Source organism: Mastigoproctus giganteus, chromosome 8, assembly GCF_048544385.1.
Source record: "Mastigoproctus giganteus isolate SK-2022 chromosome 8, ASM4854438v1, whole genome shotgun sequence".
Classification (NCBI taxonomy): Eukaryota; Metazoa; Arthropoda; class Arachnida; order Uropygi; family Thelyphonidae; genus Mastigoproctus; species Mastigoproctus giganteus.
The window spans coordinates 221928837-222060189 of record NC_143582.1 but is presented as its reverse complement, the minus strand read 5'-3'; the positions used below and the strand labels follow the sequence as shown (position 1 = coordinate 222060189).

Genomic DNA, 131353 nt, shown 5'->3' with positions numbered 1-131353 from the left:
GTTATCTATTAGCACCCATTTCAACCTTTCCCCAGGAACAATAAGCAGTGATATGGACACTGCTCCTACCACCCACAATTGACTAGGTAGCACAGACGGCCCATGTTTAACTACTATTTCTAATTATTTTCAGTCTCCTAGCTAGACTGGAGTGCAGTGTTCTACCCGTGAATCATAACAGACACTTCCAAAGGAGGTTTTCATTTGACGCGTAATTGGTCTTTGGAGAGGGACAAGTATTTTCCAACAATTTTGATGGAAAAAATGCCATCTTTGGCAAACAATAAATGACGATAGAGAGGCACTTTGGTATATTACAGTTCTCATCATGACCGTGCAAAGGTACTTCGGTGCCTGGATGCAAACGGGGTTAAGGGGCCTCGTTTATTTATGTTGAGACTTTGATGGCTTCCTGGTTTGGGACCCCCAGATCGAGGGTGCTGGTGAGGCGCATCCAATGAATCCCCATTTTCACTTCCCTGTTTCTCACTAGGTTCTTAATCAAAGTGCAAATGAACAAAAATATTAAACACATTAATAAATAATATGCCACTATACTAAATACAATACATACACCATCCTAACAAAAGTTGTTGGATATTTCTTTGATTTCAGGAAATCGTGTGTGACTAGGAACTGTGCAAAGGGCCACTGCAACACGTATCGCCACTCCTCAACCAAAAAAAAAACAAAAAAACTACCTGGCGATTTTTGGTGAATCAATTGTACTTTGTCCACAATCTGCCAAGCTGTATGTTAATATTCAATAATCATTTATCACCAAAGAATTTTAAGGCACGTGTAAAACTTCTGATGAATTTGGTGTGTGCGGGGGGGGGGATATATGGTCGGCCTTTCGTCTTTTGAGTTTCAGTTTTCAGTTTTGTTCAGTGTCATGTGAAGTGCACAATGTCTTCTCGTAAACATTTAACTTTAAAAGATAAAGTCGAACTCAATGCGTATGGTCGGCAAAAAAATTGTGTTCGCAATCTCGCTGCAAAATTCAAAATCGGGAATACGCATGTAAGCGACATCCTAAAGAAAAAAAAAAATGAACTGCTCAAATAATTTCGGCAACACGGAAATGATCAGGTTCAAAAATCATTCCCAAAAACTGTTCAACTTCAAATTGACAATGTTATGTATGAGTGGTTTTGTCGCGAACGTGCTAAAAAAAATTTCCATTAATGGGCCTATTATTAGGGAAAAGGCTTTGGAGGTTGCGAAATCTATGGGAGTAAATGAGTTCAAAGCTTCTGTGGGATGGCTAGACAAGTTCAAAACTCGGCATAAAATTTCTTGGAAAACCGTAAGTGGTGAAGGTGGATCTGTTGATACTGGGGTTGTAACAGAGTGGACCGTCAAATTGGAAGATTTATGTCGTGATTTTGAAGCTAAGGATATTTACAACTGTGACGAAACAGGGTTGTTTTTCAAAGCTCTTCCTGAAAAAACAATGAGTCTAAAAAACGAAAAGTGCCAGGGCGGAAAAATTTCTAAGGAACGCTTGACTGTACTATTGTGTACAAATATGCTGGGAGACTGAACAACCTCTTGTTATAGGAAAACAACAAAATCTTCAGTGTTTCAAGGGCATAAAGTTGAATCTTTTGAATGTTGACTGGAAGTCTAATAAAAAAACGTGCATGACACGAGATATCATGAGCGAATGGATAAGTCACTTTAACCAAAACATGATTTGTCAAAACAGAAAAATTATTCTTTTCATGGATAATGCTGCTTCTCACCCGCACATTGAATTGGCCAACATTCAAATCGTTTTTTTGCCACCAAACACATCTGCAAAGTGTCAGCCCTTGGATCAAGGGATAATAAAAAATTTTAAACTTCACTACAGAAAACGTGTTTTAAGACATCTCATTGCAAACATGAACGATGTAACATGTGCGAGTGACCTTGCAAAGAAAATCAGCATCCTAGATGCGATTCAGTGGATTTCCTCTTCAGTAAACGCAATTAGAAGGATGTAGTCAGTAAACGCAAATCAAGAAGGATGTAGAGCTGCTGGAACGAGTACAGAGAAGGGCAACAAGATTAGTGAATGGAACAAAGGGGTGCTCTTACGAAGAAAGGCTTAAGTTTTGCAAATTACAGTGTCTGGAGACTAGGCACCAGCGAGGTGATCTGATAGAGGTGTATAAAGCCTTGAATGGTTTAAGCATGCTCAATGCTGATGGGATTCTTCCTCTAGCTCAGAAAAATCACCTGAGAGGGCATAAATTCAAATTGAGGAAAGACAGATGTAGGATAGACGTGCGGAAGTTTGCCTTTAGCCAGCGGGTGGTTGGTTGGTAGAACAGACTTCCATCCCTTGTGGTGGAGGTTGATAGCCTAAATAAGTTTAAAGGCTTAAGTTTTGCAAATTACAGTGTCTGGAGACTAGGCACCAGCGAGGTGATCTGATAGAGGTGTATAAAGCCTTGAATGGTTTAAGCATGCTCAATGCTGATGGGATTCTTCCTCTAGCTCAGAAAAATCACCTGAGAGGGCATAAATTCAAATTGAGGAAAGACAGATGTAGGATAGACGTGCGGAAGTTTGCCTTTAGCCAGCGGGTGGTTGGTTGGTAGAACAGACTGCCATCTCTTGTGGTGGAGGTTGATAGCCTAAATAAGTTTAAGGCTCAGCTGGACAGGTATTTTGAACGAACAGAGGGGTGAAGTGGAAGTGGGTTTTTTTTTTTTTTTTTTTTTTTTTGGCTGATGCTGCATAAGCTTGCTTTCTTGCATCAAATGCCTCTACTAATGCTAATCTTCCTCTAGCTCAGATAGAGAAAAGCCCATAAGAACTTTGTAACTAGCAGTAGGAATTAACACCAAAATTTGTACACATGTTATAAAGACACTCGTTCATCCATAAATTTTGGTTGGGGAGAGGTGGTTCGTACGTTCCACATCAGTAACGTTTACATGCATTAACATGACAATACATATAACATAAAACAACATTTTCTTTGGGGAATTTTATCTCACATGGACGCCTACGATAACAATAGACATACTAATAACAGAATTATCAATATGACATATTAATAAGAGGAGAGTATATGTAAATACATAAAACGTAGCTGGATTTGGACTCAAAATGTTAAACTATATTGTTATATACACTGTTCACCCATTTTATTAGGTACACTCCTGCTGTGCACACAAATGATTTGACCCACAACGTTGCATGTCACATGACCAAAGTCGGGGATATAAATGCAGCAGAACAACCTTTATAGTATCAGTTAAGCGTACAAACCTTAGCAAGAATGGGTAAAAGGAGTGATCTAACGAACTTCGAACGTGGCATGGTAGTAGGTGCAAGACGCGCTCGACAAAGCATCTCTGAAACGGCAGTTCTGAACTTTTCACGCACCACAGTTTCAAGGATGTCTCGAGAATGGTGCAACGAACAGAAAACATCCTCTCAACGGCACTCCTGTGGAAGAAAATCGCTCGTTGATGAAAGAGGTCAGAGCAGGATGGCTAAAATTGTGCAAGCAAACAGACGGGCCACAATGTCGCACATCACGTCAGAATACAACCTTGGTGCGCAGACAAAAGATCGAAACGGACCACTAGTCGCACTTTGTCGCGAATGGGCTACAACAACCGATGACCACATCGTGTACCATTGTTATCAATGAAGAACAAGAGAGCACGCCTCCTGTGGGCACAGCAACACCAGCAGTGGACTATCGAGAATTGGAAAACAGTTGCTTGGTCTGACGAGTCGAAGTTCCTGGTGCATCATGTTGATGGAAGGCTCAGAATTTGGCGAAAATAACATGAATCCCTGGACCCGTCATGTCTGAAGACTATTCTGTAAGGTGGTGAGGGCAGTGCTATGGTGTGGGAAATTGGCACACATTGAGTCAATTGATATCCATAGATTCCCGTCTGAATGCCACATCGTACATAAACATCGTTGTTGACCAAGTGCATCCGTTCATGTTCACAGTTTATCCTCAGTCAAATGGTTACTTCCAGCAGGTTAATGTGCCGGTGCACAAGGCCGAATCACTATGGAATGGTTCCAGGAACATGACAATGACTTTTCTTTGCTGCAGTGGCACGCTCAGTCCCTGGATCTCAATCCTATTGAACATCTTTGGGATGAGCTGAAAAGGGCTGTTCGCTGCAGGCCTACACCTCCGTCGAATCTCAAGGAACTGCGTGACACACTCATGTCTCCATGGTATTCCATTCTTGCACAACGTTTTCAGCGTCTTATATATATATATATATACAAGTGGAAAAGGTGCTGAAAACGTTGTGCAAGAATGGAGTACCATGGAAACATGAGTGTGTCACGCAGTTCCTTGAGATTCGACGGAGGTGTAGGCCTGCAGCGAACAGCCCTTTTCAGCTCATCTCAAAGATGTTCAATAGGATTGAGATCCAGGGACTGAGCGTGCCACTGCAGCAAAGAAAAGTCATTGTCATGTTCCTGGAACCATTCCATAGTGATTCGGCTTTGTGCACCGGCACATTAACTTGCTGAAAAATAACCATTTGACTGAGGATAAACTGTGAACATGAACGGATGCACTTGGTCAGCAACGATGTTTATGTACGATGTGGCATTCAGACGTGAATCTATGGATATCAATTGACTCAATGTGTGCCAATTTCCCACACCATAGCACTGCCCTCACCACCTTACAGAATAGTCGTCAGACATGACGGGTCCATGGATTCATGTTGTTTTCGCCAAATTTCGAATCCTCTCAATGATGTGAGGACCTTTTATGGGCTTTTTCAATGTGGCTGAATTAGTTGGTCTAAATCGTAGATTTGGTCTAAATCGTAGATAGCAAAGTTTGCGTCCCCGAAACTCGGATTTTCCGTCTACAAAAACAAGTAGATCGACAAAGAACACACACGATTTATGAACATAATACACATGGGCGTATAAGTTCAGTTTTGGGCGGCCCACATATGATAGTTTATGAGAGATACATAATATATCTCAGTATGACATGAAACTTCAAAACTCCAGCCAGAGGTGTGAGTCTACGATGTTGTTGGCTGGTTTGGAAATTCGGTGGATTGTCCTTTCCAGAAAAAGTTGAACGGACGATGTCTTCAGTTTTTTTGGATCTGGATGATGATTTTAGTTCCGTAGGCTCCGTTATGACAGATCCGATTAACACAGATCTGTCATAGCAGATCAGTAAATTCTGTGTTGATCAATTTTTTAAATACAGAGTTTTATTATGACTTTAGTTAGCGCATTTGCATCATTACAACCTAGCTGAATTTTTTTAGACAAACTGAAATTTGTGCAATTGACATCATTCTTGTAACATTCCATATTGGGAAATTCTTCAACTGTGCGGTAATCAACCGCAGAGTTGAAGAATTAAAAATCAACTGTTTAGTAATGATGCGCATGCACTAATGTCAAGTTTTAATTTTACATAATGGAGGTTTTATGCTCTGAAATATTATTTGTATACAAAGTTTTAATAATAGCCGGTCCATTTGTTGGCGCCTACTCAATTTGCAAATGTTACGTTTTCTTCTTTTTACTCTAATGTTTGGACTCTATGCTTACTGCAGTAATAATGCGCATGTGAAGAAATTTTCCATTGATTCCCTGTCAGCAAATCTCTAGATCTAAAACAACACAAAGCACAGCTGTGTCCAGTAGATAAGTTCTTTCTTGAAATTTTTACCTTCTCCTTTGGTGTTTTCATTTAGACCTCAGAAATTTGACTCCAACAAAGTTATCTAGGCATGATGTCATCTAATGTGTATAATGCATTCTACAACTTCAAAGTGAGTTGTTGTTGGTGGTGTAGGGTTTCAGGTGCATGAGCCACTTAGGAGTATTGCCCCATATATAATATGGCTGTAAATTGCTTGTATTCTGAAATCAATTTGCTCTGTGCAGGATGAAAAACACGAAATTCCTGGAGAAGAAACCATGTTACTCTGTCCTGAGACCGACTAACTCAGTCACATTATGAAAAAGGCCAAAAAAAATTCCTCCCGTCAATAATGAGATTCGAACTCAGGTGTTTTCCAATCGTTGTGGTGAGAACGGTGATATACCGACTGTGCTATCCATGAGGGCTTCAAAAATGGGATAAAAAATCTTTGGTGAAAAAGGATTTTAATACCTCTCCTACCGAAATATGAAGGGGGTTAATTGATACCTCTACTACGAAATAGATTCTTCTGACTTTTGCAGCTTCAAAATAAGTTCGGCATGATTTCGTCAATGCGAACATCGATAATGGGAAGCAGATGCCCTAGTTTTCCCGAGCACAAAGATCGTGTAGGAGTCTCGGATGGCTAACATAGGCTATAGGAGGGGTGTTCAAAAATTTATCTACCTCCCCATGAAGGAAATTTTTTTTTTTTTTTTATGGAAACTGCAAACACGAAAGGTATCAAAACCTATAGTACTTAGTACCATGCATGGGTTGAAGGAGAAGTATGGGGGGAGGGGGATGCCGGAAACTTTGCTCTAGAGACTAAACATGGGTTTCACCACTGCAAGCCTCCAATAAGCAAAGTGGTGGTATTTCACCGGTTGATGAAAGTCATCTACCACCTAGAAGGTGGTAGATGACTTTCAAATGAAATGAGACAGAAGCAAAAGCCTGTTTTATTTTTTAATGAAACTCTCCTGAACTTCAATATATTTGTTCCATTTTGTTGGCAATCAAGAAATACCAAACAAGTAAAATTTTTGCCCTGTCCATTAAAGAACACAGAAACAGCAGAATTCAATTCATTATCATCAGCAAAGTGACGTCTATGTACGTTTTTCTTGAGGAGTAGAAACAGGAAATAGTTACTGTGGGCCAGATGGGGCCTCTAAGGTGGATGTATAAGTTCTATAAAGTCACAGTCTCCAAAACAGCAGCAACATCATGTGACCTGTGCACGGGTGCATTGTCGCAAACAAACAACACACCTCTGTAAAGTTTTCCGCGACGTTTTTCCTTATTGGCTTTCCTTATGTTGTACAGTAGGGCTCCATATGACTCCCCAGTGACTGTCTGCATGTGTTCCAAGCAGTGAAAGTACAAAACTCCCTCAGCATCCCAAAAAATGTTGGCTATAATCTTGCTAGCTAAACGTGGTGTCTGAAAATTTTTGGGTGGGGGAGAACCCTTGTGCTTCAATTGCACTGATTCTTGCTTGGTTTGAGGATCCCGGTGATGAACCCGTTTCATCACTTGTAACAATTCTGGAGATGAAAGTTTCAAGATCCCTTCCATAAAGCTCTAATTCTCCTCACAATACCATATTCTGAATTGCTTCTGCAAAGGGGTCTGAAATATGGGGATCCACCCTACACTTCCCTTAGTTATCCCAAATATTCATGGTGGATGGTTATAACATTTCTCTAAGGTATGTCACATTCCCTAGAAATTTACGATACCTTTAAATCTCTTTCACTCAGCTGTAAAAATGCTTTCATTTTTACCCCTTTGACTTGCCTTTGAGAAACAATTTCCGCTCCAAGTCACCCTGTATTTTTTGCCACTACTATATTTAGAGAATAATAACCACTCCTTGCAGTCAGGTGTATTGTCGGCTCTAATATGCGCACCTTAGCGCTGCGTTAAGCAAAGCAGCAATTGAGTCATTGTCCCATCGTTATGAGTCCGGTCGGTTCATAGAGAGAGACCGTCACTCGATCGGATCAGACAAACGTCGTGGACATAATAATCATGAAAACGATGGAAAAGTGAGTGAAAGTAGGAAACTGAGGAACATGCTTAAAGAACATGCTTTTGGGTGAAATCTGAACCTGGGGTAATTGTTGTCTGGAAATTCGTAGTAATGAACAGACTTTAGATCTAGTGACGAACGCTGGACAGTCTGGAAATGCCACCCCATGCAGATGCGAAGTTCCTCTTTCGTCTCATAAATTCCATTTTTTGACGGTGTCAGGTCATCAAGACAATAGTCCCTGGAATTTTCTTTTCCCCACAGAAGTAGCCTCTTTGACCAATACGAGGGTTCGAAACCCGAAAAGGGGGGATCGTATATGTTGAAGGGGGAAAAGAGAGGAGAAGTTCGGGGGTGCTTGCTGATGTTAGGAAGTCGGGCGTAAACACGGAAACAAGACGGAAAAGAGAGAGAAGGACGGAAAATCGAATAGATGCATTTAAAACGTTTCCATCGGACTGGTACCCTAAGTACTCAACCCCTAAACTCGCTCAGGAGTTTTCTGGCAAGTTCGCCCATGTTTTGATAGTAACGCGAATGGAACCATCCAACACTAAGTCATATCCCTTCCCCTGTATTGTTGTCATCTGCTTACATCTCTCCTCCTAGTTATACACTATGTTAGTATCTTTTATGTATCGTCAACACGACCCATTATTAAATGTATTACTATCAATATTGTTAAAGTTACATGTCAGCTTTACACTGGTACCTAAACACTTGGACAGCGAGATGTTCGTCAATTCTTCTGAGTACGAGCAATAGCTGTTTACCAAAGGCCACACAAAGAACACGAACCAAATAACCTACATGTAACATACACACTGTAATCTGTAGTCATATCCTAGAATAGCATTGAGTTCTCTCTTCTTTGTTTTGATTAAACAAGTGACCAATGGTTACCCTGTAAAATTTTTACAATAAACCATGTTTTGTTTGTTCATTTTGGCCTCATGACCATTCTCTTGCCACACACACTATCCATAGTACGAGTTTCATAAGTAAAAAACCTTAATCCGCGGCACTTTGAGGCCTAACCATTGGAAGGGACTCCGAGTGAATTAACACAACGCCTTCTTGATATTGCGAGTCTATTCTCCATGTCGCAGAATAGGTCTTGAGAATACAAGATGTTTGTCCTAAAACCAAACCATTAGCCGATCATATAAAACCCAGGTTTCCTGGAACACCAAAATTAGTGTATAAACTTGCCCGGAAGCCTTATTGAATGCATTGAAGGTTGAGTAAGTGTATGAGTTGATTGTCTTAGTCGTTACGCGATGAAGGTTGTCCAGGAAGCAAACTATAACGGAGGAGGCCTGTGGAACACAGCACAAGGGTTTCCACAGCTTTGCACATTAGTGGAGTGGTCGCTGTCACATGCCTTCTGGATGTGGATCATCTTCGATGGACTCTCTACCGAGTTGAATTGTTTTGACCAGAGTTTCAACTGGTTTTCCGAAGTGCACTTTTTCCATACACAGCCAATATCCTTTCTTCAATGGCCTTTGGCCCATTTCCATCTTTGTTGAGAAACTTGATGACTGAACGATGCGCCAATTTCAGTAAATTCACAATTTGATACAGGTGTCTTCCTTCTTTCTGTTACAGCATCGCAATCTAAAAACATAGTGGGATCAAAATCCGTAAGATTTTAGTTGAGATATGTAGGAACATGATAAATCATGAATCATTGAAATATAACTATGGGAAGTACCTGAGGTAGATAATTTATTGAATGCCCTTGTAGGAAGGGGGAATTAGAAAGGAAAAATTGCTCAGGCTCTTTTCCACTGGAATTCAGCTGGATCTCGACTCGTACGATGTTTTACTCGTACTCTATACCAGTAACATATTTAATCCTGCCAGTCGTCGGAGCATTTAATCTGTTATCAAAGGATTTTGGGCTGTGGATTTCCCATGAAAATTTTTGGAAAATCTGGAGCCATTCTGTCTGGTGGAAATTGTTATTATAGTTATTATTACATAAGTAATTAGAATTTTTCTTAATGCCGCTCCAAACTCATATTCTATATATGGTCTGAGGATAAGCGTGTCAAAGCACTTTGCTCCTGAGGGTATTTAACACCTACCTTGGCATTACGTTGGCTTTAGGCCTCCATGTCTTCATTACGTTGTCACTTCGCAACTTCAGAATGTTTAATTCCTGCAAAATAGCATGCACAGCCATTTTCTACACATGACATCCGACTATCATTCCCACCTGAAATTCAATTTTGCTACATAATTGCAACATGCTAGGTACACAGCTGTATATTTCATGCTGGAGCTCCTCTGTAAAATCCGATGTATGCAGCTCCTTACGTATCGCCCTTGTGCTAATATCTGGTTGTTCAGGACTCTATGAAGATTTATAGGATGGGAAGAAAATGGAGTTTCCTCCATTTTCTGCAGAAATTAATGTGAAGAGAATGGAGTTCCCTTCATAATCTTTCCATTAATTTCTGCAGAGAAGTAAGTGCATTGTAAGGGGAGGGAATGAGATTAGCTCGATGCGGGCGAAGTTTTTACGGCTCCAACAAATAGAGAAGTTTTTCTTAAATTTTTACCATTTTCTTGACTAAATTGGCATATTAATTTATTTTCTAGAAGTAGCTTTATATTCCTAGCTACAAAAAAAAACTATTATATTTAGGCCACCCGAATAATTAAATTCATCTGTCGTGCTGTGTCTTATGTTAATTGCGTGTGTTCTATGGTCGATTTGTCTGTTTGCTGGACTAAAAACCCCAGTTTTCTGGGGAAAAACCTTGCTATCGACGCTCGAGACCGACTAACTCAGCCACGGAGTGAATAAAGCCCATTAAAGTTCCTCGCGTCATCGACGAGATTCGAACCCGGGCCTTTTCCACCCGGTGTGGAGAGAACGCTGACGATACCACTATGCCAGCCGCATTCCTAGTTACAATATTTGGTTTATTTTGAACGTAGATAGAGATTTTGTGGGTTATTACTTTTAGCATTAGCATTAGCATTAGTAGAGGCATTTGATGCAAGAAAGCAAGCTTATGCAGCATCAGCCAAAAAAAAAAAAAAAAAAAAAGTAACATAAATAAATAAAAATAACCACTTCCACTTCACCCCTCTGTTCGTTCGAAATACCTGTCCAGCTGAGCCTTAAACTTATTTAGGCTATCAACTTCCACGACAAGGGATGGAAGTCTGTTCCACCCACCAACCACCCGCTGGCTAAAGGCAAATTTCCGCACATCTATCCTACATCTGTCTTTCCTCAATTTGAATTTATGCCCTCTCAGGTGATTTTTCTGAGCTAGAGGAAGAATCCCATCAGCATTGAGCATGCTCAAACCATTCAAGGCTTTGTACACCTCTATCAGATCACCCCGCTGGTGCCTAGTTTCCAGACACTGTAATTTGCAAAACTTAAGCCTTTCTTCGTAAGAGAACCCCTTTGTCCCATTCACTAATCTAGTTGCCCTTCTCTGTACTCGTTCCAGCAGCTCTACATCCTTCCTGAAATGAGGCCTCCAGGCCTGTATACAGTACTCTAGGTGTGGCCTGACCATTGCCTTATACAAGGGAATAATCACCTCCTTATCCCTGCTAGAAAAATTCCTATATATCATTGACAATACACCATGAGCTACTCTTGCAGCTCGTCTGCACTGCTCAGAGAACTTCATATCTGCCTGCACCACCACCCCCAGGTCCCTTTCATTCTCTACCACTGTCAGTGTAGTACCACAGAGTTGATACGTTGCTCTGGGGTTGCTGTTTCCCATATGTAGTACTTTACATTTGTCAATGTTAAACTTCATTTGCCACCTCGAAGCCCATCTGCTCAACCTTTCCAAATCCTGTTGCAGCAGCATAGTGTCAGTAGTGTCCTTGACAACCCTGCCAACCTTCGTATCGTCTGCAAACTTGGACATTAAGCCTGATATACCATCATCACTGATGGTATATGACTAATACTGAACCCTGAGGGACTCCACTAATAACATTAGTCCACGATGAGCAGTGTCCATTGATTACCACTCTCTGTCTTCTCCCCCTCAACCACCCCTTTATCCATAGCAGCAACTTGCCTCCAATGCCACACTGCTCCAATTTGTGCAGCAGTCTTCCATGTGCAACAGTATCAAAAGCCTTTCTAAGATCCAAGTATATAATATCAAAGTTATTCCCTGCATCCAGTTCTTTTGTGACTGCATCATAGTATCCAATCAAATTGGTCAGGCAAGACTTCCCCTTAACAAAACCATGCTGTGTCCTAGCTATAACTGAAGTCTTGTCTAGATGATCCTGCAGTGCTTCTTTCACCAGTGCCTCCATTAATTTTCCGGGAACAGAAGTTAAACTCACAGGTCTATAATTACTTGTGTCAGCCTTTGATCCCCCTTTGTGAATTGGGGTCACATTTGCACATCTCCAGTCAATGGGTACCTCCCCTGAGTCCAAGGAAGCTCTCATAATTATGGCTAAGGGTTTGCTTACCTCCTTTGCTGCCTCCTTTAATATAACTGGATAGATCCCATCCACCCCAGGTGGCTTTCTTGTGTTTATCTTCAACAATTTCTCCTCCACTTTGCTGTCAGTTATTACAAGATTCTCTAGCTTACTGCTAGAGTTGAATACACCTCTGGCATTCCCCTCGCTGAATAACTCCTCATGTGTGAATGTCGATGCAAAATATTCATTTAGTTTGTTAGCTACCCGAGCAGGGTCATCAACAGTTGACCCATCGATCTCAAGTGGACCAATCTGATTCATCCCCTTCCTTCTAGAGTTTACATAAGTAAAGAACTCTTTGCTGTTTTTCTTCGCATCCCTTGCCAAGGATCTCTCGTAATCTGCCTTCGCCTGCCTAACCTCCTTTGTAACTTGGTTACAGATCAACTTGTATCTATCATAGGCGTCCGTGTCACGTGTTAATTTGTATGTATCCCATGCATTTTTCTTCTCTGCCATATGACTTATTAGTTCATCTGACAACCATTTAGGCCTAAACCTTGAACAATATTTCTTAGTTGGTATGTAAAGCCTAGTAGCTTCCACAATAAGGTCTTTGAATGCTTCCCATTTTGAATTTGCTGTTGGCAATATCATCAGTTGATCCCACTGTATAGAATTTAAATACTGTCTCAGTCCATTGTAGTCGCCTTTACGAAAGCAATACCCCTTCCCTTTACCCCTAATGGTAGTTACCTCTTTGAGTAACTCCCACTTCAGCACACTGTGATCACTGCCACCAAGTGGTTCATTTATCTGCAGATTCTTAATGCATGAAGAATCACTACTGATAATCAAATCAAGAGTATTACTCCCTCTAGTTGCCTCCCGAACATGCTGATGTAGAAAACAATCATCCAATAAATCCACAAAAGCCTTGCTACTGTGTGAGTGACCAGCCCCCAAATTCCAGTCAATATCTGGGAAATTAAAATCCCCCATTATAAGACTCTCTGATTTACTGGCCCACTCTATTTCTCCGAACAGTTTCTTATTATACTCATCAGAGTCGTTAGGCCTATAGCACACTCCTACTCTCAATTTTGATCTCCCAATGCTTATGTCACACCAAACTGACTCGACACTGCACTGTCCAGCGATGTCGACTGGCTTCACTTCCTTGGATTTTATGTGTTTTTTAACTAATAGCATAACCCCTCCTCCCTTCCTATCCTGTCTATCCTTTCTGTAGACATTGTACTCCCCAAATTCCAGTTCTGCATTTCTTATATCTGTGTGACACCACGTCTCTGAAATCCCCACAATATCTGCCTTTGATGTTTTGAGCAATACCTCAAATTCATCAAATTTATTTACTAAACTCCTAGCATTGGTGTACACACAAGTATACATGCACCTGTTCTTTTTCTTAGCTACCCTAACACAACCCATGTGTTTACTTGTACCCCAATGATTCCCAGCAGTCTCTGAAATATCCTGCATCTTATTTTCCAGGCTGCGGCTCATTCCAATAGAAGCAGTGCAAGAATCACTTTCACCTCTGCCAGTGGCTACTGTTAATCTATTAGTCCTTGTATCCCCCCAATCTAGCAGTTTTCCGACCCACCTAACATTGCCTCGATAGCATCAGCAAACATTCTTGCACCCTTTCTATTTAAGTGTATCCCATCCCTGTAGAAGCAGTCTCTCCTGTTAACAAGTACAGACCAGGCTGAAAAAAATTCTACCCCTTGAGCCCTGCACAATCTTTCCAGGGCCGAATTGATTGACAGGGCTCTCATCATATACTCCCTCCTATCGTGTCTGGGCAGAATTGCAGACACTTTCAATTTCAACCCTAATTCACGGCTTTTTTTCATCAGTGACCTGTACTTGTCAAGTAATTCCGCCGGTTAATATGGTAAAGCTTGTACCGTTCGAAACTTGTCGCCAAATATATTATGGAAAAAGGATAGGTGGAATAGGACCAAGGCATGTCTGCCAGGGCCAAAAGTTGATGACGTTGTAGAGCAGATATCATCTTTTAAGGGCACAAAAGGTGATATCGTTGTATACGTTGGCAATAATAACATTAAGTGTAGGAGATCTGCGAATTTACTGAGCAAGTACAGGTCAATGCTGAAAAGAAGTCGCGAATTACAGTTAAATTTGGAACTGTCTGCAATTCTGCCCAGACACGATAGGAGGGAGTATATAATGAGAGCCTTCTCAATTAATTCTGCCCTAAAGAGACTATGCAGGGCTCATGGGGTAGAATTTTTTTTCAGCATGGTCTGTCCATGTTAATAGGAGAGATTGCTTCTACAGGGATGGGACATACTTAAATAGAAAGAATGCAAAAATATTTGCTGATGCTATCGAGGCAGAGTGTAGAGTGTATAGTGTGTTTAGTGTCAAACGGCACCAGGGGTTCCCCCTATCTCCGCGTATTATACATTGTGGGTGTGGAACAGAACACTGTCAATGCCAGAGGTTTAAAAGTGTATGGGTTTTGCATATGTGTAGTGTCGTGTACCGTTGTTCCTCTGGTCATTTAGCCACTGGGCCTTAATGGATTCGAACGTTGTCCGCACTCTGCCCCGTGGAGGCAGACCCGGTACACCAGTATTATAGTTATTTACTCTGGCAGGTCCTGCCACCTAATTTCCTGAGATTTCAGTGGCTAGAACCTTAAAAAAAAAAAAAAAAAAAAAAAAAAACCGCTACAGATAGGGGTCAGCCAAAAGGATTACTGATTATGCAACTGATGTTGCTATTAAGGTTTTGAGTGTAGGGCTTAGGCAATTTAGAAATGGTTCAGATGCTGGTTATAAGTTAGAGAAAGGGGAGAGAGACTGAAAGCTGGGGGGAAAAGACAGAGATAAGGGGCCCATAGAGAAGATGCCCCCAAATCAGTGGAGCAGGCCCATGCCCCACCAGAGGGCAAAGAGGGACGGCAAGGTGGCAGGCGACCAGAGGTAACCTCCCCCCCTGCCTGGGTGGTGGAGAAAAAGAACCACGGACGGGAGCGTGGCAAAGAAAGCTTAATGGCACCAGTTGAGCTGTGCTTTGGAGTGTCATAGCTGGGATGAAGGTCCCGTCCCATCTTGTCTTTTTTTTTTTTTTTTTCAGAGTCTGGCAAGGCTGTCACACTTGGGACTGTACGTAATGTGTCCCGCCCGATGTATACTTGTCACTACGAGTTCGGAGCTTTCAGGTCTGGTCGTCAAATGTGTGGTTATCACTAGACTGTGTCACTAATACGGGTCTCACCGCGGATTTCTCCCTTTTGTTAATCAAAATTAGAGACGTATGTTCACTGAAGTCTGACCTGGGGGCGGTTTCAGGGCTTCTGTCCATTTGGTCACTGGGTCAGCAGAGCTGCATAATATCACAATTTGTAAAGAGTCCAAAACAGTGTTGTCATTCATGGAACAGAGGTCCCATTTTAATTTCTAAAGAGTCTAAATCAGGAAGGTCCAAAACAGTGTTGTCATTCATGGAACAGAGGTCCCATCCCAATAACGATGGTAGTCATTGAGAGTCCAGCTTGAAATTGATTCAGTACAGCTGCATAATATCACAGTTTGTAAAGAGTCTAAATCAGGAAGGTCCAAAACAGTGTTGTCGTTCATGGAACAGAGGTCCCATTCCATTAACGATGGTAGTCATAGACAGTCCAGCTTGAATTTGGGCAAGACGAGTGCTATCGAGGCGGTGTTAGTGGATCGGAAAACTTAACACTCTCAGAAAAGGCTACCTTAGCTTGGGGGGGGGGGATTCACAGATTAAAAGGTTAACAGAGGCCGCAGGCAGAGGTGAAAATGATTCTTGTACTGCTTCTATTGGAATGAGCAGTAGCCCAGAAAACCAGTTGCTGGGGATTTCAGGAACTGCTGGGGGTCACGAAACAAGTAAATACATGGGCTGTGTTAGGGTAACTAAGAGTAAGAACAGGTACATGTATACTTGCATGAGACACCAATGCTAGGAGTATAGTAAACAAATTTGAAGTGCTGGTTAAGACATCCAAGGCAGATATAGTGGGGACATCAGAGATTTGGCGCCACTCAGATATAAAGGATGCAGAATTGGAATTTGGGAAGTATAATGTGTACAGAAAGGACAGACAGGATTGGAAGGGATGAAAGTTTATGCTGTTAGTTCAGAAACACATAAAATCTGATGAAGTGCATCCAGTTGACATAGATAGACAGTGCAATGTTGAGTCAATTTGGTGTAACATAGGCACTGGGAAAGCAAAATTGAGAGAGGGAGTGTGTTATAGGCCTAATGAGTCTGATGAATATAATAAACAACTGTACTCAGAAACAGAGTGGGCCAGTAAATCAGAGTGTCCTTTAATAGGGGATTTTAACTTCCCAGATATAGACTGAACCTTGTGAGTTGGTCACTCTCACACTAGCAAGGCTTTTGTGGATTTATTTGATGATTGCTTTCTACAGTAGCATGTTAGAGTGGCAACAAGAGGGAGTAACACTCTTGATCTGATTATCAGCAATGATTATTCATGCATTAAGGATTTACAGATAAAGGAACCGCTAGGTGGCAGTGATCACAGTATACTGATGTGAGATTTACTTAAAGATGTAACTACCATCAGGGGAAGGGTTTTTGCTTTCATAAAGGCGAGTACAGTGGTCTCAGAGATTTTTTAGGTTCTATACAGTGGGATGAACTCATGATGTTACTAACTGCAAATTCTAAGTGGGAAGCATTCAAAGAAGTAATCTTGGAAGCTACTAGGCTTTTTGTTCGAACTAAGAAATATTGCTCTAGGTTCAGGCCCAAATAAATGTCAAATGAACTAATGAAACTCGTGGCAGAGAAGAAAAATGCATGGGATGCACATAAATTGTCAGGCGACACAAGGTTATGGTAGATACAAGCTAGTCTGTAATGAAGTCACAAAACAGGTTAGGCAAGCGAAGGCAGATTATGAAAAATTCTTTGGCAAAGGACGCAAAGAAACACAGCAAAGGCTTCTTTATTTATATATACTTTAAAAGGAAAGGGATGAATCAGATTGGTCCACTTCATATATCGTTTGACTGTAGATGACGAGTTACCCGTACAATTGTAAATTGTATCTCTGGATACTAGAAGAACTCTGAGTTTCCAGCATGATGGTATTCCAGCTCATTTTACTGGAGAAGTGAGGAACTTTTTAAATGAGCGATACGAACGCTGGATCGGTCGTGGCGGAACAATCGCTTGGCCACCACCGTCGCGGATTTGACACCTATAGACTTTTACTTATGGGATCATATCAAAGCAATCGTGTATTCCAAATGCATCATCAGTCTTGCATAATTGAAGGAAAGGATTTTACTGGCGTTTGAAACGTTAAAAAGTCGAAAAACACTGGAAAGGCTTCAAGATAACCTAGTGAGAAGAGCCCAGCTTTGTATTCAACAGAGTGGACAACGTTTCGAACCATTCTGAAACTAATAAAAGGAAATTATCAAAAGGAAATATCGTGTCTCATTTTAATTTATATATCTTATGTTCAAGTACGCACTGAACATTGTAAACAGAAGAGTAAATAGTGGTTGGTATCAAAATCCGCTCAACGGTATCATTGTCAAGTGCACGTGTACTCAATTAATATTTAAAATCGATTTTCTCAAAAACGAAGCCTCATTAAAAAAATTTTATTCTGCAATTTCGACTTATTTTTTTAATGAATGATCATCCTCTTCCCGGTTGTACCAGAAATTACAGATCACCCTGTATACCCTTATTTTCATCTCAATTCCAGCTAGTTATGCCGCAGAAGTGTAGTTTTAATTCGATCGTGATCCTGATTATTGTTGAGTTTTTTTTTGAAAACATCGTTACATTTACAAGAGTTTGCGTCGTTACAGTAACGATGCAGACTCCTATAAGACCCTGTAGGTAGCACAGTTGGTAGGATGGCTGTCCTCCCCACACCGGGTTGATAAGACCTGAGTTTGAATCCCTTCGATGACGGGAGGAATTTTTATGGGTCTTTTTCACAACATGGCTGAGTTAGTCAGTGCCAGGCGAGGGTAGCATGGTTTTTCTTCTGGAAACTCAGGTTTTTCGTCTAGCAAATAGAAAACCGACCTCAGAACATACGCAATTTATAGACAACATGTACAGAGCCAACATGGCCTTAGTTGCCAAAAATCCAACAATAACGACTCTTGTGAACCTAATTTTTTTATTCTTCGTATAAAATGTATTCATAGGATTTATTATTATTTTTATAATGAAATGCATATTACACATATTATTACTAATTAAACCTTTGCCTTAATTTCGATTAGTAAGTTCTACCTAACCACCAGAGGTGAATTTTTCCTTAAACTAAAGAAGCTGAAGCTTGCACGGCCCTTCCAAAACCCTGGGAGGGGGGTCTTAGAAATGTGTTTTTGTAAAATTTGCAAAAGTAAAATATTTTAACCACAATCGGTTAAGACCTCTGTCTCTTTTCCACTCCATCACCCGTCCCCTCGTGTCGGGCAGTGCTGGAGGGGCTGCAGGCATTTTTTTATTCGGCTAAGGGGTGGTTCAGTTGGAGATACATTTATTTTGTGTTTTTTTGATGATGCGAGAAACTTTTATAGGCTTTTTTCACTACATGGCTGAGTTAGTCGGTCACAGGCGTAGATAACAAGATTTTTTCCCACGGAAACTCGGGTTTTTCGTCCAGAAAAACATGCAATTTAAGGACATTATACAAAATTCATGGCAGATGAATTGTGTATTATGTCAATTATTATTATTATTATTATTGTAAACAAATTCTGTTGATGAAAACAAAATGTATTATTATTATTATTATTATTTCTCCCTGATTGGGGGTTCCACCTCGCGATGGGTATTGCTACTAAATACACAGGATTGTTGTTGTTATGTCTGGTGTTACTGTTGGTCGAGGAACTCTCAGACTGTCCTACAGGTATTCAGGATTGCGACTTTCTGGAGTTCCTTGTAGGTGTTCGCTAGGAGACCTATTCCTGCTAGGCTGTTATGTAGGGTCTTTGGCACCATAAAGGGGTGCTCTTACGAAGAAAGGCTTAAGTTTTGCAAATTACAGTGTCTGGAGACTAGGCACCAGCGAGGTGATCTGATTGAGGTGTATAAAGCCTTGAATGGTTTAAGCATGCTCAATGCTGACGGGATTCTTCCTCTAGCTCAGAAAAATCACCTGAGAGGGCATAAATTCAAATTGAGGAAAGACAGATGTAGGATAGACGTGCGGAAATTTGCCTTTAGCCAGCGGGTGGTTGGTTGGTGGAACAGACTTCCATCTTGTGTTGATAGCCTAAATAAGTTTAAGGCTCAGCTGGACAGGTATTTTGAACGAACAGAGGGGTGAAGTGGAAGTGGGTTTTTTTTTTTTTTTTTTGGCTGATGCTGCATAAGCTTGCTTTCTTGCATCAAATGCCTCTACTAATGCTAATGCTAATGCTAATATCCGTGGTTGACACGATGGTCGTTACTTGTTGCATATGCCACATTTTTTTGATCTGTAAGGTTCGTGTTAGGTTCGTGTACTTCCTGATTTTTTCCCCATGGGTTTTCTGCAGGTTACTAGTGTTGGATACCGCTATGTCAATCAGGTAGGTAGCCTTTTCTTTCTTTCTTGTCCACAAAGGTCCGGTCTGTTGTGCAGGATTGTCTTGTCCGTTATTATGTCCGGTCTGTTGTGCGGGATTGTCTTGTCCATTATTATGGCGCGGGCCCAGTACAACTTGTGGGTTGGAGCCACTAGTACCGCTTGGGGTTCGTACTTGTGACAAATTCCTTGTGAATAACACATACCCTGTTTGTGTAATTCACAAGGAATTTGTACCTGAAGGGACGAGAGTCAATGCTGCGTTCTACGTAAAGGAGCTTCAAAGACTATTTGAACCGCCTTTCCTCTGAGGCGCGATTTCGAGAACAAGGCAGCTTGTTCTTGTTGCATGACAATACCCAGACTCATTTGGCACTAGTAAAGACGTCTCTGATGAAACATGGCATTGTACAACTGAACCATCTGCCGTACTCCCTGATCATGCTCCAGCGGACTTCTTCCTCTTTCCCAAGGAGAAAGTGTCCTTAAAGGAAAGAGACCTCAGGATATTGAGGACATAAAGTAATTAACATCGAAATTAACATAATTTCTTTGGGCGACTTCGCTGATTCTTTTCAGAAACTTTTAGAAAGGTGTAATAAGTACATTCAATCAGGTGGTCTTTGAATAAAATTAAACAATTTCTGAACTCTTTCACTTTGTGTTATTGTTATTGCCCGCACCAGTCTGGGAGCATTATTGCTTCACCTCGTATGATCAGACTTCAATAAACAACTGGCACATATGCAATACAAACACCCAAATGGTAATGGAGTAGTAGAAATGGAAGTAGAAAAGTAGGACTGGGTTAGCCCCATAAAGTGTATTTGACAGCTGATAGTAGCCTGTATTCTCGTGCTTGGGGACAGGAGCTAAGGACCCTCCCTTCTTCTGTTGTCTCTTCCTGGTTGCAGAGTGGCCAGTCGTGATTCTCTATTGGCATAACACAACACGTTGCCAGAATGGCACTTGTGACTCCCTTAGCATGCTCTTTCTTCATTGCAATGACTTGCAGCTGGAATGAAGAAGATTTCAGGTATCGCCCTGACCACTACAACAATAAACAATAGTCAAATGACATAATAAGCTATAGATAAGTTTTTCCCCCTTTTAACAAAATGCTGTGTCCGCAAGATGGCCCTCTTTTGACAACGGCATGATTTGATGGTTGTTTACGTAGGGTTGTACATATTTTGGTAATGTTTATGAAGTTGATATTGTGCCGCTAAAGTTATTACTTTCTTTTGTGTAAGTTAAAATCCAACCTTCAAGACGGCTTATGTCAGAATGTTTACAGAGGAAGATGAGGATCCGTTGGAGGTACTCCTAGGTAAGTATTTCATAACAGTTTTGCATTTTATCGCACTCTCGCTCTTGACGTTTAAGTGATTTTTCAGTTTTTATTTCGTAAGTTCGAGTGTATTTTGCATTTTTATATTTAAATGTGATCTTGGTTTGTGTCAGTGAGGACAGAAAAGTGACTAGAGAACAAATCCAACATGCATCGATCGTGGAATCTGTTTGCTTGAGATTGGTTAAATAAATGGTGTTAGCAGTTTAAAGTGGCATGATTCTGAAAAACCTCATGTCACATGACATTATTATTTGGGGAATGTCGAAATACTGAAAATTGTAAAATTTTTCAATTTTTGTTCTGTAAGTTATACAGTAAATTATAAAACAATAACTTACTGTATTTTTGTAACATATAACTTACTCTAATTTTTATAAGTTACTGTATTTTTGCAAGAAAAGTTAAATATTCTTACTGAGATAATTGTAAAATGAACATACATTTTAACAATATAATAACACTCAAGTTTTTTGGCTATCAGGAGTGATGTGCCTTTTGTTAGCTAGAATTAGTTTGTAAGCAGAGAAAGAAATCAACAGGTGTGATTGGACAGCATTTGTAGCATGATGGCAACAGTGGAGATGTGCCAGAAGAATGAATTGCACTTGCTATTGATACCACGTGATGAAGACCATGACTAGAAATGACCATCTTTTATTGCAGTTTAATTCCACACTTGCTGTGTAGCAAAGGGTGAGGAGCGGCAGTGGCAGAATAGAAAGTTTTGCCACTGCATTTGCCCATTATTGATAAGTTGTGGATAGTGCCGGCATAAACCAAAGAATGATGTAAAGAAGTGCCACATGACATGTCTCAAGGATTTCAATATCATTGGATAAACAGGAAAAATGGTTGTAAATAATAGCCAGATTTTGATGTACATATAAAGTTGATATTGTGGTTTGAGTATCTACGGTACATATATCATCACTCGCATGAAAGTGAAATTGTAGAATTACTGTGATGCAAGTTGTCTGGCATCATAGTAATTCAGTCGGTGGTCTGGCAGTAATATAAAGTTGTTTGCTGGGAGTGCTACAGGTCTGATTACTGAGGAGAATATGATAAAAATCTCTTTTGGCAACTTGAATGAGCAATCAGAGGTGAATGTTACATTATGGGCGACTTTAAGTTACCCCTTATTGATTGGAATTCTTGCTCCGAAATACACCAAGTGGTGTCAATTTTTTGAACCATCTATCTGTTACTTATTTAAACATGTGGAGAAAGTACAATAGTTTCAAATATCTTTGACAGGGTGCTCACCTAAGGTTACAAATATTATCATGGATATAACAGTGCAGGTACTAAATCAGGTTGCATCACATCTTATGAAATGGGTTAGTAGTAGCAGTAGTTGAGGCTTGTGATGCAAGAAAGCAAGCTTATGTAGCTTGCTTTATTTTACACATCGAATCCTTCTAAACGTTTGTTCAGTTCCTCCTTGAATTTATTTAAGCTCTCAGCTTCCACAAAGACAGATGGAAGTTTGTTCCAGCAATTAACTACCTGCTGGCTGAGTTGTCCAAGGAAATATCAGTGGGAAAAGGCAAAGAAGAGGACCTCAGTATTAAGGATGTGTGGGAAGTCTATAACAGTTGAAAGGCCTTCTTAGGCTCTGTCAACTGGGGTAGCAGTTGCAGGATTCTGAATATAACTATTCCTTGGGAAACACCCCTGCAGCAGATGTGTTGGCAATTTCCATATGCCATCTTAAATATTCTTTTAGCAGCATGGTGTGCAGGTATATCAAGAACTGGAAATTGGTGAAATAATACGCACTTAAATTTGCATGGAGTGTAAGCAGCCTTTAATTTCTTAAAGAATTATAGATTATTTTGAGACTTTAGCATTAGTAAAGGCACATGATGCAAGAAAGTAAGCTTATATAGCATCAGCCAAAAAAAAAAAAACTGCTAATTTCACCCATCCACTCGCTCCAAATGTTTGTCTAGTTCTGCCTTGAATCTATTTAAGCTATCAACTTCTACGACAGATGGAAGTTTGTTCCAGCAATCAACCACACACTGGCTAAAGGCAAACTTCCATTTCGTGGTTACTTCCTGTTCTACTTATTCAGTGACTGTAAAGACAGCAGAATTGGTAAATCGTGACTTTATTTACATAGAGCTGTTAATTTGATCACACATTTCTTATTTGTTAAGGTTTAGGCTTGAATTAGTTAGCAAATAGTAACCATCAGGTAAAGATTAAATTTTAACAATTTTAAATAATTTTACATTAGTTATTAATTTAGTTAATAAGATTAATAAATAAAATTAAATAAATTAATATTAAGCAGTGGATAATTATGAATGCTTACACTCTGGTAATGCTGTCCTTATGACACCATCAGCCTTACATACCAAGGCAGTAGTTTACATTTCATTATATTTATATTTTCTGTACTGTACTCTCTAACTAAGTTTGTTTTGAATTAAAACTCCAGTTAAGATCTCCTGGGGCTAATAATAGAGCAATTTGTCACTGAAGGTGAAGGTATTTAGAATGAGAATAGGGATTTGAATGTTTTAGAATATATCTGTTTGGTGGCTAATCTTTGTGAGCATCTTAACTGTATGAGTAAGCTCAAGATTACATTAGAAGGGTGGATGGAGATTCTTTTTTTGAGATGTACTTATTATGGTTCTTATATTAGTTTTTTATTTGCTCTGATACTCTGCATTTGAAAAAAATATGTGGTTATTGTCTATCTGCATGCCTTTTTTTGGTTAATATTGTTGGTTATGCTGATAATGAAGGATTCTTTGTTATAGTCTGTGTTTTCTGTACCTGTCAAAGTACAGAAAACACAGTAACAAGTTACAGATAATTAACTGGTTAGGACCGAGGTGTTCTTGAAATCCTGTTGGTGATCCTTATACCAGGCGTAGAAAGCTGGATCATTAATCCCCCTTCTCCTGACTCAGTAATCAACAGTGACACACAGATTCATTATTTCTTCCCCCCAAACACATAAAGGATATCTTTTGAGTTGGTTTTCAGTCTAAGTATGGGAATTCTCTCTCTCTCTCTCTCTCTCACTCTCTGTCACTCTCTCTCTCTCTCTCTCTCACTCTCTGTCACTCACTCTCTCTCTCTCTCTCTCTCTCTCTCTCTCTCTCTCTCTCTCTCTCTCTCTCTCTCTCACACACACACACACACACACAGAGTAAATATATCGACAACATTCTAACTATTTGGTCACATGTTAGAGGAATTAATCAACTTACACAACTAGCTAAATACTGTACATCCACATATAAAATTTAAAGTAGAGAAAGACAATAGTATACTACTCCTATATATCTTGTTGAAGAAGTATAATAACTCTCTCTTAATAGAAATATACAGAAAACCATCAGACACAGGAGCTATTATCAAGTTTAATTCCAAATATCCCATGAACACAAAAATAGGCATTCTTAAAAGTTTCATTCTTAGAGCATACAGACTATGTAAAGATCAAGCATTCAATAGTGAAATTAACAGAATTTCTCAAATATTTAGCAACAACAGATACACACAAAAACTCATAATGAAAACAATTAAAATAACGAGAAATATCTCAAGCATCTAACAAAGAACCAGAAAAGAAGAGTACATTACCATCCCCTATGCTCCCTAAATTATCAAACAGGTTAAAAGCATAGCCAAAAAAATATGGTTGGTATGCCATATATTTTTTTTTTTTTCCTCGCCTTTTTCCCATTATTATGTGGTGTCAGTGTTTTTATTGTTTTGGCATGCAATTTTTACGGCCGGATGCCCTTCCTGACGCCAACCTTCACCCTTTAATCGGGCTGGGAATATGCGGTGGTCATTCCCTGACCTGCCGCATCCTCCGTATTTGGTGGGTACGGGCTCGAACCCCGGTCTAATCAAGAAGCAGTGTGTTATGCACTACTGCTCCCGCCCACCTGGCTACGGAGGCGCCATGGTTGGTATGCCATATGCTTTTACCAATAAAAATATGGTATAAAAAACTCTCCCCTGCTTCATCCCTGATGAAGACTCTTTCCACCAAACACCCAGTATATGATTTTTCAATGCAAAGATTGCCAAAAATCATATATTGGACAAACCAGTAGATTGTGTACAGATCCTTGTGAAAATTATTTCAGATCTAGTGCAGCCTCAAAAACATGACAGGATTAAAATTAAAAGTTTATATGGAACCTAAATATGACATAGCCCACATGCAGATAACAAAATCAGATTCGGCTTTCCTTGCATGGTGTGCGTATCACCAGTGGGATTTCAAGAACACCTTAGTCCTAAACACTGACAGGAACAGAAAACCCATACAAAGAATCCTTCATTATCAGCATAACCAACAATGTTAACCGAAACAAAGGCATGCAGATAGACAATAACCACATGCCATATTTTTAAATGCAGAGTATTAGAGCATATAAAAAACAAAAATAAGAACCACAATAAGTATATCTTAAAAAAATAACATCCTCCCCACTTCTAATGTAATCTTGAATCCACCCACACAATTAAGATGCTCACAAAAATTAGCCACCAAACAGATATCTAATCATACAACATCCAATTCCTATTCTCAGTTACTCTCATTGACAGACTAACCTATTATTAGCCCCAGGAGGCCTTAACTGGAGTTATAATTCAAAATATTCTTAGTTTGAGAGTACAGTACAGAAAATATAATGAATTGTAAACCACCGTATGTGAGGCCGATGATAATCTCAAGGACAGCATTACAAGAGTGCAAGTATTCATAATTATCAATTTCCTAAGGTTAATTTATTTAATTTTAATTAATAATCTTATTAACTAAATTAATAGCTAATGAAAAATTATTTAAAATTGTTAAAATTAATATTTACCTGATGTTTGCTATTTGTTAACTAATTCAAGACTACACCTTAACAAATAAAAAATATAAATTATCTTGCCTGACCAAATTTGATTGGATACTATGATGCAGTCACAAAGGAACTGGATGCAGGGAATAACTTTGATATTATATACTTGGATCTTGGAAAGGCTTTTGATACTGTTGCACATGGAAGGCTGCTGCACAAATTGGAGCAGTGTGACATTGGAGGCAAATTGCTGCTGTGGATAAAGGGGTGGCTGAGGGGGAGAAGACAGAGAGTGATAATCAATGGACACTGCTCGTCGTGGACTAATGTTATTAGTGGAGTCCCTCAGGGCCTAGTGTTGGGTCCATTATTGTTTTCTGTATTCATAAATGATATTGATGATGGTATATCAAGCTTAATGTCGAAGTGCTTCTTTAACTAGTGCCTCCATTAATTTTCCTGGAACAGAAGTTAAACTCACAGGTCTATAATTACTTGTGTCAGCCTTTGATCCTCCTTTGTGAATTGGGGTCACATTTGCACATCGCCAGTTTGTGGGTACCTCCCCTGAGTCCAAGGAAGCTCTCATAATTATGGCTAAGGGTTTGCTTACTTCCTCTGCTGCCTTCTTTAATATAACTGGATAGATCCCATCCACCCTGGGTGCCTTTCTTGTGTTTATCGTCAACAATTTCTCCTCCACTTTACCCTCAGTTATTACAAGATTCTCTAGCTTACTGCTAGAGTTGAATACACCTCTGGCTTTCCCCTTGCTAAATAACTCCTCATGTGTGAATGTCGATGCAAAATATTCATTTAGTTTGTTAGCTACCTGAGCAGGATCATCAACAGTTGACCCATCGATATCAAGTGGGCCAATCTGATTCATCCCCTTCCTTCTAGAGTTTACATAAGTAAAGAACTCGTTGCTGTTTTTCTTTGCATCCCTTGCCAAAGATTTCTCGTAATCTGCCTTCGCCTGCCTAACCTCCTTTGTAACTTGGTTACAGATCAACTTGTATCTATCATAGGCTTCTGTGTCATGTGTTAATTTGTATGTATCCCATGCATGTTTCTTCTCTGCCATATGCCTCATCAGTTCATCTGACATCCATTTAGGCCTAAACCTTGAACAATATTTCTTAGTTGGTATTTTTTTTTTTTTTTTTTTTTTTTGATAGTTGTTGGCGCATCAGCTTCTGTGGCCATAATGCACCTCCCAAGGTTTTTGCAGTACTTTGATCCAAGCCCGAGGCGAGATTCGAACCCGCGACCCTTGAGTTGCCAGGCAGGCACTTTACCCACCCGGCTAGCCCGGTCGGCTTAGTTGGTATGTAAAGCCTAGTAGCTTCCAAGATAAGTTCTTTGAATGCTTCCCATTTTGCATTTGCTGTTGGTAACATCATCAGTTGGTCCCACTGTACAGAATTTAAATACTGTCTCAGTCCATTGTAGTCGCCTTTACGAAAGCAATAACCCTTCCCTTTACCCCTAATGGTAGTTACCTCTTTAAGTAAATCCCACTTCAGCACACTGTGATCACTGCCACCTAGTGGTTCATTTATCTGCAGATTCTTAATGCATGAAGAATCACTGCTGATAATCAAATCAAGAGTATTCCTCCCTCTAGTTGCCTCCCGAACATGGCTGATGTAGAAAACAATCATCCAATAAATCCACAAAAGCCTTGCTAGTGTGTGAGTGACCAGCCCCCAAATTCCAGTCAATATCTGGGAAATTAAAATCTCCCATTACAAGACTCTCTGATTTACTGGCCCACTCTATTTCCCCGTACAGTTTCTTATTGTACTCATCAGAGTCATTAGGCCTATAGCACACTCCTACTCTCAATTTTGATCTCCCAATGCTTATGTCACACCAAACTGACTCGACACTGCACTGTCCAGCGATGTCCACTGGCTTCACTTCCTGGGATTTTATGTATTTCTTAACTAATAGCATAACCCCTCCTCCCTTCCTATCCAGTCTATCCTTTCTGTAGACGTACTCCCCAAATTCCAGTTCTGCATTCCTTATATCTGTGTGACACCATGTCTCTGATATCCCAACAATATCTGCCTTTGATGTTTTGAGCAATACCTCAAATTCATCAAATTTATTTACTAAACTCCTAGCATTGGTGTACACGCAAGTATACATGCACCTATTTCTATTCTTAGCTACCCTAACACAACCCATGTGTTTACTTGTACCGCAATGACTCCCAGCAGTCTCTGAAATATCCTGAATCTTGTTTTTCAGGCTTCTGCTCATTCCAATTGAAACAGTGCAAGAATCTCTTTCACCTCTGCCATTGGCTACTGTTAATCTATTCGTCTTTGTATCCCCCCAAGCTAGCAGTTTTCCGACCCACCTAACACTGCCTCGATAGCATCAGCAAATATTCTTGCACCCTTTCTATTTAAGTGTATCCCATCCCTGTAGAAGCAATCTCTCCTGTTAACAAGTACAGTCCAGGCTGAAAAAAATTCTACCCCTTGAGCCTTGCACAGTCTTTCCAGGGCCGAATTGATCGACAAGGCTCTCATCGTATACTCCCTCCTATCATGTCTGGGCAGAATTGCAGACACTTTCAAAATCAACCCTATTTCACGGCTTTTTTTCAACAGTGACCTGTACTTGTTAAGCAATTCTGCCAGTCTCCTACTCTTGATATCATTAGTTACAACGTGTACAACTATATCACCTTTTGAGTTTGTAATAAAAATGAGCATCACAAGTTAGAAAAATTATGTCGAGTGGGTAGAAATCTATCATTCATTTATTTTTGGTTTTGATTTCATATCTTACTTGTCATTATTTCAGTTTGAAATATTTTAATTGCAACATTTTGGTGGATCATGTAATTTGGATTATAAGATTTTGGTTGATGATAAAACTGCTGATTTACTGTTGGGTATAGTTTGCAACTGATCATGTAAGTGGAATCATTATTTTTTAGAAGTTGTCTTGCCAATGTTCTAGTGCTAATGTGGTCAGTTATCACAGTACACAAAATAAAGCAGTCACTAGCAGGATGCTGGAATGGCACAAAATTTTGTAATACATCAGCACTGCATGTGCCCATCGTTATTGGTCAATATTAAAAAATGATAAAGTAAATCTTTATTATTACCTCAGCATCCAAGATTATACGTTTCATTTCCATATTTGTTATTGATTTTTATTTGCAATCTTTTTGCATATATTATGTATTAAGTATGGAAAATAATGGGAGCAAATTATATAAAATTTTAAGAAATTTTTTAAATCAAAGCATATAATGAAAAACTTAACTTTTGTGTTAAAGGTTTTTATTTATAAACTTTTTCTTTGAGAGTATTTATTAACTTAAACTTTTATTTAAAAATTTATTTTAAAACTTTTCAAAATGTTTCTGCTGTACATATATGCTTAAAACTATTCCAGAGGAATAGTTTTAAGCATATATGTACAGCAGAAACATTTTGTACAGTAACACTGTACATATACACTTAAAACTATTCCAGAGGAATAGTTTTAAGTGTATATGTACAGCACATATCTCTATGTGCATTTATATTCAGTAGCTGTTGTGATGATTTTCTAATTCTGTTTTATGTTAACATAAAAAATTATAAAAATTATTTTATAATAAATTAATAATTAAAAAAATATGTAATTTCTTCCTACAACTACTGTATTGTCAAGATAATGAATACATTAAGAAGTGCTAAATTTTAAATTATTGTCTGCCTTTATTCCAAAAATTTCATTGGTGTTACGTCGGTAACAGTTGGTATACAGCCACTCCCCTGCTTATGAAAATTCGACTTTATGTAAGTTTTTGCCAGCAGGTGCAAACTTAAAATAATCATAGAAACACATTTTGCGTCCCGTAGGAATAAATGGAGGTATTGTGAAAATGTCGTAATGTGAACTCAGTAACACTTTTTTTTTTTTTTTTTTTGGTAATTCGTTCCAAGACCTTGGAAGTTGAAATTTTTGCTATAAAACTAAGCTATTTATCTCTCTAAAAAGTAATTTTTATAATGGAAATTGCACTACACTTGCATCATTATCATATGTTCCATTATAAGAATCAATGTTGAACGCCTTCATGATATTTTTCTAAAACACATTTCTGGAGGTCACTACCATAAAACAATAAAAACAATTTGTACTTTCCGGTTTATTGGGCTGTTCTGTTAGCGCAGTCTATTATGAATAGGTAGTAAACTTGATCTTATTGCATTTGCGATAATACTGATAACTGGAATTCTGTGGGTTTTTACATTATAGTATTATGGTGATATGAGTTCCCCTGTCACTGAAATCTTCAATCATAAAAAAAACATAAATAAATGTTCAGTATCTTCTCTTCATTTTTATTTACTTATTACAATGGTGAAGGAAAAGGGACCAATGGAAAATTCAAGTTCTGGCAGTGCTAGGAAACAAAACAAAATTGATTTAGAAATTAAGATGATTAATTAAGAATTATGAAGCAGGACAAAGTTTGTCATCTGTTGCATGGAATTAGGTCTCGCTGCTTCAACAGTGAATACTGTTTTAAGAGACAGTGTGCATATAAAAGAACATGTTAAAGGATCAACACATTTAAGATAAACAGTGATCACAAAACAGCGTTCAGGTGCTATATCGAAGATGGAAAAACTATTAATAATATGTACGGAAAATCAGATTCAGAAGCAAGTGCCCCTGAGTCCAATGGCCTTTCAAGAAAAAGCAAGAAGTATTTATGAAGATATTAAGGATAAGTACAGCGAAAGCCAAGCCAAGTTCATGGCAAGCAGCAGGTGGTTTAATAGTTTCAAGCATTGCGCTGGTTTCCAAAACAAAGTATGTGGTGAAGTCGCCAGTGCCAATTCTGCAGCTGCAGAGAAATTTTGTGATGTGTTGAAAAAACCCCTTCTAAATCTCCACAGCCCTCAACTTCCACAGTGGCGTGCTTATCAGCTGGAGAGTTAATTCTGGCAATGATGCTCAAAAGGTAAAACCTGCTGACGTTATGCCTGTCTCCTCTCTCTTTTTGTAATTTTATAATTTTTAATACCATTAAAATTTTGTACACTTTTGTAATTTTTCCTGCGCATGAGATAAAACAATTGAATAAATAATTCTATTTACATGTTCGTTGAACATTTTTTGCTTCAGTCAAATTCAGCGCTCATAGTTGCGAGTGCTGCATAAGTATTTAGAGAAATTCCGACTTACGTAAAATTCAACTTATATAGAGTTCTGCGGAACTCAACCCTTATGTAAGTCAGAGAGTGGCTGTATTTTCATACTGAGAGTTGCTCTACTCCCTTGGAATATGCCATTTATTCCAAATGCCTTGGGAGGAGTCACCCATTAGTAGGTTTTTGAATACCCGAGAGGCACTGAAGGGAAAGTTTTTTTTCAAAACTTCCATGCTCTCCAATGTGACATTGTAGCTAACTGTAAGTCACAGTGCACACCTTCAAAGGTGTCTTTCATTACACTATTAAAAATTGACTCTTAACCGATACTATAATTAAAACAAGCAAATGGATTAATTGCCAGCCAAACTGGAAATGCTGAAAAGCAGTTCCACTTTATGACAAGGAGAAATTTTGAAAGCTGTCTGTTTATTGACCCAAAAGTTATGACTAATTTTTATCTCTGTGTTAATTTTCTGTAGCTCTTTGTACTTGCATAAGTTTCCCATGTCCATGGCTGTAAAATGCTATAATCATTCAATGCTGTAGGTGGAAAATATATCGAAGCAGTCACATGTATTATTTCTTGTGTGTTACAAAAATATACATTTTATACATCCTTCCATCTGGTAGTGTGGGAAAGCAGTGCTCCTCTGGGTTTTTGATAAACTCAGGGGTGACGGAGGTACCCCACAAAAAAGTAGCAAAAACGGTGTCAGGTCACCTAACAGATGGCCAACTTTTTAATTTTTGGAAAATGTTTTGTGGTTTTTTTAATTCTTCTTGGAGGATATCATCTTTTTTTAATATATTGCAGTACTTATTTTATGCAACTGTTTTTTATTAAAAACAAAGTTAATTATTTTTTTTATTTAAAAAAATTAATTCTGACAAATTTTTGTCATAAAATATATAACTATTAAAATTTTCCATTTTTTCAGTTTAAAAGACAATTAAGCTCTTCAAATCTTAAAAGTGCACATACATATATATTTCTGCTTATTGACTGTATGAATACTGTTAAAAAAATCCGAAATTTCTACATATGTGTGTATATATATACAGGGTGTCTCAAAAATATTGGTACAAACGTTTAGGGGAGGTAGGTAACATCTAAAGGAATGTGAATCGCATAGGAACCCATAACTGGAAACGTCACCGTAAGTCGGTACACGGCGCTGTTCATTAGTTCGCGAGAGGGAAAATTTCTGGTTTACTCATTCAAGCAGTAGTCGCCGCACGAAGAGGATGCATTGATATACGAACTGTGAGCTGGCAGACATGCACCTAGTGTATGGATTAGCAGAGGGCCCACACGGTGTGCACCCCCATGCGGCACAGCATCGCTTTGCAATAAATGTGTGGGCAGGTATGGTCGGTGACTGCTTAGTTGGCCCATACCTGTTACCATCCCACATGAACTCCTCTAAATATCGGATCTTTCTTGAACAAGTTCTACCAGGGTTACTTGACAATGTTCCAGCAAATGTGAGACGCAACGTTTGGTTTCAACATGACGGGGTGCCTTCCCATTATGGAAGGTGTGTTCGTGACCATTTGAACAGGCATTTTGGGCGTCGATGAATTGGCCGTGGTGGACCCGTTGCCTGGCCCCCACGCTCACCTGATTTATCGAGCCTTGATTTCTTTCTGTGGGGTCTCTCAAATCTATCGTGTATGAATTGCCTGTGGAGATGGAAATGGATCTCGTGGCGAGACTCGTCTGCGCTGCTGCTACTGTCAAAGAAACTCCAGGTGTATTCGACCATGTCCGCCAATCCATGCTGCGTCGGTGTCACTCATGCATCGCGTCTCACGGTGGAACCTTCGAGTATCTGTTGTAACATCATGAAATGCTTCCATCTCATACTCCATTGTTAATATTATGTCAGATAAATGTTTGCCACTAATTACTGTCTTGTGTCATTTCTGCTTCTTGTGCCTCTGCTTCTACTTTCCTGTAACGGTTCTGGTTATGGGTTGCCATGCGATTCATATTCCTTTAGATGTTACCTACCTCCCCTAAACGTATGTACCAATATTTTTGAGACACCCTGTTTTTATATAAGATATTATTCACTACAATGTTCATACTTTTTCAAAATTTACTTCAAATTTCATTCACTTCACACTGCACAAATTTTATTATTATTACAGAGTGCAGCCATTAGCAAATATCAGGTTTTTGTTCTCATGAAAAAAATAATAAAAACAAGTAGGACAACATTGTATATATTTTTTGAACTAGTGGGAGAGTGAAAACAGGTAATAACTTGAAACTGTTAAAAAAAATTTCATCTGTCAGGTGACCTATCATGATAATAGTTATAAAAGCTGATGGGTTTCTTGACAGGTTCTCACACTCAATCACTCAGTTGCAAAAACCATAAAAAATCAATTCGTAGATAACTGTAGTATATACTCATGAGCATTATGACCACCTACCTAATAGCATGTTCGGCTGCCTTTTGTTGTGATAACGTCTTGCACCTGTCATAGCATTAACATGAGACAACAGAAGGAATTCTCTTAGGTATTCTGGACAGAAGGGTGTCCAGTTTGCAACAGAGTGAGACACTGATATGAACTGGCAAGTGTCGTGTTCCATCACATTGCACAAGTGATCAGTGGGATTGATGTTGGGGGAATTTAGTGCCCACAGGAGCACACAAAATACTTAGATACAATCCTTGAATCCATTCCTGCACAATGCACACCTTGTGGCATGGGGTATTGTCTTGTTGAAAGAGTCTAGTGCCATCTGGATACACAGTCACCATGTAGGACAAAACTGAAAAAAATTGAGAAAAAGTCATGAGTTAGTGTTAAATTTGAAAGTGTCTGCAATTCTGCCCAGGCACGATAGGAGGGAGTATATGATGAGAGCCTTGTCAATCAATTCGGTCCTGGAGAGATTGTGCAAGGCTCATGGGGGTAGAATTTTCCGCAGCATGGTCTGTGCTTGTTAACAGGAGAGACTGCTTCTGCCGGGATGAAATACACTTAAATAGAAAGGGTGCAAGAATATTTGCTGTGCTATCGAGGCAGCATTAGGTGGGTCAGAAAACTGCTAGCATGAGGGAATTCACAGACTAATAAATTAACAGTAGCCACAGGCAGAGGTGAAAGTGATTCTTGCACTGCTTGTATTGGAATGAGCAGCAGCCTGGAAAGCAAAAACTTTCTGGAGTCATCATGGAACAATAAATATATGTGCTGTGTTAGGTTAACTAAGAGTAAGAACAGGCACACGTATACTTGCATGTACACCAATGCTAGGGGTTCAGTAAATAAATTTGATGATTTTGAGGTGCTGGTCAAGACATCAAAGGCAGATATTGTTGGTATATCAGAGACTCAATGACACAGATATAAGAAATGCAGAATTGGAATTTGGGGAGTACAATGTGTACAAAAAGGATAGGAAGGGAGGAGGGATTATGCTGTTAGTTAAGAAACACAAAATCTAAGACAGTGCATCCAGTTGACATGGGTGGACATTGTAATGTTGAGTCAGTTTGGTGTGACATAAGCACTGGGAAAGCAAAATTGAGAGTAGGAGTGTTGTTATTAGCCTAATGATTCTTATCTGGGGTGTTCCTAGGGTATGTGGCACCCATGTGCCAATCGCAATTTGGCACCCCTTTAAAATTTTTTTCAAAAGTGTATGTAAGTTTCAAGTTTTCAGGCACCCCTTAAACATTGGTACCTGGGTGCAGTGCACCCCCACCCTTGGTATGGCCCATCCCTGATTCTGATGAGTAAATAAACAACTGTACAGAGAAATAAAGTGGACCGGTAAATGAGATTGTCTTATAATGGGAGATTTTAACTTTCCAGATATTGACTGTAACTTGTGGGTTGTTTACTCACACACTAGCAAGGCTTTTGTGGATTTATTGGATGATTGTTTTCTACAGCAGCATATTCAAGAGGCAACTAGAGATATTAATACTCTTGATCTGATTATCAGCAGCGATTCTTCATGCATTAAGAATCTGCAGATAAAGGAATCGTTAGGTATTGATCACAGTATGCTGATGTGGGATTTATTTAAAGATGTAACTACCATCAGGGGTTGAGGAAGGGGTTTTTGCTTTTGTAAAGGTGACTTTTTTTTTTTATGGAAACCCCAAACACGAAAGGTATCAAAACCTATAGTACTTAGTACTGTGCATGGGTTGAAAGAGAAGCATGGGGGGAATCCGGTAACTTTGCTCTAGAGACTAAACATGGGTTTCACCACTTCAAGCTTCCAATAAGCAAAGTGGTGGTATTGCACCGGTCGATGAGTCATCTACCACCTATTGACTACATTGGCATCAGACAGTTTTTAAATTCTATACAGTGAGACCATCTGATGATGTTACCAACAGCAAAATCTAAATGGGAAGCATTCAAGGAATGAATCTTGGACTCTATTAGGCTTTTGTTCAAGGTTTAGGTATTGTTCAAGGTCTAGACCTAAATGGATGTCTGATAAACTAGTGGCAGAGAAAAAAAAATGCATGCGATGGATATAAATTATCAGGTGACACAGAAGCCTATGATAGATATAATCTAGTCTGTAATTCAGTCACAAAGGAGGTTAGGCAGGTGAAGGCAGATTATGAGAAATCTTTGGGAAAGGATGCAAAGAAAAACAGCAAAGATTTCTTTACTTATGTAAACTCTAGAAGTAAGGGGCTGAATCAAATTGGTCAATTTGATATTGATGGTTTGACTGTTGATCCTGCAGAGGTAGCTGACAAATTGAATGAGTATTTTACATCTACGTTCACACATGAGGAATTCTGTAGAGAAGTGGAGGACAAAAGCTTATCAAATTCAAGCAAGGAGCTTGAATTTGAGTTTCTGCTCAAATTCTACTCCCTCCTATTGTGCAATTCTGCCCATGCACAATAGGAGGGAGTATATGATTTGAGCCTTGTCAATCAGTTCGGTCCTGGAGAGATTGTGCAAGGTTCATGGGGTAGAATTTTTCGCAGCATAGTCTGTGCTTGTTAATAGGGAGACTGCTTCTACAGGGATGGTATACACGTAAATAGAAAGGGTGCAAGAATATTTGCTGATGCTATTGAGGCAGTGTTACAAAATGTTTTTATAACAACAGAGCAAACCGGAGGAGAAACTATTCAAGTTAAACATAAGAAAGGCACCTGGAATGGATGAGATCTGTCTAGTTATATTAAAAGATGCAGCAAAGGAAGTAAGCAAACCATTAGCCAATAATTATGAGAGCTTCCATGGACTAGAGATATGCAAATTGTGTTCCCAATTCATAGAGGGGGATCAAAGGGTGGCACAAGTAATTACAGACCTGTTAGTTTACCTTCTGATCCTGCGAAAATAATGGATTTGCTGGTTAAAGAAGCACTGCAGGATCATCTAGACAAAATGCGCAATTATAGTTCAGACACAGCATGAGTTTGTTAAGGGAAAGTTTTGTCTGACAAATTTGATTGAATACTATGATTTGGTTAAAAAAAACGAACTGGATGCAAAAAATTATTTTGATATTATATACTTGGATTTCAGGAAAGCTTTTGATACTTTTGTAAATGGAAAACTACTGTACAAATTGGTGCAGTAAGATATTAAGGGCAAGTTGCTGCTCTGGATAAAAAGATGGTTGAGTGGAAGAAGACAGGGAGTGGTAATCAGTGGACTTGGTAGTACTTCGTGGACACTCAGTGTTAGGCCCGTTGTTTTTTTCGGTATTTATTAATGATATTGATGATGGTATATCAGAGTTAATATCCAAGTGTGCAGATGATACGAAGATTGGCAGACTTGTTAGTGACAGCAAGGACAGTACACTACTGCAAGAGGATCTAGAAAGTTGAGCAGATGAGCCGAGAGGTGGCAACTGAAGTTTAAAATTTACAAATGTAAAGTACTACATATGGGTAGCAGTAACTCCAGAGTAACATACTAACTGTGTATACTACACTCAGGGTAGTGGAGAATGAAAAACACCTGTTGGTAATTGTGTAGTCAGATATGAAGTTTTCAGAGCAGTGTAGACAGGCTGCAAGAGTAGCTCATGATGTCTTGTCAATGGTATACAGGAATTTTGCTAATAGGGATAAGGAAGTGATTATTCCCTTGTATAATTTGATTATCAGCAGTGATTCTTCATGCATTGAGAATCTGCAGATAAATGAACCACTAGGTGGCAGTGATCACAGTGTGCTGAAGTGGGATTTACTCAAAGAGGTAACTACCATTGGGGGTAAAGGGAAGGGTTATTGCTTCCGTAAAGGCGACTACGATGGACTGAGACAGTATTTAAATTCTATACAGTGGGACCAACTGATGATGTTACCAACAGCAAATTCAAAATGGGAAGCATTCAAAGAACTTATCTTGGAAGCTACTAGGCTTTACATACCAACTAAGAAATATTGTTCAAGGTTTAGGCCAAAATAGATGTCAGATGAACTAATGAGGCATATGGCAGAGAAGAAAAATGCATGGGATACTTACAAATTAACACATGACACAGAAGCCTATGATAGATACAAGTTGATATGCAACCAAGTTACAAAGGAGGTTAGGCAGGCGAAGGCAGATTACGAGAAATCCTTGGCAAGGGATGCAAAGAAAAACAGCAAAGAGTTCTTTACTTATGTAAACTCTAGAAGGAAGGGGATGAATCAGATTGGTCCACTTGATATTGATGGGTCAACTGTTGATGATCCTGCTCAGGTAGCTAACAAACTAAATGAATATTTTGCATCGACATTCACACATGAGGAGTTATTCAGCGAGGGGAATGCCAGAGGTGTATTCAACTCTAGCAGTAAGCTACAGAATCTTGAAATAACTGGGAGTAACGTGGAGGAGAAACTGTTGAAGATAAACACAAGAAAGGCACCCGGGGTGGATGGGATCTATCCAGTTATATTAAAGAAGGCAGCAAAGGAAGTAAGCAAACCCTTAGCCATAATTATGAGAGCTTCCTTGGACTCAGGGGAGGTACCCATAGACTGGAAATGTGCAAATGTGACCCCAATTCACAAAGGAGGATCAAAGGCTGACACAAGTAATTATAGACCTGTGAGCTTAACTTCTGTTCCAGGAAAATTAATGGAGGCACTGGTTAAAGAAGCACTGCAGGATCATTTAGACAAGACTTCAGTTATAGCTCAGACACAGCATGGTTTTGTTAAGGGGAAGTCTTGCCTGACCAACTTGATTGGATACTATGATGCAGTCACAAAAGAACTGGATGCAGGGAATAACTTTGATATTATATACTTGGATCTTAGAAAGGCTTTTGATACTGTTGCACATGGAAGACTGCTACACAAATTGGAGCAGTGTGACATTGGAGGCAAATTGCTGCTAATGGATAAAGGGGTGGTTGATGGGGAGAAGACAGAGTGGTAATCAATGAACACTGCTCATCGTGGACTAATGTTATTAGTGGAGTCCCTCAGGGCTCAGTGTTGGGTCCATTATTGTTTTCTGTATTTATAAATGATATTGATGATGGTATATCAAGCTTAATGTCCAAGTTTGCAGACGATACAAAGGTTGGCAGGGTTGTCAAGGACACTACTGACACTATGCTGCTGCAACAGAATCTGGAAAGGTTGAGCAGATGGGCTGAGAGGTGGCAAATGAAGTTTAACATTGACAAATGTAAAGTACTACACATGGGAAACAGCAACCCCAGAGCAACGTATCAACTCTGTGGTACTACACTGACAGTGGTAGAGAATGAAAGGGACTTGGGGGTGGTTGTGCAGGCAGATATGAAGTTCTCTGAGCAGTGCAGACGGGCTGCAAGAGTAGCTCATGGAGTATTGTCAATGATATACAGGAATTTTTCCAGCAGGGATAAGGAGGTGATTATTCCATTGTATAAGGCGATGGTCAGGCCACACCTACAGTACTGTATACAGGTCTGGAGGCCTCATTTCAAGAAGGATGTAGAGCTGCTGGAACGAGTACAGAGAAGGGCAACAAGATTAGTGAATGGAACAAAGGGGTGCTCTTACGAAGAAAGGCTTAAGTTTTGCAAATTACAGTGTCTGGAGACTAGGCACCAGCGAGGTGATCTGATAGAGGTGTATAAAGCCTTGAATGGTTTGAGCATGCCCAGTGCTGATGGGATTCTTCCTCTTGCTCAGAATAATCACCTGAGAGGGCATAAATTCAAATTGAGGAAAGACAGATGTAGGATAGACGTGCGGAAATTTGCCTTTAGCCAGCGGGTGGTTGGTTGGTGGAACAGACTTCCATCCCTTGTGGTGGAGGTTGATAGCCTAAATAAGTTTAAGGCTCAGCTGGACAGGTATTTTGAACGAACAGAGGGGTGAAGTGGAAGTGGGTTTTTTTTTTTTTTTTTTTTTTTGCAAGCTTATGCAGCAAGCTGATGCTGCATAAGCTTGCTTTCTTGCATCAAATGCCTCTACTAATGCTAATCTAGTGTAAACCTCTTCCTATGTAATTTGAATTTATGGCCCCTAGTTGTGGAATTCTGTATAACAATGAAAATTTTACCTTCATTCATTTTACTAACCTATCTCAGCACCTGGTTCTCAAGCTGTGTAGCCCGCATAATCAGAGTCTTTCCTGATACCGTCACCCTTTTGCCAATCTCACCATGCGAGTTGCTTCTCTTTGTACCCTTTTAAGAAGCTCAATGTTTGTTTTCAGATGAGGTCTCCATACTTGGACACAGTATTCCAAATGCAGCCTTATAAAGTGGGTTATATAACCTCCCTATCTCTACAGCATATTGTTCGATAAATCATGGATAGGACACCATGGGTTTTCCTGTCTGCCTGTTTACACTGCTCAGAAAACTTCATATCTGTGCTTGTTAACAGGAGAGACTGCTTCTACAGGGATGGGATACACTTAAATAGAAAGGCTGCAAGAATATTTGCTGATGCTATCAAGGCAGAGTTAGGCCATGAATCGGAAAAATTCTATCTTGGGGGATACACAGACTAATAGATTAACAGTAACCACTGGAAGAGGTGAAAGTGATTCTTGCACTGCTTCTATTGAAATGCAATTGAGCAGCAGTCTGGAAAGCAAGGCATTGGTAATTTCCATGACTGCTGGGAGTCATAGTGGAACAAGTAAATACATGGGCTGTGTTAGGGTAACTAAGAGTAGAAACAGGTGTATGTATACTTATGTGTACACCAATGCTAGGAGTATAGTTAATAAATTTGATGAGCTCGAAGTGCTAGTCAAGACAGCAAAGGCAGATATTGTTGGGATATCAGAGACTTGGTGCCACACAGACATAAGCAGTACAGAATTTGCGGAGTACAGTGTGTACAGAAAGGATAGACAGAAAAGGAAGGGAGGAGGGGTTATGCTGTTAGTTAAGAAACATAAAATCTAAGGAAGTATATCCAATTGATGTTGGTGGACAATGCAATGTGGAGTCTGTTTGGTGTGACATAAGCAGTTGGAAAGGAAAAATGAGAGTAGGTGTGTGTTATAGGCCTAATGAATCTGATGAGTATAATGAGCAATGTGGAGAGAAACAGTGGGCCAGTAAATCAGTGTGTCTTATAATGGGGGATTTTAATTTCCCAGATATTGACTGGAATTTGTGGGTTGGTCACTCCCACACCAACAAGGCTTTTGTGGATTTATTGGATGATTGTTTTCTACAGCAGCATATTCGGGAGGCAACTCGAGGGAGTAACTCTTTTGATCTGATTATCAGTAGTGATTTTTAATGCATCAAGAATCTGTAGATAAAGGAACCACTAGGTGGCAGTGATCACAATGTGCTGAAGTGGGATTTACTCAGAGGTAACTACCATCAAGGGTAAAGGGAAAGGTTTTTGCTTTCGTAAAGGTGACTATGGTGGTCTGAGACAGTATTTAAATTCTATATGGTAGGACCAACTTATGTTACCAACAGCAAATTCAAAATGGGAAGCATTCAAAGAATTAATCTTGGAAGCTACTAGGCTTTTCATACCAACTAAGAAATATTGTTCAAGGTTTAGGCCATATGAACTAATTAGACATGTTGTAGAGATGAAAAATGCATGGGATACAATATAAATTAACAGGTGACATAGAAGCCTATGATAGATATAACATGGTCTGTGACTAAGTCACAACGGAGTTTAGGCAGGCAAAGACAAATTACAAGAAATCTTTGGCAAAGGATGCAAATAAAAACAGCAAAGAGTTCTTTATTTATGTAAACCCTAGAAGGAAGGGGATGAGTCAGATTGGTCCACTTGATATCGATAGTTCAACTGTTGATGATCCTGCTCAAGTAGCTAACAAACTAAATGAATATATTGTATCAATGTTCACACGAGGAGTTAGGGAGAGGAATGCCAGAGGTGTATTAAACTCCTGCAGTAAGCTAGATAATCTTGTAATAACTGAGAGTAAAGTGGAGGAGAAATTGTTGAAGATAAATATAAGAAAGGCACCTGGGGTGCCTTTCTTATATTTATCAAAGGGAGACAGGTAATTACAGACCTATTAGTTTAACTTCTGTTCCAAGGAAATTAATGGAGGTACTGGTTAAAGAAGTATTGCAGGATCATCAAGACAAGACTTCAGTTATACCTCGGACACAGCATGGTTTTGTTAAGGGAAAGTCTTGCCTGACCAATTTGATTGGATACTATGATGTGGTCACAAAGGAACTGGATGCAGAGAATAACTTTGATATCATATATTTGGATATTAGAAAGGCTTTTATACTGTTGCACATGGAAGACTGCTGCACAAATTGGAGCAGTGTGGCATTGGAGGCAAATTGCTGCTATGGATAGTTGAGTGGGAGAAGACAGAGAGTGGTAATCAATGGACACTTCTAATCGTGGTCTAATGTTATTAGTGAGTCCCTCAGGGTTAAGTATTGGGTCCATTGTTGTTTTTTGTATTTATAAATGATATTGATGATGGTATATCAAGCTTAATGTCCAAGTTTGCAGATGATATGAAAGTTGGCAGGGTTGTTAAGGACATGACAGTACGCTGCTGCAACAGGATCTAGAAAAGCTGAGTAGATGGGCTGAGAGTGGCAAATGAAGTTTAACATTGACAAATGTAAAGTACTGCATATGGGAAGCAGCAAACCCAGAGTGACATATCAACTCTGTGGTACTACACTTCAGTGGTAGAAAACGAAAAGGACCTGGGGGTAATTGTGCAGGCAGATATGAAGTTTTCTGAGCAGTGCAGACGGTCTGCAAGGGTAGCTCATAGTGTCTTGTCAACGATATACAGGAATTTTTCTAGCAGGGATAAGGAGGTGATTATCCCCTTATATAAGGCAATGGTGAGGCCACACCTTGAGTACTGTATACACTTCTGGTGGCCTCATTTTAAGAAGGATGTAGAGCTGTTGGATCAAGTACAGAGATGGGCAACACGATTAGTGAATGGAACAAAGGGTTGCTCTTACGAAGAAAGGCTTAAGTTTTGCAAATTACAGTGACTGGACACTAGGCACCTGCGAGTTGATCTGATTGAGTTGTATAAAGCCTTGAATGGTTTGAGCATGCTCAATGCTGATGGAATTCTTCCTCTCGCTGAGAATAATCATTTGAGAAGACATAAATTCAAATTGCGGAAAGACAGATGTTGGATAGATGTGTGGAAGTTTGCCTTTAGCCAGCGGGTGGTTGGTTGGTGGAACAGACTTCCATCCTTTGTTGTGGAAGTTGATAGCCTAAATAAATTTAAGGCTGAGCTGGACAGGTACTTGGAGCGAACGGAGGGGTGAAATGGGAGCTTTTGTTTTTTTTTTGGCTGATGCTGCTTAAGCTTGCTTTCTTGCATCATATGCCTCTGCTAATGCTAACTAGTGATTCCATTATTTTCCCTGGAACACAAGTTAAACTAACAGGTCTGTAATTACTTTTGTCACCTTTTGAACCCCCTTTGTGAATTGGTGATACATTTGCACACCTCCAGTCCATGAGGACCTTCACTGAGCCCAGGGAAGCTTTCATAATTATGGCTAAGGGTTACTTCCTTTTCTGCCTCCTTTAATATAACTGGATAGATCCTGTCCACCCCAGGTTCCTTCCTTATGTTTAACTTCAACAATTTCTCCTCCACTTTGCTCTCAGTTATTACAAAATCACTTAGCTCCCTGTTAGCATTTGATAAACTTCTGGCACTCCCCTCATTGAATGACTCCTCATGTGTGAATGTAGATGCAAAATACTCATTCAGTTTATCAGCTACCTGTGCATGATCATCAATAGTCAACCCATCTATGTTAAGTGGTCCAATCTGATTCATCCCTTTCCTTCTAGAGTTTATATAAGTAAAGAAAATTTTGCATCCTTTGCCAAAGATTTCTCGTAACCTGCCTTTGCCTGCCTAACCTCCTTTGTGACTTGATTACAGACTAGTTTTTACCTGCCATAGACTTCTGTGTCACCTGATATGCATCCCATACATTCTTCTCTGCCATGAGCCTCATTAATTCATCTAACATCCATTTAGGCCTAAACCTTGAACAGTATTTCTTAGTTGGAATGAAAAGCCTAGTAGCCTCCAAAATTAAGTCCCTGAAGGCTTCCCATTTAGAATTCACCGTAGGTAATCTCATCAGTTGATCCCACTCTATAGAATTTAAAAACTGTCTAAGACCTCTGTAGTCACCTTTATGAAAACAAAAACACTTTCCTTTAGCCTTGATGGTAGTTACATCTTTAAGTAATTCCTACATCAGTACATTGTGATCACTGTCACTCAGTGGTTCCTTTATTTGCAAATTCTTAATGCATGAATAATTACTGCTGATAATCAGATCAAGATTATTACTCCCTCTGGTTGCCTCTCGAACGTTGCTGTAGAAAACAGTCATCCAATATGCACACTAGCATAACAAAAGTCATGCTAGTGTGCAAGTAATCAATCTACAAGTTCTAGTCAATATCTGGAAAGTTAAAATCCCCCATTATAAGACATTCCGATTTACTGGCCCACTCTATTTCTCTGCACAATACTCATTATACTCATCAGATTCATAAGGCTATAACACACACCTACTTTCATTTTTCCTTTGCCAGTGCTTATTTCACACCAAAGAGACTTAACATTGCATTGTCCACCAACATCAGTTGGATGCACTTCCTTAGATTTTGTGTTTCTTAACTAACAGCATAACCTCTCCTCCATCCCTGTTCTGTCTATCCTTCCTGTACACATTGTACTCACCAAATTCCAAATCTGCACTGCTTATATCTGTGTGACTGGATATCTCTGATATCTCAAGAATATCTGTCATTGATGTCTGTCTAGTACTTCAAGCTCATCAAATTTATTAACTATACTCCTAGCACTGGTGTACATGCAAGTATACATGAACCTGTTCCTACTCTTAGTTACTCTAACACAGCCCATGTATTTACTTGTTCCACTATGACTCCACAAAGCACAGGGCCCATTAATAACCAATCTTTGTTGTCTTTTGCTTAATCATCCCTTTATCTATAGCAGTAGCTTGTCCTTAATGCCACATTGCTCCAGTTTATATAGCAGTCTTTTGTGTACAACAGTATCAAAAGCCTTCCTGAAATCCAAATATGTGATATCAGAATTATTTGTTGCATCCAGTTTCTTTGTCACTGCATATTAGTAACCTATCAGATTGGTTAGACAAGACTGCCCCTTAACCAGGAGTTCGAATTCACGCATTTTATTCAGAAAATTCCTTACATTATTGTAAATACAGTCAGTCAAATATTCATCTGTAGTTATTACATGTGTGTGCACTACACGAATTTGATCATGCATGATTTATAAATAGGGAAAAGATAACGTATATAACACAAACCGAATTCGCTTATGCAAGATTCGCCTTTGTGTTTACAAGAAATGGCAGTTGAACGTGGAATCGCCCCAACTGAACGCAACATGATAGGAATGAAGAGAAGATTCTGAAAATGTACAGTACTGTATTTATGTTTTTTATATCTGTGAAGGGGAAATACATTTCACCCTAATAATGTAAAAACTCACACAATTCCAGCTATCGGTATTATTGCAAATGCTAATAGATCAAGTTTATAACAGATTCCACTAGCAAAAATGCAACTGAAAATTGTTTTTATTGTTTTATGGTAGTGATCTCCAGAAATGTGCTTTAGTAAAATGTGAGCTAGTGAGGTGTTAATAGTGTCTCTGCCTTTACGGTGTTGTTTATTGAGTTGCTACACGTGCGCAGCATTGTTTATGTGTATCAAGCGTGCCTCCTCATTTTGTAAAATTGTGCTTTATTCCCTAAAAATGAGTATAATACTTAAAAGGTGTGAAAAGGAAGCATCCTAGTGAAGACACTGCAGATTCAGAGAGAAAAAGAAAAGCAATATCAGTAGACAGAGGCGGACTGGGTCAAAAATTCTTACCAGGGAAAATTTGTAGTGGCCTCATACTAGTGTTTATGGCCAAAATCACACTGACCTCCATCGTCTTTGGGCCTCCGGCCAACCAGGGTTTCCCCGGTAAGGGTTATGGCCAGTCCGCCTCTGTCAATAGAGAAAAAAATATGAAATATAAATGAGGCAATGCCGCTAATTAGAAAGAATGCAGAGAAAATAAAAACAACTTTCATAGCAGGAACAACTCAAAGTGTATCAAAATCCATTAGATCAAGACACAAAGAATTGGAATAGATAGAACGACTGTCATCTGTTTGGATAGAAGATCAAACAAAGAACAAGTTTGTTTACGATAGAAGCAAAAGCATTAGCAATATTTTATTATGTAACAGTCTTTAACTATAAATAATTGTAAAAAAATATGTAAGTATTTTATTACGATTATTTATTGTTTGGCAATGTTTTGGTTACAAATGTGTGTTCAATCTTGGGTGGTGGGCACCTAACCCTATTTTTCCCATAGTGCCTGTTATTTATATTGCATGATTTTGCATTGCATGAAGGTTTCTAGGAACACAACTGTCGTGCTATATGAGGACTGACTGTATAGTCAAGACTAAATATTCATCTGTAGTTTATTACCCTGACAGATCTTTTCAAGTTATTTGCCACCCTCAGAACATCATCAACATTGGCTTGTTGTGGCAACAAACAAGAATTCTTGAGATGTATGCAAGCATTACTTTGACCCATATCATTAGATAAATGCAAGTCTATATTATCCTTACCCTCCTAACTAGCAGAGTTCCAAAACCCTTATTGTATCCTCAATGATACTGGCATAAACCCTTGCACCACCTTGTTCAAGTGAATACCGTCTCTACAAAATAAATTCCTTCTACCTACAGTTGTGGTAGTTCTGCAATTGAGGGACTGTACAATTCTCCCAGAGCATTGCAGAGTCCCTCAAGTGTAGAGTTAATCCACATGTTTCAGCATATAATCCCTCCTATTATGGCTGGGCACAATTGCAACACATACACATTCTGACCTAACTTGTGGCATTTTTTTCATAATGGTCCTATATTTATCCAAGAAATCATCAGGTCATGTTCATTTAATATCATTAGTTCCCATATGAATTATAATGCTCTTTTTATCCCCTTAAAAATTGACAGTCTGTTTGAACTGGATTTGAAGAGAGAGAGGGGAAAACGTAGAAGCCAATTCAAGAGAACAGTGCCCATGGAAGTAGAAAAGGCATGCAGCAGAAACAAATGTCTGTGAGGCAGAGAGCTGTTAGAGATGAGTCATTAATTATGTTGGTAACATCATCAATTGTTGCTCCTGGCAAATGCACCCTGGTTCTGGTCCACCTATCTTTATTACAGAAAATGTTACCCATTTCTTTGACAATAGTCTCACAATAAAACAGAATATCCTTCAACCAGAGCAGTATGCACTTGATTGTTCTGTTCTTGGACCTGAATTGGGGTCAGGGTGCAATCACTTGGCAGATCATGAAATACTTGAATCCCTGATGAGCTCCCAGATAGATTTGTTTCTAGGGCAAGCATCTGTTTCTTCAGTGCTTCCAATTCTTCTACACTCCTTACATTGGGTGCAAAGGAAAGAATTGTCAGTTGAGCTTGGTCTATCTACTAGATGATCCTTAGAATACATGCCACAAGCTATACAAAAGAATCACGATGAATCGAATACGACAAATGAAGAGTAAGATTAATACTGACAAGGAAAAAAATTGAGTTTACTGAGTTATGCAAAGCTATTAGAAAGAGACTCAGAGAGGACATAAGAAGATTTAACACAAGAAAAGTAGAATAAGCATTAAGGGAAACCAAAGGACATAAATCATCAGTCAAGAGCAATAATACAGAAAGACAAATAATACAGACATGGTAATGGTGTACTTATAAATAGCAGAGAAGGTATAATCCAAATAGCAGAAGACTACTATAGAGTATTATATAAGGAGCAAGGGAATTATGCCAGCAGTGGGGAAGATGGACCACAAATTAGCAACACATACTACATACCAATCTTGTTGCCCTGATATTCTTCCTGATGAGGTAGAACATGGATTGAAGAAAATGAACAATCAAAAAGCCCCAGTTGAAGATGAAGATACTGTAGAGTTCTTAAAATTAGAATAAAGAGACATGACAGAAACTAGCAAGCCTCTTCACAAAATACATTAAGATAGGTGTGATGCCTAAGGAGTGGAATAAGGCAATCATAATTTTGTTGTATAAGAAAGGAGATAAATCAGAAATCGGAAATTATAGAACAATTAGCTTGTTGTCCCACATCTACAAGTTGTTTACAAGGGTCATTACTAACAGATGAGGCGCCTCTGTAGCCAGGTGGACAGGAGCGGCAGTGCGTAGCACAAGCTTCTTGATTAGACTAGGTTTTGAGCCCGTGACCACCAAATACGGAGGGAGGATGCGGAAAGGTCAGGGAGTGACCACCGCATATCCCCGGAGCAATACGGTCTTAGTTGCTAATGCTCCTAAAAACCAAATAACAACAGCAACTAACAGATGAGAATCAACCGAAAGAGCAAGCTAGCATTAGTCAAGGCATATGATGCAAGAAAGCAAGCTTATACAGCATCAGCCAAAAAAAAAAAAAAAAAAAACACCCTTCCCATTTCACCAGCCGGTCACTCGAAATGTTTGTCTAGTTCAGCCTTAAATTTATTTAAGCTATCAATTTCCACAACAACAAATGAAAGTCTGTTCCAGCAATCAACTACCCACTGGCTAAAGGCAAACTTCCACACATCTATTCTACAACTATCTTTTCTCAATTTGAATCTATGCCGCCCCCCTCAGGTTGTGAATCTGAGGAGGCGGAAAAAATGTCCCATCAGCATTGAGCCTGCTTAAACCATTCAAGGCCTTATGCACTTCAATCAGATCACCTCGCAGGTGCCTGGTCTCCAGATGCTGCAACTTGCAGAACTTATACCTCTCTTGGTAAGAGCACCCCTTTGTTCCTCTCACCAATCTTGTTGCCCTTCTCTGTACTTATTCTAGAAACTCTACATCCTTCCTAATATGAGCTCCAGACCTGTATGCAGCACTCAAGGTGTGGCCTGACCATTGCCTTACACAAAGGGATAACCACCTCCTTTTCTCTGCTAGCAAAATTAGCATTAGCATTAGTAGAGGCATTTGATGCAAGAAAGCAAGCTTAATGCAGCATCAGCCAAAAAAAAAAAAAAAAAACCCACTTCCACTTCACCCCTCTGTTCGTTCAAAATACCTGTCCAGCTGAGCCTTAAACTTATTTAGGCTATCAACCTCCACCACAAGGGATGGAAGTCTGTTCCACCAACCAACCACCCGCTGGCTAAAGGCAAATTTCTGCACGTCTATCCTACATCTGTCTTTCCTCAATTTGAATTTATGCCCTCTCAGGTGATTTTTCTGAGCTAGAGGAAGAATCCCATCAGCATTGAGCATGCTTAAACCATTCAAGGCTTTATACACCTCTATCAGATCACCTCACTGGTGCCTAGTCTCCAGACACTGGAGAAAATCAGAGAAAAAGTTTTGCAAATTAGAGAAAATCTTAATTTGCAAAACTTAAGCCTTTCTTCGTAAGAGCACCCCTTTGTTCCATTCACTAATCTTGTTGCCCTTCTCTGTACTCGTCCCTATAATATCCCTATATATCATTGACAAAACTCCATGATCTGCTCTGGCAGCCTATCTGCACTGCTCAGAGAACTTCATATCTGATTGCACAATTACTCCCATGTCCTTTTCATTCTCCACCTCCCTGAGAGTAATACCACACAGTTTGTATGTGTCTCTTGGATTACTGCTACCATATGCAGTACTTTTCAATTGTCAATGTTAAATTTCAGTTGCCACTTCTCAGCCCATCTGCCGTACTTTTCTATATGCTGTTGCTACTGCAACAGGATCTAGAAAACGAGAGGATTCTCAACTATGGATCACCTTCGTGTAATATCACAGTTAATGGAGAAAGCAAATGAATATAAAATGCCATTATGCCTGGCATTTGTCGATTATGAAAAGGCATTTGACTCCATACAGCATTAGGCAATGTTTCGGGCACTGGAAAGATAAGGCATAGACACCCTGTACATTAGGATTTTGAAGAAAATATATGAGAATGTTACCTCCTTTATTAGAGTAGACAAAGACAATAGCAAATTTAAAATTGAGAAAGCAGTTCGACAAGTAGACAGTATTTCTGAAGTTGTTTACTGCTGCCCTTGAAGGAGATTTAAGAAAAGATTGGACTGGTTGCAGAAAGGAGCCAATGCGAATGGAGAGTACCTAAACCATTTACGATATGCAGATGAGATTGTGATCATAAGCCATGATCCCAAAGAATTAGAGAAAATCTTAATCAGTTATGCAGAGTTTAATAAGGATTTTGGACTAAAATTGAATATGGTTAAAACAAAAGTTATGATGAACAAGTATGCCACAGAAAAGGATATGATCATTGAAGGAGCAGAAATTGAAAAGGTGGATAATGACTTATCTTGGATAAATCATTAGCTGTAATAATGATAAATGGTTGGAAGTCAAGAGAAGAATAAATTTTAGATGGATAGCATTCAGGAAATATAGTCAACTGAGGAGCAATATCCCAATTTGTCTGAAACAAAATAATGAACCAATGTATACTCCCACCATGACTTATGGAGTCATGGTGGGGGTATACATTTGATGAGTGCCCCAAAGTTGGGCACTCACCAGAAGAATGGAAGAGAAGCTGAAAACTAAACTGGAAGAATCAAATGAATTATGTTAGGAATCAGACTGTTAGATTAGAAGAGAAACATGGATTAGGTAGCAAACACAAAAAAAGGACATTATCAAAACTAAAGAACTGAAATGGACTTGGGCAGGACACATAGCTCAAACATGTTGACGGATGGACTAAGAAGATAACAGAACGGTACCCAAGAGGAGCTAAAAGAAAACTCAGAAGACAACGGAGATGGACTAATGAAATTCAAGAGTAAATGGATGGACATTGCACAAATCAGAAGGAACTAGAAAGTTTTTGGAGAGGCCTTCATCCTGGAGTGGATTGAAAATGGCTGATGATGATACAAAAGAAAACTCATGACTCACACTGGAAATGCCCAAAGGCATTTCCATCTGAGTCTAGCCATATGGTGCAAGGAAGCCTGAGGCTTATGCTGCACCAGCCAAAAAAAATAAATAATTCCTGAGAGAGAGAGAGAGAGAGAGAGAGAGAGAGGGAGAGAGAGAGAGAGAGAGAGAGTGGAATCACCAAGAAAGAGAAGAATGATGATATCCAGCTCAGGACTCTGGGTTTGCCAAGCCCATACTCACCAGATGTGAGCCCCTGTGGTTAAATGATGTCCTTCAGAGAGAATATTGCAGTAAAAGTTTGACTATGTTTAGGAAGGCCGAAAAAAATTTAATCAATGATTAAAAATTTTTAATCATCGATTAATAGTTAACATGGGAATGTTATTTTTGAAGAGCACCCTTGAGAAGCTCCACCATCACTGAGTTAACAAACCTGTGTTGCATAGCTTCAGAATTTAATTTCTCTCTAAATGTCCCCTGTATTGCATTCTTTATCACTTCTCATTCCTAAAGTCAGACTGACCAGTCTGTAGTTACTCACTTTGCTTTTAGAACTGCCTTTATGTATTAATGATGGATTGGCAGTTTTTTTATGAAACCACAAGCGCTAGAGCTATTAGAACCTATAGTACTTAGTACTGTGCATTGGTTGAAGGTTTTGAAAATGACAGAAGATACGTGTTGATATTAGACTTGAATTTCTGTAGATTGTAATTTTCTGGAAATACATATGAGGAGAGGTTGTTCCAGAAAACAGAAGTTGAAGGAATAAATGAGGAAGAAGAAAAGGTGGTTCTGTGAGTTGGACAATAAAAGGATAATAAATGGTTGCAGCACATATTTAGACAGGTTTGGAAAAGAGAACAGGAATTATAGAAGCAAATTCATAAGAATGGTGCCCATGGAAGTATTTATAGAAAAGGCATGCAGCAGAAACATCACCTTTATCCATTCATTAATGAGACAGAGAGTGTAGAGATTTTGTTAAAGATGGATCATAATTAACCGAACTGCCATCTTTTGAATGGAATCTAGAAGAGGTTTTAGGTGCACCACTCCAGATGTGGGAACGGTATTCCACGATAGGACAGATTTGGGATTTTTATGGAGTGAACTACTGTTTGGAAGAAAAGTAATGCTGAAAGCGAAAGAGAAAAACCCAGTTTTTTTTAGATGCAGAGGAATCAGTATTTATGATTTTCTTATACCAAAACAGAATTAGAAGTCGGGTTAATCCCTAATAGAGATATGTTTCTTGTCTAGAAATCTGAGTGCCATCAATGATAAGCATAGGTTCAGAAGAAACCTTTTTGCGAGTTATATGACATGACTGAGTTTTAGAAGGATTAAAATCAACTGAGTAGGAGTGTGCTATAGGCCTAATGACTCTGATGAGTATAATAAGGAACTGTACAGGGAAATAGAGTGGGCCAGTAAATCAGAGTGTCTTATAATGGGAGATTTTAATTTCCCAGATATTGACTGGATTTTGGGGGCTGGTTACTCACACACTAGCAGGGCTTTTGTGGATTTATTGGATGATTGTTTTCTACATCAGCATGTTCGGGAGGCAACTAGAGGGAGTAATACTCTTGATTTGATTATCAGCAGTGATTCTTCATGCATTAAGAATCTGCAGATAAATGAACCACTAGGTGGCAGTGATCACAGTGTGCTGAAGTGGGATTTACTCAAAGAGGTAACTACCATTAGGGGTAAAGGGAAGGGTTATTGCTTCCGTAAAGGCAACTACGATGGACTGAGACAGTATTTAAATTCTATACAGTGGGACCAACTGATGATGTTACCAACAGCAAATTCAAAATGGGAAGCATTCAAAGAACTTATCTTGGAAGCTACTAGGCTTTACATACCAACTAAGAAATATTGTTCAAGGTTTAGGCCAAAATGGATGTCAGATGAACTAATGAGGCATATGGCATAGAAGAAAAATGCATGGGATACATACAAATTAACACATGACACAGAAGCCTATGATAGATACAAGTTGATATGCAACCAAGTTACAAAGGAGGTTAGGCAGGCGAAGGCAGATTACGAGAAATCCTTGGCAAGGGATGCAAAGAAAAACAGCAAAGAGTTCTTTACTTATGTAAACTCTAGAAGGAAGGGGATGAATCAGATTGGTCCACTTGATATTGATGGGTCAAGTGTTGATGATCCTGCTCAGGTAGCTAACAAACTAAATGAATATTTTGCATCGACATTCACACATGAGGAGTTATTCAGCGAGGGGAATGCCAGAGGTGTATTCAACTCTAGCAGTAAGCTACAGAATCTTGAAATAACTGGGAGTAAAGTGGAGAAGAAACTGTTGAAGATAAACACAAGAAAGGCACCCGGGGTGGATGGGATCTATCCAGTTATATTAAAGGAGGCAGCAAAGGAAGTAAGCAAACCCTTAGCCATAATTATGAGAGCTTCCTTGGACTCAGGGGAGGTACCCATAGACTGGAAATGTGCAAATGTGACCCCAATTCACAAAGGAGGATCAAAGGCTGACACAAGTAATTATAGACCTGTGAGCTTAACTTCTGTTCCAGGAAAATTAATGGAGGCACTGGTTAAAGAAGCACTGCAGGATTATTTAGACAAGACTTCAGTTATAGCTCAGACACAGCATGGTTTTGTTAAGGGGAAGTCTTGCCTGACCAACTTGATTGGATACTATGATGCAGTCACAAAAGAACTGGATGCAGGGAATAACTTTGATATTATATACTTGGATCTTAGAAAGGCTTTTGATACTGTTGCACTTGGAAGACTGCTACACAAATTGGAGCAGTGTGACATTGGAGGCAAATTGCTGCTATGGATAAAGGGGTGGTTGAGGGGGAGAAGACAGTGAGTGGTAATCAATGGACACTGCTCATCGTGGACTGATGTTATTAGTGGAGTCCCTCAGGGCTCAGTGTTGGGTCCATTATTGTTTTCTGTATTTATAAATGATATTGATGATGGTATATCGGGCTTAATGTCGAAGTTTGCAGATGATACAAAGGTTGGCAGGGTTGTCAAGGACACTACTGACACTATGCTGCTGCAACAGGATCTGGAAAGGTTGAGCAGATGGGCTGAGAGGTGGCAAATGAAGTTTAACATTGACAAATGTAAAGTACTACACATGGGAAACAGCAACCCCAGAGCAACGTATCAACTCTGTGGTACAACACTGACAGTGGTAGAGAATGAAAGGGACTTGGGGGTGGTTGTGCAGGCAGATATGAAGTTCTCTGAGCAGTGCAGACGGGCTGCAAGAGTAGCTCATGGAGTATTGTCAATGATATACAGGAATTTTTCCAGCAGGGATAAGGAGGTGATTATTCCATTGTATAAGGCAATGGTCAGGCCACACCTAGAGTACTGTATACAGGTCTGGAGGCCTCATTTCAAGAAGGATGTAGAGCTGCTGGAACGAGTACAGAGAAGGGCAACAAGATTAGTGAATGGAACAAAGGGGTGCTCTTACGAAGAAAGGCTTAAGTTTTGCAAATTACAGTGTCTGGAGACTAGGCACCAGCGAGGTGATCTGATAGAGGTGTATAAAGCCTTGAATGGTTTAAGCATGCTCAATGCTGATGGGATTCTTCCTCTAGCTCAGAAAAATCACCTGAGAGGGCATAAATTCAAATTGCGGAAAGACAGATGTAGGATAGACGTGCGGAAATTTGCCTTTAGCCAGCGGGTGGTTGGTTGGTGGAACAGACTTCCATCCCTTGTGGTGGAGGTTGATAGCCTAAATAAGTTTAAGGCTCAGCTGGACAGGTATTTTGAACGAACAGAGGGGTGAAGTGGAAGTGGTTTTTTTTTTTTTTTTTTTTGGCTGATGCTGCATAAGCTTGCTTTCTTGCATCAAATGCCTCTACTAATGCTAATGCTAATGCTAACTAATTGCTTCACCGGAGAATTACCTGGAGATCAGCATTTAGGGAATTCATAGCAGATATTTGAAAAGATGAACCAGATTCAATTCCACCCTCAAGTTTCAGAAACATGCTATCATCAGCAAAACTGTGGATAGAATTTCCAGTCAATGGGCGAAGATCATTAATATACAACAGGAAACGAGTGGGTAGAATAACTGAACCTTGTTGAACACCTGCATTATTTGAGAAGTTAGAAGACAGAAAGCCATCTACCACCAGAAGTGAGTGGTCAGGGAGAAAACTGGATACTCAATTACAAGAACACAGTTGGCAAACCATAAGATGGAACCTTATTTATGCTTTTGATTGTGTTTATTCCGAATATGATCAAAGCTTTTGAAATGTCAAGCACAACTGCTAGAGTTTCATCAAACTTTTCCATTGAATTTGCCCATAGATGGGTAACATAAGTCAGTATATTACCAGTGGATCAACACTGATAGAGTCCATACTGGTGATCATTGATCAGATGGGAGGTTTTGAGTTAGTTTAGGAGTTGACCATTGATTTATTTCTTCATTGCTTTGTAAAGAGTAGAAGTAAGTGTGATGGGATGATAACTGGATGGAAGCGATTTGTTACCCTTTTTAGGAACTAGCTGGGTATGAGCAAATTTCCAAGCAGAAGGATAAACACCATTGGAATAAGAAAGTGTAAAAAGGCAACATAGAACAGGAGTAAGCTGAAGTGCACAAGTTTTGAGAACAAGTGGAGAATTACCATCAGGAGTTGGCACTTTCTTGGTATCAAGACTGTTCAAAATTCTTCTGACGTCCTTTTGAAGGAAGACCACAGGAGACATTGAATGGGGTGTACCGGGCATGGTAAGAGGTAGTGTACCAAGATAATCAATGCATGAGTTAGAAGAAATGAAGGATGCTAGCAGGTAAGCTTTATCTTTAGTGGTTGCAATAGAACCATCCAGTTTTATCAGAGGTGGAAAGAGAGATGTGCAAAAATTGCATCCAATAACTTTGGCAAGAGATCAGAATGCCCAATTACCATTTGGACAAGAAGCAAGTTTTCTACTCTTAGCCTATTCAAAGTCTAGTTTGGACTGATTAATAACTGCTTTACAATTGTTGCGAGCTTTTGTATATTTGGAAAATGAACCTGGAGATTTGGATGGAAGCTAATTGCAATAGCAACATTCTTTTCTTGATGAACAGCCTTAGCACATTTATTGGAAAACCAAGGTTTAAATAAAGGATGCAATTTTAAAGTGGAGTATGAAATAAAGGATTTCATTGACATGATTTGAGAAAATGTTGACATCAGAAGATTTGAAACAGTAATCCAACCAAGGAAAAGAGAAATGAAACCTCACAGATCACCCCATTTCGCATTCTTGCAATGCCAAACAACACGAGGTTGGAAATGGCCACAAGAGAAAGACACCATTGGAAAAGAGACCATCACCAAGTTGTGGTTTGAAGTGCCTAGAGGACCATTCACCTCGACTGTGTTGTTTTTGAGGAAAAATGATCAAAATGTTGGATATGGGGTTAGGATTGGCTGGTTTCTAGTAGGTAAATGAACAACCTGTGCAAGGTTATTAGTAATTGCAAAAGCCTCAGCATCTCAACTAGCCTGACAAGAAAATGGTAACCAGGTGGAGTTATGAACATTAAAATCAAGGAAAATTACTTCACTGTTAGGAAAGTTGGACTGAACAAAGTCAAATTTAAAAGAGAAGGAAGTCAAAGAGTTCCAAGTGATTAGTGGAGTTCAGAGAGTGATAGAGGAAACAGATGAATTTGAAAGAATGCGGCAGAGAGAATTTAAGCTAGAGAAGATTGAAAAGAGGAGATTCTAAATTACTGAAATATTAATTTGAAATCTCCTTTAAATTTTTCTATTCTTTTCCATTTTTTTCTGAGAGAATCCCAGTTATTGATTGATTCAATTGATAACTGGGATTCTCTCAGAAGGGTAGAATTTATCTCAGTATGGTCTGTGCTTGTTAACAGGAGAGACTGCTTCTACAGGGATGGGATACACTTAAATAGAAAGGGTGCAAGAATATTTGCTGATGCTATCGAGGCAGTGTTAGATGGGTCGGAAAACTGCTAGCTTGCGAGCATTCACACACTGATTCTTGCATTTCTTCTATTAGAATCAGAAGCAACCTGGAAAGTAAGGTGCTGGGGTTTCCAGGACTGCTGGGAGTCATTATGGAACAAGTAAATACATGGGCTGTGCTAGGATAACTAAGAGTAAGAACAGGTATATTTATACTTGCATATACGCCAATTCTAGCAGTTTAGTAAATAAAATTATTGTGCTGGTCAAGACATCAAAGGCAGATATTGTTGGGATATCAGAGACATGTCACATAGATATAAAGAATGCAGAATTGAAATTTGGCGATTACAATGTGTACAGAAAGGATAGACAGGATAGGAAAAGGAAGAGGTTATGCCGTTAGTTAAGAAACATAAAATCTAAGGCAGTGCATCCAGTTGTCATAAGCACTAAGAAAGCAAAAATGAGAGTTGGAGTGTGTTATAGGCCTAATGAGCATAGTGAACAACTGTTCAGAGAAATAGTGGGACATTAAATCAGAATGTCTTATAATTGGGGAATTTTAACTTACTAGATATTGACTGGAACTTGTGGATTGGTTACTTGCAACTAGCAAGACTTTTGTGGATTTATTGGATAATTGTGTTTTACAGCAGCATGTTCAGAGGCAACCAGAGGGAGTAATACTCATGATCTGATTATCAGTAGTGATTATTCATACCTTAAGAATCTGCAGATAACGGAACCACTAGGTGGCATGATCACTGTGTACTGATGTGGGATTTACTTAAAGATGTAACTACCATCAGGGGTAAAGTGAAGGGTTTTTTCTTTTGTAAAGGAGACTCCAGTAGTCTCAGACAGTTTTTAAATTCTATACAGTGGGAACAACTGATGTTACCAACAGCAAATTCTAAATGGGAAGTATTCAAGGAATTAATCTTGGAAGCTACTAGGATTTTCATTTCAACTAAGAAATACTGTTCAAGGTTTAGACTTAAATGGATATCAGATGAACTAATGAGACTCGTAGCAGAGAAAAAAAATGCATGGGATGCATGTAAATTTTCAGGCGGCAGAGAAGCCTGTGGTAGATATGAACTAATCTGTAATCACAAAGAAAGTTAGAAGTTTACAAAGATTAGGCAAGTGACAGTAGATTACTATAAATCTGTGGCAAAGGATGGAAAGAAAAACAACTAAGACTTCTTTACTTATGTAAACTCTAGAAGGATGTTGATGAATCAGATTGGTCCACTTGTTATCCATGGTTCGACTGTTGATGATCCTGTTCAGATAGCTGACAAACTGAATGAGTATTTTGAACTACAATCACACATGAGAAGTTTTGTAGGGAAGTGGAGACCAGAAGTTTATCAAATGGTAACAGAGAGCTAAATGATTTTTTAATAACCGAGAGCAAAGTGGAGGAGAAATTGTTGAAGTTAAACATTAGAAAGACACCTGGGATTAGCATTAGTAGAGGCATTTGATGCAAGAAAGCAAGCTTATGCAGCATCAGCCAAAAAAAAAAAAAAAAAAAAAACCACTTCCACTTCACCCCTCTGTTCGTTCGAAATACCTGTCCAGCTGAGCCTTAAACTTATTTAGGCTATCAACTTCCACGACAAGGGATGGAAGTCTGTTCCACCAACCAACCACTCGCTGGCTAAAGGCAAATTTCTGCACGTCTATCCTACATCTGTCTTTCCTCGATTTGAATTTATGCCCTCTCAGGTGATTATTCTGAGCAAGAAGAAGAATCCCATCAGCATTGAGCATGCTCAAACCATTCAAGGCTTTATACACCTCTATCAGATCACCTTGCTAGTGCCTAGTCTCCAGACACTGTAATTTGCAAAACTTAAGCCTTTCTTCGTAAGAGCACCCCTTTGTTCCATTCACTAATCTTGTTGCCCTTCTCTGTACTCGTTCCAGCAGCTCTATATCCATCTTGAAATGAGGCCTCCAGACCTGTATACAGTACTCTAGGTGTGGCTTGACCATTGCCTTATACAAGGGAATAATCACCTCCTTATCCCTGCTAGAAAAATTCCTATATATCATTGACAATACACCATGAGCTACTCTTGCAGCCCGTCTGCACTGCTCAGAGAACTTCAGATCTGCCTGCACAACAACCCCCAGTTCCCTTTCATTCTCAACCACTGTCAATGTAGTACCACAAAGTTGATATGTTGCTCTGTGGTAGTACTTTACATTTGTCAATGTTAAACTTCATTTGCCACCTCTTAGCCCATCTGCTCAACCTTTCCAGATCCTGTTGCAGCAGCATAGTGTCAATAGTGTCCTTGACAACCCTGCCAACTTTCGTATCGTCTGCAAACTTGGACATTAAACTTGATATACCATCATCAATATCATTTATGAATACAGAAAACAATAATGGACCCAACACTGAACCCTGAGGGACTCCACTAATAACATTAGTCCACGATGAGCAGTGTCCATTGATTACCACTCTGTCTTCTCCCCCTCCACAACCCCTTTATCCATAGCAGCAATTTGCCTCCAATGCCACACTCCTCCAATTTGTGCAGCAGTCTTCCATGTGCAACAGTATAAAAGCCTTTCTAAGATCCAAGTATATAATATCAAAGTTATTCCCTGCATCCAGTTCTTTTGTGACTGCATCATAGTATCCAATCAAATTGGTCAGGCAAGACTTCCCCTTAACAAAACCATGCTGTGTCCGAGCTATAACTGAAGTCTTGTCTAGTTGATCCTGCTGTGCTTCTTTAACCAGTGCCTCCATTAATTTTCCTGGAACAGAAGTTAAACTCACAGGTTTAACACAAATGACACAAATCACAGGCTGACACAAATTACTTGTGTCAGCCTTTGATCCTCCTTTGTGAATTGGGGTCACATTTGCACATCTCCAGTCTGTGGGTACCTCCCCTGAGTCCAAGGAAGCTCTCATAATTATGGCTAAGGGTTTGCTTACTTCCTTTGCTGCCTCCTTTAATATAACTGGATAGATTCCATCCACCCCAGGTGCCTTTCTTGTGTTTATCTTCACCAATTTCTTCTCCACTTTACTCTCAGTTATTACAAGATTCTCTAGCTTACTGCCAGAGTTGAATACGCCTCTGGCATTCCCTCGCTGAATAACTCCTCATGTGTGAATGTCGATGCAAAATATTCATTTAGTTTGTTAGCTACCTGAGCAGGATCATCAACAGTTGACCCATCGGTATCAAGTGGACCAATCTGATTCATCCCCTTCCTTCTAGAGTTTACATAAGTAAAGAACTCTATGCTGTTTTTCTTTGCATCCCTTGCCAAAGATTTCTCGTAATCTGCCTAACCTCCTTTGTAATTTGGTTACAGACCAACTTGTATCTATCATAGGCTTCTGTGTTACGTGTTAATTTGTATGTATCCCATGCATTTTTCTTCTCTGCCATATGCCTCATTAGTTCATCTGACATCCATTTAGGCCTAAACCTTGAACAATATTTCTTAGTTGGCATGTAAAGCCTAGTAGCTTACAAGATAAGTTCTTTGAATGCTTTCCATTTTGAATTTGCTGTTGGTAACATCATCAGTTGGTCCCACTGTGTAGAATTTAAATACTGTCTCAGTCCATCGTAGTCGCCTTTACGAAAGCAATAACCCTTCCCTTTACCCCTAATGGTAGTTACCTCTTTGAGTAAATCCCACTTCAGCACACTGTGATCACTGCCACCTAGTGGTTCATTTATCTGCAGATTCTTAATGCATGAAGAATCACTGCTGATAATCAAATCAAGCGTATTACTCCCTCTAGTTGCCTCCTGAACATGCTGATGTAGAAAACAATCATCCAATAAATCCACAAAAGCCTTGCTAGTGTGTGAGTGACCAGCCCCCAAATTCCAGTCAATATCTGGGAAATTAAAATCCCCCATTATAAGACTCTCTGATTTATTGGCCCACTCTATTTCCCTGTACAGTTTCTTATTATACTCATCAGAGTCATTAGGCCTATAGCACACTCCTACTCTCAATTTTGATCTCCCAATGTCACACCAAACTGACTCGACACTGCACTGTCCAGCGATGCCGACTGGCTTCACTTCCTTGGATTTTGTGTTTCTTAACTAATAGCATAACCCCTCCTCCCTTCCTATCCTGTCTATCCTTTCTGTAGACGTTGTACTCTCCAAATTCCAGTTCTGCATTCCTTATATCTTTGTGACACCATGTCTCTGAAATCCCAACAATATCTGCCTTTGATGTTTTGAGCAATACCTCAAATTCATCAAATTTATTTACTAAACTCCTAGCATTGGTGTACACGCAAGTATACATGCACCTGTTTCTATTCTTAGCTACCCTAACACAACTCATGTGTTTACTTGTACCGCAATGACTCCCAGCAGTCTCTGAAATAACCTGCAACTTGTTTTTCAGGCTTCTGCTCATTCCAATAGAAGCGGTGCAAGAATCTCTTTCACCTCTGCCAGTGTCTACTGTTAATCTATTAGTGTTTGTCTCCCCCAAGCTAGCAGTTTTCTGACCCACCTAACATTGCCTCGATAGCATCAGCAAATATTCTTGCACCCTTTCTATTTAAGTGTATCCCATCCCTGTAGAAGCAGTCTCTCCTGTTAACAAGTACAGTCCAGGCCGAAAAAAATTCTACCCCTTGAGCCTTGCACAATCTTTCCAGGGCCGAATTGATCGACAAGGCTCTCATCACACAAAGATCTCTCCAGTTATATTAAAGGAGGCAGCAAATGAAGTAAGCAAACCCTAGCCATAATTATGAGAACATCCTTGGATTCAGGAGAGGTCCCCATGGACTGGAGAAATATGCAAAGGTATCCCCAGTTCACAATGGGGGATCAAAGGGTGACATGAATAATACAGACATGTTAGTTTAACTTCTGTTCTGGGGAAAATAGTGGAGTCACTTGTTAAAGAAGCATTGCAGGATCATCTAGACAAGACCGCAGTTTGTAGTTCAGATATAGCATGGGTTTGTTTAGAGGAAGTATTGTCTGACCACTTTGATTGGATACAAAGATGTGGTCACAAAGGAATTGGATGCAAAAAATATTTTTGATATCACATATTTGGATTTCAGGAAAGCTTTTGATACTGTTGCATATGGAAGACTGCTGTACAGATTGGAGCTGTATGGCATTAAGGGTAAATTAGATAAAGGGATAGTTGAGTGGGAGACAACAGAGTGGTAATTAATGGACACTGCTCTTCATGGATTATAATCATATTAGAGCATAGGTTGAAATTGAGGAAAGACAGCTGCAGAATAGATATGTATGCAGAAGTTTGCTGCTTTTAGCCAGCAAGTAGTTGATTGCTGGAACAGACTTCCATCTGTTGTGGAAGTTGATAGCTTAATTAAATTTAAAGCTGAACTAGACAAACATTTGTGGTGATTTGATGGGTGAAATGGGAATGTTTTTTTTTTTTTTTTTGGCTGACTGTATAAGCTTTCTTTCATCATATGCTAATTAGTGGAGTCCCCCAGGGTTTGGTGTTGGGCCCATTGTTATTTACTATATTTATTAATGATATTGATGAAGACATATCAGGCTTAATGTCCAATTTGCAGTTGATAAAAAGGTTGGCAGAGTGGTTAATGACAGTATGCTACTGCAACAGGATCTAGAAAAGTTACACAGATGAGCTAAGAAATGGCAAAAAGTTTAACATTGATAGTGCAAAGTACTGAATATGGGTAGCAGTAACTCCAGAGTAATGTACCAACTGCGTGGTACTACACTCTGGGTAGTGGAAAATGAAAAAGACCACAGTAATTGTGCAGTCAGATATGAAGTTCTGTGAGCAATGCAGACAGGCTGCCAGGACAGCTCGTGGAGTTTTGTCAATGACATACAGGAATTTTGCTAGCAAGGATGAGTTGATTATCGTTTTGTATAAGGCCATGGTTAGGCTGCATCTTGAGAACTGCTTTCAGGTCTGGAGGACTCACTTTAGGAAGGATGTAGATCTGTTGAATGGGTGCAGAGAAGGGCAACTAGATTGGTGAAGGGAAGAAAAGGGTTCTCTTCCCTAGAAATTCTTTAGTTCTTCAAATTGCAACATCTGGAAACTAGACACTTCATGAAGTTGTGGAAGTGGACAACTGGAATAAATTCAAGGAACAGCTAAACAGTTGGAGGGTATGGATAGGTGAATGTGAAGTTTTTTTTTTCTGATGCTGTATAAGCTTGATTTCTTACATCATTTGCCACTAGTAATGCTAATGCTTACTAATGTACTGGTAGTGCATTAGCAAAATTTAAGTATCTTGCTCTGTAAAAACAGAGTTTGTATAAACAGCATTATTATATCACATTTACTTCTGAATCTTTTCATGAGTGCATGCATGTTTAATTAGTTATATACTTTTCTATAGTTTGAAGTTCAATATAGGTAACCCTCCTATAACACTATAGTTTTGTTCCTATAAAATTTCATGTAGTATCTAAAATACTAGGAGATGAAAATTTTAATCTATCTCCCTTTTCTTAATTATAATAATAAATGTGAACCCTCCAAGCACCGGAACAAGCGAACATCAACCAGTCCCAGACATCAGATAACCCACGCACTAAAGAAGACTGAGCACATGTGCTGGTGCTTGGAGTGTTCACGTGCGGGAAGTATGAGCATATCGAGGTATTTTAGGTTATTTATTTATTCAAATTCAGTGTTTTTAATTTAATGTAATTTTAATTTATCTGATTTTATCCCAGAAATTGAAAAAAGATCTCCTATTTAGATATCGACTTAACTCTCATTTTTATTATTATAATCTCATGTAGTGCGAAACTGTGTTATACGGGACTAAGAACGAGTACAAAAAGGGGGTTTACGTTGCGAAAGCTAACAATAATACACCATTTTCTTTATAACTATTGAAAGTTTAATTTAAAACAAAATAGTAATAACTGAATAAACATCATACAAACTGTGATACATATATGCCAGATAATGTATGTTTATTTAATTTTCTTTCTCTTCATCGCTGCTAAGCACAACGAAACGAGAACATTTTCTCTGTTGCTGAATATCTTCAACTTCTGAACTTTCTTCTGCAGCATTTAGACTTCAGGTATCTTCTGCTCTCTCTAAAAACACTCAGTAATCTGGGTTTGTTTGCTTTCTTGATAGATCTTTGTAAATTTAATAGTATGGAGCTAAGCATTTTTGAAGCTCCATTTTGAACTTTGTGCTCCTTTTGTTAAAGCGAAACCGTGTTATATAAGTACCTTGTTGTGCAAGGATTGCCGCTATTTATCAATCGTGATAGAAGTACCGTGTTATACGGGGGTTGCCTGCTGTACTTAACTTTACTAAAGACAAACATTGTCTCTGATACTATTGTAGAAAAAGGAACACTAAATATCGCATTTTACATTTTAATTTCATTTACTATTATTTTTATATATATATATATATATATATATATATATATATATATATTGTTTTTTAAACCCCAAAACATGAAAGGCATTAGAACCTATAGTATTTAGCACCATGATTGAAGCTTGGGAAGACAGAAGAAGATACTTGTTCACATTATACTTGCGTTTCCATTATTTATAATTTTCAGAAATACATGTGAAGGAAGGTTGTTCCAGAAAGCTGAAAGTTGAAGGGACAAATGAGGAGGTAGAAAAGTTGGTTCGGTGAGTTTTAGTTTATTATTATTATTAGCCATATGGTGCAAAGAAGTTTGAGGCTTATGCTGCACCAGCCAAAAAAAAAAAAAAAAAAAAATTTCTGAATTACCCTGAGAGAGAGAGAGAGAGAGAGAGAGAGAGAGAGAGAGAGAGAGAGAGAGAGAGAACAAGGGTCAGAAGTAGAAAGGAATCACCAAGAAAGAGAAGAATGATGATATCCAGCTCAGGACCATGGGTGTGCTAAGCCCATACTCACAAGATTTGAGTATGGGCTTAGTAAATGGATGTTGACTGGTTGTGCCATGTATTTGGACCTGTTTGGTGAAAGGCAGAGGGAAATTTCAGAAGAAAATTTAGAGCAGTGCTCATGTAAGTGTCTACAGAAAAAAGCCTGCAGCAGAAACAGAACATCTGTGACACAGAAAATGGAAAGACTTTGTAAGTTTGTAAGTGATGGATCATTAATTAACCTGACTGCCTTCTTTTTGAATAGTCTAGTAGTTTGAAGAGGTTTTGGGTGCACCACCCCACATGTGTCAACAGTATTCCATGGTGGAGAGTGGGATTCAAGATTTGTAACGAGTGAGTTTTTTTTAGAAGAAAAGTAAAGTAATGCTTAGAGCAAAAGAGAAAACCAAATTTTTTAAATGCAGAGGAAGCAGTATTTGTGATGTGCATATGCCAAAGAGATTAAAAGTCAGGGTAATCCCTAATAGAGATATGGAATCTGAGTGTCATTGAAAATAAGCAAAGGAGCAGAAGAATCCTTTTTGCATGATATAAAACAGGACTGAGTTTTAGAAGGATTAAAATTAACTAATGTATCTTTGTTCCGTTGGAGAATTACCTGGAGATTAGTATTTAAGGAATTGGTGATGGATAATTAGAAGTTGAAGCATTTCTGCAGAGCAAGGTTTCTCAAATTAGAAGGTGGAATGCAATGTGCTACATCAGCAAAACTATGTATAGAATTTCCAATCAGTGGAAGAAGATCATTAATATAGTAATAGTAATCATGTCATGTGATGCAAGAAAGCAAGCGTATGAGCTTATGTAGCATCAGCCAAAAAAAAAAAAAAATCGATTCACACAACCATTCCCTCTAAATGTTTGTCCAGTTCCTCCTTAAATTTATTTAACAACTTCCACGACAGATGGAAGTTTGTTCCAGCAATTAACCACCCGCTGGCTAAAGACAAATTTCCTCACATCTATTCTACAACTGTCTTTCCTCAATTTGAATTTATGCCCCCTTAGGTTTGTATTCTGAACAAGTGGAAGAATCCTGTCAGAATTCAGGTGCTCAACTCATTCAAGGCCTTGTACACCTCAATCAGATCACCTCGCAGGTGCCTAGTCTCCAGCCACTGCAATTTGCAGAATTTAATCCTCTCTTGGTAAGAGGACCTTTTCATTCAAACCCTTTCCTTTACCCCTGATGGTAATTATCTCTTTAAGAAAATCCCACATCAGTGGGATTTACTTAAAGGAACCACTGGGTGGCAGTTCCTTTATCTGCAAATTCTTAATACATGAATGATCACTGCTGATAACCAGATCAGCAGATCTCTGGTTGCTTCTCGAACATGCTGCTGCAGAAAACAACAATCATCCAATAAATCCATAAAAGTCTCGCTAGTGCACGAGTGACCATCTCAATTCAGTTCCAGTCAGTGTCTGTGAAGTTAAAATCCGCCATTATAAGACATTCTGATACACTAGCCCACTCTATTTATCTGTACAGAAGTTTGTTGTACTCATTCAAGTCATTAGGCCTATAACACACTCCTCTTATCTTTGCTTTCGCATTGCTTATGTCACACCAAACTGACCCAACAGTGCACTGTCCATCTTTGTCAACTGGATGCACTTCTTTTGATTTTGTTTTTCTTAATTAACAGCATAACCCCTCCTCCCTTCCTATCCTGTCTATCCTTTCTGTACACATTGTACTCCCCAAATTCCAATTCTGCATTCCAGATATCTGTGTGACACCACGTCTCTGATATCCCAATAATATCCACCTTTGATGGCTTGACCAAGAGTTCAAATTCAGCAAATTTATTTACTATACTTCTAGCATTGGTATAAATGCACCCATTCTTCTTCTTAGTTACCCTAACACATCCCATATACCCACCTGTTTCACGATGACTGCCATCAGTCCCTGTGGCCGACCGGGCTAGCCGGGTGGGTAAAGTGCCTGCCTGGCAACCCAAAGGTCGCGGGTTCGATTCCCGCCTCGGGCTTGGATCAAAGTACTGCAAAAACCTTGGGAGGTGCATTATGGCCACAGAAACCTATGCGCCAACAACTACCAAAAAAAAAAAAAAATCAGTCCCTGAAACCCCCAGCACCCTTCGCTCCATGCCGCTGCTTATTCTAATAGAAGTAGTGCAAGAATCATCATCACCTCTGCCTGTGGCTACTTATAACCTTTTAGTCTGTGAATTCTCCCAAGCTAGCAGTTTTCTGACACACCTAACACTGCCTCGATAGCATCAGTAAATATTCTTGCACCCTTTCTATTTAAGTGTATCCCATCCCTGTAGAAGCAGTCTCTCCTGTTAACAAGCACAGACCATGCTGAAAAAAAATTTTACCCCATGAGCCTTGCACAATCCTTCCAGGGCTGAATTGATTGACAAGGCTCTCATCATGTACTTTCTACTATCATGTCTGCACAGAATTGCACACACTTTCAAATTTAACCCTAACTCATGACTTTTTTGCATCATTGACCTGTACTTGTTAAGTAAATCTGCAGATCTCTTACTCTTAATGTCATTGGTGCCAATGTGTACAACAATATCACCCTTTGTGCCCTTAAAAGATGATATATGCTTCACAACATCATCAATTTTTGCCCCTGGCAGACCTACTCTGGTCCTATTTCATCTATCCTTTTTACACAACATATTACCTGTCTCCCTGACAATAGAGTCATCAACAATAACTAACTCCTGTGGGACCTGTGCATTCTGCCTTGGAGATTGCCTCTACGTTGCCTGATGCACAATAGTGAGCTCTTGTGTTGAGTTGAGCAGCTGAGAGCTTGATGGGCCCCTCATATTAATTTCTTCGAGGGCATCTACCCTACACCTCTAATATACAAGGAGAGAGTAGGAGAAAGAACAAATTTGGGGGTAACACCAGCATTAGTGGAGAAATTAGAAGACTGGAATCATTTACTCCTGTAGATTGAAGGTTCCTTAAGTAGCAAAATTGCCACCCAAGTACCAAGCAATTATTTACATTTTAGCATTAATTTGTTAAATAGTTTCAGGGCATATACAGTGTTCCTTTTTTTACATAATACTTTATATGGAATTTAACAAAATGTGAACTTGTTTAATGTTGAACTGTTAAATCTTTTTATGATTTTTTAACATGAAAGAAGGAAATTGGTATTCTAATGCCAAATACAGTTCAAAATGAGCATTCTCATTATCATATTCTTTTCCATATGGCAAGTTTAACACAAATAAAACTCAATCACATCTCTCTCTCTCTTTCTCCTCCCCCACCCTTCAGCCCATGATACCTATCATCATTTAAGAAATCAACATGCAATCCAGTTCTTGTTTCTCTCTTTTTCCTGTCCCTTTTCTTTAAATTATATCGCTTAATGTTGATTTGGTTGATTCATTTTTGGTTCCATAGAAAGAGGAGTGTATATATTAATTGTGAAAATGTTTGTGTCATTAAGTACAGAAAAACTTTGCCACGAGAAATAAATATTTTTAAAGCACTATAGTAAGAGCCGAGTGGTCTGGACAAGGGTGCAGTAGCTGCTGCTCTTTCAGTAGACTGCTAAACATGGTTAATGATCATATTTGTGATGTATTGTGAACTCCTCTGACCTAGTGGTCATGCTGGAGGAAAAACTATGGTTGATTCATGACTATCCTCTGAAATTCTGCCGATATATTAAAATGGTATATGCCTGCTTATAGAAACTATTTTGTGTTATATATACAATTAATTTTATGCTACTATTTATTTAGACTAATATAGGTTATTGTATATAGTTTTTTACTTTTTAAGAAGTATTTACAAATGTTATTTATCTTACATGTCTTTGTACTGAGTAAAAATTTTCTAATTTCAGTGAAGTCTATTAATCTCCTAAATAAGGAACCAGATCCAGAGGCAGTTAGAGAACTCATCAAAGTGATAGATAAAGAACAAAATGCCTCACAGAAAGCAGTTCGATTTCTTGCTCACAAGATTCAATCTCCTCAGGAAAAAGAGGCGCTGCTGTCTTTGACAGTAAGATATTAAATTTGAGTTATAATGTGGGTGAAATTAATTGAATTTTTTGCATATGATAGTTACTTAAAAGATATGCCATTTTTCTGGACAATAAGATGCACTGTATTTTCCTGGATAAATGTTGCCTGAAATTCCCCTGTATCTTATGATCCAAAAGTATACCAGCATGCAGTAATATTTTATCTTTAGCCATTTATAGAGACAGTATGGTCGAATATCCAGGCACATCCTGAAAAAGCTTTTTTTAATTTTTATTTTTTGTCCATTTCAGCTCGCACGTAATGGCAACATAAAAGGTTACTAATTAAACATGGAGTCAATTGTAATTCCGGAGGTCTTAGGCAACTGCAGCCAGTGGACGTCTCAATTAACAAACTCTTAAATTGTTCAATTCATGTATGTCAAGCGGACCAAATGAATGAAGGCACCAAATCATGATTTGAAAACAAAAGAATGAATGAAGTGATCAACCATTTCCCAGGTGTGCAAATGGGTGAAAGATTAGTGTGAGTTAGTGAAACACAAGACAGTTGCCATGTTCTCTTTCAAGAAGTGTGGAATCAACATTTAAGTAAATATCCGTTAATTGTTGCACTAGATGAATACATGCTTAACTGGGGACAACATAACTGGGGACTTAACTAGGAGTTTAGAAGATAGGATAAGTGTTAATAGTTTCCTTGTGGTATTAGTAGTCTGTAGAGAATAAGACTATATCAACATTGAGCTACTGAATAAGTTTGAGTGATGGATATTATTATTATTATTAGCCATATGGTGCAAGGAAGCCTGAGGCTTATGCTGCACCAGCCAAAAAAAAAAAATTTCTGAATTAACCCGAGAGAGAGAGAGAGAGAATCACCAAGAAAAAAAGAATGATGATGATATCCAGCTCAGGACCCTGGGTGTGCCAAGCCCATACTCACCAGATGTGAGCCCCTAGAAAAGATATGAATAGAGAGAGGAATCAATGAATGCCCGTGCCAGGTACTCTGGGGGTAGAAATATGTCAGCCAGCCTTATCCCAAACAGAAGAGGTCTCTCAAACATGTTAAGCAACTTTTTCAGTGGAACCCACTTTAAATTCTCTATTGTTGTTGTGCTGGAGATAGTGTATTCATGGCCAGTTTTTAGATTTGCCCACATTAATAGCTGATATTCCACCAAGAGAAAACTCTTGATGTGGGAAGTTGCAGCGACTGACCATATTTCAGCAGCATATAAGATGGAAGAAGGGAGAAAATTTTTTATATAGCAAAAAATGTAACTGGGCTGGAGATGTGAAGGGGCTGTTATCTCAAAACCACATCTCTTGGAGAGAGATAGAGCTTTTAGAAAGTTGATATGAGAATGAAAAATAAGTTTAGTTTCAAAGATCCAGATCTTTATAACAGAAAACCAGTTTAACAGGCTGAATACCAGTAAGAATGTTAAGATTAAATGGGTTTTCTTGTAGAAAGAGATCTGGGTACACTTCTCAGGATTAGTATGAAGACCAAACAGCCTAAAATGTGACCACCGCAGTAGAATTATTAAGAAATGAGTTGTTTTGCTGTGCCTCCTGAATTAGAGTGGACATAGCCCAGATTTTAATATCATCATCGTCATAAGCAGTGAGGTACACTTGCATAAGCAGTAGAGTTGGGATTAAGGTAAAGTTGACCTACTTTACCTTGTCCTTGATGGCTGTGAAGATGGTACATTTTTTTGAAGAAATTGAATTAAAGTTCTAAATGTAATATCATTAATCATGAGTGTGACAGTAATGACACATAATTAGTTATAAGTTTAAGAAAAGCTTCATTCTACACTGACATTTTGTTTAGTGAGCACTTGTGAATTTGCGTTACAAATATATGCAATTAATTATTTTTTTCCAAAATTTGCCTTCTAAATCATGAGCACATATGCCAAATCCATACACAACCATCCACGCTGTGGAGTAAATAACGTGACTCATCCGACCAGCACACCTTCCAGTCTTCTAATGTCCAACATCTTTCCATTCAGAAAATATGGTATATATATTTTTAACTAGTTAAGCAGAAATTAGTAGTGGTAGATGATGCAAGAAAACAAGCTTACACAGCATCAGCAAAAAAAAAATTGTCAGCTGCCCAACACATCTGACAATTTGTCTAATCCTTCCTTCAATTTATCCAAATTCCCCACTTATATAACACCAGATAGAAGTTTGTTTCAGTAAATCAGTTACTCTGGCTAAAAGCAAATTTCCACACATCTATCCTGCAACCTTCCTTTTTTTCAGATTAAAATTATGTCCCCTTATGGGCATCATCCATGAAAGAGTTAGGATGCTACTGACATTTAGTTTACTCAATCCATTTAACACTTTAAACATTTTAATCAGGTCTCCTAGTAGGTGCCTAGTTTCCAGCTGCCACTATTTCCAGAATTCAAGTCTTGCTTGGTAAGCATAACCTTTTGTACCCCACTGACTAATCATGTTTCTTTTTACTGCATCAATTCCAGCAGAGCCACATCCTTCCTAAAATGAGGCTTATAGACCTGTATACAGTACTCAAGATGTGGTAATTTTGTATATAGCAGGATACTTTTTTGTATAGCAAGAACTTTGCTAGCTAGCAAAGTTCTTGTGTATTATCAGCTGAAGTCTACCAGCTGTCCCAGACCATCTATCTGTACTGCTCAGAGAACTTCATATTGGACTGTACACTAATCCCCCTAGGTCTTTTTCATTTTCTACACCTTGAATATGTAGCATATTCAATGTTCCCATCATGGGATCTATCCAGTTATATTAAAGGAGGCAGCAAAGGAAGTAAGCAAAACCTTAGTCATAATTATGGGAGCATCCTAGGATTCAGGGTTGGTTCCCACGGATTGGAGATGTGCAAATGTATTCCCAATTCATAAAGAGGGATCAAAGGGTTGCACAAGGAATTACAGCCCTGTTAGTTTAACCTCTTTTCCAGGGAAAATAATGGAGTCATTGATTAAGAAAGCATTGCAGGATTATCTAGACAAGACTGCAGTAATATTTCAAACACAGCATGAGTTTGTTAACACGTTGAATGCCGACTACGAGTTAATTCGTATTTGGCAATCTGGCCCAGGATGCCGACTACAAGTTAACTCAGACTGGTATGACTTGCCTTTCAGGTGCAGCTACGAGTATATTCATAACAAATATGTGCAACTGATGGAATGATGGCATTTGGTGAAAATGAAGTTAGAAAATTGTCAATTAGGTTACAGTTAAATGAAAGAGATACAATTCATGGATTTCGGGAATACCTAATTGAAAAGATGGTCTCTGAAGAATTGAAGCATTTGATGGACACTCTGAGTATGATACCAATTTCATTAAGTGAATGTGAACGAGGATTTTCACAAACGAATCTGATCGCCGGCCCAACCAGATCTTTGTTAATGACAAAAACAGTTTCTTCACTACTGTTTCTTAAAGTTGTAGGCCCACCGCTGACCTGCTTCCATCCAGCAAATTTTGTAGCTGCTTTGGAAACGTCATTCAGCAAGAGACACACAAAGAGGAAGAAAAGAAGTCGGCATAGGGTGTCGGAGGAAAACTTAATAATAATTTGGAATATTCTACAAAAATTTTATTATGAAATTATTTTTACTTGTTATTTATTTTTTACTTATTATTTTTAGGGTCCGTAGTCTAACGAAGTTGTCTGTCACTCGGTTGTCTGTCCATCTGTCACAGCATTTCTCATCTTCAGTTGTATCTCTGGAACCACTCAACCTATTGACTTGAAATTTTGCATGTGTTTGTACATTATTTGGGCCAACATAATGCCATATTGATCGTTGTTGACAAAAATTTGTCTGAGAAATGGGGGGGGGGAAATGTGAAAGGGTCATAAAATGTCAACAACCTATAACTTATTATACACAGTTGGAAAGAGCTCAACTAGTAGGTTTAAAAAATGATTTTAAAATATTTTTAAAATTAAAAATGGCACCACCAGACAGGAAAATTTGAGGAATTTTTGTGTTCCCCCCTCTAGGTGGTAGATGACTCTCATCAACCGGATGAGACTTTGCTCATTGGAGGCTTGAAGTGGTGGAACCCATGTTTAGTCTCTAGAGCTAAGTTCTGGTCAACCCTTCCCTATCTCTTCCATCATGCAGTATGATTGATGACTTTTGAGGTTAGGATGAATGTCGTGGCGAGATCCAATATTCCTTACATTTCGAGGGTACAGCTCTAAAACGGTGTTTGCAGGCCGGCTGCTAGTTAGTACACCGGACCGAACCTATTTGTAACTCTCTAGGAGGTTTCCGGATCAGCTAGTGTATAATCTTGCTACCTCTACTCTGCCAGATAGTGACTGGAGGGAGTCCGAGTAGTGTGTATGCGGAGAGCATTGTCAAGGCCACGTTATGTCAAGGATCTGGGTATATTCTTACCACGTGTACGCCATATCCAAAAATTTCATTACTTCATACAGCATGTCCCACCCACTTTTTCTTACTATTGAGCAAGCTTATCTGCGAAAAGATCTAAACCTCCCAAGCACTTCCTAATTCATTTCACAAATATACGTGGTCTCAATTCTAATCTCAATGATGTCCATTTCCACTTGCAGTCTGCCAAACCCCATGTACTTTTTCTGACAGAATCTCAGTTATCGGTTGATTCAACTATTGCTCATCTCAGATGCCCAAATTATTCACTGTATGATTCCTTTCCCTCAAAGGTGGTACTTGTGCATATGTCCGTTCTGATATTCCCTGTCAGAGACTTGGCAATTTAGAATCTCCTTCTCTTTGATCTTCTTTTAAATCTCACTATCTCATTGTGTCAAATTCATCTGTTGTCTCTACCGTTCTCCCAACTCCACTAATCACTTGGAGCTCATTGACTTCCTCTCTTTGCAACTTGACATTCTCCAGTCCAACTTTCCTAAGAGTGAGGTAATTTTCCTTGGTGATTTTAATGTTCACAACTCCAGGTGGCTTCCGTTTTCTAGTCACACCGACCCAGCAGGTCGAGATGCTAAGGCTTTTGCAATTACTAATGAACTAGCACAGATTGTTCATTTACCTACAAGAATACTGGACAATCCTAATCATACAGCCAATATGCTTGCTTGCTCTTTTTCTCACAAACAACCCTTCTAAGTACACTGTTGAAGTGAGAGGTCCTTTAGGCACTTCAGATCACAACTTGGTGATTGTCTCTTCTCCATTGGAACCTTTATCTCATGGCTATTCCCAACCTCGTGTTGTTTGGCATTACAAGAATGCAAAATGGGTGACATGTGAGACTTCTTTTCTTCTTTTCCTTGGTCGGATTACTGTTTCAAAACTTCTGATGTCAACGTTTGCTCAGATCGTGTCAGTGAAATTATTCTTGCAGGAATGGAATCCTTTATCCCACACTCCACTTTAAAATCTCATCATTTATCTAAACCTTGGTTTTCCAAAAAATGTGCTAAGGCTGTTCAAGAGAAAAATGTTGCATATTGTAATTGGCTTGTTTCTAATTCTTCAGTTTCATTTTCTGCCTACACCAAAGCTCGCAACAATTGTAAAGTAGTTATTAATCAGTCCAAACTAGAGTTTGAACAGGCTAAGAGTAGAAAACTTGCTTCTTGCCCTAATGGTAGCCAAGCATTATGATCTCTTGCCAAAGCTATTGGCCGCAACTTTTACCCATCTCTGCTCCCACCTCTGTCCAAACCAGATTATTCTGTTGTCACTTCAGCCAAGGATAAAGCTGACCTGCTAGCATCCCATTTTTCTTCCAGTTCATGTATTAATGATCTTGCTAAAACACATCCCACCATTCCCAACAAGCTCCATTCAATGCCTATTGTGGTCTTCCGTCAAAAGGATACCAGAAGGATTTTGATGAATCTTGATGCTAAGAAAGCTCCAGGTCCTGATGGTATTTCTCCACTTGTTCTCAAAACCTGTGCTCCTGAACTTACTCCTATTCTTTGCCGCCTTTTTTCACTTTCTTATTCCAAAGGTGTTTTTCCTTCTGCTTGGAAATTTGCTCATATCCAGCCAGTTCCTAAAAAGGGTGACAAATCCCTCCCATCCAATTATCGTCCCATTACAATTACTTCTACTCTTTCTAAAGTAATGGAGAAATCAATTAACCGCCAACTCTTAAACTATCTAGAAACCTTCCGTCTGATCAACGATCGCCAGTTTGGATTCCGTCAGTGTCGATCCACTGGTGATATTCTGGCTTATGTGGAGGAGAAATTGTTGAGGCACCCGGGGTGGATGGGATCTATCCAGTTATATTAAAGGAGGTAGCAAAGGAAGTAAGCAAACCCCTAGCCATAATTATGAGAGCTTCTTTGGACTCAGGGGAGGTACCCATAGACTGGAGATGTGCAAATGTAACCCCAATTCACAAAGGAGGATCAAAGGCTGACACAAGTAATTATAGACCTGTTAGTTTAACTTCGGTTCCAGGAAAATTAATGGAGGCACTGGTTAAAGAAGCACTGCTGGATCATCTAGACAAGAATTCAGTTATAGCTCAGACACAGCATGGTTTTGTTAAGGGCAGGTCTTGTCTGACCAATTTGATTGGATACTATGATGTAGTCACAAAAGAACTGGATGCAGGGAATAACTTTGAAATTATATATTTGGATCTTAGAAAGGCTTTTGATACTGTTGCACATGGAAGACTGCTGCACAAATTGGAGGCAAATTGCTGCTATGGATAAAGGGATGGTTGAGTGGCAGAAGACAGAGAGTGGTAATCAATGGACACTGCTCAACGTGGACTAATGTTATTAGTGGAGTTCCTCAGGGTTCAGTGTTGGGTCCATTGTTGTTTTCTGTATTTATAAATGATATTGATGATGGTATATCAAGCTTAATGTCCAAGTTTGCAGACGATACAAAGGTTGGCAGGGTTGTTAAGGACACTACTGATGCAATGCTGCTGCAACAGGATCTGAAAAGGTTGAGCAGATGGGCTGAGAGGTGGCAAATGAAGTTTAACATTGACAAATGTAAAGTACTACATATGGGAAACAGTAACCCCAGATCAACGTATCAACTCTGTGGTACTACGCTGACAGTGGTAGAGAATGAAAAGGACCTAGGGGTAATTGTGCAGGCAGATATGAAGTTCTCTGAGCAGTGCAAACGAGTTGCAAGAGTAGCTCATGGTGTCTTGTCAATGATATACAGGAATTTTTCTAGCAAGGATAGGGATGTGATTATTCCCTTGTATAAGGCATTGGTCAGGCCACACCTTGAGTACTGTATACAGGTCTGGAGGCCTCATTTCAAGAAGAATGTAGAGCTGCTGGAACGAGTACAGAGAAGGGCAACAAGATTAGTGAATGGAACAAAGGGTTGCTCTTATGAAGAAAGGCTTAAGTTTTGCAAATTACAGAGTCTGGAGACTAGGCATCGGCGAGGTGATCTGATAGAAGTGTATAAGGCTTTGAATGGCTTGAGCATGCTCAATGCCGATGGGATTCTTCCTCTTGCTCAGAATAATCGCCTGAGAGGGCATAAATTCAAATTGAGGAAGGACGGATGTCGGATAGATGTGCAGAAATTTGCCTTTAGCCAGCGGGCAGTTGGTTTGTGGAATAAACTTCCATCACTTGTTGTTGAAGTTGGTAGCCTAAACAAATTGAAGGCTCAGCTGGACAGGTATTTTGAACGAACGGAGGGGTGAAATGGGAGTAGTGGTTGTGTTTTTTTTTTTTTTTTTTTGGCTCATGCTGAATAAGCTTGCTTTCTTGCATCATATGCCTCTACTAATGCCAATGCTAATGTTACCCACTTATGGACCAATTCAATGGAAAGGAACGGTGAAACACAAATAGTTGCTCTTGACATCTTAAAGGCTTTCGATTGTGTTTGGCATAAAGGTCTTCTAAACAAGCTTCCATCTTATGGTTTGCCAACTGTTTTTTGTAATTTGTTATCCAGTTTACTCTCTGATCGCTCACTGAGGGTGATGGTAGATGGCTCTCTGTCTTCTAACTTCTCCACTAATGCTGGTGTCCCCCAAGGTTCAGTTCTTTCCCCCACTCTTTTCCTCTTGTATATTAATGACTTTCTTCCATTGACTGGAAATCCTATCCATAGTTTTGCCGATGAAAGCACATTGCAATCCACTTTCCATTTTGAGAAACTTTGAACTGCTCAATCAGCTTCAACTTCTTGAAAATCTGCTACCAATTCCTCAAATGCCGATCTTCAGGTAATTCTCCAGTGGGGCAAAGACAACTTAGTTGATTTCAACCCTTCTAAAACTCAGTCTTGTCTTATATCTCGCAAAAAGGATTCTTCTGCTCCTATGCTTATCTTTAGTGACACTCCGATTTCTAGGCAAAATGAGATATCTCTTTTGGGGATTACCCTGACTTCTAATCTCTCTTGGCACAACCACATTACAAATATTGCTTCCTCTGCATCTAAAAAACTTGGTTTTCTCTTTCGCTCTCGGTGTTACTTTTCTTCCAAAAAGCTGCTCACTCTGTATAAATCGCAAATCCGCCCTGCCATGGAATATTGTTCCCACATCTGGGGTGGTGCCCCCAAAACCTCTCTCAGGCTTCTTGATTCCATTCAGAAGAGGGCAGTTAGATTAATTAATGATTCATCTCTAACAGAGTCTCTCCACTTGCTTTCTCATAGATGTACTGTTTCTGCTGCATGCCTCTTCTACAGATACTTCCATGGGCACCAATTCTTCTGAATTGGCTTCTATAATTCCGGCTCTCTCTTTCGAAACAGTCCGAACACATGCCGCCACCAGCCAACATCCATTTACTGTCCAACTTCAAACCCACAGAACCAACTTTTCATCTTCCTCATTTATTCATTCAACTGCCGTTTTCTGGAACAACCTTCCTTCATACATATTTCCTGAAAATTACAATCTACAGAAGTTCAAGTCCAATGTCAGCAAATATCTTCTTTTGTCTTCTCAACCTCCAATCCAAGCATGGTACTAAGTACTATAGGTTCTAATACCTCTCGTGTTTGGGGTTCACATAAAAAAAAAAAAAAAAAATTTCCATCGCTAATGGAGCTAAAAATTTAAAAATCACATTAGCTATGCGTTACTTGACGCTTATCAAGGGAAAATTATTCCCGATTTAAATCTGTCATTTACTTTTATGTGTTAAAATTAAAAAAGCAATTTTTTATTGCACTTTGATATTTTGTACTAAGTAACTCTTCTTTTGGTCACAAAAAGGTTGCTAAATAGTTAGTTAATAATTCTATAAAGGTCATGTATAAATTTTGCTTGACGAGAAATATTTTTTAACAAATTTGAAAGCTGGAGTTGTTCCTGCCATCAGATACTCAGAGAGCCACTGTTGAGGCAGCGGTGGTGGGGAGGAGCCTGCACGGAGTCTTGCACTTCCCTCACCTGCAGTCGCTTCTCCAGGAAGAAGTCGGGGTCACTTCTCCCACTCTTGTCATTCACAACAGCTGGAGACTCAAACAAACAACGTTTTCGTTAGTTCCTCAGTTTCAGGCCAATCCGGAGTATTAGAAACTTTTTTTCAGTTACCATAACGCTCTCTATTACACTAACGACCATTCATGACTACAGACCCTTCATCCTGAGTGCCCGGCACTCAGTAGTTGACAGATTTATTTACTTATTTTACTCACATTTTACTTATTTTTTTATATACATTCAATAATAAATTTATGCTTAATAAACTGTGTTAATATACTAAATTTGTTGTTCTTATTCCAAAAACATTACTACTAAGGTAACAATATCAGAAACAAAAAAATTTTAGAGTACTTTTCATATCGTTTTAATTTTAAATTTTTCCTGATAGCAAAGAATGAGTACCGGCACCTATGTTTTTTTTACAAAAAAAGCACTGTATAAATGCATTAACTACAAATATATTTTAGTTATTATATATATATATTAATTTAAAAAAATATATATTTATTTATTTAAAATTGATAAAATTACTAGTCAGAACAGATTAATGCCATCAGAAATGATTTAACATTACAGTTGCTTGAGAATATACAAATTCAATAGATATAGCATAAAATGGTAAAATGGTACCTATCACGACAAATTAAAATTCAAAAACAAAATTGGCAGTGAATATCTCCAACATACAAAGTACCCTATCAGCCTCTAATACCAAATACCAAAATACCAAAAAATACCGAAAATACCAAATTTTACCAGTTATTATTGAATAACACTTACATTGAAAGGCACGTCATAAGTACATGCTTCTTTACAGAATGATTTACCAGGAACCCTGCTAAGGGATGGGGCATTACACCCCAGGTAATTTTCCGAAGTAGTTTACATTCATTTTCTTTGCCTTTGCTCTTATCTGTATACTGTCTAACTCTAATATCTTATGCCCCAAAATCTATTAGAGTAATTGAGGGAGATTGAGGTACTATTTCTGTCCTTGCACCCTTTTGCCTCAGTATTGGTTTATACCTTTGCTTTGTTTTTCACAAGTAACAGAAACACTTGGTTATAATTTTTTCATAGGTTATGAAAACACTTATATATTTTTAATAATGTTTAAATTAATTATTTTAGTTTTTGCTATCTATGGGGCTTTTTTCTTTGTTTTTTTTCTAATGTAAACTCCAAACACGAGAGGTATTAGAACCTATAGTACTTAGTACCGTGCTTGGGTTAGAGGTTGAGAAGACGAAAGAAGATATATGTTGACATTGGACTAGAACTTCTGTAGATTGTAATTTTCAGGAAATAGTAGTAGTAGTTAGTAGTAGTAGTGGCATGTGATGCAAGAAAGCAAGTGTATGAGCTTATGCAGCATCAGCCAAAAAAAAAAAAAAATCACACCATTGCCTCCAAATGCCTGTCCAGTTACTCCTTAAATTTATTCAACCTATCAACTTCCACAACGACAGATGGAAGTTTGTTCCAGCAATTAACCACCCGCTGGCTAAAGGCAAATTTCCGCACATCTATTCTACATCTGTCTTTTCTTAATTTGAATTTATGCCCCCTTAGGTTCGTAATCTGAACAAGTGGAAGGATCCCATCAGAATTCAGCGTGCTCAACTCATTCAAGGCCTTATATACCTCAATCAGATCACTGCGCAGGTGCCTAGTCTCCAGCCACTGCAATTTGCAGAACTTAAGCCTCTCTTGGTAAGAGGATCCCTTCATTCCCCTCACCAATCTTGTTGCTCTTCTCTGTACACGCTCAAGTAAATCTACATCCTTCCGAAAATGAGGCCTCCAGACCTGTACGCAGTACTCAACGCGTGGCCTGACCATTGCCTTATACAGAGGGATAATCACCTCCTTTTCCCTGATAGCAAAATTCCTATATATCATTGACAAAACCCCATGACCTGCCCTCGCAGCCTGTCTGCATTGCTCAGAAAACTTCATATCTGACTGCACAATTACTCCCAGGTCTTTTTCATTTTCTACCGCCTTAAGTGTAGTACCTCACAGTTGGTACGTTTCTCTGGGGTTACTTCTACCCATATGCAGTACTTTGCATTTGTCAAGGTTAAACTTCAGTTGCCACTTCTTAGCCCATCTGCCCAAATTATCTAGATCCTGTTGCAGTAGCACACTGCCATCACTGTCATTAACAACCCTGCCAACCTTTGTATGTATCATCTGCAAACTTCGACATTAAGCCTGATATACCTTCATCAATATCATTGATAAATATACAAAACAACAGTGGACCTAACACCGAACCCTGTGGGACTCCACTAATAACATTAGTCTACAAAGAGCAGGCACCCATTGATTACCATCCTCTGTCTTCTCCCACTTAACCATCCTTTTATCCATTGTAGCAACTTACCCTTAATACCATTCTGCTCCAATTTGTACAATAGTCTTCCATGCTCAACAGTGTCAAAAGCTTTCCTGAAATCCAAATATATGATATCAAAATTATTTTTTGCATCCAGTTCCTTTGTAACCACATCATAATATCCTATCAAATTTGTCAGACAAGACTTTCCCTTAACAAACCCATGCTGTGTCTGAATTATTGCTGCAGTCTTGTCTAAATGATCCTGCAATGCATCTTTAACCAGTGACTCCATTATTTTACCCGGAACAGAAGTTAAACTGACTGGTCTGTAATTACTCGTGTCACCCTTCGATCCCCCTTTGTGAATTGGAGATACATTTGCACATCTCCAGTCCGTGGGAACCTCCCCTGAGTCCAAGGATGCTCTCATAATTATGGCTAAGGGTTTGCTTAGTTGCTTTGCCGCCTCCTTTAATATAACTGGATAGATCCCATCCACCCCAGGTGCTTTTCTTATGTTTAACTTCAACAATTTCTCCTCCACTTTGCTTTCAGTTATTCCAAAATCATTAAGTATCCTGCTACAATTTGATAACCTTCTGCCATTTTCAAACCTTAATAATTACATAAATACATAAATACATATGAAGGAAGGTTGTTCCAGAAAACAGCAGTTGAATGAATAAACGAGGAAGATGAAAAGTTGGTTCTTTGAATTTGAAGTTGGGCAGTAAATGGATGTTGGCTGGTGGCTGCACGTATTTGGACAGTTTTGAAAGATGGAGCGGGAATTATAGAAGCCAATTCAGAAGAACAGTGCCCATGTAAGTATCTGTAGAAGAGGCATGTAGCGAGTGGAGAAACTCTGTTAGAGATGAATCATTAATTAACCTAACTGCCCTCTTCTGAATGGAATCGAGAAGCCTGAGAGAGGTTTTGGGGGCACCACCCCAGATGTGGGAACAATATTCCATGGCAGGGCGGATTTGCGATTTATACAGAGTGAGCAGCTGTTTGGAAGAAAAGTAACACCGAGAGCGAAAGAGAAAACCAAGTTTTTTAGATGCTGAGGAAGCAATATTTGTAATGTGGTTGTGCCAAGAGAGATTAGAAGTCAGGGTAATCCCCAAAAGAGATGTATCATTTTGCCTAGAAATGGAAGTATCACCAAAGATAAGCATAGGAGCAGAAGAATCCTTTTTGAGAGATATAAGACAAGACTGAGTTTTAGAAGGGTTGAAATCAACTAAGTTGTCTTTGCCCCACTGGAGAATTACCTGAAGATTGACATTTAAGTAATTGGTAGCAGATTTTCAAGAAGTTGAAGCTGATTGGCAGGGCAAGGTTTCTTAAAATGGAAAGTGGAATGCAATGTGCTATCATCAGCAAAACTATGGATAGGATTTCCAGTTAATGGAAGAAGGTCATTAATATACAAAAGGAAAAGAGTGGGGGAAAGAACTGAACTTTGGGGGACACCAGCATTAGTGGAGAAGTTAGAAGACAGAGAGCCATCTACCATCACCCTCAGTGAGCGATCAGAGAGAAAACTGGATAACCAATTACAAAAAACATTTGGCAAACCATAAGATGGAAGCTTGTTTAGAAGACCTTTATGCCAAACACGATAGAAAGCCTTTGAGATGTCAAGAGCAACTACTTGTGTTTCACCGAACCTTTCCATTGAATTAGTCCATAAATGGGTAACATAAGCCAGAATGTCACCAGTGGATCGACACTGACGGAATCCATACTGGTGATCGTTGATCAGACAGAAGGTTTGTAGGTAGTTTAAAAGTTGGCGGTTAATTGATTTCTCCATAAATGGCCTCCGTAGCCGAGTGGGTAGGAGCGGGAGTGCAGTAGCACACGCTCTTTGAGTAGACCGGGGTTCAAGCCCCTGACTGCTGAATACGGTCGATCTGCCAACCTGCACTGGACCAGCTTGGCAGATTATGGTTCATTTCCCTCAGCATGAATTGTTGAGGAGCCTTCCATCCTGCAGTGGGTTGATAATGGCTGCACTTTACTTTTACTTTACTTTTACTGATTTCTCCATTACTTTAGAAAGAATAGAAGTAATTGCAATGGGACGATAATTAGATTGGAGGGATTTGTCACCCTTTTTAGAAACTGGCTGGATATGAGCAAATTTCCAAGCAGAAGGAAAAACACCTTTGGAAAAAGAAAGTGATAAAAGGCGGCAAAGAACAGGAGTAAGTTCAGGAGCACAGGTTTTGAGAACAAGTGGAGAAATACCATCGGGACTTGGAGCTTTCTTAGCATCAAGATTCGTCAAAATCCTTCTGACATCCTTTTGACGGAAGACCACAGGAGGCATTGAATGGAGCGTGTTCGGAATGGTGGGAGGTGTTTTACCAAGATCATTAATACATGAGTTGGAAGAAAAATGGGATGCTAGCAGGTCGCTTTATCTTTGGCTGAAGTGACAACAGAACCATCTGGTTTGGACAGAGGTGGCAGCAGAGATGGGCAAAAGTTGTGGCCAATAGCTTTGGCAAGAGACCAAAAACCATTAGGGCAAGAAGCAAGTTTTCTACTCTTAGCCTGTTGAAACTCTAATTTGGACTGATTAATAACTGCTTTACAATTGTTGCGAGCTTTAGTGTAGGCAGAAAATGAAACCAAAGAATTACAAACAAGCCAATTACGATATGCAACGTTCTTCTCTTGAACAGCCTTAGCACATTTATTGGAAAACCAAGGTTTAGATAAAGGACGAGATTTTAAAGTGGAGTGTGGGATAAAGGATTCCATTGATACAAGAATAATTTCACTGACACAATCTGAGCAAACGTTGACATCAGAAGTTTTGAAACAGTAATCCGACCAAGGAAAAGAAACCTCGCAGGTCATCCCATTTTGCATTCTTGTAATGTCAAACAATACGAGGTTGGGAATAGCCACGAGATAAAGGTTACAATGGAGAAGAGACAATCACCAAGTTGTGATCTGAAGTGCCTAAAGGACCTCTCACTTCGACCGTGTACTTAGGAGAGTTGTTTGTAAGAAAAAGATCAAACGTGTTGACTGTATGATTAGGATTGTCCGGTATTCTTGTAGGTAAATGAACAATCTGTGCAAGGTCATTAGTAATTGCAAAAGCCTCAGCATCTCGACCAGCTGGGTCAGTGTGACTAGAAAACAGAAGCCAGCTGGAGCTGCGAACATTAAAATCACCAAGGAAAATTACCTCACTGTTAGGAAAGTTGGACTGGAGAAAGTCAGTTTGCAAAGAGAGGAAGTCAAAGAGCTCCAAGTGATTAGTGGAGTTGGGAGAATGATAGAGATAACAGATGAATTTGACACAGAGATAGAGAGATTTTAAGCCAGAGAAGATCGAAAAGAGGAGATTCCAAGTTACCAAGTCTCTGACAGGGAATATTGGAACGGACATATGCACAAGTACCACCTCAGGTGAAAGGAATCATACAGCGAATAATTTGGGCAACTGAGATGACTGTCAAATAACTGAGATGCTGTCAAAAAAAGTACATGGGGTTTGGCAGACTGCAAGTGGAAATGGACATCGTTGAGATTAGAATTGAGACCACGTATATTCATGAAATGAATTAGGAAGTGTTTGGGAGGTTTAGATCTTTTCGCAGATAAGCTTACTCTATTAGTTTGACAATTCATGGTGTATTCAATAGTAAGAAAAAGTGGGTGGGACATGCTGTATGAAGTAATGAAATTTCGGATATGGCATACACATGGTAAGAATATACCCAGATCCTTGACATAACGTGGCCTCGACAATGCCTCCTCGCATACATACTACTTGGACTCCCTCCAGTCACTATCTGGCAGAGTACAGGTAGCAAGATTATACACTAGCTGATCTGGAAGCATCCTAAAGAGTTACCTATAGGTTTGATCCGGTGTACTAACTAACGTCCAGCCTGCAAACACCGTTTTAGAGCTGTACTCTTGAAATGTAATGAAGATTGGATCTCGCCACGAAGTTCATCGTAACCTCAAAAGTCATCAATCATAATGCATGATGGAAGAGATGGGGAAGGGTTGACCAGAACTTAGCTCTGGAGACTAAACATGGGTTCCACCACTTCAAGCCTCCAATAAGCAAAGTAGTGGTATTGCAACGGCTGATGAGCATCATCTACTACCTAGTACTGCCTGGTAACACAGAGGGGCAGCATTCCTCCATGTGGTGTGGGCACCACACCTCGACTCCTGCTTATGTTGGTTCACACCTGGGTGGTCAACCACAGTGCTTGTGCATGGAAGTTATACCCAGTATTACTAACAGTCCCACCATCGTGAAGGTGCAAACAGAGGATTTGGCTGTCACAGACCGTCCGGACTTCGCCGAAATTGGGTCCACTTGACTTGTATGTCACCTGAATATCAGTTCCATCAGCATTTTAGTCTCCCAGATAGCAAGTACAGCTTGTCTAGCGTATCTGAGAGAATGTCTGTGACAACCTCAAGGGCCAACTTGATATAACTAGTAGAAACAGATAGTTTTGGATGCTATTGATGTCGTGCCTTTCAGTGTAAGCCTTATTCAATAGTAACTGGTAAAATTTGGTTTTTTCCATATTTTTTGGTATTTTAGATTTTGTGTTTTGTAAATATGGAATTATTACGATTATTATTAGCTTTGCTTTATATAGAGGCTGATAGGGTCCTTTGTATGTTGCAGATATTCACTGCCAATTTTTTTTTTTTTTTTTTTGAATTTTAATTTGTCGTGATAGGTAACACTTTATGCAAAATATACTGAATTTGTGTGTGTGTATATATATATATATATATATATATATATATATATATATATATTTAATACAATTAATCTATTTTTAGATTATTTAATATACATCAGTTCATGTCATTACTAATCACGATCTAACACTATCAATTATAGCAGTATCAATTATACCTTTGTTACTAGCTGGTAACATACACATTTGTAAGAATATCAGATTTAGAATAGCTGTCAAACGTTAATAAGTTTTTTGCAAAGGTAATATGTATGTGCTTCGATTGCATAGTGTTCGATTTCTGTAGTGCATTAGCTTCTGCTGATAGAATCATTTCTATTACAATTGATAAAAGCTATAATTATATTATATATATAATTATTTCTTATATACAGTTTTAGGGTTTATTTCATTGCAGGTTCTTGAAGAATGTGCAACAAAATGTGGCGTCAGATTCCATAGTGAAATTGGAAAATTTCGTTTTCTCAATGAGATGATAAAACTAATTTCTCCTAAGGTAATTTGATTAAGTTCATCAACAGTACTAAAATTGTAATTTATAATTATGACACTTGTATTTTATAATTGTCATAAAAATCTTTATAGCATGCAGCTTCAAACTGCAGAAATTCAACTACATATAAGTTAGTGCTTAAGCATCATGTTTACAGCAGTTGAACCAACCAAAGTTGTATTATAAGAGGCATCATGACATTACACTGATTACATCTCATATTGTGAAATCCTTTACAATTGCCTATCTTTCAAACTTTGAATAAGTAATGCTTACCCCAATAAAGTTTCTATTATTGCTACATATTCTAAGTGGGTATGACCACTCAAGATGGCCATTTCAGGCACCCAGTAGTCTTGTCTCGTGGTTAACTGTTACTTATTCAAAATATGAAAGATAAGCAACTCATTGTGAAGATTTCACAATATGAGATGTAATATAACGATGCTTCTTATAATACAGCTTCAGTTGGCTCATATATGTTGCTTAAGCATTAACTTATATGTAGTTCATAATTATCATTAATTATGTCTAGCAAATATGAGCAAGAATTAATGCTTTTTGGAAATGGTTCCATAATGATTGTGAGTACATAATAAACTAAAAAAAAAATGTATGTGTGCCCATCATGCATATTGGAAGCTAAGTGAAACTTCTTTAAGCGAACATTTATCACTTGACTGAGGATCCCGTATTGACTGTATGAATGCTGCAGGCAGATGAATCTGCATGAATGGGACTCTGAGATATGAGACATTCCATTGCAAAATCTAGTTTCGGCAAGTGCTGTGGCATCGGATGATATTTAAAACCATTTGACTTTGATAGATCTGGAATCACTTTGTTCTTGAGAGAGCCACGACAGCTGTTACAGGCCAACATTTCACTTACATCCTCATTTGGAAATGCTGTTTGAAGAAGAGCATGATCTTGAGCTGCTACAATCTTCATATCATTCTTGAACCAAAACCGATTACACACGGAACAGACCGAACCGAAATCATTATCCAGGAATGTATGTTTAAACAATTTGATGGAGTACTTCTGGCAGTCAGTTTTGGCTTCTTCGCTTTTCATTTACAACTGGGCTTCAAGGACTCTTCATTGCTTTCATTTACAGTGTCAACTTCCATGACTCCTTCCAAATTCATATCTAACGTTTCTGAGGAGATCTAAGGCTCTGAAGGTATGGATGAACATTTTCCAGGTTCTTTGTTCAATTCTGTTGCATGCTGTAATTTCTTCCACTGTCGAAATAGCTTAGATCTCTCCTTTGTACTCAATGGAGGTGGTTTCAGTGGTCGCATTGCACGTATGCATATTCTATATGCCTTACAATGCTCACTTGTCTTTAGTCTTTGGCATGTTGAATTATAAATTCTTTTCCTTTGAAATTTTTTATTAAATAAGGTGGAGAATGACGAAAGAAATAGAATGATGCAATCAGTATGGGTACTGATTGGGTCATGTGTCACTCGTGCCTATTACCAAGTGGTACAATGGTGGGAGGATGAATCATTTCATGTTGCATTTTCTTGACGATTTTTGTCAATCCATGGATGCATTTGAACATGTACATGCGCTATACGCCTTACAACGCTCACTACAGTGGACCCCCCCCTTTATGATTGGTTCACTGTATGAACAATGGACACTCCATAACAAAATACTGTCCGCTATACAATATTTAATGAGCACCAGTCATTGTGATCATATTTGTGAATTGAATTTTAATTCTATTAATGGTGATTCTAATAAGCGAAAATAGGAGGAATATTATCCACAGGCTATAAAAGTAAAGATATAAAGCACAGATTTACACTTTATTACCTTACCAATTATCAAAATTAAATGACACGTGAAAATCAGAAGAATATTTTCCACAGGTTAACAAAGAAAAAAAAAAAAAAAGAAAGGAATTCAAAAAATCAATTACACTGGGCATTCCCATGTGGTCACCCACCCAATTAATAACTGTGCCTAATGCTTCTTAACTTCGGTGATCGCACGAGAACCGGGGAATTTAGCCTAGTATGACAGTTGGCTGTTCAAAGTGCCTGTAATGCATTTACTTTTAGTAATGGTCACTTTTTGTTGCGTTTTGTTGATCCACGAACGCAAGTTACTCCCATCTGAAAACTGCCTAGAGCGTACCTAGAAGTTTCACTTCAAAAATAGTTCAGAATTTCAAGGCATAATTAATACAAGGGGCATTTGAAAAGTTCATGGCCTGAGTATAAAGGATTTATTTGAGGAGTCTGGTAACATGTTACTTTTTAACATGGGCCCCTTTGGAGTCATTACACTTTTGCCACCAATGCTGCAAGGTTTTGATTCCAGCTGCGAATAAAGTTTTTTTCTTGGGCCTCCAGAAATACATCCATTGCAGCAATGACACCCCCTGTCAGTGGGAAAATGTATGCCAGCCAGGTATTTTTTCAAATCAGGAATAGTTTGACAGTGCTAGATATGACACAATTAACATAGACTTTTCAGAGAGGCATCTGAAAAGTTTGTGGCCTGAGTATGAAGGGTTTATTTTTTTTAGTTTAGTTTATGAAGTGGTTAGCTTTTATGAAGTAGTATGAATGGTGAATATGGAGGATAGTCCAAGATTTTAAAGTTGCACTCATGCAGTGTAGCCATGAAAGTGAAAGACTTGTGAGCAGGTGCATTGTCCTGGTGGAATAAGACTCCTTTGCTGAATTTTCCTCAGCTTTTGCCTTTGATGTTTTCATGCAAATGTCTCACAAGTTCTGCATAATATGCCCCTGTGACTGTCTGCTCTGAAGGTACAATCCATCTAGCAACAATCCATCAGTATCCCAAAAAAACCAGTGCCATTACCTTGCCAGCAGAAAGAATTGTCTTTGTTTTCTTTGTAGGGGCAGATGAGTTTTTTCCATTTTTTTGATTTCTCCTTTGAACGTGATGTACCCACATCTCATCCATGTCACAAACCTTGCAAGGAAATTTGATCAACATGCTTGAAAACAATGCAAATTTTTGCCTGACTTGACAACTCTTGTGCATTTTTGGTCGGCTCCCAACAACTTTGGGACCTGTCATGCTGACACCTTTTTCATAACAAGAATCTTTGTTATTATGTAATACGCACATTATTGTGAGATGCCCAAGAGCTAGCAGTGCCAGATTTTCACTCATCGACCATAATCAGATCATGCACACTGCTAACAACTTTTGGAGTGGATATTTGTAGATATTGCCAGTCTTCCATAGTATGGGTCATCTTCCAGGTGACCTTGCTTCCTTGTTTAAATTCTGCTGCCCACTTCTTAGCCATGGAATAGGAAGAGGCATCCACCCCCAGTGGTTATAACCATATCCTCATGAATTGCCTTTGGCATTAGGCCTTTGTTTTTTTTACCAAATGTTGGATGATTGCATAGTGACTGATTTTGTCCATCTTTCTCATTCACACAACTTTGACTTTAGGACCTGTAATTAAAAAAAAAAAAGACATTACTGAAACTGTGTGAAACTTAGTATAATACGAAGTGTTATACTAAGTTTCACACAGTTTCATTAATTATACATTAAGTGCATAAATTTTCAACACTGTACCACTACCCTTTCATACTCAGACCATGAACTTTTCAAATGCCTCTCATATATACTTTTTTCACAGTTTCTGGAAGATGATCATTCCAGTTTGTGTAAATAAGAAATACTATTCTTAGAATTTATAAATAGAAACTTGTTTGATTTCAGTTATAACAAAACAGAAATGTGTTATGTACTTAATTTGATTATGTTTTACAATGTCATATTTTACAATGAATAGAGTGATAAAGTTTAGTTGTAACACAAACAACTCGGGGACCCATATAGGTATCATATTGAGCAAAGGCTGATTTTTAGTAAATTTAGAATTGCAAAATTAGCAGCCACTAGCCATACTAAGGAATTTAATTTTGCAGAATTTTATGTTTATATAATTGTTTTAATGTAAATATTTCACTGGATTTGTCAGATATATATATTTTAAACTTGATTTGTCAGCTATATATTTTAAAAAATATATATTAAATTAAAATCTAATTAAAATATAAATTTATCTCACCTTCACTGGAGTTATTTTGTGGTGAATGTTGCTAGTCATTCTGAATTAGAAGTTTTATAAAATTAATAATACTATCATTAAAGTCAGAAGAACAACATAAATACTATGGCTTCCAATTTTAATAAGGCTTTTGCTACTGTCACAAACTGAAATAATGTGCCATTAGTGGGAAAATAGTGTGGTGGATAAAAGATAATGGACAAAGAATGATTACAAGTAGTGGCTCCTCTTGAGTATCTTTGTACAAGAACCACATAAAGTTCTGTGTAGTTCATTACTGGGTCCCTTCCTTTTTTGATGATTGTAATGGTTGTAACCAATTTATTCTGCTTCCACAAGACCTAGTAGATAAATTATTCAGTCAGTATGAAAAATAGTAGTTAAAGTACATTGTTGGAAAATTTGAGTCTGTTACTCAAATGTAGAGTCTTACATTTTTCAACCTTGTACTATTGTATCCAAGACTTATCTTATTTTTGGTAAGCAATGAACTTAAGACAGTTGATGATGAGAAACAAGTAAAAGTAAACATGCAATCTGAAATTCTCTTACAGCATAGACATGCTGCCAGAACAGCATAATAATAAAAGGGGCACTATGGCCCATTAATTATGAAACTGGGCTACCAGCCTTATGGACCTGGGTTTCGGTCCTGCCTTGGTGGAAGCGAACACGTCTCCATCATGCTGGGAGACCTACATAATAATAATAATAAGTATAAAAATAATAATAAAAAGAAATTGCGAATGTCGCTTCAGTGGACTTGCCTCCCCCAAGGTTGAAGTGATGGCTGAGGCAGATAGTGCCATCTTGTGTCGCTCTCAACAGCTAACACCAACACTGGTTGTAAGCCAAAGTTAAATAGGTCCACCATCCTTAGAGGGATGGTGATGTTAAAGAGAAGTAATAATCATACTGCATTGAGTGTAGCACAAGATAAAGTCACTCGCATTCAGTCAGTTGCGTTGTTAATATTATTAATAGTAGTAGGAGTAATAGTAGCGGCAAACGATGCAAGAAAACAAGCTTATACAGTATCAGGAAAAAAAAAAAAAAAAAACCACTTCCCATTTCACCTGCCCATTCCCTCTAATAGTTTCTCTAGTTCTTTCTTGAATTTATTCAAACTATCCACCTCCACAATACCAGATGAGAGTTTCTTTCTACAGTCAACTACCCTCTAGCTGAAGGCACAGACCATCCTGAGAAAAATTCTATTCCACGAACCTTGCACACTCTCTCTCTCTCTCCAGGCTGAAATAATTGGTACTGCTTATCATGTGCTCCCTCCTATCGTATCTGGGTAGGATTTCACATTTTCAGTTTTCCTCTTCTAACTTAACTTTTTCTCAACATTGCTCTGTATTTAATATAGTGCCAACATGTACAAAAGTATGACCGTTTGTGCCCCTAAAAGATATCTGCTCTTCATCATCAACTTTTGCCCCTGGCAAACATACCCTGGTCCTATTCCATCTATCCATTTTGCACATTGTATTTCCTATTTGCCTTATGATCAAGTCACAAACTATAGCTACTTCCTGTGAGACCAAAGATCTCTGTTGCAGAGGATATCTCAGACATTGGGTTGGGTGGCTTGATGGGTCCCTCTGACATTTTGTTTACAATGTAAGTAATTTTCCTAGTAGAGACAAAGAGCTAATTGTTCGATTGTATAAAGCCTTGGTTAGGCTGCATCTTGAAATTTGTATATAGGTATTTCTAGCTTAAATTGCAATTTCCTAATTCAGGAAGAATGTGGATCTACCGAAATAAATACAACTATTGGAGAGAAACTTCAATTTTGTAGATTGCAGTCCAGACCTCTGCTTGAGGGTTGGACTGAGGTATATGAGGTTTTGAGAAGCTTCATGGAATTAATAGGGAATATCACTGTTTAGAATAAATTACCACCTAATCTTAGCAAACTTTGTTTTTAATAAATTACCACCTAATCTTCACAAACTTTGTTTTTAAGGCTGATGCTGAACAAGCTTGCCTTCCTTGCACCGATTTACCTTTATTAATACTGAATTATTAACTTACCATAATTTATATGCCCAAGTAGGCCATAAAAACTTCTTTGTGTAGCCATTGTACACTTAAAATTAGCATTAGCAGAGGTAAATAATGCAAGAATGCAAGCTTATACAGCATGAGCCAAAAAAGAAAAATAAAATTAACCCCTTCCCATTTCACCTCTATCCATTCTCTCTAATAGTTTGTCTACTTCCTTGAATTTATTTAAGCTATTAACTTCCACAACAATAGATGGAAGTTTGTTCTAGCAATTTTGCTAGCAGGGGTAAGGAGGTGATTATCCCATTGTATAAGGCAATGGTCAGGCCATATCTGGACTACTGCATACATATCTGGAGGACACATTTTAGGAAGGATGTGGATTGGCTGGAACAAGTACAGAGAAGGGCAATGAGATTGATGAGCATAACAAAGGGTTGCTGTTACCAAGAAAGGCTTCAGTTCTGCAAATTGCTTTGTCTGAAGACTAGGCACCTGAGAGGTCATCTGATTGAGGTGTTTAAGGCTTTGAATGGATTGAGTAAGCTCAATGCTGATGGGATTCTTCCTCTTGCTCAGACCACACATATGAGGCAGCACAAATTCAAATTGCGGAGGGATGGTTGCAGAATGGATGTTTGGAAGTTTACCATTAGTCAACAGGTGGCTGATTGTTGGAACAAACTTCTGCCTGCTGTTGTGGAAGTTGATAGTTTAAATAAATTCAAGTAAGAACCAGACAAACTATTGGAGGGAATGAATAGGTGAAAGGATGGATGCCATGTTTTTTTGTTTTTTTTTTGGTTGATGCTGTATAAACTTCCTTTCTTGCATCATTTCCCAATGCTAATGCTAAATATTATTGCCTTCCTTTGAAAGGGAACAGAGAAGGGTTCCTTTCCTAAAATGAGGCTTCCAGACCTCTATACAGCTCAGATACGGTTCTAACCATTAATTTGTATAGTAGGATAATAATAATAATAATCATTATTTTTAATCTTTGCTGCAAGATTGCTTTATATCACTGACAGTTGCACCACACATAGCTTATTAAACTGTTAATAAGGTAGTCCTTTTTATCTTCAAAGAGTGTGCTACCCAATTGATAATTTGACTTGGGTGGGGGTTGTTCTCCAGATCTAGAAACTTGCATTCATTAGCATTAAAGCTCAGTTGCTGCTTTTTTAGAGAAACTTTATTCTACTAAATGATTTTACTAGTGAATATCACTAAAGATAGATGGTGGATATTAAATGTCAATAAAGACCTTCACTATCCAGCAACCAACACTACTCATATGCTTTTCACTTTAAAGTAATGTTTTTGGTGATACATTGTAGCAGATTTGATATTTTTGGCCCACAGAGATCGAACAACATCTGCCATTGCTTCCTGTTTTACGCACTATTTGTTAAGTTACCATTTTCGGACAGCCATATTACCTTGTTGACAACAAGGTAATAGAAGTTGAATATCCTCTGATGTTTGGCCAGTCTTGGATATTAATGCAACCAGGTCAGAGCTGCAGGCTAGATGAGGCAGGAACTTCCATAAAAGTATATACAGGAAACTAAAATCTGTACAATCCAGAATTCTTTAAAATCTGGTATGTTTGACAAAAGGGAAAAAAAATCATTTTACAAGCCAAAATATCAAGGAAGCAGCAATTTGACACTTATATTAATAATTGCATTTGTCTTGAAGAATCCATGCAAAAAAGGGGTGACATAAGTTTCAGTTTTAGTGTTGTCGCTTATGTGTCATGGCACTTGTGTGAACCAGTGACCAGTTCGATATAAAATAATGGATTTAATTCCACAGAACCCAGGTTTTTTGTCTTCAACTAAGGCTAGTTATAAAACTATAACTTGCAGCTTATCAGCTGCATGATAAGTTATAGTGATGGCAAAATGAAACCTGGGGAATTTTGTTATGTACAAGAAATTGATTGAATTTCTTTGCTTATTAAAATCAAAATATCATCTAAATTGATAAAGATTATATATTTTTCATTATAATTATTCCTTAAGAAGAAGAGCTTACAATTTTACATTTACTACATTTATATTTACTATTTACATTTTTAATTGGTAGCACTGTCTGTTAGTTACTGTAAATGAATTCAACTTTAGTGCTTAATATTCATTGAAATGTGCATCTCTAAAACTGCTGAAACACTTGGTATTATCTCTAAAATCTGGAAAATTTTAAAATCCAGCACCTCTTAATCCTTGAAGGGTACTGGATTTTAAATAGTTTTCTGTATATAAAATAGCCATCTAGTTTCATATTTATCTAAGCTACCTTTAAATCTTCATCTATCTGATTACAAGGCAATATGTAACCCTTCAAATAATTGAATGTTCTTTGGCTAAAAGCAGAGGGTTTTCATGGTACATGCATTGTCATGCATTCACTTGCAGGCAGATTCTCTTTCTGAATGCTATACCTTCATATTTCGCAGTAATATCCAGTGTTGTGTATAGTGTATTGCTGTATCAAGCTCCATGTTTTTTATCTCAGCATAAACATCTTTCAGGTAGTAATAATTTTGGCAAGTTTCACAGAAATTGAACACTTCATATTGAACACTTCAATTGAAGTGTTCAATTTCTGTGAAACTTGCCAAAATCTTCTCATTTACACACTGTTAATTTTATTTCAATTTTCAGCTACCAGACACATCACCAAAACTTCACCAGTAACAAAAACTAGGGATATAAGCACATACACCCAACACTTTTTAAAAATCATGATTCAGCTAGCATCTTTGATGTAATGACACCAACAAAATTCTTATTCTTGTGATCCCTTTTCTTTAAAAAACAGGGTTTGTCTCTTTATGTGTATGTCACACATCATGTTTACTACACTGACCTAATATTTAAATGTGATTTAAAAAGATATCTATACTTGCCAGTTAGTGATACTTACAAGCTGTGAGCATAATTATTATTCTTATAATGCTGTGAATATATAGTAAAAATTTGTGAGTATAACTTAAGGTGCTGATGTACTGTAAGATCAGCCAAATAGTAAGTGTGTTGGGTGAATCTCAGAGATAGGAATTTATATTTTATGTTTATAAATAAGAAGTTTCAACACTTAAATAAGAAGTGGTGAAGAAATTGTTGGCCCTATGAGTTTTCACTGAAGAATGAGGGGTGCAATTTATCCTGTTTTCTTTATCCTCATTCATAAAGGCACTGTTCAAATTATATGCATAAATAGTTGCTAGATTTTTTTAGACATGTCTCTTTGAAAAATAATTTCTTTATGAAATGTTTTAAATTAAATTCTTGTTGCTCAATCTGTGTATCTGTTTGCTTATTTGAATATTTGGCTGTAAAATATGTATCATAATTCATACACATAAAACATTAAGGTTGATTTCATTTATTTAGATTAGAAAATGGCATCACAGTCAAGCTAAGCTTTCTTTTTGCATTTAGTATTTAGGGGAAAGAACATCAAAAAAAGTACAACGAAAGGTTTTGGAGCTTCTTTACAAATGGACTATACAGTTGAATGAAGCAAAGATTACAGAAGCATATGAAATGCTTAAAAAGCAAGGATATGTTCCTGATGATCTGGAGAATGTCCCACAGGTAATACATAATTTTTCTGTTTTAAAAATATTCTCTTTTTATTTGTTGAAAATACTTCTTTCTATATCTATCTGATTCACAAAGACAGGCAGATAAGAAATGGAAATTAAGGGAAATTTCCACTTCTTTTCTGCCAGTTTCCATTACAAAAATCAATGTAATATAAAAGCAAGTACAATAACTCTCTTGTAAGAAGCTAAAACATTATTATTATTTTTTTTTGTTTTGCAATATTAAAATGACAAAAACAAACATCCCACTGCTTGTCAAAGAAATCTTCACCTTTGCATTTGTGTGAAAAGTAAGCACATGTTGATATTACTGCATTGAAGAAAGTAGGACCATTTAGCCAGATTATGATTATATGAAAAAATTACATTGTTTTATGAGCAAATCACATAATGCTACAATAATTTAATGACTGTCCAAAAAAAGAACCAAAATTTTGGAACATGTCATGCATGTACCACATATGGGACAAATGAGACACATGATTAAATAATACCAGTCATGAAGAAAAGTTAAATCCCTGACTTATGATAGATATACTAAAACTAGTAACGTTCCTTGCAAATCAACAAGGGCTATTCTGCTATATACTGGTATAGTTTCCTATGTGACGTTACTTTAATTTTACTTATTTGAACGTATTAGATTTTCTTTTGTGATAGCTATGTTTTTGGATGCCTCAGTACTTCTGTTAATATTGCAATTGAGTTATAGTAAGTGCATAGGCAATAGTTTTGCCAATTCACAGTTCTAATCTTTATATTTTCCTAGCTTATATTGCACACATCTTTGGGATTCATCTAAAAATCAGCCAGTTTTTCTTGGAAAATAGCTAACTTATTAAGGATTACCTTGCTGTGAATAATATATTTATTCTTGATTTTATGCTATGACACAAATGTTATTTTTGTATCATAGCATAAATTGTTAATTGTCAGTATTATCATATACTATGTTTTATAATATTATTTGTACATTATTTTATTCAGCTTCTATAAACGAGATGTATTAAAAATTTCAATCTTATTCTGTAGGCAGAACAGCCATCTAATTCAGTGGTCCAGTTATGCCAAGATAAAGAAAAAGCTCAAGTAAGTGCAGTAATGATATTTAGTTTGAGAATAATTGCCATAAAGTTGAGTATGAATGCAGAATAATTATCAGATTAATATATTTTATTTTCATAAAAATCAGTCCAAGTTCTCATTGTTGCAAGAAGGAGCTTGTATCCATCTTCAAAAGGGCTTGTAAAAAATGTTTTAGGCGGAGAACCTGATCCATTTTAAAATATATGGGTATGATTTAAAAAAATCTCAAAGTACCTCCAAAAAAAAAACAAAAAAAAACTTAATACAGTATTCCTTTCATGGCACTTGGTAAGGAGGTGCATGGCCTATATGCTTTTCTTATATACTGGATTAAGTCACTTGATTTTGCAGGAAGATCCAGTGGACCAGGAAAACAGTTATGATGTCTGAATACTTTGGGAAGGTTGTCTAGGTAGAAGTGGCACTTTTCTCATTTAATATTCTACTAGGAATAACTAATGTGTCTAAGTAAAAATACTAAAAACATAATTTTGTTACATAGCTGTTAAGGTGGAGCAAGCAAAGTTTGCATAAAAAGCATCATTATGTGACATCTCATTTGAATTCCTTCATAATAAGATGCCTTGCTCATGCATTTTGAACAGGTTGCACTTTCCAGAAGGAGAAGTGCATATGAGTCTCCTGATCAGTGGGTAGATACCGAGAGAGAGTGAGAGAGTGAGTGTAAGAACTGACAACCTAGCTGTGACTTGATAGATTAATAAATTTTTTGTTTATACTCCGAGGTGACCACATAAGATAAGAGGAATTCACAAGATAGAGAAAATGCAAGAACTAGGTAAAGGGAAGGGTTTTTGCTTTCATAAAGGTGACTACAGCAGTCTCAGACAGTTTTTAAATTCTGTACAGTGGGACCAACTGATGATGTCACCAACAGCAAATTCTAAGTGGGAAGCATTCAAGGAACTAATCGTGGAAACTACTAAGCTTTTCATACTGATTAAGAAATATTGTTTAAGGTTTAGGCGTAAATGGATGTCAGATAAACTAATGAGACTTGTGGCAGAGAAGAAAAATGCATGGGATGCATATAAATTATCAGGCGACACAGAAGCCTATGGCAGATATAAGCTTGTCAGTAATCAAGTCACAAAGGAGATTAGGCAAGCAAAGGCAGATTACGAGAAATCTTGGCAAAGGATGCTAAGAAAAAATGGCAAGAACTTCTTTACTTATATAAACTCTAGAAGGAAGGGATGAATCAGATTGGTCCACTTCATATTAGTGATTTGACTGCTGATGATCCTGCTCAGATAGCTGATAATCTGAATGAGTATTTTGCACCTACATTCACACATGAGGAGTTATTAAAGGAGAAAAATGCTGGACGTTTATCACACTGTAACAGGGTGGTTAATGATTTTGTAATAACTTGAGAGCAAAGTGAAGTTGAAATTGTTGAAGTTAAACATAAGAAAGGCACCTGGGGTGGATGGCATCTATCCAGTTATATTAAAGGAGGTGGCATAGGATGTAAGCATACCCCTAGCCATAATTATGAGAGCATCCTTGGACTCAGGGGAAGTCCCCATGGACTAGAGATGTGCAAGTGTATCCCTAATTCACAGAGCAGGATCAAAGGTGTGACACGAATGATTACAAACCAGTTAGTTTAACTTCTGTTCCGGTGAAAATAATGGAGTAACTGGCTAAAGATGCATTTCAGAATCATCTAGACAAGACTGCAGTAATAATTCCGACAGCATGGGTTTGTTAAGGGAAAGTCTTGTCTGACAAATTTGATAGGATATTATGATGTGGTTACAAAGGAACTGGATGCAAAAAATAATTTTGATATCATATATTTGGATTTCAGGAAAGCTTTTGACACTGTTGCGCATGGAAGACTATTGTACAAATTGGAGCAGAATGGTATTAAGGGTAAGTTGCTACAATGGATAAAAGGATGGTTAAGTGGGAGAAGACAGAGGATGGTAATCAATGGGTGCTGCTCTTCGTGGACTAATGTTATTAGTGGAGTCCCACAGGGTTCGGTGTTAGGTCCACTGTTGTTTTGTATATTTATCAATGATATTGATGAAGGTATATCAGGCTTAATGTCGAAGTGTGCAGATGATACAAAGGTTGACAGGGTTGTTAATGACAGTAATGGCAGTGTGCTACTGCAACAGGATCTAGATAATTTGGGCAGATGGGCTAAGAAGTGGCAACTGAAGTTTAACCTTGACAAATGCAAAGTACTGCATATGGGTAGAAGTAACCCCAGAGAAACGTACCAACTGTGTGGTACTATATTTAAGGTGGTCGAAAATGAAAAAGACCTGGGAGTACTTTTTCAGTCAAATATGAAGTTTTCTGAGCAATGTAGACAGGCTGCTAGAGCATGTCATAGGGTATAGTCAATTTTGAAAGTAGGGAAAAGGTGATTATTCCTTTTTATAAGGCACACCTTTTTATACTGTGTGTGTGTGTGTGTGCGCACGCGTGCGTGCGTGCGTACGTGTGTGCGTGCACACGTGCGTGTACGTGTGTGCGTGCGCACGTGTGTGCTTTTGTAACCTTATGCTTGGCTATAAAGGCTTCACGAGGAGATCATTTCCAAAATGTTGCCACTGGGTGGTTAGCACTCAACACACTATGCTCACAAGATTATACACTATCTTCAAATAAGTGCTACTTATTTGAAGTTCACGAGTATGCCAGCTCGTCAAAGAATTCACATTAGGAGATATTGTGGTGACATCTCATAGTCTTTTATGCAAGCTTTGTTTGCTTTCACTTTATAGCTATTCAAACTTTGTTTCTTTCACTTTATAATTATGCACAAAATTGTTTGCTTTCATTTTATAGCTATAAAGTGCATAGCTTTGTAGCTATTCAGTTTATAACTATGCATATGCTAGTTATAAATTTTCCATAGTTTGAAGCTTTGCTCTAAAACTGTGCAGAATCTACTAGGATTATTAAAATTATTATTTTTTTCTCCAAATGTTAGGGTGTTCAGGCATTTTCTGAATAGTAAGTTTATTAAGAAGACTTAAGTTTATGATTTATCTTTTTAAATTAACAGTTATTAATTCCAAAGTTTGACATAATACAGTTGCAGCATTTAGCTTATGTATTTGGATGTTTTGCAGTTACTGTAATTTTATTTTACAGAGGGCAACATTATAATACATTACATCTCTGTAAATACTTATGGAAAATGATTAAAGTCCCTTAAAAGCAATAATTTAACTACTAGGTTAATATTGTTCTTAAAATATGTGGTACAGGATGAACAGAAGAAATAGTAGAAAATTTTAAAAAAATTTTCTTAATTTATTAATGATTTATTGAATATTTTTTTATTAATCATGTGTTATATTATGATGGCAGAACCTGAATAACAGTACATTATCTTTCCAGCAGTAAATATTAATTTTAATTATTGAATAAATTAAAAAACTTACCTTTTTATCTTTCTCAAGGTAATGCTAAAATAATATAAAGTTTAAAACTTAGCTAATTATGAATTTCATAAGTTTTGTTATCCATCTTTTTTTCTTTTTTGGGGGATTGCCTTGGTCTCTCTTGTAACAGAGGCCAACTCTTGACCAAAAAACTTCACCTTATACCCATATACTAAAGATGACACCATTATCCATCAGTTGATCACTAGACTTTTTTTTTTTTAATAAGTGATAATGCATTTCCTTATAGAGCTCGCTTAGTAAATCAGTACCATAAGAGGGAGGTATAGCCAAAACAGATCCCCAGATTTCAGTCCATTATAGAATATTTGGGATGTTCTAGGTAGGTGGGTGGATGCCAGTTATGTTACAAGTCCCTTTTCAAAAACTTGACTGAGCTTGTTATCAGCTTTTATGCAAGAATGGGTATTGACACCTATAGCATTGATTAACAGTTTTTTGCCTAACATGAGGAGTTGATGTCATACCTGTGTTACTGTCCATGGAGATCAGATGTTTGTGTATTATTTCCATGGATTATCAACACTATCTTTGACCACTAATAACTCTGTAATTTGAAATTGAAGTTTGTGTAGCCTTTTGCATTACTAGATTACACTAAAATGAATATCTCACTAATGTTTTGTTATAAAATAGTGAAAGATTATTGATTATTTTAAATTTTTATGATTGTTTCATAGCTTTAGAGTATCAGTGTATTTTTGTATGTTTCATTATGTGTTAACAATATTGAATATTACTACACACAATGAAACAAAATATTTGTCAGCATGAATAATCTGTCTGCTGCAAGTTACCAGAATGGAAAGTACATAGAACTTTATAAACTTTACCAGTTGATAAAGTTTAGATATACTGCCACAAACAAGTGTATATGTTTTTTAATGTTGTAAGAATAAGTGCCCATTTTTGGGAACGAAGACTAGTATAAAATTTCACAAGATCTACAAGTGAGTCAATTGAGAGGTAAATTCTAGTTTGTGGGGATAAGGTTATGTCTGTATTGGCTTTTTGAGCTTTGTAATAAATTAAAAGAGATGCCTTTGATGATGAGCAAAGTGGACTTTCCATTGACAAAAGAAAATTCAAGCATAAGAGATTTGGTTCATTCATAATATTATGCTGAAAAATTAAAATTTAGCCAGAGAAATAAGACTCATTTTACAAGGAAAGGTTGTTGTCCGAATGAATGCATTTTTCAACATGACAGTAAACCAGCCCACAGTACAATTTTTATAAGATGGTTTTAAGCAAAAAAAAAGAAAAAAAAGATTTGTACATCCTGATCTACCACTTTATTCACCAAATTTGACCCCACATTTATTTCCTTCTGCCTAAAAAGATTTTCTGGCATTGATAAAACTAAAATAATTGTGAATGGCCTTGTGAAGTCTTTTTAAAGAAGTGGTACTGAAATATTTTCACTAATGGTAACATCATTTGTTCTATAATTTTTGATGTAGATCTATAGATGTTTATTAAGTTCATTGATATATGTATGAGTAAAAGTATATCTTCACTCATATGGCATGATTATTATAAAAAGAAAACGATCTTGTTAAGTTTTTTTTTTTATAGTATAAAAATAATTGAGTAATTATTATTACTATTTATTTTAAATTATTCATAATAAGTCTCAAGTGTGCAATTAATAAATTACAATTAAATTTTTTCAGAGTGATAATTGACAAAAAATACTCCAGCCCAACTGAAATTGGACAAAGAGATCTATAGCTTGACTGATGGCATATATTTTCGAGGTTCATAGGCCTTTTTTTGTATTTATTACTAACTTTGGTGGTTGGGATTTTAATCTAACATGGGTATTGAACGTTTGCTAACCTAATGAAGTATTAACTAGTTTGTAAAGTTTAGATACATTAAAAATTAAGTGTAGAAGAAACTAAACAAGTGTTACCTACTGATAATTGAAAAATTAACCATTTGCAGCTGTTGCAGAAACTTGCCCAGAGTAAACATAGAGCAGATGTTGAAGCTGCAAATCAGTTAATTAGAGAAATGGTTGAGGAGGTAAGTTTCGTTCTTGGCTAATTGGACCATTGATCTAATTTTATTCTTTCTTAACTTTGAACCTATTAAAAAGGCACTCTAGTAAGGTGAAATTTCCCCTTTGTATATTAGTGTGAGAAGCATGATTTTTAAATGGTGAAGAAACTACTTATAAATAGTCTTTTTTTCTCTTTTTCCAGTATGCGTTGGACTTATCTGATAACCTTTAAATAGCAAAATATTTTGTTGTGTTTTTCTTTTAAGCAGTTTAAAGATATTATTTATTTATTTTTAAATTCTCTTTTGGGTATATCAGTAATCAAAGTTAAATTATACTTCTTAATATTAACTTCACAAAAGAAAATGATTGATTATATGTTCCCATAAAAAAAATAAAACTAATAACAAATGAGGTAATTATGAAGTAAGTAACACTAAATTCACAGATGAAATGAATATCATGTAAGACCGCTTAAAATCCTTTTCTATAACGATATAGTCAGTTATGCTCTTTTTTTCTTTATTAAATCCCCTAAATGTAAAGCTTGTAGCTGTCTTTATGCTGAAATGCTGTTTTTGTAATTAAGAGTGCATAACTTGTGCAGAAGTCCAGTATCTTTTTTCAATTATTGTTGCTCTTCCAATTTTTCTATAACATTTCTGTTAAAGTAACTCAGTACAGGAAAATTTTAACACCATCTCTGTATCTCTGCCTACTGAATGCAGCAGTTATACAGCTGAGTTATTCACCATTAAACTTGCCCTAGAAAATATTGTCCATCGCTCCATTAAAAAAAGTATAATATATACCGACTCGCAGAGTACACTAGTAGCACTACAAAACACCTCTTCACCAACCAATCCTTTAATAAAAACCATAAGAAGTAAGATGATTCTTATTCAGGAACGCCAGCAAGTAGTCATCTTCTGCTGGACCCCAGGTCATACTGGGATCCCAGGAAACGAATGCGCAGACTATGGCACAAAACATCCATCTAACCCAGGGGTGGGCAACTTTTTTCGTCAGCGGGCCGAATGAAATTTTCGTATCATGATGCGGGCCGAATGAAATTTTCGCATCATGATGCGGGCCGGAATAGATTGAACGATTTAATAAAAAAAAATCAGAACCTAAAAAATGTTATATTACTTGAATTACCAAATTATTATTGTATTTTAAAAAAAAAATATCTGAATGTCCAATTATCATTGAAAATGCGGCATTCGGCATCAATTTTTCTTTTTTTTTAATTGGCTCATTTTATGGGCTATAAATTATACTAAATTAAAAATTGTAATAATTAGAAAAGGCATAAAACATAAAATATCTCGCACCAATATTATTTTTTTCAATAAGAAGTCAAACCCAAAGGAACTTCATTCGATCGATGCTACAATAATAATTAGGAAATAACTCTTTGACGCTGCGTAGAATCACTTGGTTACTGTTGTACTGGCCGCGATTCCCGATTGAACTGAATTAAGCCGAACGTTTATGGCGAGTGTAGTCAGGTATGGATTTTCTGTATTTATGCATTTACCGAGAGGGCCGGATTCAACATTGTCGCGGGCCGGCTGTTGCCCACTCCTGATCTAACCCATCATCTTCAGGCTTTTGCGTTCCATATGTCGATTACAGACCTATGATACGAAGGACATGTAAGGAACAATGGACACTTCTATGGCAAGCTGAAACGGATAATAAGCTATTGGAAATAAAACCAGAACCACAGTTATGGACCTCTAGTTTTCGTACTAATAGAAAGGAAGAAGTAATCTTAACCAGAGCACGAATCGGCCACAGCCAGTTTACTCACCTATTTCTCCTCACTGGAAATGATCCTCCACAGTGTTTTCAATGCAACTGTCAGCTAACAATGAAGCACATTCTTGTTGAATGCACTCTGTACAAACATGCTCGGCAATGTTCATTCAGCTTCCTTCCAAATCTAAAAGAACCTCTAAAACTCGCTCATATCATAGGCAATGATGCTAATCCCTTGGAGTTATTCTGCTTTCTTAAACTAATAAAATTATATGATCATCTGTGACTGTTTCCATAACAGTCACCATTGATAACTTTCATATCACTGATAGGCGCAATATGGTCTAAGTAGCCCTTGCGCCAAAAATAACAATAACAACAAGTACAGGAAAAATTTATGTAGTAAGATTGGCTCTGTGTTGAATACTCAATACGCATGATTTTATTTACATGCACTGTCTTCTTTCTGTGAATGGAGTATAGATGTGGTTGTCATTTCATATCCTGCTATTTAAATCTTCAAGTGGTACTATTCTTCTTTTGGCACTAGTTTCTACTGTGCTTTCTATTTCTAAGTTATTAAAGAACTCTTCAGACAAATTTCTTCACCCAGTTGCTTCCGAACTAGTTCTAAAAGCTATTGCTACACCTTCCATGCACTGTGTCTTATGTACAGAATAAATTTATTTGTAATTAATACTTTAATTTAATTGATATCTGCTATTTTGATATAATATGCATCTAGTTCTCCTAATTCCACTTCTTTGCTGTTTAAGCCTCTGAAATTGATGTTTCCTCTCTTGTTGATTGTGAAGTTGTGAATAATTAAAACAGTTGCCTTCAGACTTATTGTTTTCCAAATTTATGCTCTTATCAACAAGAATTTCGAGATAAAATGTAATTTACAAACTCAAAGCTGAATCTTACAATCTTATATGTTACCTTTAGAGAATAAAATGAATGAGAATGAAATACTTTCAACATTTTTGTATTCAAGTTGTATTGTATATATACACTGATGAGCCAAAACATTATGACCATGAGTCATTATGCAAATCAAAGCAACTGCAGGTGAACTACAGAACAGGTGTGGGTTGGGACACAGTATAAAAAACACTCAATACTGAGCTCCGTTAATTAGTGTTACTCTTGTTCTTCAGATGGGAAAGGCAGCGGACTTAAGCAAGTTTGACAAAGGCCAAATTGTAATGGCCAGATGACTGGGTCAGAGCATATCCGAAACAGCACGACTGGTGGGATGCTCATGGTCAGCCATGGTTAGTATACCTACCGAAAGTGGCCTGAGGAGGGAAAATCCACAAAGCGCTGGTGAGGTGTTGGATGACCACAGCTCTCCTGGATGGTAGGTACATGACAACAGAAGGGTGACTGTGGTGCAGCTCGCCGGTAATTGGAATGCTGTGACGGGAGTAATGTGTCACAACACACAGTACATCGAACCCTGCTGAAAATGGGGCTGCATAGCCGCAGGCTGCTCTGAGTGCCCATGCTAACCACAGTTCACCACCGACAGCGCCTACAATGGGCACGCGAGCATCGAAACTGGACCTTGAGTGATTGGAAGAAGGTTGTATGGTCTGATAAATCACGTTTCCTGTTGCACCATGTGGATGGCCGGGTACGTGTGCGTCATTTACCTGGGAAAGTGATGGTGCCTGGATGCATCATGGGACGAAAACAAGCCAGTGGCGGCAGTGTCATGCTTTGGGCGATGTTCTGCTGGGATACTCTGGGTCCAATGATCCATGTGCCGTGCATTCTGACATCTATCACCCACCTAATATCATTGCTGACCAGGTACACCCTTTCATGGCAACAGTCTTCCTCTCTGGTGGTGCTGTCTTTCAGCAGGATACTGCGCCATGCCACATCACCCGGATTGTTCGTGGAACATGAGGAAAACTTTCAGGTATTGCCCTGGCCTCCAAATTCCCCAGACATCAAACCCATCGAGCATCTGTGGTTTTTGTTGGAACAGCTACTCCGATCTGCAGCGTCTCAACCATGGACCTTACAGGAGTTAAAGTACCACAAGACACATTTAGAAATCTTGTAGCATCCATGCCTCACTGGTTACAAGCTGTTTTATGCTCATTAGTGTACATCTACAACAGTACAGTATCACAGTTTATCAAAATTAGGATTTCATCTCTGATATTTTCTTGTTAACCTAGCACAGCTGGTGTAAACCTTTGTGAGAACAAGGGCATGAAGATTTGCAAGGTCACAAATAATAATAATAATGAGTTAAGTATTTATTCAGTATTATTTAATATTATATGGCCAGTCATTTTTCCAAGAAGCTGTAAAAGGGCTCTACTTGTCCTATTGTTCTGATGGCTCTGTCTTGCATAGAAAATGCATTTTCCTGATTTTTAAATAAATATCGTATAAACTCTCAGATCTGACATCTTTGGGACCAGATCATTGCTGATTTCAATGAAACCTTGTGGAAACTTGTACTACTTCCTTTTTCTAATATAGTGCAATATAATATATCAAAATAGTGTACGTCTTTACTGTGGTATAATTCTGTATATAGAAAACAAAAAATTAAAATTAATTAAATTAAATAAAGAATGCATTAAACAAAGCTTCCTTTCTTTCATTTGCCCATTCTAATACCAGCCATACACTAACAGAGAATGCATTTCTTTTTGGCACACATCCCTCAATTACATTATATGTATGGGAAAAATTCTCCTGATTTGCAAACTGCTTTTCAGGATTACTTATTATTCATAACTAAACAGATTATTTTATGATTATAATAATGCTCACCACTTTGAAAATTGGTACCCTTGGTTTGTTGATAACTGTCAGATTATGATACTTGAATGGACCACAATGTCTGCTTTCAATTGTTAACTCAGCCATAATGCATATTTCTGTTATTAAATTTTGTAGCATGAGCTAGAAAAAAAAAAAAAACCTGCACAGATGGTTGTCACTCCTTGTTTACCTTCTAGCTGAGTTATCACTCTATGTAGATCATAATTCCTTCAGTTATTATCTCTATCTGAATTTTAAATTTGTTCATTAATTTCTTTCAAAATGCAATAGGTTGTTGAAGCCACTGGTATTATAGATGGGTTTGAGGATTGAGAAGTCAGTGAAACAATATGCATAATATGCTTATGCCAAGAGAAGTTAGACAATAAAATCAGTTTTATTGAAGTTAACCAACTATGCATTAGTTTTTTTTTTTTTTTGTAGGAAATAAAACAGCTTTAGAGTTTAGGATTAAAATTAGCTGTGTTCTAACCTCCCACGGATGAATAATCAGAGAGTATTTCAGGAACTGGTAGCAGATAATTGAATAGTTATGATTGTTTGTTTGTTTGCATAATATAGGTTTGAAATGGAATGTAGTATTCTGTCATAGGTTAAACTGTGATGTGATGTGATGTTCAGCGGAAGCATATTTTTCTCAGTGATATTTTCATACTTGTTTAATTAGATAGTATGAGTCAGAGCTGTACTACTCAATCTACGTTGATAATAATATTAGTAAAATAATAAGAGGAGTTTACCTCAATATAGTGCGTAGAACACTTCTTGTTTACTGCTGGAGAGACAGGAAGTGAATGAAATAGTCAATAAGAGTTTAAAAATTAATTAGATTAGAAGTGTTCTACGCACTATATTGAGGTAAACTCCCCTTATTATTTTACTAATACTTGTTTAATGTATTTTGACATTAAAGTGGGAAACCTTCTCTTACTGTGAGATTACAATTTACTTTAAATTTGAGTGATTAGAGTTAACTGATCTATTATTTTTTAATAATAATAATAATTAATAATAATAATTATTATTTTTTTTTTACAATACAATACAATTTTATCAAGAGAATTCGTTTACAATAAATGAACTTGTTAAGAAAAGTAAATTTCTTGACAACAAGTTGTAATTCTTCCTTTACAACAGTTTTGTACATTATTAATAATAATACAATACAATACAATACAATTTTATCAAGAGAATTTCTTTACAATAAAAGATAATAATAATAATAATTTATTTATCTCTATTTTATGTTACACTTTTTTGGGAGATAACAGCAAAAAGGGAGGGAGAACACATAAGCCAATGGCTTTTTAGGGGTTGTTCCCTTAAAAAAACGATAAATATACAGTTCTGAAATTGTACATGTAATGTTCAACAGAAAAGACATAAATAAATTGGAGTTTTTTGTACATTTCTTTGCAGAAGACTTTGAAATGCATCACTACTTATAATATCATTGTGAACATTTTTACAATTAAATGAGGAGAGAAAAATGATGAAATGACTGCACTAAAATGTACAAACTATTTGCCAACTGCTTCCTTTAACATTTGCATATTATTTCCATGTTGGTGTTTTTAAAATCCAGGAGTTGAGTGGAAGGTAATTTGAATCAGACGTCCGTGGTGATGTGTTCAATTAGTCTTCTTCTTCTTTATCTTCGCCTTCTTCCTCTTTATCTTCGCCTTCTTCCCACGTTTATATGGGGTCAGCATTTCCGTCCTTAATTCTTTTCCTCCATTCCTCCCTATCCTGGGCTTCCTCTCTCCTCCATCCTCTCTCTTTTAAATCCTCTTCCACCTTGTCCTTCCATCTCAGCTTAGATCTCCCCCTCTTCCTCTTCCCTATCACCTCCAACTTTTCACACCTCTTCCCCACATACTCCTCATTTCTTCGTTCCACATGTCCAAGCCACCTCAACCTAGATTCCTGCATTTTTTTACTCAGAGGCCCACCTTAACCGTACCTCTGATGTAGTCATTTCTTATCCTGTCCTTCCTCATCACACCACACATCCATCTTAGCCTCCTCATCTCCGCCACTTCCATCTTTTTCTCTTGGGCCCTTGTAATCGCCCATGTCTCAGCACTGTACATCAATGTAGGTCTAACCACAGTTTTATACACTCTTCCCTTCATTTTACAATTTACTTTCTTATCACACAGCACCCCACTCGTCTTTCTCCAGTTCAACCATCCACATTGCACTCTATGCTGTATTTCTGCACTCAGTCCTCCATCCCTCTCAATGTTCGATCCCAGATACTTAAATTTCAAAACTGATGGTAGCTTTTCCTCCTGCAGTTTTATAGAGCTCTCATCTTCTCCATTTAATACCATATATTCTGTCTTTGTTCTACTTATCCTCATGCCTCTCTCTCTTCCAACACTTTCCTCCATTCCTCCAATTTCTTCTCTACCTTTCCTTGAGATGGTTCGCACAGTACATCATCTGTGAACGGCATACTCCATGGTGCTCTACTCTTCACTTCTCTCACCAACACATCCATTACCAAATCAAACATATATGGGCTGAGAGCTGATCCCTGGTGCAGTCCAACTTCTACAGAGAACCCCTCAGTCATACCTACACTACTCTTAACCTAAGTCACCGCTCCCTCATACATTTCCTTCACAAGCCTTATGTACTTTTCTGATGCACCCTTCTCCCTCTGCCTGATGTGTTCAATTAGTAGTTTCTTGAATTGATTTAGTGAAGTGATATTTTTGATTTTTGCAGGAAGTTTGTTCCAGGTTTTAGCACCTCTGTATTTTATACTTTTCTGACCTATGACTTTTCTGAAAAGTGGAATCTTCAGGTTGACTTCATTTCTTAGACTGTATGATATTTCTTCTTCATCTATGGTTATGAAAAAGGATCTGAAGAGAGGGGGGAACTCTGGTGTCTTCAGTGTATCGTAAACAAAGACTGCCTCGGCTTTCTGTAGCATTTGGTAGATGCTGAGGAGTCTCACTTCCGTGTATCTCAAATTAACCGATGCATTCCAGGGAAGGCCCAAAATTGAACGAACGCATCGATTGAGAATGGAGTTGATTCTCGCAAGGTTTTCTTGGCTGGTGGTACTCCATGAGATGATTCCATAGGTGAGGTGCAGCTGAATTAAAGAAAGGAATACTAGTCTGAGAAGGGAAGGAACACCCAGGCAGAGGCCCTGGGGAGTATTCCCGCTAGTGACGAAGTTTTCTTTCGTAGGGTTATCATTTGTTTTGCCCAACTTACCGTATCATCTAGCCAGATTCCGAGAAACTTGGTTTCATTCACCCTTTCAAGTTGTTTTTCTTTGTATGTTACGTCTAAATCAATATCTAGTGGTTTGTTTTTCGTTCTAAACACCATGTATTTTGATTTTTCTGCATTCAGTATAAGCTGATTCTTTTGAAGCCAACTATGCATCACAGAGAGCAAGGCAGAGATTTTGAGTTGAAGCTGATTAAGGTCTTTATCTGTGATCAGGATGGAAATATCATCGGCATACGCTACTAGGTGGGAAGATGGAAGAAGAGAGAGAAATTCATCGATGTAAAGAACAAATAAGATAGGTCTAAGAAGTGAGCCTCGAGGTACTCCCCTGGAGAAATAACAGATGTCGGAGTGTGAGTGATTTGTTCTTACGACAGTTGGCCGATCAGTAAGGTAGTCTTCAAGGAGAAGGTTAATTTTCCCTCTCAAGCCAAGATTATTGAGTTTAAGTAGAATATTATGGTTTATGCAATCAAAAGCTTTAGATAAGTCAAGAAACAGTGCTATAGCATAGTGACCCTTTTCAAGACTATCAATGATCCTTGAGCAGAAGTCAACAGTTGCAAGGCCAGTGGATTTTTTAGAGCGATAAGCATACTGTTGTTGATGGATGAGCTGATTTTCTTCAAGAAAACCCACGAGTCTGATATGAAGAATTTTTCGAATAATTTTGCAAAAATTGAGAGTAGTGCTATTGGGCAAAAGTTGTTGATAGAGTTCCAACGGTTTCCCTTTGGAACAGGGATGATTATTGCTTTTTTGAGTTGAGAAGGGAATTTACCAGATTGAAAGGAGAGATTGAATATATACTTCAGTGGCGTAAGAATTGAGCTAAGGACCTTTTTCAGCAGAGAAGGAGATATTTCATCAAAGCCAGGGGCTTCCTTTTCTTTCAATTGATTCCCTGCCTCTGAAATCTCTTGATCGGAGAGGGGACTGAGAAAAAAAGAGTTTCTGATTGAGTACTTGGCAGATTCTCTCATCTCATTATCTCTGAAGTCAAGTTCTTCTTGAAAGAGGTTATTCACACTTGATATGAAGTGGTTACAGAAGGCAGTAGCTTTTAGCTCGTCATCTGAAATGAGTACCTTGTTTTCAACTACATCTCCAACGTAGCTCCGTGATTTGAGTTTCCTTCCCGGTAATAGCTTGATCAAACTGTCCATTTTTTCTTGCTTGTTATGATACCTGTAAGTTGAGAACTATAGTATTTTCTTTTCTTTGACCGAATGCAGTCAGTGACTTTGTTTCTGTACGTTGTGTATTTAATTTTATCTGCCTTGATTCCTGTTGTTCTAGCAATTCTTGCAAGGTTATCAGTTTTCTTTAACATGTTACAAATCTTGTTTGCGATGAACAGGCATATTTTTATTCTTGGCCTTGTGGCCTTTTTATTCCCTGGGCTCCTAATATATGACACATATCTTAAAAAAGCAGTTCGTTGCAATTTCAGGATCACTTGTAACAAGCACTCCATCTCACATTGACTGCTGCAGGTCATGACAAAGCTGATTGAGAGAGTCTGGAGTAACAGATTTGAAAGTGTGCATGATCTCTGTTTCACTTATTTCATTTTCAATTACCATTAAGATGGGACGATGATCCGAAATAGTTGTATCAAGTATTGCTTACGTGAGAGAGGGCATTCCCCAATTGCGAAGTCAAGAAGGGAATTGTGGGACTCTCCCATTCTAGTTGGGATATCTCCATCAGTAAGAACAGAGAAACCATTTGAAGTAATGACATCTAGGAGGTCTTGCACCTGAGAGGAAGAGCTGAAGAATGTTTAATATTAAAGTCGCCAATCAGTAGAAGGCTTAGGGATTTGCTTGTGAAATGAGATAGAGTATTGTTCAAGAGTTACAAGGAAGCTGTTAACTGAAGCTGAGGGAGGTCAGTATAGACACCCGATCACCAAAGAGGCAATGTGGATAAAAGCGAGTTCACAAGCTTGATCAGGCAGATTTGAGATAGGAAAGGCAGAGTATCGCAGATGACTATGAACATAAATAGCAACTCCACAACCTTTTGAATCACCTCTGCAACTGTGAAAAAGAGAGTAGTGTGGAATTTGGATTGAAACCTCAGGAGAGAACCAGGTCTCAGTAAAAACCACACTACTCTGATCAAAACCACAAATCTGCCTGATCAAGCTTGTGAGTTCACAAGCTTGATCAGGCAGATTTGAGATAGGAAAGGCAGAGTATCGCAGATGACTATGAACATAAATAGCAACTCCACAACCTTTTGAATCACCTCTGCAACTGTGAAAAAGAGAGTAGTGTGGAATTTGGATTGAAACCTCAGGAGAGAACCAGGTCTCAGTAAAAACCACACTACTCTGATCAAAACCACAAATCTGCCTGATCAAGCTTGTGAGTTCACAAGCTTGATCAGGCAGATTTGAGATAGGAAAGGCAGAGTATCGCAGATGACTATGAACATAAATAGCAACTCCACAACCTTTTGAATCACCTCTGCAACTGTGAAAAAGAGAGTAGTGTGGAATTTGGATTGAAACCTCAGGAGAGAACCAGGTCTCAGTAAAAACCATCAGGTCTGGATGCAGATTCCATGATGTCAGTTGAGTGAGGATTTCATCATTATGTTTTACAAGACTACATGCATTCATATAGAATACAGTAATTGCATCTTTTGATGCTGCAGTAAGGCATAAGTTGTTTGGCTTAATTGTTGGCAAGTGACAGGGTAGAAAGATGTTTTCACAAGAGTTAGTGTCATTCAAATTCTGATAGGCTGAAGAGGAAGATGAATCATTTGTAGATGTTATTTCCTGTAGAGATTCCTGAATATCTGAAAAAAATGCACAGATTGTCATTCATGCACACTTGTTTCGATGGCTAAGTTACTAGCTGGTAACCTAGGACGAGGACCAGGAAGAGGGAGTTGTCCATAGAAAAGGCCGAATGATGGTTCCCACAGGCCAACAGTGGTCTTTCAGTAATTCATCAAAGTCTGTTTGCTGACATTGAATGTAGAAAGAGCTATACAACTCGTGTTTAGAAATCGTTTTTATTACCTTTGCTTCTATCTGCAGTTGAGTTCTGATGTGCTGCTCTACTTCTCTATTGCAGAGTTGGGATTCAAGTCTCGAGACAAAAATACCCCTGGTCGAACTTTTGCTTCTGGGGATTGCTCTGATTTTAGAGTTGGTGGCTGTTCACACAACAGGAGGAGGATGTCGACATCTGCCTAAGTGATTAGAGGCAGACAGATTTTGCTGTCTTCCGATGAGATCTATCCACCGCCTCGAGGAAATGACATCTTCTAGGAGTGGATTTGCAGTTCGATTAATATTCTTAGATGTTTTCTGAGACTGACTAGCGACAGGAGCATATACTGGAGGGTCAGGAGCAGGGGTTGGCTGGAAAGTAGAATTTTCCATGTGTTTTGTCCAATTGTATGTAGGACTTAATGATCTGCTGGAGTTTCGAATAAGATCTGTTAAATTCGAAATTTTCTGTAGTAAAATATAATTAAATTCACGCAGTTGGGCATTTTTCCAATCTGATTTTTTAAGTTTCATCAAAAAGAGAGACTATCATTGATTTGTGAGTGTCCAAGATTTGAAAAATGTTTTGTGGTCAGCTCATTTGGATTTTCATCATGTGAAACTTCTTGGTTAAGGAGGTGAGAGAAGGAGTGATTTGTCTGTTCTGATGTCATGTCATGAGGTATGGCCTCGGATAGCCCACTCTGTCAAGTATCCATTGATGATGAGGGACAGTTGAAACACTGAGGTTCACCGTCGGGAGGGCTTGAGGGATCAGCTGAGCTGGATCCTAAGTTATTTTCATGTTTCGTCTGCTTTTTCTTTAATTGCCTGTGATTTATACAACAAGGGCCCTTCCAAGAGTCGATCGCTGCCTGTGACATCTTTTTCCAGTTTGCTGTTGACATATCTATGCATTTAATGTAGTACACAAGACTGCATTCTGCATTGCATTGAAGGAACTTTGCATTTCTTTTTGCACAATTGGCAAATAATTTGCACTTGCAGAGCCATTGTAATTAACAATAAGTACACAGAATTTCTTTTGAGATGAAAAATATAAAAAATATACAATATACAAAATATGAATATACAAAGTATGAGATATACAACGCAGAATTATTGCTATCTGAAATAATTTTGTACTAAATGTATCCATGAACTTTAGTTAAAATTCTTCAGAATTCATTACAATTCATTCAACGAGTGAATTTTAAAGATATGCTTAGTAGATTCCTAATTTAAGCAACATTCCTAAATTTAAACAACATTTAAGCAACAGTACTGGATTTCACACCACTGCAGATTAACTAGCATAGGGTCTTTTGAAAGGCACAGTTCCCTTTGTAAGAACAATGGCAGGTGACCTTGCATGCTACTTTTGGACAAAAACGGTTTTTTTTTTAAAGGATTTTATGACACATTAGCATCTAAGGCTATAATGTGCTCAAAAACTTGATTATACTGCGAGGGAGTAATCCTTTTGTTGATACTTCCCAGCTTCTAGGATGCCTACAGAAATGATCTGAGATGTCTTGTAGAAAGGAAGCATAAATTTCATTTGTTATAGCATGAAAACTATCTTTCCAAAACCTCTTCTTTCTTGATGGATGTGACAAACAGAACTTGCTGATTCAGACAGTATAAAAAAGTTGGAGCAGATTCATCAGAAACCATTCATTTAGCTCACTTTTGCAGGAGCACAAACATAGCACAACCACAACCATTCGCACAAGTGCATGTATTTAATATATATAGATAGTAACTATATATATAAATAGATAGGAACTATTGATTATTTATAAAATTGAATAATTTTTTTTTAGTCTCAACGGATGGATCGCATAGCACAAAGAACATCATTATTAGAGACTGTTGCTACAAACATTAAGATGCTGAGAGATCTAATAACAAGTCACAGAACAAGAAAAATATCAGATAAAGAAAGGATCAAGATGAAAGTAATGACTATTCTGTTACAAACTTTTTTCTATAAAGTATCATCGATTTTCTGTTTAGTCTAGAAGTGAGTTAGAATTTATAGATGTAAGTATTATGTAAAGGAAATTAATATTTATTTTACATAATTAATGGATTTCAGACCCACCCTGTTTTTTACATAGTATTAAATTTCATAATATGCCTGGTATGTTTATGCTTACATTTATTTCTTTATTCTCCTTGTTATTTTTATTTTCCTCTTTAATACCCAGTTCAGCTCACTCACACATTCTTACTTTGCATCTTCCAGCTTGTTTTAATCACACTATAATATTTTGTCCAAAAAGATGAAGACAATTTATGTTTCAAAATAACCTGTCATCAAATTTTCCTATAAAGTTAACTACAAAATAAAAGCTGCAGGCATTAATACATTGTTAAATTAATCAAGACCCATTGATTTTTAGCTCTCAATTTCAAGTTTGTCCATAAAAGAAAGTTTAAAACACTGTTTGCAGACCAAGCAGTGTTTTTTGCAGTCCACTGTGTTATCTTAGTAATCACAAAGTCAAATTGCATTGCCAAGCTTAGACATATTATCATTGATAAAGATACTTGCACCAAATAATTCATCATTACACAGCACGGTTATGCAACAGTCCTATGCAGACGTTGATATCTCAGTATAATCAGTTACTCACTTTTCCTCACCAACACAATTTGATGTCTATGGTACCTTCAAACGAAGTAAAGCTTACACTTTCAAAATATCTCATTTATAATATCAAACTTAAACTTCACGATACTGGGTATCCCTGTAGAACCAAACAACATTCTAAACTTCTTAACTTTCTGAAAATTTGTTAATAAGGGTTGAAAAATAAAAGTCTGGAATTCATAGCTAAAAGCAAACATTTGGCTGAAATTTAAATTGGAAAAACTCAAATTTTATCAAAAATTTATTTGTGTACATAAATTAACCTTAATGCAAGCAAGAAACAAAAATGTATACAAAGATATAAACAAAAATGAATTGTTGATGCTAATTTCTCAAAGTTCAGTCAATATGCCATAAGAATTGAGCAGTTCATATCTGAGTTACTTTTATGCCACTCATATACTGACTGCCGAAGACTGACTGCCTACATGCGTTATGGCATGTTGAGTGCTGTGCCATAATATTTATATACGTTACAGCACTTTTAACATTTACATGCTTCAGATGCAGTGAACATGTTAACTGGCTTCATTTTTAATCTTACAAAACTATTGTTCATTTGTACAACATTCTATAAAAAAACACTTTTAACTTCACTATTAACTTCAGTGAATAGTGACACAATATCCAGTAACCATGGATATAGTGTCACTGGCTACTTTCACTAATGTACCAGCTGCTGTTGACATTATTAGCAGATATTTTCTTATAACACTACCTTAATAATAGGATAAAATTACTCCCACGCTATATAATAGAATTAATTTGTACTCTCCTTTCTGCAAGCTTTTTTACCTTCTAAGGCAAAGTTTTTGGTCTTACTACAATAGGGTTAAGCATCAGTAGACTTATATCGGATTTATACTTATGTCAATACCACCAACATAAAATTTTATGGCTGTTTCCTGGAAATTCTCTATATTGTACCAAATAATACCAAAGTTAATTTAACTACAAATTTCAGTAAATTCCATCCCTGTCTTCATTTCACTATCAAAACTGTGACTTTAAATGTCTGTTTTTAAATTTAAATATATTTATAGTTAAAATACATTTAACTACAAATATAGTTTTAATTATAATATAATTTATAAGTTAAATATAATTTATTTATAAATACATTTTTAGCTAATATCTTATACCCACCTGTTGAACACCCATGCAATATAAATTATGTAACTCAGTTTACATTGGTTTATCAACAAATATGACTTCATTTCATTTTAACCAATATCAATATTGCACTCTCTTCAAAATGTCACAAAGTGAAAGAACCCACAGCCCATGCCACCCCAAAACAACAGCCTTCCTCCCAATCAGATTTTATGTTTGTGGTATTGGTGTCTGATTATAGCTCATCAAAACTCTACTCGTAAAGAGGTTTGATAAATTATAATTAACATATGCCCCCAAAATACAGCCATAAATGTTCAATAACTACACATTGTTTCAGATGTCTGGTCTTTCAACCAAAATTGGAACATTATCAGTGAATTGACACAATTTTTTTTTTTTTTTTTTTTTTTTTTTTGCCTTGATTTCATGGAATATAATATGAAGACATTATACTACAAAACAGAGTGAGAAATACAACATCTTTCAAGGAAAAGCATGCAACAAAAAATTACAAGAATTCAACGAAAGTTTGGCAATTAAAACTATTTTTAAAAAATTTCTGAACTCAAAATGTTGGGGCAGTAAGTTCTAGGATCAGGAAACAGTAAGCACTAGTTTCTGAGTTGCTAAACTCATTGGCAAAGAAAGCAGACCTTTCACTGATGGTGAGTTCATTAAAAAAATGTGTTTTAGTGATGACTGAAGAGACTGAATAGATAAAATAAAAGCTTTTGCCAAAGTCAAAGCCAAGTCCTCAACTCATCTATTTATTCAAACACAATAAATAGATGAGTTGAGGACTTGGGAGTAGACATGTGATTTTTATTTGTAGTATTTATCAGAATTTTGAAATAACTGAAGAATTAGCAGCATTAAAGAGCTTGAAGGATACTACTTGTTTGTTATTTGATTTTTAGGAGCATTAGCAACTAAGGCCATATTGCTCCGGGATATGCGGTGGTCATTCCCTGACCTTTCCACATCCTCCGTATTTGGTGGTGACGGGCTCGAACCCCGGTCTAATCAAGAAGCGTGTGCTACGCACTGCTGCTCCTTCCCACCTGGCTACGGAGGCGCCTGGGATACTACTACTGCTAGTGAAAATATATTTTTGAAGGTATTTGAAATGATAGACAAACTTGGATTGAACAGGAAATTCCTTACTTGTGCTACCACAGATGGCTTGAAAAACATGGTAGGCACAGATCTGGGGTTAATAGGACACATCAACAAAGCAGCACAAAACAGATGGCCAGAAGCTGTTGTAATTACACTGTATTATTCACCAGCAGTCATTATGTGAAAAAACCCTTTACTATAATTCTATAATGCTTACTGTCATTTCTGCTATGAATTATATTCAAAAAGGAAGACTGAATCATCTTCAATATAAAAGTTTTTTAGAGATGAGTTTGAAAAACTCATCTCTAATAAAGCTAAATTTGGTGATTTATTATACCACAGTGAAGCAATGTAGTTCAGTTCCAGCAATGTTGAATAATTTTTTCCAACCTGCATGACAAAATTGAAATGTTTATGAATAAAAAGTTGAAACCAGTGCCAAAACTTACTGAACCTGGGTAGTTATGGGACCTGACATTCTTAACACTTTCACTGCTGCCTTTTTCCAATGACCAATGTATCCTCAATTCACAAAGGGGGATCGAAGGGTGACACGAGTAATTACAGACCAGTTAGTTTAACTTCTGTTTCGGGTAAAATAATGAAGTCACTGGTTAAAGATGCATTGCAGGATCATCTAGACAAGACTGCAGCAATAATTCAGACACATCATGGGTTTGTTAAGGGAAAGTCTTGTCTGACAAATTTGATAGGATATTATGATGTAGTTACAAAGGAACTGGATGCAAAAAATAGTCTTGATATCATATATTTGGATTTCAGGAAAGCTTTTGACACTGTTAGCATTGGAAGACTATTGTACAAATTGGAGCAGAATGGTATTAAGGGTAAGTTGCTACAATGGATAAAAGGATGGTTAAGTGGGAGAAGACAGAGGGTGGTAATCAGTGGGTGCTGCTCTTCGTGGACTAATGTTATTAGTGGAGTCCCACAGAGTTTGGTGTTGGGTCCACTGTTGTTTTGTATATTTATCAATGATATTGATGAAGGTATATCAGGCTTAATGTCGAAGTTTGCAATTGATACAAAGGTTGGCACGGTTGTTAATGACAGTAATGGCAGTGTGCTACTGCAACAGGATCTAGATAATTTGGGCAGATGGGCTAAGAAGTGGCAACTGAAGTTTAACCTTGACAAATGCAAAGTACTGCATATGGGTAGAAGTAACCCCAGAAAAACGTACCAACCGTGTGGTACTACACTTAAGGTGGTAGAAAATGAAAAAGACCTGGGAGTAATTGTGCAGTCAGATATGAAGTTTTCTGAGCAATGCAGAAAGGCTGCCAGGGCAGGTCATAGGCTTTTGTCAATGATATATAGGAATTTTGCTAGCAGGGAAAAGGAGGTGATTGTCCCTCTTTATAAGGCAATGGTCAGGCCATGCCTTGAGTACTGCGTACAGGTCTGGAAGCCTCATTTTAGGAAGGATGTAGATTTGCTTGAGTGTGTACAGAGAAGGGCAACAAGATTGGTGAGGGGAATGAAGGGATCCTCTTACCAAGAGAGGCTTAAGTTCTGCAAATTGCAGTGGTTGGAGACTAGGCACCTTATACACTCGGCGCCTCCGTAGCCAGGTGGGAAGGAGCAGCAGTGCGTAGCACATGCTTCTTGATTAGACCGGGGTTCGAGCCCGTCACCACCAAATACGGAGGATGCAGAAAGGTCAAGGAATGACCACACATATCCCGGAGCAATATGGCCTTAGTTGCTAATGCTCCTAAAAACCAAATAACAACAACAACAACCTTATACACCTCAATCAGACTAGTGATCTGATTGAGGTGTATAAGGACTTTAATGGATTGAGCATGCTGAATTCTGATGGGATCCTTCCACTTGTTTAGATTACGAACCTAAGGGGGAATAAATTCAAATTAAGAAAGGACAGATGTAGAATAGATGTGCGGAAATTTGCCTTTAGCCAGTGGGTGGTTAATTGCTGGAACAAACTTCCATCTGCCATTGTGGAAGTTGATAGGTTGAATAAATTTAAGGAGGAACTGGACAGACATTTGGAGGGAATGGTGTGTTTTTTTTGTTTTTTTTTTTGCTTTCTTGCATCACATGCCACTACTACTGCTACTACTACTACCTTTTTGACCAAGGATTGTGCTAATTGGGATTGGCGAGGGCAGAATCATTTTTGGGCTTTCTTCTCACTATGGCTGAATTATTCAGCTACTGGAAAAGATTGCTTGACAAAAATATCTGGTTTTTCTTCCATCAAGTCAGAATAAAAATTATTCTAAAGTTAGGTGGTTTTCCCCTCCAAGTGGATTAAAACTGCTTGATACACATGTGCATAATGATACAGTTAACATGTTAATGGACATAAAGCAACATCTTAACAATCCGACATAAAACTTCGAAGCAAGGGTAAACTTGTGTATGAACTATTTTTTAATATAAAATTCTTTCAAGCAAAATTAGAATTGTTGCAAAAACAGTTAAATGAAATATATATTTTTTTTTTCTTTTTTTTTTTTTCAATTTCAGTGATGTGAAATTTTGTGGAAAAGCATGTCTTTTAAATTCAATTTTTCTGTAACACATTGTATTAACGGCATTACTTTGTTGCAGACTGAATTTCAGAAGCAATTTATTGATTTTAATAATAATGAAACTTCATTTATATTATTTAAACCATTTGAAATTAAGGTTGAAAATGCTGAAGCAAATCTGTAGTTGGAATTGATTGATTTAGAGCCAGATCATACTTTTAGAACGATGTCCTAAAATGAAAATATAATTACGCTCGCGCGCGCGCTCTCTCTCTCTCTCTCTCTCTCTCTCTCTCTCTCTCTCAACCAATTAGTAACATAAAAAATTTTGATATAAAAATAATTTCTACTTCATAATTATCTATTTTCCTGCTGTTGAATAAAACTTGAGTATTGTAGCAGTAATGATTATTATTATAAAGTTATTTAAATATATTCATGTGTGTGATTAGGTGTAATGTATGTGCAGTTACTACTTAATCAAATAGATATTATAAAACATGAGACAAATTTTTTGATCCGGCCCACCTACTAGTGAATATCCCTATGTGGTCCTCCCTTCAAAAATTTTGGGGACACTAAAATCACCTGCTGAGGTGACAGTGGCAGAATGGTTAAAAGTAAAATTGGAGGGTCATTCAACGGGAAAAGTATGAGTGATTCGTGATTCAAATTTTTGTTTAAATACTCAGTAGTGGTTTTCAGAAAACATGATATGCAGGAAGTGTAGTGTATGGTCTAATTTCCAAAATGGAGATGAAGAATACCAAGATTCTGCGCTATATAGTTTTTTTTTGTTTTTTGCTTATTTCTTTCTTTCTTTCTTTCTTTCTTTTTTTAAATTAATTTCCATATCGTTTCTCCAGAAATAATTATCAGCTTTACAGTGGTTATATATTTTATGATCTGTTATTCAAGAATTAATATTTATTTGAAAATGCTGAGTTATTATTTTTGATTTTATTTTTCAGGAGGTACATGAAGAATGTAATAAGTTTCAACTTAAGTTATTTAAGATGGCCCGTGAGCTCGATGATGCTGATGAAGCAATGGGTAAATATCAAAAATATCATTATCTAGAAAATTAGTATATAGAACCTTTGGAACTAAGAATTTTAAAAATTCTTAAATATAATTTTAAAAATACGGATATGAATTTTACTATTAATTGCACATAAAACTTTTCAAAATAATGATCTTGGCTGTTTACTACACATTTTTTTTTTTCATTGTTTATATAATTATAAAAAAAAAAAAAAAAATCCTTTTTGAAGTCCTCTGAAAGTTCCTTGATTGTGCTTGTCTTAGCTGCCATAATTTCTACTTTACTGAAAAAGCATTGCCTCTTTAATGAATACTTTAGTTTGGAAGAAAAAAATTAAAGCAGTCATGTGGTGCAAGTCCTGATGAATAAAGAGGATGTTGTAAGACAGTTAAGTAGTGTTTGGAATTAAATTCAAAAATGTTTGTCATACAGTGAAAGATCAGATACCTACCTTCTGATTGCATCTCTCTAGCATTTAATGATTTTTAAATGCTAATCTTATTAACAATATGACCTCCTGCTATAAATCCATAATGAATTATTCCTTTGCATATCTGCCAACTTTCAGAAATTAATGATCAGATGACGGTTTTTAAAAGATCCAGCTTTAGCCATAATGCCCATGAACTGTTTTTTGGCACTGTTTGAATGGCATTTCCAGAGATTTCTTTCCAAATTAACGGTAACTAGTTAATGCACATAGACAGTAGTAGCAGCAGGTAAAATTCATTAAATGCTAGAGAGATGCAGTCAGAAGGTAGGTATCTGATCTTTCACTGTATGACAAAAATTTTTGAATTTAATTTCAAACACTACTTAACTGTCTTAACATCCTCTTTATTCATCAGGACTTGCACCACATGACTGCTTTAATTTTTTTCTTCCAAAAAGTACATATGACACCGTGAGATGCCATACAGGAGGTCTCCGGTGTCCAAGTATTCATTATCCGAGTCCCCCCAGTTATGAGGATTAATTTCTGAAACCGATACAAGCAATGAAAATAACATGGAGGGTTTTTGGAAAAGTTTTAATGTTCTGCACAGTATGAGTGGAGAAGCTTGGAAAGAAATTTTGTGCAGATTAATGAAGAGCTCATGGAAAAAGTTATACCCTGATGCTGTTCATGAATATGAAGAATGCAATGTGATCAGGTTACAAAATGAAATTTTAAGTCTTGCAAAAGAAGCAGGATTACATGAAGTTGATGATGGGGATATTGCACAATTGCTTGAATCAAATGCAAAGCCACTTACAAATAAGGAGCTAGCAGAATTGACCAACTACCCACAGAAGAAGAGGAAGCCGAAAATGATGATGGAATTGCCAAAGGATCAAGATTTGAGAATTAAAGGAAGCCCTTAAGAAAATTGACCAAGCAACTTGAATATTTTTATGAGAACGACCTACTTCACGATCGTGCAGCAAAAATTAAACATGAAGTTAAGACATAAACTAATGGCTACAACACAATTTTATGTGGAAAAATACCGGGGGGAAAAAACTGGATTCATTCTTTATTTTTAAAACTGAACAATAGTGTAACTTCAATAAACTTTACTTAACCTTACATTGTTTAACATATTATAATGAAAAAAGTCTAATAAAATAATTGTCTCATTTTTCAGTTTCTTCAATCCATTTTTTTATTATTTAAAATATATATGAGATTACCTCATAGCTTCATAGGATGCCTTCTACACCATACTCTCCAAATAATATCGATTAAAAATAGTTGAAAAAACAATTTTAATTTAAATGTGTTCACTCTTCACTGATGAATGGGCCAACACCCCCTGGGATCAAAGCCGAAGGCCCAACCCTACCCTAGACATATCAAATCCCCCCAACGTAACTCAGAGTGACTGAAGACATTATCAGCTATGCTATAATGTAAAAGTAAACTTTAAAAGATAAAATTTTGATAAAAAATGCGGTGTTGATATGAAACCAATTTACATGAAATTCCTCCCTTAAGTGGACTAAACTTTTCGGCACTTGTCTTGATCACAGGTTGGAATGAACTGATACGAGGTATGTGTGTGCTGAAATACTAATAGGAGATTAATTGTTATTGTGCATGCGTGCAAATGACCACAAATCAGAAATGAGGTACATCCATTGAACATTAGTAGAATTACTGCGTATCCTCATTTCCAGGGTTTCAACAATTAAAAGTTTAGTGTAATTATGTGGGATATTTAAAATCTTGGCTTCATTAAATAGGAATGTGTGACCTTCATTTATAGCATGGAAAGCTAATTCTGAAGCCATTGCACGTGTTGCCTGGACTGACTCAGCATGTTGCTCAAGTCTCTGAACCAAAGTACACCTGGTCGATCCTATGTGTATAAAAAAACATTATATACCAGATCATGAGTCTGTACAGGTAAAGAGGGAAAAACCACGTGATTTCTTAATATGGAATGCAATTTTTGTGTTGGTTTTGCCGCTACTTTAAATTCAGTATCTCTAAGAAGACTGTTAAGTCGTTTATACCAATGGTCTATGTAGGGAATAGTAATGATAATATTTTGAAGACTGAATGTACAAGGCATAATCTGTTATGGGTTGAGATTAACTATATAATATTGGTGTAAATACACCATAGTTTATCCATAAATTTAACTAAATAAATAGTGTAACGACTTCATTTGATTATATCTCATATTGTGGCTACCTTCACAACGAGATATCAGGTATTGCACTACTTTTAATAAATAACGCTTCTCTAGTAGAGGAGACTACTGTTATTTATTCTCAATGGGCACCACCACCCAAATGCATCACTTTTTGGAGCTTGTTGGCTCACTCATCGATGGGCATCACTCACCGCCCACCGATGAGTGAGCCAACAAGCTCCGAAACGCATCTGGGTAGTGGTGCCCACTGAGAATAAATAATGCTCCTCTACTAGAGAAGCGTTATTTATTCAAAGTAATGCAATACCTGATATCTCGTTGTGAAGGTAGCCACAATATGAGATATAATAAAACGATGCCGTTACACTATTTATTTAGTTAAATTTATGGGTAAACTATGGTGTATTTACACCAATATTATATGGTTAATCTCAACCCATAACATATTATGCCTTGTGCATTTAGTCTACAAAATATTATCATTATCTTTACCATGATGGCATGTCTGCATTATCAGGGTTTGTTTGTTATTTGGTTTTTAGGAGCATTAGCAACTAAGGCCATATTGCTCCAGGGATATGTGGTGGTCATTCCCTGACCTTTCTGCATCCTGCATATTTGGTGGTCATGGGCTCAAACCCCGGTCTAATCAAGAAGCGTGTGCTACGCACTGCTGCTCTTGCCCACCTGGCATTATCAGAATACTTGCCCGCCCACCAATGAGTGAGCCAACAAGCTCCGAAACACATCCGGGTGGTGGTGGTGCCCACTGAGAATAAATAACAGTAGTCTCCTCTACTAGAAAAGCATTACTTATTTTATGCGAAGTAGTGCAATACCTGATATCCCGTCGTGAAGGTAGCCACAATATGAGAAAAAAATCAAAACTATGCCATTACTCTACTTATGTAGTTAAATTTATGGGTAAACTATATTGTATTTACACCAATATTATATAGCAGTCTTCCATGTGCAACATTGTGAAAAGCTTTCCTGAAATCCAAGTATATGATATCAAAATTATTTTTTGCATCCAGTTCCTTTGTAACCACATCATACTATCCAATCAAATTTGTCAGACAAGACTTTCCCTTAACAAACCCATCTGTGTCTGAATTATTGCTGTACTCTTGTCTAGATCAGGGGGTGGCCAACTTAATTTGTGATGCAATAGACTTTTTTTCTTCAAAATGTGCCGTGATCTACCATCTCAAGAATTTCATTGCACATGGTTAAAAAGGTTAATCAACACATATTGAAAAATGTTGTTTATAAATTTTAAAATGAAATACGATTCAGAATTCTTAATTTAAATTCATACATATTTAAATTTTTAATTTATGTGAAGTTTTGTCTCTTAATGTCATCTTCCAAGCTTTCAAAATCAGGGATATACCGTGATAAGGCCAACAGTAAAGAATCTTCTGTATGCAAGTCCGTAAGTGTAGAGCGATTCTTTGTCTTTTTTTTTGTTTAGAATAAGAAAAGGCCGATTCACATAGATATGTGGAACCAAAACATGAAATTAAAAGTTCACTGCATTTTTTTACATTTGGGTAATTTTCTCGGTAAACATATTTCCAAAGTCTTTTTCTGATGATCTGGCTTTTAGGAAGATATCATTTTGCAATGTAATAATTTCATTTTCAAATAATATTTTCTTCATGTGAAAAATTGCAGTGTTTTTTTCTGCAATTTGTTTTGTAACTAAGTCGACATTAAATGGATAAGAAATATATTGAACAATCTCTTCATTTGTTTCAAAATCACTGAATCTGGTTTCAAAATCATCCACAATTTTCTAAATTTCAGAAACATATTTCTCTCTATTAAATTCCAAAATAGGATATTTTTGCAAATGATCTTGCACATTTGCAAAATGATTTTTTTTTTTTTTTTTTTCCCCTTTGGGATCCTTAGTCATTGCCAAAAATTGATATTAATATGCAGAAATACTACTGATCATGTCATCGACATTTTTATTTTTTCCTTGTAATTCCAAATTCAGATCACTTAATTTACTGGTAAAATATGGCAAAAAAGCCAGAACACACAACCACTCCGTATCCTATAGCTGCTGATGATCATCTACCCTTTGATCAACAAATTTAATTTCATTCAGCAAATTTCTAAATCTCTGTAGAAACTTACTCCGACTCAGCCACCTCACATCTGTGTGTCATGTCAGATCTGGTTCATTTTCATCGAGTTGCAGTTTGAAAAGTCTCCTTTTGAAGAGATTGTCGTCTGATGGAATTCACGATTTTGAAAGCTATGTCCATAACACTTTTAGTATTTAATCTTTTGCTGGCTAACACTTGTTGCTGGATGATACAGTGGTAACTCAAAAAAATCTGGGAATTCATCATCCCTTTGTGTGTAGCACACGCTTCTTGATTAGACCGGGGTTCGAGCCCGTCACCACTAAATACAGAGAATGCGGAAAGGTCAGGGAATGACCACCGCATATCCCGGAGCAATATGGCCTTAGTTGCTAATGCTCCTAAAAACCAAATAACAACAATAACAACAACAACATCATCCTTTTGGCACAATGCGATGAATCTGTTAAGATGTTCCCTCATGCCTTAGCTCCACCTGTTGTTATTGATGTGAGCTTAAATAGTGGTAATTTAATTTTTTCAATAATATTTTTGAATGCATTAAATATATCAAGACCTCTAGTTCTTTCTTTTAATGAAATCATACCCAACAGTTCTTTAGTGGCAGAATCATCGAAAACTATACGAACAAAAAACCAGCAACTGGGCTATATCACTGACATCTGTAGATTCATCCAGTTGTAAAGAAAAGGACACACAATTAGCAATATGAACACTCATTGTTCGCTCACATTTTTACTCATTTTTACGATGCATCGCATCACAGTATTTCGAGATAATTTCAGATCTTGAAGAGCACTTTTAATTTCATTTTTGTTCTTAAAATTTTCAAAAAGATAATCTTATTTCTAAAAATGCGTCTTTGATGAATTGACCATCAGAAAATGGTTTGCATTTTTTTTCAAGAAATGACTACTTTAAATAATGCTACAGTTACTGCTTTAGATTGTAAATTAGGTGTCACGAAGAAATTTTGTTGTGCGAACCCACAGAATTCCAGCTGTCGGTGTTATTGCAAATTCAGTAAGATCGAGTTTATTGTCCGTTTATGATAGATTTCACTAACAGAAAAGCTCAATAAACAGGTGACTGCTAATTGTTTTTATGGTTGTGACCTCCAGAATTTCGACCGAACCACGTGGTACCATCGGAGACAATCATAGGGCAATCTCCAGTGCTGCGGTCTCCTGCCCCAATTAAACGGCATGCTGTCCCAATTAAGCGAAGTAAACCCTGGCTATTTTCTCCATTAGTTTCTGTCTGTTTTTTAAGATTTGCCCCAAATGAACGGCTGCCCTGATTAACTGGTGGCCCAAAGAACTGGAATCCACTGTATTAAGTAAGCTAAATAAGAATTCGACACATACACTATGCTCTCCACAATGTAACTGCGTGAATTTTCACCAGACAAGCCCTAGCGGCTGCGCAGCGACAAGAGTAGTCATTTGGTTCAACAGATTTGTAATAAGTGTATTCAGTGGGGTGCATAATAATAATATTTAAATTTCGACTAATCTATTTTATATATATATTTAAAATTCTTCGTGATCAACCGGAATTAAAGCCATGATCGACTTGTTGGCCACTCCTGGTCTAGATGATCCTGCAATGCATCTTTAACCAGTGACTATTATTTTACCCGAAACAGAAGTTAAACTAACTCGTCTGTAATTACTCCTGTCACCCTTCGATCCCCTTTTGTGAATTGGGGATACATTTGCACATCTCCAGTCCGTGGGGACTTCCCCTGAGTCCAAGGATGCTCTCATAATTATGGGTATTTGCTTACTTCCTTTGCCACCTCCTTTAATATAACTGGATAGATCCCATCCACTCCATCCACTTATGTGTAACTTCAACAATTTCTCCTCCACTTTGCCCAGAAATTGATGATTTGCTTTCTTTGAGATTTTTTTCAGACTTATTTTAATATCCTCTCTTACAAGTTCCAGTTGGCAGATGTCTTTGAGGTACAAGGTCTACCAGGTTTTGGTATATTGTGCACTGTTCCCATTTCATCAGATTTGTTCACAATTTGCTTTATGATCTTTATTATTGATAATAGGATGCATTGAATGGTACATTGACTAAGGCTAGCACCATTCAATACAATGGTTAGATGTATCGAATGGTTCTAACGAATAAACTTACCACTCAGTGTATCCCATTGTCAGTTATTTATTTTACTATTTTATTATTAATTATTTGTTTATTTATAGGGTAAAAAAATATACATTAAACCAACTGACTATCTTAGCCTTTATCAGTTCTTTCGGTCCCATGACTCACTGGGAATACTTTTTTTATAAATCCTTATGCTAAATTCTTATCTTATACCTGCTCTATTGGCCTAAACGCTCATTTTGAATGCTTTTATTGTACTTAATACATTCTTATTCGATTATTTTGGCATCTTGGAATATTTTTATTGTACAGTATTATACTTTATACATTCTTATTCAATATCCTTAGCTTACATACTATTGCAATTATTTTACAGATTGATATAATGTTTAATCAATAATTTGATACTATTCCTACTTTTTCTACCTTTCCATCCAAACATTTTAATTATTATTTATTTTATGAAAGATTAAATACATACATCTACAGTGGATTCCGGTTATTTGGGCCACCGGTTAATCGGGGCAGCTGTTTATTTGGGAAAAATCTTAAAAAACAGAAACCAATCAAGAAAATAGCCAGGGTTTACTTTGCTTAATTGGGACAAAATGCCGTTTAATCGGGGCAGGAGACTGCAGCACTGGAAATTACCCTACGATTGTCTCCGACGGTACCACGTGGTTCGGTCGAAATTCTGGAGGTCACAACCATAAAACAATAAAAACAATTACCAGTCACCTGTTTATTGGGCTTTTCTGTTAGTGAAATCTATCATAAATGGACAGTAAACTCGATCTTACTGAATTTGCAATAACACCGACAGCTGGAATTCTGTGGGTTATTATGGTGAAATGAGTTTACACTTCCATGATATCTTCAATCATATAAAAAAATTAATTTTCAGAATCTGCTCTTCATTCCTATTTTTAAAGCTTTGTAACTCGTTACTCCGTTCTCACTTGCGCGTATTGTGTTACTTGCAATTTGTGTGTGCGTACTCTTTGTTATTGATTACTTATCTTTTTACTGTTTTAAATTTTAACCCCCGCCCACAAATGTCAGTGAACAGAAATGTCAACTAGTTCGTATGTACATATTACAGTATGTATTAATTATTCCATTTATCACGTATATTCTTCCGATTTTCACGTATCATTTAATTTTTTAATTGGTAAGGTAATAAAGGGTAAATTTGTGCTTAATATATCTTTACTTTTATAGCCTGTGGATAATATTCCTCATATTTTCACTAATTAGAATCGCTGTTTAATAGAATTAAAATTCATTTCACAAATGTGATCACAATGACCGGCGCTAACTACATCGTATAGTGAACGGTACTTTACTGTGGTGAGTTTGTCGTAACGTGATTTTATTATACAGTGAACTAATTGTAAAGGGGGGGTACATTGTATTTTTAACTATTTACGTGAAACTTCGGATAATTGGGGCAAGCGCTTAATCGGGCCAAAATGCACTAGTCCCGATGTGTCCCAAATAACCAGAATGGACTGTATATATATTCTTTAACAATATAACATAAAATACCTACGTGTATTCCATACATTTAACTAAGTATGTTTATCAGTTATTGCTACTCTTTTTCAACACTACTACATATAAGCTAACATAAGGCACTTTATATTACATTATGGTCTTACGTATTGCTACTGCAGTGGCACTAGCCCATAATTCCCTATAGTAAAATTAATAACTAGTACCATACTATCTGTAGCTATACCTATCTCATATACTGCACACAAATTTGATCAGAAATTATTTCTCATGGTGAAAGCAAGTTATCAATTTTGGTTCATCTCTCTGAAACAGGTTCTTTACTCTTGAGATATGAAGATATATGAATAAGTTTTGCCATCATTTAGTCTCTGCTGGTGACAAGTGATACTAGGATTGGAGTTGGCTAATAGAGAAATAAGACACTGTATATTACATTATGGTCAACTAGTAAATTAATCAGGGGAGTTTACCTCAATATAGTACGTGGAACACTTCCGTATGAAACCCTCCAGAAATTAAAACGGAAAAAACGAAAAAATCGACAACTTACCGGTACATTAAAGTAAAATATAAATAATTAAAGTAAAATATAAATAATTAAAGTAAAATATAAATAATTAAATAATCAATTTAACACAATTCAAAATCAATTCAAAACAATAAAATTCAAATTAACGCAATTAAAAGAATCTAACGAAAATATTCAAAACGATTTTCCTTCCTGAAACTGACAATGCTTTTCGACCGACTGTCGTGATCACAGGAATGAAAATATTTTCATTCCTGAAAATATTTTCATTCCTGTGATCACGACAGTCGGTCGAAAAGCATTGTCAGTTTCAGGAAGGAAAATCGTTTTGAATATTTTCGTTAGATTCTTTTAATTGCGTTAATTTGAATTTTATTGTTTTGAATTGATTTTGAATTGTGTTAAATTGATTATTTAATTATTTATATTTTACTTTAATTATTTATATTTTACTTTAATGTACCGGTAAGTTGTCGATTTTTTTGTTTTTTCCGTTTTAATTTCTGGAGGGTTTCATACGGAAGTGTTCCACGTACTATATTGAGGTAAACTCCTCTGATTAATTTACTAATATTATTATCAACGTAGAACATATTGAGTATTACAGCTCTGATTCATACTATCCAATTATGGTAAACATACTTTCGAAGTGGACAAGAATTGCCATTGTTTTCAGATAATCTTCTTCACTTCATACTTGATTTAACTGAATAAAGTGAAAAACTATTACCTTTTAACTTAATTCCTAAAAACTCGGCTGCAATGTAAACATAAAACTTTGCCTTCTCCTACATTATAGACCTAAATGATTTCTTACGAATTCATTGATTGGCTGTAAATCAAATGAAAATCAAAATAGAAATTCTGTTTACATATGGCTGCAAGTAAAATGACTGCATCTAAAACCTTGAACTTAAGATTTGGAAGTAAGCGAGAAAATTTTCCTTTTAGTTTCAAAAGAAGATTATAAAGGACAGCTTCAAGCTTAGTAGACCTTGAAATAGTTTGCAGTGTGTTCAACTTTTTGATATAGCCATCCTTCAATTTTCCTAAAGGTGTTAATTTTATGTGTAAATACTAATTTTATGTGACTTGTGCATTAAAGGGCATTGGTACACGCTGGTATAAATTTGTGGAATAAGAATACTTCACTGCGTGAGTGAAAAACTTGAAAATAAAACTTAATGAAATAAAATAAGATAAATTGCTCAGGAAGCAATTTACTTTATTATTTGTAAAGTTAAAATAATAATAATAATACAATGGCCATATGGTTCTTCTTGGGGCCTAAAAATTT

The 131353-nt window shown here is 37.5% G+C and overlaps 1 protein-coding gene across 1 annotated transcript; it reads left to right on the top strand.

Moving 5' to 3' along the window:
• The first annotated feature begins 21033 nt into the window (after positions 1–21033).
• On the top strand, positions 21034–121163 carry LOC150082350 (ADP-ribosylation factor-binding protein GGA1-like). The gene is made up of 8 exons (XM_090380491.1): positions 21034–21076; positions 68346–68506; positions 85438–85536; positions 95089–95244; positions 96288–96344; positions 101747–101827; positions 114483–114617; positions 121047–121163. The coding sequence occupies exons 1-8, from the start codon at positions 21034–21036 to the stop codon at positions 121161–121163; spliced, it is 849 nt and encodes a 282-aa protein (XP_090236617.1).
• The last annotated feature ends 10190 nt before the right edge of the window (positions 121164–131353 follow it).

Excerpts from the sequence above, each read along its gene's own strand:
- LOC150082350 (XM_090380491.1), top strand. The coding sequence starts at position 21,034 with ATGTTTACAGAGGAAGATGAGGATCCGTTGGAGGTACTCCTAG. Across the intron at positions 95,245-96,287 it reads ATCTGGAGAATGTCCCACAG|GCAGAACAGCCATCTAATTC; the intron begins GTAATACATAAT and ends CTTATTCTGTAG. Across the intron at positions 96,345-101,746 it reads AAGATAAAGAAAAAGCTCAA|CTGTTGCAGAAACTTGCCCA; the intron begins GTAAGTGCAGTA and ends AACCATTTGCAG.